Genomic DNA, 127287 nt, shown 5'->3' with positions numbered 1-127287 from the left:
TTTTTATTTTAACAAAAAATGGAAAACAGCTCAAGGTTGGGTAATTTGGAGAAATAGAATCTGGATGAATAATTTTTTGTTCTCATTTTATATTATTTGCAATGAGATGTTGAAATGAGGGGTGATGCAAAATCCGGACAAATTCCAGTTTCATCTCCTTCAAAAACAGGAGGTAACTTTTTTTGAGGATTGAAGGCTTTGGGTTATTTTTAGCAATGCAGATTTTATTGACTTCTGGGGATCTGCATAAAGAAATATGTTTTCAACGAAAAAGAATGACACTGTTTTTAGAGGAAAGGTACAGGTGCAGAATTTGTCAGATGGCAATTCCTATAGCTGGAATTGATCGGGATCTGAAATTGAAAGGTCCTGCAGAGAAGAAATTGCCCTCTCAAGTGTGCTGAGGGATCAGGATTGATGGGATGACTAGGCTACATAAATGGCATTACAGATAAATGAACTGATGGGAGCTGATACTAGTATGACAACTGTGCACCTAGTAGCTCTGTCTGCCTTACTGGAAGATAGAATTAAAAAAAAAAAAAAAAAGATATTTGAAGTCAATGCTTTTGGCAAGGTGTTATCAATTGTGATACACTGGTCTATGTTCTTGAATTTTTGTATAGTCTAAATAGCAAGTAGCTTATTTCTTATAAAAAGGACAGTGTCATCACAAATATGCATCAAGAAGTGTAAAAACACCCATCTAGGAATAGGAAGACTGAGATGGGTTTCGATCAAGGGGAGAGAGTGTAACTGCCACTTCAGCTGGCTTACAGGGAGTGATTTTCCAGCTTAGAGATCTGCTACCAAGGTTTGGTGCATGCTTGGCTCAAATCCAACCTCTGTTTTTCCATAAGAAGCTTCATTATGGAAATCTGAGTCTAAGGCACCTTCGATTAGGTATTTTTTGAGTTTCTTTGCTGGATTAATGAGAAACAAGAATATTAGAAGACTTGTGGGTGCCTAGGGATAAAGGAAAAATCTTCACTCTGTTTGTAAGCAACATCCCCTTAATGCGTCGATCACGACCTTTAAAGGTTGCTTCACAATTTTTTGGATGGCATGTTAGAGTTTCCTTACTCCATACTCATCTATTAGTAGAGGAGGCATTAGCTACAGTTTTTTTCAATTGGCAATAATGCAAGAGGCCATTAATGCTTTGGTATTGTTGTGATGGAGTTTTGTTGCAGAAGCACAAGATTTTGGTGAGATTGGCACATTTCAGCGGGGAGAGGAGAAGGGTTATCAAACAAATCGGGTTGATCTGTAAACTGTGATAACATGGTGATACTCAACTGCCTCGCATGGTGAATAACACAGCTAGGAAACTGCTCAAATATGTGCAGCTTTGCTTGCTTCATGTTAAAAAAGAAAAAAAGAAAAAGTGATGTTGGGTGCATCAGCCCTTGCAATTTTTGTTTCCAGCTGCAGCTCTAATTTCAATAGATTTGGGAGAACAAGAATGGTTTCCTGGTCTATTGTTGGCACAACTGGGAATATTGAGCTTATTGCCTACTTATAGGAGTGTCACAGTAGTGAGTGTGAGCATTCAAGCAAAAACCTTCGCAGGTAGTTCCATTTTAATCAACTTCAAAATCAAGAAAATAATGTAGGATTGGTTGAATAGTGGATGTGATTTGTTGGATAATGGTTTCAAGATGTCAAACCACGGGAACCTCATTTTGTCAATTTCTTGAGGTATACTTGGTCAGGGTATTCAGATATTCCTCTCCATGCATGATATATTTCTTGTTTCTGGCGCTTTGGTAGTCTTTGTTGAAAATTCATTTCGTTGGATTCTTCTACTTTATATAAACTGGTGACAGGATTTTAACTGTATTTGTTTGAGAGGTACCCACTTCAGATATCTCGCCTCATGTTTCAGCCTCCAGTCGCTGAGCATTGCAAGATAAAATGCAACAAAGATGATTTTAGCAACGATTTGCCAAATATTTCCTTTTCTAATTCGGAATCCATTAGCTTGAAACTTGAGTATAAATTTACTTCAGGCCCACCTGAGTCAGCTCAAGACATTTTTGAAATTTCAAATCCAGACTTGGGACCAATAGTTCCAAATGTTTTGGCGATCTGCTTGGTTCTTCAAATGGGTGGATAGTGGGCTTGGGTGCAATGAGTCCTTGGGAAGTTCTGACCAAAACCTAATAGTTAATGGGAGCCCAAGGGTCTCAGTATGCTATGCACTCCAACCCTACAGGGGATCTCGTCTTAATATTGGATATGGCAGAGGATGATTCAGTGCCAGGTTTTGGTCTAGAGCTTCCTATTGAGTTAATGAGCAAAAACCAGATAAAGGAAAACAAGGGATAAATTATAGTAGAAGAAACTCTTAATCTGCTGCAATTTTAGATCCTAATCCCTGAAATCTGGACCAACAAGGAAGAGAAAGTTATTGGAGGTTCTGGGGGTTCCCATATATTGTCTTTTTCACCAGAAGAGAAACCGCAACATGAGCTTTCAATTTCTTCAATTTCAGATGGAGATTATTAGAAAATAAGAATCTTCTCATTTGTTTAGAAACAGAGCAAGTTTGACATTTGGGGAAAATTTTTGAGCTTTTCTATCAGGGTGATAAGGATGTGATCCTTGTTCATTGAGATGGAATTGAGGGATCAGGAAGGTAGGAGTGCAGAAGGACTTTATAGCCCATATCTCTACTGCATGTCAGCTTTGTTTGATTTTGGATCAAATATTGCAGGTGAAATCCCTCGGGTTTGTTAGCCTTTTTAGCATAGCATGTGCCTCATAATATTTCGTTGGTGGTTTGCAGTGTTTGTTGGGTCTGTTGTTGGGGCAGTTGAAGTACTCTCCTCTTTAGCTTTGTTCGCCTTCCTTATTAATGGTTTAAGTTTCTGGTGGTTCTTGCTTCACCATTTCAGTTATTTTGGCTTGTCGGGTTAGTTTTTTTTGTTGCACTTTGGTTCTTCATTTTGTTTGAAATTTCAGTTTGCTTTAGATTGCAGGAAGCCAAGTGTGTGTTGTTTTGCTTCTATGTTTTTATGGGGTTTTGTTCCAATTTATTGGGTGAATCTTCTTGTGGTTGCTCTGTTTTGATTAATTGTTCTCTTTGTCAGTTTATTTTCGATTTTTTATTAATGTAGCACCTTTATTATGCCAAGCAGAAAAAACTTAACCACTTTCATAGACTCGGGGCTTCCAGGTTTGATGAAGCTCTTTATAAAGGAAAAGATTATTGAACAAATGAGTTCTTTACACAAAACTGTTATTGTTCTAATGCTTCAAACATAATTGTGGATTTAGTTTCCTAAAATCATTTTATGGATGTAGTTCACACTGCACCCAACACCAAGTAGGACCCTAGTTTGGAGCCATAAGCTTTTGCATGTCAAGCAGTTCAATTAACCCAGTCTATCTACTGTGAATTTAGACGAAGGAGCAGCCCCCCCTTTTTTTTTTTTCCCAGAAAGATAAAGGAAAAGCAGCTTCTTTTAGGTCATGCTAACATTCGTTACTTATAAAGCCTGTGGTAACTTCTATAGGTTTTATCATTGCAGTTATATATCATCAATTTGCCCTTAACGTCACAGGCCAATTAGGTTTTCCCTCCGTAAGGTACTTGAGGTACAATTTTTTTCTGCAAATATTTGGATGGATTCTGTAAGCTTGTGATAGAAAACATTTATGAAGGCCTACACAGGATTAGCAGTGATACACTTGTGTAACTGCACATAAAAGATTTGTGTTTATTACGTCTTCAAAATGAACCTTGTGCAGAAATTTGGGGCAGTGCTGCCCCACGTGATTAGACTACTGCATACCAGGAAGAAGCACAAAGAATATGTCTGCCTTGCACATGATCAAAAGCGTAATTGGATAGTGCAATTTACTTTTTGCATATATCCCTAACTAGATCCAGAAACAATTCCTCCAAGCATGAAGGTAAAATCATGCTGCTGAAGCCCTGCTTGTGCACTTACTAATTAATCTGCATCATAAACATTTCTTTAGTGTTGCTATGAAATCAGAAAACCTAGAATTCTTTATCTCAACTGGAATATGGATTTCCAGCCAACTAAACAAATTCTTGGAGAAGAGTTATTGAATGTCAATAAGGCTCACAACTTACCGGTTAAAGAAATTTGACGCTGCCAATTTTTTTTGCAATGACTGTTTATCTGCTAGAAATTTCTTGTAGCAGATGTACCGACCAGTATTTTGGTTGCTGAATAACATTTGGGATTGCAAATACCCAGTAAATTTGCATAGTTTTTCTGTATACTATATGTTTTCCAGTCAATGCCATTGACTTTCCTTGAACTATGCAAAGCCCAATCCTAGTATTATATTTAACTGTTGTGTTCGAATTTTCATTTTTCAAGGAAATTGCTATGTTCAAATTTAATTTTCCAGGAGAAATAGCTAGGGAATGTTTACCACATGGAAGCGTGAAATACCTAAATGAAGTGTAATTGCTTACCATCACAGCTCTTTCTATCTGTATTGGTGTGTAGCAGGAAGCGGAGATGCTCTTATCTTCAAATCCAACTCCCACACCCAGATACCAACTGCGGCGTACCAGTTCAGCTTCATTCTAGTATCTGTCTACACATATTCATATTCATTTTTTCCATTACATTTATCAGCATGGAAATTTTGATTCTTTCTTTGAGCTTTGGTTCTTATTCCGCGCACTAGTCCTGTTTTTCAAGAGTCTGCATTTTTTTTACAATAGAAAAACCTGCAGAACCATCTATCTTTAAAAATCTTTTAGAAAATACATTTGCATTTGCAGACATAGAAAAGCACCGATTCCTCGCCCACTCATTCATTTTGGTAGCGTTATACTGTCAATGCAATTTCATGCACTCTCTAAACTTTCTTTCAAATTTTAATTAAGACGGCGGCGGATGCCAAGAATAACTTACAAAAGTTTTTGAGTGAGGAAAGCATATAGGTATTAGAGTCTTTTATAGGATATTAGAGTTGGGAAGTGGTGTAACTATATGCTTTTATTCTCATATCTTATTAAACAGTTTATTCAAGACATGTATGGCCAAGCCACTCTTTCCTTGGGCCTCGGCATGCGTTGGCTGGAATCATATATTGAAATGATATTGGCATTGGAACATATGCCCTATGTCCCTTACAACCAGAGACCAGCTACCAAGCCTGGTGTGTATGTCTATATAACTTTGAAAGCAAAGAAAACAAAATGTATCAACATTCACGTCATTGTGATTTTATGCTGTGTTTGGTGAAAAAGAAAATGAGCGAAAAGAAAAGAATAGTATGTGCACAGTTCAGAAAAAAAAAACTTAATACGAGTAAAGCAATAATTTGGTCAATTTAAAATTAACGGGCAAGTGTTTTTTTTTTAAACCTCTAAGGGAAATAAAAAATAAAAAATGTTAGATCTCTTACTACCTTTTTCTTCCCTTTTGCTTCCTAATCCAACCAAAAATAAATAAATAAATAACACTATTAAGAATTTAGGATTTCACAATCAAGCATAGTATTATCGAATCAGTAATAATTGAGTTACTTTCTTTTAGGCATGCAGAATATGCTAAAGCACATCATCTTTACCACAAGTAACTAAAACAAACATATTGATTTGGAAACTCCAAATAAAAAGCCTAAAAAAAATTAACACTTTTTTTTTTTAACACATTTAAAAGTTTTGCAAAACAGCATAAGAAATCATTATGAGATTTTTTTTTTTTTTTTTTTTCAGCAAGTGTTGTGCATTTTGGGAATCAGTTAAAGCTTTTTACACTTAAATCAATTTCAACGATCGCAGGATTTTGCATCATTTGTACAACATTCTATCATAAATTTCTTATGACGAATAACATTTTTCTCTAGAGAGAGCATTTGTGTGTGTAAGTATAGAATTGTTAATTTGATAAACTTGGTTCAGTTTACAATTATGAACTACTTTTCTCTAGGTACAAATCTTTACTGAAAAAACTAAGGCAACCATAATGATTTTAAAACTTTAAAGCAAAAAGCCTTTAAAAGGAAACCCTTTGTACATAACAAAAAGCATGCGTACTTATGCTTGCCGTCCGTTTTAGAGTATGAGGATGTTGGATTTATATGGACTTGGACAATATCTAATATAAATTTGTATTGAATTTTCTATCCACGCAAATTCAAATTTAAGGTTTGAAACTTATACTCTCAAACACTACTTAAGACGATTTCATTAGCTCAAATCTACTATTATGAGCTACCTTCAATTAAGCATACTGAATATGCCAAAATTGTGTTTACTAAGTTGACTAAAGAAGGCAACCATGTTGATTTAGAGACTTCAAAGTAGAAAAGATTATAAAAAAGAATTATATTTTTCTCACGTAACTAAAACATGTGCATACATTGATGGGTAATTTGATTAACTTCAATCTACAATGCACTTACAATGCAGTATTATGAGTTCTTTTCCTTAATTTAGGCATAAGGAATTTTATTTTTCTGTATAAATAAACAAGGCAGCCATATTCAAGTGAAGACTTCAAAGTGAAAAATCCCATAAGATGGAACAATTTTGTGCCTTTAGCTTGAACCTAGTCTTATAATTTGCTTTCTTTTAGGCAAACAGAATATTTTCAAAGTCATCTCTGCCAAAATAACTGAAGAAAATAATCATACTGATCTGGAGACTTCAAAGTAAAAAAAGTAAAAAGCCTATAAAAATGGAAGACCTTTGTTACACAACTAAAGCATGTGCATATATATTCCTAGGGGAAAAAAGAAAAGCCCTGAAACACAAGTTTGTACATATTAATTAACAGTCACATAGACTTCCATTCAAATCACTCAGACTAATTTTGAAAGTTAACCATGATTAAAGTTGGTGTAGGTGGGTACATATCAGCAGTAGTCCATCTCTTCTTACCAAATGTCTCCAAGTAAAACAACACATATATTTTTTAGGGGTATTGTCCCTTAAGCTGTCATGCAAAAGCCAAACAATACTCATTCTATTCGGGAATTTTTACGAATTTAGATTTCAAATCTTAAATTTTAATAAAATATATATGCTCCGAACATATAATAGAGATGGACAGAGGGGAGGTTACTACAGTCTTACAGAATTCAAATGCCTTCTTCATGCTTCAAAGTTACCTTAACGAGTTTGAAAATAAAAATGTGCTAGGATCCATCGGCCACTGGCTGGACGACCCACTTGATTTTCTAAAAGTCAAAACAAAGTAAGCTAGTAAAACCAGTTTGGTTTATGTGTGCGTAATTTGTATATATTAGAATACAGAAAGAAGCTAAGAAGAGTCGTGGAAGTGCTTTAGTTAATCCTGGAATAGAATGCAATCCTATTCCGAGACGGTGTTTTATTGCTGATTGAGAATTTGAGCGGAGCAGAGCTCTAATCCTGATTTTATTTTTGTCTCTGAGAGTCAGAGCGAGAGGTCTCTTCACGCGCGTTTCTGACCTCTGCACCTAAGGTCCGAACACCTGCCCATCCTGCCGCCTCACCCTTCTCCACCCTCTCTCTCTCTCTCTCTCTCTCTCTCTGCCGTCATAATTGATATATAAATCTGATTGTGCTGGTTCATCAATGTTTTAGAGCGAAGAGCTCAGATCTAGCCAGCTCCCACCCTAATTTCTTGATTCCGGCCGGGTACGCTTTTCTTCCTTCTGCAACTACACCACTGCTTCTCCTTTCTGTTTCAGTTTTCGTTCCCATAACTGGATCTGCATTTTCTGCTTCTTCAATTTCACTCGAATTTTCTTGGATAATCAATTCATTAATTCGCCAATGATCATATGACTTTCTCCCTCCATTTTCTTTGTTTTTCCAAGGAATCTCCGGCCGGCCGGGCTCTTGCCGGTGACCTTTTCTTACGTACCTAACCTCACTTTTTCGACCAGTACTGTCCCTTAAATTTTCGCTCTCGCTCTCTCTCAGTTTGAACTAGAATTCCACATTTTCCTGAGAAAAATTCCGTCCGGCGTCCTCGCAGAAAATCGTTCTCTTCTTTCCTTCACTAACTAAATATTGTTTTATCTTGGCAATCTTTTCGTCTGTCATTTCATTCCGCTTATTATTAATTATTATTATCATTATTATTCTTTATTCGAAGAATAACGAACTTAAGGGTTTGCAGATCCAACGGTTCTAAATTAGATCTAACGGCCGTATCGTGATGTTGTGTGTTCGCAGATCTAGGCCGTACAAATGGTGATCTTACATTGTCCAGTTGAGGTGATGGTTAGCCGGGATTCGCTAATGTGCGCCAGGGCGACACTAGCTGCTCTACTGGCCTCCCTTATGCTGAAAGCCCAGCTTTGTCGTCAAGTTAGTTGTTTCTTATTTATTATTTGTTCATTTTTTTTTAATCGAACATGAAATTTTAAAAAAGTAATCAAATTTTTATTCTCTCTTCGAATTTTATCTGGTAAATAATTTTTTTGAGTTTTTTGAGCGTACTAAAAACCCTCAAAATTATTAAAAAATTCTTGATATTATATCTATCAATAAAAATAAATTAAAAATTTTGTCAATAAGAACGTACAGTCTTCCTTCCCTTAATTTTTTCATCTTAAAAATTACGATAGAAAAATTTTAAATATTTTAAAGTTCAAACAGTGCAGTGTTAAATTTAAAAATAAAAAATGTAATTTTAAAACCCAACAAAAGTGAGTTCTAAAAAATTGGTTTATTTCTTTTGTTATGATAAAACAAAATTTATGAGCTTGTTTTGTTGCAAGTGCTTTCGCCAGTACCTGATACTATTTCCATCTAGAGTGGAAAAAAAATTAGGTCAATTAAAAAGATGAATGTGGTCTTCTCATCAAGCTCTGATCTAAATAGTAGATCTTACATATTTAGAGTATTTTCATTAGATGAAAATATTACGTCAATTCTTCCAAAGGATTAGACATTTCTATTCTCAAGTTTCACCATAGAGGATAAGAGATTCATTTCTTATTACATATTAAATGAAACAATTATAATTATACATAATAACTATTTTCTTGATTTTTAAAATTTAAACTATATTTTATCTCATTCTAAAGAATAGTAATCCCATTAAATCATGCCAAATTATGTTTGGTAATATGGAGGTATGTGGGGGTTGGGGGGAGGTGGCAGCTTGTCTGGAGTGGAGGAAGATTCGAGCTGCTCGGACTTAGGATAGAAGATATATATGTATGGTATTACTAAGTCGTTAAAACTATATGTGGTCCACCTGGACCAAGGTCTTAAATTTTGATTTCAAACTCAAATTTCAAAACTCCAAAAGTATGGAAATTTTGATTTCGATGTCAATTTCGATTTTGATTTAGAAAAAAATAACGAAAATGTTCTTTATGAAACTTTAAAAATAGTTAACAAACATAATAATATAAGTTTTAGGACTAATATACTACAAATTAAGTATATTTATGTTTTGTAGGAGGTGGAAAAGTTGTAAAATAGTATGTGTATCAAACATATTTGTAAGATAATGTACATTAAAAATATTCAGTTAATACAAATAAAATTCATAAATCATTTAAATATTGGAAGCGTTATAAAATATTATGTGTATCAAACATATTTGTAAGATTATGTACATTAAACATATTCAATTAATACAAATAAAATTTATAAATCATTTAAAGATTAGAAACGTTGTAAAATATTATGTGTATTAAACATATTTGTAAGATTATGTACATTAAACATATTCAGTCAATACAAATGAAATTTATAAATCATTTTAATATTATTTATTATACAAATAATGATTATTTAGACATGAATGGCTAAATAAAATGTTATTGCAAGTTTATTTTTTCATATAATGTCAAAAGCACTTGTAATAATCTTTTGTTTTGATAAAATAAATTAAGATTGAAATTTCACTTCACTCCTAAATTTCTCATTTGAATTCTGACGAAATTTTATCGTATAATTAAAACTTGGACTAGTTTTGCTAAAATTTTGAGATTTTGATAAATTTCGGATTGTTCGTTGAGATTTCGACGAAAATTATGCAAGATGGAATGCTTGATTTCGAGAGTGATGAAAATTTTGATAATTTTATGAAAATTTAAGACCATGGGTCCACCTAAGACGTCAACTACTTTCAGGTGACCTGCCTCATACCTTCAGTTTAAGTAAATCTTTCTGTCCTCATTTTTGTAGGGTACCATGGCATCATTTTCTTCATCGTTGTGACCTGCGTGGCACACAGCCTATGTCCCAATAAAAGTGATCTATTCTAAGATTCTTGAGTTAACAAAGCGGAGTTCAATCAAAATTGAAGCTTTGGTGTCTCTTCTCCTAACAAATTAGGTAGCAAGTTGAAGAAGACGTGATTAGTCAAACAATGTTAGAAGAAAACATCTCTTCATCTTCCTTATAGTAAAACAACGGGATGTGGGAAGTATTATTTATATCATTTTTGTGCGTCTGCTTTGATCAATGAGAAACCCACAGCCTAGGAAAATATGCCGAATGGTAAAGGTAGTCTAATGATTTTTCGGAGAACAATTGGCTGAATTTGTCATGAGTAAAAATCGGCCAAACATTTTATATATGTATGTGGTAGTTATATCAGCCATATATGCATATGCAAAGGGGGGCAACCAACTTTGCTTCACTTGGAGACATGAGAAATATAGAAGTTGAATTGTAAGCATGGTTGTACGTTTACATTTAATTTCAACTTGACCATTTTTTGGTATAAGGATTGGGTGATTGACAGAATCTCTAGCCCTTGATTTGTGGGATTGGGAGTAGTTGAAAGATAAGATAGGATAATATTGCTAGCTTAGGTTTATAGGTTTACTTTTGATTTGTTTTTGCTCTTATCCTTGTAAAGCCCTTACTAGGTTAGGACTTGAAAATATTAGTATAATTAAGTGATGGAATTGTTTATTTGTTAGGCATCTTCCTCAGGATAAAGAGAATATGGCTAAGCTATCAAACATGGCTAAGCTATCAAACTGTAGTTCCTTCTAATCTCTCTCTCTCTCTCTCTCTCTCTCTCTCTCTCTCTCACATACACACACATATATATATATAGGTACACACAAATATGTCCTTCTATCTTCCTTATCCGTATGAGTCTCCTCTTCCTATATTTCCAGGACTCCTTTGCCCAAAACCTCATTAAACAATTTTTCTTTTTCTTTCTTCCTGAAATTATTTAGCCCCAATTTAAGCATGAGTTTCACCATTGTAAATGAGAGTAAGAGGAATGCTAAATATAATTGCACATGGGTTCCTATTTAAATAATAAAAAATATTTGATCGTGCATGCAATTTATGTAGAAATTTCACAAGCTTTATACTGTTGTAGGCGAGTCAAAAATCACAAGGAATGACTTTTCCACGTAGGATTTGAAACTAAAGATATTGTATAAATGTTTGTCTAAAAATTGACATGATGTCCTAAGGATGGTTCAATTGGTAAACTCAAAACGCTCCTAATTTAAATGTTAAGGTTTGAATTTTAAGGATTATAACTTTTTATTTGGGATAATATCTTAGTATTTAAGTAGAAAATGCTAGAGGGGATGGATCAATCGTCCTAGTAGGCTAGTTAAGCGTGTAAAAGGCCTAAAAAAAATTGATGCGAGACCCTATTTAGTAAAATGGAGATAAGTTAGGTTTTTGGAGGTGGCTTGCATGGAGTAGAAGGAATATTTGAGCTTTGTTCGGACATCACTGAGGATGTAGTAGTTAAGGGTCTATTTAGTTATAAAAAATAATTTCATTTTTCAGTTTTAGTTTTTCAAGACATCATAAAAATTTTAACTTATTTTTCAGTTTTCTAAGATTTGCATTAAATAGTTTCCATTTTTCATTTCTAAAATTTTTTAAATAGTTAAAAAAATGAAACCTTGAAAATTTTTAAAAATTATATATCAAAAATATAAAAAATAATAGTAAAGAATGTTTTCCAAATTTCCTATACAAATTTTAAAAGTTTAATAACAAGATGGAATTTTTGTACTTATTTGAAAATTTGGAAATTAAAAATAAAGCTATTCCCACAAGTAAATAGTGTAAAAATCTTTATTATTTTCTAATTTTTTTATATAAATGTTGCAAAGCTAGAAAATGTATTTTTTAAAAATTCTTAGAAAATTGAAAATAAAAATAAAAAAAATGCTTTCCACAACTAAATGACGTCTAAACTTTTGGGGTCTAGGAGGCCGACTGGGTCTCTTGCCTTGTATTTTTCCTTCAACTTGAAAAAATAAAGGACTTCTTGTAATTCTTTGGAAAAAAAAAATAAAAAATAAAAAATATTTTCCACAATACATATAAATTTTCCTATTGTCCTAAGAGGACAAGTGTTGGATCTCTCGTCTTATACCTTTCTTCAATTTTTTCTATGTAGACATATTTGTCCTTTTCATATGATTATTATGATGATCAACTTTGTGACTAAGATACACATGACAAGCATAGAACATATCCCAATAAAAGTGATTTTTTTTTTGTAGATACTTGAAGTGGTATACTAGTGATATTGAATGTGTATTTCATGGCCCAATGGCTCATTAAAAAAAAAGTAACTAAAATGGCTTAATGATTTTTCAAGAGAAATAATTGTTTGAATATGTCACTACTGAAAATTGGCCAAACGTTTTTCATATGTACATTTTCAAGTAATTATCTTGTCCATGTAGAATGAGAAGATGGCTGAAATTGGACCATCAACATGAGAAATTGTTAGGTTAAACAACCTAACGACATCACAATTCAAACAACAAATCATATCCTTAATTTCCAAATTATTTTGAGTGATATTAGGAAAGTTTAAATTATTTAAAATCATTCAAAATTTGAGAATATGATTTTAGGGGACACAAAGCAAATATGGCATTTGAATTGGATAAATAATTGTAGGTTTGTGCTTAAATTCAAATTTGTTGTGAGAATTTGAAATTTGGGATAAGGATTAGATGGTTGAGACAATCTCTAGCCGGTGATTTGTGGGATTAGGAGTAGTTAATATAGGATAGCTTAGGCTTACTTTTGATTTGATTGTGTTCTTATATTTGTAGAGTTAGTGGGTTAGGAATCTTGGAAGATTAGTATAAATAAGGGATGGAGGTTTCATTTGTAAGGCAACTTCCTAAGATTAGAGATATGATCACGCTATCAGGATGTAAACTCATTCTAATCTCCCATCCCCTACCTTGTCACGCACACACACATTTATATCCTTTAACATATTAATCCCACCTTATCCTACGTTCTTTGTTCCCTATCTTGAAGACTCCCTTTACTTGGTAAGGTACCTTGCAAGTTTCTTGATCCCACTCATCACCTATCGCTTTCTTTTGCTTTAAAAGGTGCATATTCTATATAAACATCTTGTGGTAGTCTGATAGGACCCTTCATGCTAACAATTACCAAAGGTGTAGGCAAGATCGTCGATAGATATACTATGTTGGTTGCATTCACCAATTGTGCTGACAATTTAGCAATAGTTAGTTGAAGAAAATCATTGCGCATTTTTTTCACACCTCTTGGGTTGTAGTAACTATAATGAAGTCGATGGTTAAGGATTTGAGGGTTGAAATAAGTTCCTAGCTAGAAAACTTATGGAAAGGTATGTTTGATGTTGGGTTTATAGTAGAAATATCTATGAAAGGCCTAAAGTTGAGATTTGAGCATGTCATTATCGCTCAATTAAGGTTAAAGAATAATCCTAAGTTTTCCTCATTTGCTCTTCACCATCAATTTTCCATAAATACTTGATCATTTGGATTTGGCCAAAACAAACTAAATCCTAAGATAATACGAGTGAATAGAAAGTTTAGGTAAGGTATGTTTTATGGGTGATACCAACATAGTAAGGTGGCTGAAGTTGGGTAATAACAACCACACTATAGTTGGGTAATAACCAATAACTCCTCTCCCTATAAGTCAGATAATAAATACCACCCACATCAAAAAGCTTAGACAATATGCTTACTAATGTATAAAAAGCCGAACATAGAGGTGATATATCATTTCCACATAATCCCTATTAGGTAGGTGTGCACGCTCCATAGTCATGCTCATTCAAATACATGCAAACACTCATGCATCCATTCAATGGTCAACTATACTCGACAGAGCAATTGTCTGCCCCAATTGGGATAGTCGTTGAAAAAACATGGGGTAACGGTGTCATGCTCATATCCTAGAAGCACCAAGGGTAGTTTTCACCTAACAATACAATCCTCGACTAAGCATACACACCACCAAATATCCATAAGCCAAAGCTAGCCATAAAGCGGCATCCTACATTAATTAAGAAATTCTAAAAACGTTTATTGTCCTTCAGTAGGCAAATCTATACAAGATAGAACCATCTAAAAGGAAACTTGAAGCATAGTAGATGCTGATTTCAACCTCATCCTCAATCATATGGTGCAACTAACTCATAGTGTCATCCATGAGGTCCCATAAGGATGCCCAAACACCCCTTTAATGCAAAAAGCCACCCTCAAGCTCTCTTAGGGGTGTTCACTTAGTGTTTGTGATGACATAGGTAGTATTAGGTAGCTCACCAAGTGTTCCCCCTACAAAAATATTTTTTTTCTCATTCTTACTCTAGTATAAGGAAATATTATTATGGTTAATTGTACACCCTTTATTTAAATGCCACCTGGGTTATATGATTAAATAGGCTATGTTAATAGTAATACCTAATACTTACCCATGGTATGTATATGACATCTCCATAATTTTCATGATTTATAAGAGCTTCTGGAATAAATTCATTGTGCATTGCTACCCCTCTAAGGCTTTCGTCATGACTTTCTTGTGTATGTCATGGACACCAAGAATTGCATCAACAAAATTTAGGTATAAAGTCGATTTCCCTCAAACCCCAAACTTGATGACCAATAGGAAGCCTAACAATTCCGAGAGACTCTTCAAGATCCTCCCAAATATTGCACATTGATGTCTTATCCAAGTTCTGCCATTATTGATAGCCTCACCATCATCCATTAACAACAGGTAACTAATGGTAGGCATTGCTATGTTTCTCTCTCTCTCTTTCTCTCTTTGACAAGAAATTATTAGATATATCGGGCTGTATTCACTGTGTCTACCTTGATGAGAAATTATTAGATACATCGGATGTGTTCACCAAATCTAATATGATTTTGCCATGTATAAAAAAAATTATCTAATTTAGTTTTTATATATATATATATATGTGTGTGTGTGTGTGTGTGTGTGATAAAATCATATTAGATCCGATGTATACACCTGATGTATCTAATAATTTCTCCTCATTTGACCTTTTATTAAAAACAAGGATTCCTCTTCCTCAAATCATGTTCTTTTCTTCTTGTTCTTCATTTTCTTTATATAAGGCCAAAGGCTTCATTGACGACTATCTCTACCCCAATCCAAAATTGTAGTTCAGGGGCTTCATTACTCTCTTTTTTATTGGTTTCCTTTATTTGTAATTTGTATTTCGTATGTTTGAACTAGAATTTACGTTCTATTTTTTTTCTTGTAGATTGATATTTGATTGTTTTGCACAGCTGCATGCCCCATCTTCACTACTAATATAGTTTTTTTTTTTTCTTTTCTTTCATGTTTTGACTAACCCAATCCAAACCATAATGACTCAACATCATGGTTTGAGTCTATTTGTAGACATCTTGGCTTGGTTTAGTTTGGTCTTTTCTCAAACTGGTTTGGTCCCACCTTGGAAAACTTATGTGCAACCAATCCAATCCAACCTGACCATGAAACACAATCTCAATTTTCATGGACAAATTTTGCATATTCTATTTCAATTTTTATGATGGTTCAGCCTACTTAAATTTTATCTACTTATTAATGAAGTTAATAATGATTAGATGAACACTAGTGCAATGTGTGTGTTTGCTAAATGCTTCAGTCATTTTTTTCCCTATTCATATTTGCATTTTGCTCCTCTTAGCTTTCCCAATTAATACGGATTTGCACTTTCATCCACTAGTCTCAGGATATCATTATTGGCTGTCAATGACAAAGAGAGAGAAAATCAAAGGCAATCAGAGCAAATCCAAACCAATTGATGCTGGACATGAGGATGGAGATACCGGTGATGACGATGGAGCTATTGGTTTTGAAGAAGGTGAAGAAGAGCTATCTACAGGAGGAGGGGACCAGAGCAACAATCCTAATGGCAATAGCAGCAATTCAAAGAAAGGACCAGAAGGAGGAGCTGGTGGAGCAGGGGAAGAGAATGGAGAAGAGGAAGGGGAAGATGATGATGGCCATAATGATGATAATGATGATGAAAATGACGACAATGATAATGATAATGGAGATGACGAAGAACATGATGACGAGGAAAGTGGTGATGATGAGGAAGAAATTCTCAATGAAGGGGAACCAGATAATGAAGAGTCCGAGGAAGAAGAAGCCCTCCAACCTCCAAAGAAGAGGAAGAAGTGAAACAAGAAGACTGGATGCATGACTTACTCTGGTCATCTAACCTTTAGCTGCCCTCCTCATTTTTATGATATTATTTAGCTAATCAGGAAGAACTCCTCTTGGCCATCTAATTGTCCTGCATATTTATGCATGTCTAGAAAAATGTTAAAGTCCAAGACACTTTTAAGAATGTACAATCTCTTTCGGCCAGATTCTCAATCCTCTAGTCTTTCTCCATCTGGTGTGCTTAATTGAAGCCTGATTGGTTTATGGCTCCAAGGAGCTGCATGAATTTGGCCCACACTGATTAATTTGGTGAAACATGCCATATTATTATATGAAAGCACAGTACTGCAGCAACCAAAGAAAACTAGGAGAGCATCTAGGTAATCCATTTGACATGAATTACCTGCATTTTGTGGTTTGAGATTTTGGGAAAGAATCGGACAAGTAATAGACCCTAAGCTTCTTCAGGGATTTGCATTTTGTATTTTTGGAGCACACTGAGCCAAATCAGGCCCCTGCCGTGCCAATCTTAAGTTGGTGGCTGCCAGTCTCATTTTCTGTCAGTCAACTCAGTTTTTTAAGATTGTCTTAACCACGTGGTGTTGCAACTTTTATCAATTTTTCTCTCCAGCGATCGCGTGATGAAGCAAATGTGAATTGATAATTGGAAAAATAAATATCGAATACGAAACAATAAGTCATATAACTGAATTTTGTATACGTTCACTTTAAATCATCTAATATAACTACAACTGCATATCTACATACACCTAATCATCTGTGCGTGAATAAACAAAGGTCAACGTCAATCTTATTTTACATGTTAATTCCTCTCCCACTGGCTTCTTGTTAAGCTGGCGCCTTCCTCCATGAACCTATCAACAAAAAATACAAAGATGATAAGCCCTCCATTAGTTAGAGAAACAAAAGGTTCTACATAACAAAACTCAAATTTGAAAGAGAAAATTTCATAAATTTATAGTGTCCCCTTCTGGGCAAAAAATGAAGGTGTGTGCAGGTCCTAATAGGAGTTCACAAACAGTTACAACTAATGAACATAAATAAGAGGCATTGCATTCTTCATGACAGGCACAATATTAAGCATGTGGATCTATGACTAGTTACAACTGATGAACAGAATAAGAGGCATTACTTTCTTCATGATGATAGGCACAGTATTCAAGTACAAGCATACAATAGCATTTGACCTTTGGTGGAAATTTTAAGATACTTGCAGGACAATCGCAAATAAACCATGTTGAATGAGTAAGTAAACTAGCAATCAGTAACAGATGAAAACAGCAGTTAGACAAATCCAGCAAGGTCATTTCATACTATCAACCAAAAAATAATTGTGATAACCACCTTATAATCAGCCTTTTGCACTGCTGCAAACACCTGGTACAAAAAGAGCCATATGATGATATAGGCAGATGGCGTCGCCACTAAGCAGTTTGGGTGTGGGACACATTTTAAAGGAAATATTTGTACTCAAGAAACCAGCTTCTAAGCTTGGTTTGAACCAGGCTAACTTGCAAGCACATTTCCTAATTACTACAACAATTTCATCAGGGAGAACGGGACCATCCAATGGGGTTAAGGACATGACAACAGGTTGAGTTACTAATTGTAAACTGCACCATAAAGGCACTGAAGAATCGAAATACAGCTGCAGGGATTGACAAATGCTAAAAAGGCAACAAGAGTAGGAACACAGCAGTTGGGATTGACAAATAATTTCTCTTTGCCTTAGCCAGAGAGGAGGGGCAGGGTGTGTGATTAACTCAGAACCTAAGGGACTCAGAATCCTTCAATATGAGATGCATTTCACAAGGAGAGAGAAAGAGAGCAACTTGGCCCAAATAACTGGGCAGGGGATAGGAATTTGTACTGGTTTTGTTTGTACACAGAATTTAAACCAAAATAAATTTCACAAAGTTGTCATGACTGAATGAAATCATAAAAGAGTGCAACAACTGAAGCAAAAAATAGGAACAAATAAGCAATGTATCATTTTGTTCTTAAATTGGTGGCAATGCAATAGACAAGCTTCCATGGCAGTGTGTCACGGGCTAAGCTTGTTCAGGGCATTATGCTTGCCTATGACCGCTTATCTCGTGTGTTTGGGATGGGTTTCCATCATGTAAATACTAGTGTAGGGTTATTTTCTAGTATTTCTTTCATTGTAAGCCAAATAAGGCAGTATGACTCCTCGGTCACTTTGATGTTTCCTAGTGCTAGAGTGAGAATGGCCTAGAAAGCTCTTCAGGGGAGGGTGAGTGTTCATCAATCATTGTAAAACTCACTAGCAATTGTCAACGTGCTTAGCCTACTTGCCTCCCTCGCTAAGTACAACATGTCAACGGAGGATTTATTAATGAATTACGTTTGCTTCAATATTTACTGCTTGGTTGCCACGGCTTTTCATGAATTGATTATTATTTCCGCTGCCATCTGATTGAATGTTAATGAAAGTGCTTCGTGGATGAATGTTGGTAAACAAAAGGCTGGCTAGTTAAGCAAGAGTGCTTTAGCTAGCGCCGCACGGCCCTTCACAACGGTGTGAAAAAGGCGGACCGTGACACAGTGCTTTGCATTTCATTCCCCAAGATCATCAATAGAGATCCTGATGAGAAACCTCCCAGTTCACTTCATGTTATCAAGCCCAGCCTCAGCATGTCCTCACATGTATTATACTGGAAAGAAATTCTCATGCACAAATCAGAAGGGCAAAATTCCAGAGATTAATAGCCAGAAATCGGGTTTTAATGCCTGTTCTTGGCATTAGAACTGTTATTTATGGGGGGCCCAAGACAAGGCTCAACTTTTGACATGGTCATGAAGAATCACACAATACAACTTCCTAATCTAAAAACAAGAAAACACCTACATACATGCTTCCCTGTGTTCTTGTATGCATGCATGCAGAAACCATAAAGAGAATAATGAGTAAACTTATTAACTTTCTAAAGAATCAAAGTCAATGAAGGTAGACTTCATCATGGGTGAAACTATTGTTCAACATAGGTATCACACTGATGAGCATCTAATACTAATTATCAATGGGGAGTGCCAATCACATCCTAGCAGTAAAGTTGATATGAATAAAATAATGTTTTACAAGCCATAATCCAAACTATAGCCTCCACTGGATAATATTAACTCACAAAGCGGAGGCAGCTGTGGTAGCACAGGATTATTTCTTCTTCGCATCTATAAACATGGCTCGAGTCCAATGCTCAATATCCTCATTTTGGGATGGAGGAGGGGGAAAAGTGGGATGCTCCACAAGATCCCATCCTTCAATCAGGCTTTCATTCTTTCCTAGATCAGACATCTCAGTTGCATATAGATAACTGGCAGCAGAACTTGGAAGGTTATTATGACAAATGTTTCTCTGCATGATCAAATAAGAGCAATTAATCATGATAAGCAAGCATAAAAATGATGAAGGAAAATGATCTCAGAAAAATATACTGAAGAAAAACAATTTCATGGTTCACAATGTATTTTGTTAAATGCAATAGAAAAAGGAAAGCAACCCACAAGCGTAACAATGCAAAGCAGTGTAGATTTGAGTTTTGAATTAATAAGGCACCAAGGACATCTTGAGTACAAATCAAGTGATCACTATTGCATGCTACAAAATTTCAATGAAACAATACCAATTTTTTCCCCTGACCAATCCTTTCTATCACATAGAACTAATAAAAGCACATTTAACATTTTTTTTTTTGAATAAAACAAGAAGGTATTCTAGATAAAGAGAATGTACAATGTGTAGGAACAAAGAGTCCACCAAAAAATAAACATGAAACATGAAAAAAGAAACAAAGCAAAAAAAAAAAAACAATACTCACCAAATAAAAATAGACAATTTTAGCCAAGGAATCCCCTTTCCCTCATAGTTTTCTGAGCTCTTCAAACTTGCTAATTCCTTTTGTCCCTTCATCTTTCGACTTCTTTTACCACCATCCATACACACTTCATTTCCTCCAATGTCACTCAATTTTAAATCCATTTTATCCAAATGATTTTGTGCTTCTAAATCCTTCTCAGGAGTCCCCACCATAGGTTTAGGCAGAATTCCATCCCAGCATGGAAACTTTTTCATCAACCCATCATTATCAAAAATAGAAACTCCCTCCAAACCTTCCGATGGGGGAGGATGAACATACAATAAATCCCCTATTTCATCACAGGAATCAGAAATGTACCCATATTGTTCTCGAATCTCATCCAATAGCAACCCCCCACCAGTCAAACTCGCTACTATTTTTCCCTCTCTGAATCTGAAAAATCCCCTGATTTCTTTACCATTTTTTCTTTACTAATCTCATTACTATATCCAGCCTTCTTCTTAGCATTTGGGTCTTCCACAATGCTACTCTCCTTTATAATTTCTCCTCAGTAACTTTAGCATTGACTCACCTGAAATTTCTTTCTTTTCTTCCAAAACTTTCATCATTTCAGCACCCATACAAACCCTCCTATGAGCATAAACCTTATTACCATCAAATCTATCAGCACTAAACAACAATCAACAGATTTCTCCCCAAACCCAGCTTCTTTTTTATTCTTTTCTGCACCAACTTCTACTACCTCTTCAAAACTGGATACAATTTTAGCAACACCATCTCGTTTCAAAACTAAACTGCTAGAATTCTGAATTTGTTGATCATTCTGACTCAGATCTTGGCCATATGATTCCTTTTCTGACATTCTACATGATCTAGGGCAACTCTAGTAACGTTAAGAGTGCTGTAAAATCCTTTCTTACTACCTCAATCTAAGTTATTAAATAAAAACCAACACAAAACATAAAAGGAAACAGTCAACAATTAAACAAGAAAAAGAACTACATAACAAACATCAACAGCACCTTGTTTACAAATAACAAAGAAATATCCTTTGTAATTGTAAGCAAGCCGCACGAATGTTTCTAGAAACATCTTTTAGTTAATACCAAAAAGTGACACCATATTCCTTGTAACAAGGCGTGCAAGTCCATTTGCCACAATATTCAACATATTTTGCAACAATGTACCAACTTATACCGTTGCAGGTAATGTTAGCGCACTGTCCACTAAAGTGCTTGATGAAATGGCTGAATTTACATTCCACACTGATTTGTTCAATTGTTGAACTTGCTTACCCGACCTGCAAAACAAAAGTAAAAGTGTCATGCAAAATAAAACACAACATAATATAAATAAAATGAGTTTAACACAAATAAAATTAAAAGAAGATTGTTTCACATAAAATATGTTAGTGAATATTCTTAGTAGCAAATCTGTACTATTTTATTCTGTTAAGCTGCTATAGACCCTTTGAAAGACACAAAGAACGAGAAGGAGCCTCATATATTCAACATGCTTCACAGGCTAGGCAGTAGAATTTTCAAGCATAAGCAACCTCTATGAAATTTACAATTTTCAAATCATTCTTCAAATGATTGCAAGCTGCGAGTGCTTTATATCTGTTAAGGCTTGATATACATTGTTGGCCCACAACCTAACAGCTTAAGCTTTTAGGTAAAGTGGTAATCTAACATGGTATCAGAGCAAAGGTGGTCAGGAGGCCCTGGAGTTCTAGTCTTCTTGCCTGCATTCAATGTAAGTTGGCTAAAAAATTATCATTTCCCAATGTGGGTGTTATTCATTGTTTGTTTATCTCTTATGTGCAATCAGTCTGGCGGTCTGCACATGCAGGGAAGTATTAAGGCTTGATATACATTGCTGGCCCATAACCTAACAGCTTAAGCTTTTAGTTTAAGTGGTAATCTAACAATATCCTAATCTATTAGTGACTTCCAACAGATTCAAGAAGATTGATACACACAGAAACAAGAGGAAAGAACTTCTTGTGTTAATAATTTCAGAGACAAGAGTGTTAATGCATAAGCGTTCATTCTTAAAAATTAACCATAAGGTGAATCCTATATATTCAAGTGAGTCAACTCTGAATCAGAGAGAGGATTTAACTTTTCATATTTCCTCTTTCAAAACTCTTGATATGAGGGCAAAATGTTTCAATCAGAAATGGTAGGCAGAAGACCAATCTTAAGAATAGAAAATGCTAAAGTGGAAGTTATTGCCTGCTCATTCAAAACTAGGAATCAATATCTGAAAAGTGAGATAAGTTGGAAGATAAAACATCATATCAGGGAAAAGTGAAAAGATATACCTTGAACCAGCCATTTTCAAGGAGAAAACAGATCGAACTTCCTTCGGGGAAGATAATGTGGTCAACAACTTCGCAAATGCTTCAAATGTAGATGCCTCTGGAGGCACATCTAAACATAACGAGTTATAACCATATCCTGTTATGCATGCCACACTTTTCTTGAGAAGTGAAATCCCTTTTTGCAAGTCCTTGTGTGTTTCAACAGAATGTGGGGAAGCAGAAAAATAATTAAAGCTACTATTTCCTGAAGAATCCAAACGGGCCTTTCTTTCAGACTCCATCGAAGCAACGCCAAAGTTACTTGAACTTCTGTCGGACCAAGAAATTTCCCCACTAGTCGAACAATAATTTTGGCGTGGTATAAAAAGGGGATATTCGTTGCTGCAAGGCACAATTTCAAATCATTCTGGTGAGATGATAAACCCAAGTTAGCCATGTCAAATAGTATATCCAGCCAAAAATACCTTCTAGAAGATGGGCGGGCATCCCAATAAGAATCTCGTTGCCATATCCTAGAGCACGAACCCTATAGAAAATTTTCACTTTGAGAACATGAATATGCATAAGAAAGAATCCTCATAATAAAACATGAAAATGCACTGTTCAATGGTTTTATTAGGATTATAAATGTCAATTTCATAGGAGGGAGCATGCTCATGTATCTCATAAATTTCACCATAGCATATTTCAGAATATGGGTCAAGATTAGCAAAGTACACATTTCAAATATTATAGACTTCATCCAAAGGTTAACTTGTATGCTATATTTTTTAGCAAATATTTTCCAAAAGATTGCAAATTTTCTGATACATCACCCCTTCATGTAAAAGCTTAGGCAGTTTAGTTGTGGGCCAACACTATGTATCAAGCCTTAAACACTACCCACACCCCCACCCCCCCAGGGGGGGCACTGTCTGATCACACATGGGCAGCCCAAAAAACAATGGATAACATCCATCAAAGGGAATAAGTTGATATATAACAATTAGACTAAGACATCCAGGCAATCATGGTTTTGATGACATATTAAGTCACCAATAACAACAACAAGCCTAAGTCCGACAAGGTGGGGTTGGCTATATGAATCCTTTCCCTCCAATTCATATGTTCCAAGGCATTTTCCTTGACCAAAAAAAATTAAGTTGTTAGGTTGTGGACTTACCATGTATATCAAGATGCCAGCAAATTAGTTGACCAGAAATAAAAAAAAAAATGATGGTTTTTTACTTATATTAACCAAAATCTTACAAACTAAATTTACTGATATTTTTCTTAAAAAAATTTGTAGACTTTTATTTAATTTAAATGTCAAGTAATCATCAAAGACATTCAATCAGCCCAAAAAACCTATTTCAAAGAGAGACAGCAAGAAATGGAGCATTTTAAGATTGTAGCTTTCAGCGAAATGCTCAAGTGATCATATAAAGGGTACATCAAACCCTACCGCAAAACCAGAGTTATGAAGGGCAGGAGCAGCCAGGTTCTGAACAACAAGATTGAGAAGTTGCACCATGTATCTGTTATTTTCAAACAGCAGAGAATACTGATTAGTATACTACACCAGAATCACTCTAGCAGAATAAAACTCAACAGCATAGAATGTTTCCAACATTGTAGATAACTGTAGTCAGGAAGCACTATTTTTCTTGCAATAACAATAGTCACGAAGCAGTATAAAAGAACATATCAAGCAAATGTGCAATACTCACCACCTATCCACCATCATTGTGGATTACATTGTGTGCAAACACCAATATTAAAAACACACGTATAGCAACATGGAAGACAATGACAACACACATCCACAGAGTTAAAAGGAAACTGTTGTGCAAATCAATGCGCAACAGAAACAAATAGTCTCACAATGCAGCACTTAACAGTGAAATATATAAAAAACACAATCACACAGATTATAACGAAAGCAATAAAACAATGGCACAAAGAATTACGTGGTTCAGCAATGTCTACATCCATGGGAGCAAACGGCAATGAATTTTTCACTATTTTGTGTCCAAAGACACTAAGTTACATCATAAAACATGTATATATGACTTTCACGGAGGTTTCCCCTCAAAAACCCAACCTATCCAACTTCCCAATTCAAAATTTGAAAAACCAACGTTGAGTAACCAAGCCAAATCGTCAACGGTTTTAGACAAATCGTTGACGGTTTGAAGCCGAGACCAAACAGTCGATGTAATAGCACCAAAAAAAGTCGACTGTTTCTCTTTACCTAGCAAAACCGTCGACGGTTTTGTCGACGATTTTAGGGAAACCATCGACGGTTTGCTCCTACAAGCCACCATTTGTTGTTTTCTACCATGTTGTCTCTTCGTACATGCATCCCACAACATATGAGTCACATATTACAACAATCTCCACCTTGGCGAATATACATCCCTTAAGAGAAAATCGAAAACATAAACCCGCAACTCCACCTGGGACAATAGGTTGGGACCGCCTCCCGTTTAACAGTTGGAGACATTCAGCAAGTCCAAGCAATGCTTGAACTTATCCATGGTAACTGACTTTGTCAAGATATCTGCTGCGTTCTCAGAAGTGTGAATTTTTCTCAAGCACAAGTTCACCTTAAGAAACCAACTACCAGACCCTGTTGAACCTCACATATATATGTTTGGTTCTTGCATGATACACTTGGTTCTTTGGCAAATAAATGGCACTCTGACTGTCACAACGCAACTGAACTCCACCTTACTGTATACCCAGCTCATTTGAATAAACCAGTAAGCCACAATGCTTCCTTGGCAGCTTCGGCGACTGTCATATACTCCGACTTAGTTGTTGATAATGTAACCAGAGATTGTACCATTAACCTCCAATAAACAGGCCCTCCCACAAGGGTGAACACACACCCTGTTGTAGATCTCCTATCATCCATATCCCCTGCATACTCTGCATCAACATATCCCACAACTGATGGATCACTCTATTACCTGCCGAACATGATGTCATAGTGAGAAGTACCCCGCAAGTATCTGAAAATCCATTTGACGGCATCCTAATGCTCTCTATCCGAATTTGAAAGAAACTTACTCACCACACTGACAGCTTGTGCCAAGTCCGGTCTTGTACGTACCATAGCATACGTTAAACACCCCACTGCACTAGCATAGGGGACTTTTGACATGTCACGGATATCATCATCCATCCTTGGGCACTGAACAGCAGACAATTTAAAGTGATTCGCTAATGGTGTACTTACCAGTTTCGCATTAGTCATGTTAAACCTCTCCAACACCTTCTCCACATAACCAACCTGAGATAACCACAATCTCCCAACAGTTCAGTCACTGCGAATCCCCCATCCCAAGAATTTTCTTGGCTGCACCCAAATCTTTCATGTCAAACTCTTTATTCAACAAAGTCTTCAACTAATTTACCTCAATCATATCCTTCGCAGCAATTAGCATGTCATCAACATAAAGCAACAGAAAAATAAAAGAACCATCATCAAGACTCTTAACATGCACGCAGCAATCATACTCACACATCCTATAGCCTATCCAGATCATATAGGAGTCAGAACGTTTGTACCATTGCCACAGAGACTGTTTTAGCCCGTAAAGTAACTTTTTCAATTTACAACCCAAATGCTCTTGTCGGGGTTGACTAAACCCCTCTGGTTGTACCATGTAAATCTGCTCCTCCAAATCATCATGGAGAAAAGTCGTTTTTATGTCCATTTGCTCCAATTGCATATCATAATGCGCCATCAATCCCAACACAACCTTGATGGAAGTGTGTTTGATCATAGGGAAGAAGATTTCATCATAATCAACTCCTTTCTTTTGTGAGTATCCTTTTGCTACTAATCATGTCTTGAACTTCTCTCCTTCCTTTTCTAATACCGCTTCCTTCTTTTTATACACCCACTTGCAACCTATCGCTCTCTTCCCTTCTGGAAGTTCCACCAAATCCCACATCTGGTTCTTATGCAATGACTCCATTTCCTCCACTGTATCATCCATCCATCTACTTTTCTCCTGGCTGTGCACCGCCTCTTGAAAAGTAGTTGGATCCTTGCAACTGGTAATGAGAGCACAAGACACTAGATCATCAAATTCATACCTGGGCAGTGGCCTAATAGTGTGTCTGGGTATGTGTATAGCGATACTGTCATCCTGTTGGTTTCCCGAGTTAGAACTCCCTACATTTTGAACACCATCATCATTGCCCCGAGTCTCTAACTTCACCTGCACAAAATGCTCATTTCTGCTCCCATTTTATGACACCTGTTTCTCTTCATCTTCCTCCTAAATACACTTCACCATGACTTTCTCATCGAAAACCACGTCTCTACTGATCACCACCTTGTTTACCATTGGATCCCACAACTCAAACCCTTTCATACCTTTCTGATATTCCAGAAAAATGCAACGTCTAGACTTTGCATCAAACTTTAATCTCTCCTCATTAGAAATGTGCACATAGGCTGAACAACCAAATACTCTCAAATTGGAGAAGTCTACCGCATTATACCTCTGCAATTTTTCCCTCTAGTGATGCCCTTGGAGATCGGTTAACCAAGAAACATGTCATACTCACTGCCTTGACCCAAAAGTTCTTTGCTAGCCCTGCATTCAACTTGAGACATCGAGCTCTCTCAGTCAAAGTTCGGTTCATCCTTTCTACCACACTATTTTGTTGTGGTGTCCAATAAATTGTGAAATGTCTCCTTATGCCATGCTGCTCGCAAAACTCCTTGAACCTCGAATTAGCATACTCAGTTCCATTATCTGACCTAAAACATTTAATTATCCTCCTGGTCTAGTTTTCCACCTCAATTTTCCACAATTTAAACCTGACAAACATCTCTGACTTGTGTCGCACGAAGTACACCAAGACCTTCCATGAGTAATCATCGATAAAACTCATGAAGTACATATGTCCACCTTGTGATGCTACTCTCACTGACCCCCAAACATCCGAATGTAGTCAAGAATACCCTCCGTCTCATGAGTGGCTGTCTTAAACTGCACCCTATTATGTCTTTTAAGAATACAATACTTGCAGAAATTCAGCCTACATGTTTTAATACCTTTCAAAAGATTCCTTTTATGAAGTTTCTTCATCCCATGCTCACCTATATGCCCTAACTGCATATGCCACAAAACAGTATTATCTAACTCAGAATCTATGGCTGCAACTCCACCTACCATTGTAATACCCAGCAATGCATAGATATTTTCCGCTAACTTCTACCCCTTCATCACCGTTAGAATGCCTTTACACATCTTCGTAACAACACTTTCAGACTTATAACTAAATCTGCTACAATCCGGTATGTGTCTTACATCACATAATGTTCTTACAACACCATCATAGATTTTAATTCTGACATTTCCTATTCCAACTACTTTGCATGAAGCATCATTTTCCATTAAAACAAAACTAGAATTAACTGACCTGTAGGTGCTGAACCATTCTTTATTCGGTGTCATGTGATAAAAGTACGCCGAATCTAGGATCCAAGAATCCGTGAGGCGATCTGACCCTGATGAAACAGAAAGCATATCACCATCACTGCATTCTGAGTTTCCTTCTTCTACTACATTCGCCGATTTTGAAGAACCCTCTTGATTTTCAGCATTCCCCTTCTTCCTTTCCGGACACTTCAATTTTATGTGCCCTTTTTCCTGCACTTAAACACCTTCTGTCATTTTTCTTGGACTACAACCGAGACTTATTACCACTCAATCCGTTCTGGACGTTCCTGGTTACACTTCACCACAAACCCTTCACCTTATGAAATTTCATCACTGGCCTTCTTTCTTTGATGAAAACCCAGCAGAGTGCTTGTTACCTCTTCCAAATTCAGGGCTCCTTTGCCCCATGTTAGAGTTGTAACCAAATTTTCATACATATGAAACGCAGGTAGGAAATTCAATAGCATCAACGCCTTGTCTTCATCCTCGAACTTCACATCTACCCGCATCAAATCATTGATTATTTGATTAAATACATTGATGTGCTCATTCAAATCCGAACCCTCCTCCATCTTAAGCCAATACAACTTCTGTTTAAGATACAACTTGTTTGTTAGAGACTTAGACATATATTGACTTTCAAGTTTCTGTCAAACGGCCGCAGGAGATTCCTTATCTATGACGTGATACAGCAAGTCATCGACCAGACAAAGTCTGACAGTTGCCACAACCTTCGCTTCCAATTCCTTCCAACTTGTTTCATCCATGCCTTCCAGTTGACCTTCGTAATGCCTTCACCATACCTTGCTGCACTAACAGATCTTTAACCCTTCTCTTCCATAGTCCGAAGTTTCCCGTTCCATCAAACTTAACAACATCAAACTTTGCACAAGAAATTCCAGAAGCCATTACAATAAAGCTCAGATACCAATTTTTTGTGCAAATCAATGCACAACGAAAACAATCTCACAATGCAACACTTAACAGTGCAATATACAGAAAACACAATCACATAGATTATAACGAAAGCAATAAAACAAGGGCACAAAGAATTATGCTTCGGCAATGCCTACATCCACAAGAGCAAACAACAATGAATTTTCACTACCTTGTGACCAAAGACACTGAGTTACATCATACAACATGTATATATAACTTTCCCGGAGGTTTTCCCTCCAAAACCCAACCTATCCAACTTCCCAATTCAAAATTTGAAAAACCAACGCTGAGTAACCAAGCCAAACCATCGACGGTTTGAAGCCGAGACCAAATAGTCGATGTAACAGCACCAAAAGCAGTCGACTGTTTCTCCGTACATGGCAAAACCGTCAACGGTTTGCTCCTACAAGCCAACATCTATTGTTTTCTACCATGTTTTCTCTTTGTACATGTATCTCACTCAATATATGAGCCACATATTACAATAAAAACACACACCATCCCCACAAAATAATAATAATAATAATAACAACAATAATAACAATATTAATAATTTTGGGGGGATAGTGATGGGCTCGGATATCAAAATTGAGGCATGTTAAAGAGTGATATCCCAAGATTAAAATTTGCCCAATAGTGTCCAAAAGAAATATAATGAACTTTTGTCCCTCTTTAAGTTCAATCTTTTCAATATCCTATTGATTTAAGTATCAATTCATTTTTAAGCTTACAACTTCCCTCACCAAGTCCAAAATTGAACACTTCATGACCCTCATCTACAACAATAACAACAACAAACCAAGCCTTAAGTCCCACTGGTGCACTATGTGGCCTACATTGCAGGTGCCCAAACCATCTGAGTCATCCCTCCCTTATCTTATCTTTTACAGGTGCTACGCCTAACTTATCGTGAATATGTTTATTTCTTAATTTCTCTTTTAGTGTTATACCACTCGTCCAAGCATTCTCATCTCAACAACTTTTACATTTTGGATATATTGTTTCCTAGTTGCCCAACATTCTGATCCATGTAGTATAGCTAGTCTTACAACTGTTCTATAAAACTTCCTTTTTAATTTTAAGGATATTCTACGATCACAAAGCACACTCGGAGCCCTTCTCCATTTTACTCGACCTACTTTAACTCTACTTGGTTTACATTAAATAGCTTACTAAAGTAACTTTGCCATCTTTCTTTTTTGTCTTCTTCCTTAAAGACAATATCATCCTCACTTTTATACATTTTACATTACCTAAGTCCTTACTCTTTCTTTCTCTAACTCTAGCAAGTTTAAATGCCTTTTTCCACCTCTTTTGTATCTAATATAGCATACAAATTATTAATGATCTATGTTCAATTTCACTAACAACCTTTTTTGTATCTTTTCTTGCCTCTTTGTACTTTTCGAAGTTTTCCGTTTTTCTACATTTTTTCCATGTTTAACACCATTTTTTTTTGTTTTTACAGTTTTTTGGACATATTGATCCCACCACCAACTTTCTTTGTTATTTGAGAATCTTCATCCTGATTCACCTAAAATCTCTTTAGCTATCTTCTTAATAGAGCTAGCTATCTTACTCCAAAGAGTTTTATTTGGGTACCTCATGACCATCACTTATGTTTCCAAAATTTGACAAGGTTGGTAACTACTAGGCAGGGGAAAAAAAGACTGAAGATCGACTCCACAAATATGAAACCAAAATACCCATCTTGACTGGTTGCCAATCAAGGAAGTACCCAATGCATGAACAAAACAAACCAAGCATTCTGTTCCAAAACAAATAATGCTATGAAAAGGAGAAAAGTAAGGCCCTGGGGGAAGAGGGCGAGGCTCATGGGCAACAATTGCCTCCAATCAAAGCAACAGATCCACAAGTCCATTGTGTGTGTGTGTTTTTTTTTTAATATATAAAAAAAGGGAGAGATTTTATTAAAGAAAACGAGAAGTACAAAAAGGAGTCATAAGGGATCCTCCCTAGATGATAAACAGACGAAAAATAAAAAATATCAAAACAGCACCGCCCCCCAATCATGCTGTAAATCTAAAAAAGAGACTCCTCTGAAACAGCCAGCTGCCAAAGCCCACAACGAGGCCAAACACTGAATCCTACCCCAAATATTGAATCTGCAAATCCATTGTTAATAAAAATTTAATCAAATTGATTCACTGCAGATCTCTAGCCATATTTGGAGATGATAACAGAAGAACAAGATATGTGAAATGACTGGTTAACATAATGAAATTAATGTCTTTTTTGTTTGGCAATCAATAATACCAGAAGCAAACGGAAACTCTAAGGCAACATATCTGCAACTATGAAATCAACATAAATGGGCTGAGAGGCTGTGATTAAGATGCTTTGAACTTCAAGCTAAACATATAATAAATATATAACAATATTTACCCCAGAGAGGCAGCAAGCTCATCCGATGGAACAGAATGAGGATCAAGTCCCCTAGGTAAGCGTGCATTGCAAATTTGATCATATGGACCGCTCAACCCATCCTTTCTCTCTCCATCTATATTCACCTGAAACATAAAATTTACACATCAATACCATAATATAAAAGTAAATCCTTCCATGCTTTGTTGCCAAGTGTCTCGTTTCATTTTCTATTTCTTTCCGAATGTTTTATCTTCTTTTTCATGTTTTGGTGACACAAGATGATTAATATTGTTTTCATGTTTCATTAAAAGTAAACATCTTTTGGTCTCTGACACCAACATCTCAAATCTACAATTTTTAATTTTTATTCCATTTGCTCTCAATCAATTTCAGCTCTCTCTCTTACTCTTCCTTCTTGATTTTTTATACTCCCTTTCATTTCTTCTTTGACTTTTCTATCTACCATACAAATCCTTGCATAGCATGAGTCATACAGAGCAGCAGCAAGGATCTGCAGGCATGGGGGGAAATGAGAAGAAATTGAAGAGAGTAAGGAAGGATAAGAGAGGAATGGAGATACAAGGGGGAAATCACATGTTTACTTTCAAATTCAAATTCAGCAACCAACTTCTACATATTCTCCTTTTACTTCTCTATCTACCAAACAAATCCTCGCATAGCATGGGTGATGCAGGGCAGCATCAATGATCTGCAGCCATGGGGAGAAATGAGAAGAAATTGAAGAAAGGGAAGAGAGAAAAGAGAGGAGATATTAGGGGAAATGACACATCCACTTTCAAATTCAAATTCAACCAACTTCTACATGGCTTTCACATGCTATTTATAAGAAAGCCTCTACTACATAAAATTACACATTTACCCTTAACTATATGAAATTATAAACATAGCCCCTAAAAATACACAAATATTACAAATCAGCTCCCAAAATATATAATTCTACTAAAAGACAACTGAACTTACAAAACAGACAACTAACTATGCAGCTCATTTGGGTTTAGGACCCAACAATCCATTGACTCTATTCTTCGATATAGGCCTCCAAATTGGGTTCAAATGATCCATTCAAATACCTGCTTCTTTCCCTACATCAATTCCCTCCTTCTAAAAAGAACTTTACTCCGTTAAGTTAGGGAAAGTACCAAGGTGTCCATCACCATGAATAGAATCATCTCACTTTATAAGAAAGAAACCAATGTTATCCTTCAACTTGGTGAGTGGAAGAGTTCGAGATGGCATCAACTTATACTTCTTCACATTGGAGAGGGAATAAGAATTCTCATTTCCATCATGCGTAGCCTTCCTATCAAATAACCATGAACAGCCCAAATGGATAAGACAACTTTTGAGAGAGGATATCACATTGCAAGGTAAGCAAGCAACGATTATGGACCTACAAGTTGGTATGGTTCACCCCAAGCAATTTTGTATGTATTGGGATGAGGCTCAACTTCCAAATTTAACTTCCTCACAGCTTCTTCAAAAACCACATTTCTAAAACTAGCAGGATCAATAACCAATAAGAAGCTGCTCCTAGAAAATCACCTAAGTTTGAAAGATGTTCGTCTGCCCCTAGTTAGACATGTTAAATGGTGGGTATGTGTCAAGTTGGGTAGGGACAAAATGGGTTGGGTCATTTGTGACCCATTTACCTATTTAATTTTAAAGCATGCCAAACCAACTATTGAATATTAGAGGAAACTTATAAGTTCAAACATCATCATCATCACCTCTTCCCGCCATCTTTGAAGGTTTGATCTGTTGCTCAATTGAAAAATATGTACATAATTATGAATTATGTAATTATGTACATGCATGCATGATTATTTATTGGTTTGCATAATGATGCAGGGGGAGCATCAAGGTTCCACAGCCATGGGAGAATTTAGAAGAAAGATAGACGAAAGGAAGAAAAAGGAGATACTAGGGGGTGAACTCACATTCAATCCATTCAAATTCGTCAACAACTGCCTACATCATGGCTTTCACACACTATTTATAGTAAATCCTCTAAACACATGAAATTATACATATAACCCTAAAACTATATTGCAGTACAAACATACCCCTAGAATACACAATTACTATAAACAAGCCCCCAACATACATAATCCTAAAACAAGCAAACTACATATGCATACTTAAACAACTAACTAACTGAGCACATTTGGGTTTTGGACCCAATAAACCATTCACCATATTCTTTGACATAGGCCTCCTAATTGGGTCGAAATGAGCCATCCAAATACCCACTTCTCATCCTACATCAATTCCTTCTTTCCGAAAAGAACTCAACTCCATCAAGTTGGAAAGTAACAAGGAGTTCATCACCATGAATAGAGTCATCTCATTTCACAAGAAAGGAACCAACAGTACGCTTCAACTTGGTAAGTGGAAGAATTCGTGATGGCATCAACTTATACTTTTTGTTGTCAATGGAGAGGGTATAAGAATTCTCATATCCATCATACTTCACCTTCCTATCAAATAACCATGGTCAGCCCAAAAGGACATGACAAATTTTGAGAGGAAGGATATCACATTGCACTGTCTCCAAAATGGAACCAATCCTGAAGGTAAGTAAACAGCAATCATAGGACTTCAAGTTGGTATGACTCACCCAAGCAATTTTATATGGTTCGGGATGAGGCTTAGCTTCCAAATTCAACTTCTTCATAGCTTCTTTAGAAACTACATTTGTGCAACTACCAGGATCAATAACCAAAGTACAAAGCTATTTTTGGCATATCACTTGAGTTTGAAAGATGTTGATCTGCCTCCAATCCTCTATCTCTTTAACCATATGGGAAGAGAGCATATGTCAAAGCACTAAATAAGTTTCAAATTGCCATCGTCATCTAAGTCACTTGGAATTTCTATTTCAGCTTCAACTACTTGAGTATCATCATCATCATCATCATCTTCTTCTTCTTCTACAACAACCACAAATTGGTTAAGGCATTGTACAACTCGATGTCCAAAACCTCGACATTTAAAGCATTTGAGCGATGGTTAGCTATTAGAAGTTGTTTCACTCAAGAATCTTCCAAGAGGTATTAGTATGAACACCTTTATCCAATCACTCAATTGTCTTCTCTCGTATAACTCCACTAGTACTCTTCTCAAATCAAAGGGCTGATGTAGCTCTAGGAGGATTGCGTTGCATGTACTCCTCAATCTAAGTGGCAATCTGTGCTGCATCCCCAACTGTGCAGAGATGACATGCAGCAAATTTGGAGGCAATAGCTGGCTTCAACCCTTTTCTATACAAAACTATCATAGCATCCTCTTTCCATTCTGTATCAGCACTTATCATTACTAGTATACTCCATCACTATCTCTTCTCCTTGCTTCAAATAAAAGAATCAAAGAGCTGGGGATGGACACGCTGCTGAAATTGGGAGGCACAAGTTACTCCTGCATGGCTCGCTTCATCTCATCCCATGTTGTAATCTCACCAAATCTCCTTCTTCTAAAGATCTCCCCTTGTTTAATCCACAAATTCGAGCAGTTCCCTTCAATTTTGATACAGCAAAGTACAACTTTCTAGCCTCACTCGTGTCATACCATTGGAAATAGTACTTCAAAGAATACACCCAATCATCAAATTCATGAGAAGAACCATCACCATTAAAATCTGAGACTTCTAGTCTAATTCCCTTACTCAAATGATTATTTAAGCCTTCAAACAACTCAAAATCATGGGGGACAGCAGCTATCCCACCATCTTGTTTGGTACGAAATTCCATGGGCCTTTTACCTAAAGCTGCAACTTCAGTTGTTAGCCTATTCAAAGCAATGGTAATAGTCTACAAAGCATTTTCCATGTTTTGTACCCTACCAGATAACATCTCCACCTTTGCAAAAAATTCAACATTGGTCACCATGATGCAATTAGATGATGCAAATTGCAAACTTCACTTTCAATTATTTAAGAACAATCTTCAAATCAACTTTAATATTGAGTATCAGGCAGAAATGAAGCAAATTCACTAGCGGAACTCACAAATGCAGCAATAAAACCTGATTTTTTATGCTGGCAGCAGCAATTTCCATGTTTTGTACCCTACCAAATAACATCTCCACCTTTGCAAAAAATTCAACATTGGTCACCATGATGCAATTACATGATGCAAATTGCAAACTTCACTTTCAATTATTTAAGAACAATCTTCAAATCAACTTTAATATTGAGTATCATGCAGAAATGAAGCAAATTCACTAGCGGAACTCACAAATGCAGCAATAAAACCTGATTTTTTATGCTGGCAGCAGCAATTTCCATGTTTTGTACCCTACCAAATAACATCTCCACCTTTGCAAAAAATTCAACATTGGTCACCATGATGCAATTACATGATGCAAATTGCAAACTTCACTTTCAATTATTTAAGAACAATCTTCAAATCAACTTTAATATTGAGTATCATGCAGAAATGAAGCAAATTCACAAACCGAACTCACAAATGCAGCAATAAAACCTGATTTTTTATTCTGGCAGCAGCAATTTCTTGCTTCTCATCGCACATACTTGCACAATTTCAAGTTGGGAACCAAAATATCATGCTGCAAATCCAAATATCAGGAGAGAACACCAATTTCTTGTATCCGGAACCAATTTCTCACGATTCTGGCAGCAAGAGAGGAGTTTAGCAGAATCTCACTTGCAGCCACCAGTGCGCCCGGGGGGGGGGGGGGGGGGGGGGGGGAGGACATGAGTTGCTGGTGCATGGGGTGTCCTCCGGTGGTCAGACAGCAATGAAAATTGGAGGGGAAGGGTTTCAGGGGGTTCTATTTTTCGGTGATGTGGGAGCTGTTGTAGAGTCTAAGCTGGAAATCAGGGTTTCAAAAAAATGGGACACAAGTGGAATTTTCTGAAAAGTTCAGAAACTGCAGAACTCCATTTTTTTTTTTTTTTTTTTTAAACTGAAATTTCAGAACAGAGATGATGAGTTGAGAGACTCACAGTGAGGGAGGGAGTAATGGAGAGATTGGAAGATGAAGAAGAAGAAGAAAGGAGAAAGACATATCAGAGAAGAGAAGAGGGGAGAACTAATACATAACAGAGAGAGAGAGGACAGAACTAAGGCAGAACAGAAAACTAGAGAACAAGAAGAGAAGAAAGAAGCAGCAGAGAGGGAGCAAGAAGTTAGAACAGAGGAGAGAAGGAAAGAAGAAGGGTATGAGAAGAGTGCGGGAGAACGGGGTGGGCTGGAATTGAATGAAGGAGATCGTGGCTGGGCTCTGATACCAAATGATGCAGGGGCAGCATCAAGGTTCTGCAGCCATCAGAGAATTTAGAAGAAAGGAAGGGGAAAGGAGGAGGAGATGCGAGGGGGGAACTCACGTTCAATTCCAATTCAAATTCATCAACAACTGCCTATATCATAGCTTTCACGCACTATTTATAGGAAAGCCTCTAAACACATGAAATTACACACATACCCCTAAAACTGTATTGCATTACAAACATACCCCTAGAATACACAATTACTACACAAAAACCCCCAACATACATAATCCTAAACAAACTACACACGCATACTTAACTAGCACATTTGGGTTTCAGACCCTATAAACCATTCACCCTACTCTTTGACATAGGCCTCCTAATTGGGTCAAAATGACCCATCCAAATACCCACTTCTCGTCCTACACCACATAATGAAATTGAACCAATTTTGTACACTCATATAGCGTAATTACGTAAATATTTGAATTGAGGTATACAAAAATACAAAAGTTTGTATAGATTTCCAAATTATAGTATTGATTACATAATTAATTATACAATTTAATTTCAAATAATAATTGTAAGTAACCAATACTGTAGTTACATATCTATATATACTTACTAACATACCTTAACCAACCAATTACGTAATTATGTAAATGCATGCACGCATATAAATTTATTCACGTAACTTAACCCAACCAATTGCGTACACTCATAATTGCATAATTATGTACATATTTGAATCGAGGTGTCCATAATTATATAATTATATATATATATATATGTAAATTTCAGAATTATAGTATTGAGTATTGATTATGTAATTTAATTTCAAAAGATAGTTTTAATGTCTATAATTACATATCTATATAATTGTGGACATATCTAAACCAAACCAATCACGTAATTATGTACATGCATGTATGTATATTAATTGCTTAGAACAACCAACCAAACCAAATTTGTACATTCATCATTGCAAAATTACATACATATTTGAACCAAGGTGTCCATAATTATAAAAGTATGAATTTGGATTTCCGACTTATATATGGATTACATAATTATGTATAGTTTAATTTCAACTGATGGTTTGAACCAATATTATAGTTACATACATATATAATTATGAACATATCTAAACCAAACCAGGAATGTAATTACATACATGCATGCAAATTAATTAGTTTGGATAACCAAATAAAACTAATCACATACATATAATATAGCATAACTACGTACATATTCAACCCAAGATGTCCATGGTTACAAAATTATCTACATTGATTTCCAAATAATAGTATATTACATAGTTACGTAGCTTAATTTTAATTGATAGGTGCAACCAATGCTATAATTACATACATAATTACAGACGTAGATAAATCGAAACAATTACATAATTACATGCAAGCATCCATATTAATTACTTTAGACAAACCAAATCAATTACTTAAGTAAATAATTACGTAATCACATAAATACTCGAACCGAACCATAATTACATTACATATATAGAAATCCAAATTAATTATAATATTAATTGCGCAATTGTAGTATGATTTAAATATAGTGCATTTAATAGATTACTATATATTATAATTAATTAGCTTGAAAATTTAAATGGGTTGATGGTTAAGCAAGTACACCCATTTTACACATTTAATATTTGAGTCAAAATGGGTCATCCATTTAATACCCATATAATTAGATGGGTGTACCCTAACCCATTTGTTTTTGTGATGGGTATAAGTGGATAAGGGTTGTAATGCCACCACTACCTCCAGTCTTCTTTTCCTTCAACCTCGTGGCTATAGAGCAATTTCTCACAAGACTAGAGATTAAAGAACGTAATGGCAAAGTTCCTCACGCACGTCACCAGCGTGTGGGGCATGAGTCTCCGGCTATGAGATTTCAAGCAAAGATAGATAAAGGGGTGGGAATTATGGTGGTGGTGGTGTAAGAAAAGCACAGGAGGTTGGGATTTTGGAAGGCCCATCGGCTAGGCAATATTTTGCTGGTGCGTGCGACACTGCGACCACACGCGTGATCATACACTAATAAAATTTTGCAGGTAGGCCTTTGGTGGACTCTGTTTCAAAAGGTATCGGTGGTGCTGCAAAATTTTGGACGGAAATTAGGGTTTCGAAATCAAGGGGCACGACTGTAATTTCTGTGAAAGTTACTGACGAACAGTGCTTCTCCTTTCTGGATTTTCATTGATTTTGATGTAGGGCAGAGACTAGAATTCAGAACTCAGAGAAATTTGAGAATTTTGGGAGAGAATTAGAAGAAGAGTTAAAGAATTACAGAATTACACAAAGAGAGAAACAGAGCAAGCGAAGCAGAATTATAGAGGGTGTTGCAGGACAGAACAGAGAAAACAGAAGGAGAAAAGGAGAATAAAGTAGGAAGGAAGAAGAAGAAGAAGAAGAAGAAGAAGAAGGAAAAAGATTTGCAGAACAGCACTGAGAATAGAACAGTGTAGAGAAGAGAGAAAGAACTGAAATCAGAGACCGAGAGAGAGAGAGAGAGAGAGAGAGAGGGGGGGGGGAGGGGAAGAAGAACAATGAAAGGGGAAGATGAGGGAATTGAAATGGAAGAGTGGAGATCAAATTTGGGCTCTGATATCAAATGATGCAGGGCATCATCAAGAATCTACAGCCATGGGGAGAAATTAGAAGTTGAAGAGAGGAAGGGGAAGAGAAGAGAGAGGGGATATACAATGGGGAAATCACACGATCACTTTCAAATTCAAACAACCAACTTGTACATGGCTTTCACAGACTGTTTATAAGAAAGCCTCCAATACATGAAATTACACATTTACCCCTAAAAATAGATGAAATTACAAACATAACCCTGAAATACACAAATATTACAAACAAGCCCCCAAAATACATAATCCTACCACAAGCCAACTAAATACACATGATAGACAACTCATTAACTAAGCATACTTGGATTTAGGACCCAATAATCCATTGACTACTTTGGCATAGATTTCCAAATTGGGTCGAAATGATCCATCCAAATACCCGCTTGTCCTACATTATTGGGTCACCATCCAGTCTCATTTAAATTTTAAAACAAGACAATTATTTTTTCACAAGGAGAATGCCAAGACATCCACCCTAGAATCATTAAGAGCAAACATATCTAATTCAACGACACCAAAGAATCACCATTGGGGCTTGTTGTGTCAGTTTGACAAAACATCTAGGCATGTAGGAACTCCTCTCCCCAACAAAAAAATTAAGACAATCAAACAACATCATTTCAAAGTTTTCTATATTCATTAAGAAGAAGATTAACCTTTCCTCCTTTTTTTTTTCCTTTAAAGGAATATTTTGGTCCCAAATATAGAACCAAATAACAGTATTTTGATCTTATTTAACATAACCGCACATCTGCATATACCTAGATAATCTTATAAGTGTAATTTTTATCATTAGTGGCTATTTTAGCAGAGCATTCCATTACAATTTCTAATAAAAACAGTGTATCATTTTTCAGATAGCTCTATTTGATGTTTCAAGTGAGAAAAGGCTGCATACTTCATGCCCACTGTAGACCCCTGATAAAGCATAGGAGCCTTGTGCACTGTATGTTGCATTTTTATTTGACATTTCCATTTCACCCACAAAGGGTTCAAGGAAAGGGTAAGGGCAAAGGAGTCCACATTTTACGAGAATGATCAGAACATAGTGTTAGTTCACAATATGGCTCTTGCTAAGAGTTTTGCGCTACTAACTTCATATAGTTGTTATTAGTCATTGTGATTTCTTTTGAATTCTAAATGATATAGACAGCAGTAGTCCTGAAAACAGAATGGAATTTTGTATTTCTTGAATTCTGAATTATATACATCCTAATCTTACAATATATAATATAATCAAATATTCTAAACAAGGAAACAATCTCCCTATAGAATAATATACAATCTTCTACATTTACCCACTTTCCTAATTTACTCCATATTCCTACGGATACTCGGGATTTCAACACTCCCCCTCAAATTGGATCCTAGATATTAATCATCTCCAACTTGCTAATGAAATCATCAAAGTTCTGTCGTGCTAACCCTTTAGTTAAGATATCTGCAGTTTGTTCCTTGGTAGGTACGTAAGTCATACAGATGGTTCCTTCTTCAACCTTCTCTTTGATAAAATGTCAGTCCACTTCCACATGTTTAGTCCTGTCATGTTGAACTAGATTAAGAGAGATACTGATGGCTGCTTTGTAGTCACGATAGAGTTTGATAGGAAATTTCACCGGAATCTGTAGCTCTTCAAAGAGTTTCCGTAACTACAGTCCTTCACATATTCCTTGTGCAACTGCCCTGAATCCAGCTTCAGCACTACTTCAAGCCACTACATTCTGTTTTTTGCTTCTCCAAGTTACCAAATTTCCCAATACGAAGGTGCAATATCCGGTGGTAGACCTTCTATCTTCCACTAATCCTAACCAATCTGCATCTATAAAAATTTCTACTTCCTTACTTTCACATTTCTGGAAGAAGAGTCCATTGCCTGGAGAGCCCTTAAGGTACCTGAGGATCTTGCACACAGCATCTAGGTGAGCCTTTTTTGGTGAATGCATGTGTTGGCTTACCACACTTACCGCAAATGCAATATCGGGTCTGGTATGTGATAGGTAGATTAGCTTACCAACCAATCTCTGATACCTCTCCTTTTCAACTTGTATTCCGCAGTCTTCGACCCTCTTTACTATTTCAATCAGGGTTTCACTAGGTTTGCATCCAAGCATGCTAGTTTCGGTTAGGAGATCAGTGATATACTTTTGCTGAGAGACAATGATACCCTTTTTTGATCGAACAACTTCCATTCCTAAGAAATGCCGCATTTGTCCCAAGTCTTTAACTTCAAACTCAATAGCTAGGACTTTCTTTAATCTTTCAATCTCTACTGTATCATCCCAAGTTAGGATTATATCATCAACATAAACTATCAGAATTGTTCTCTTACCACTTTCAGACTATTGGAAGAACATAGTGTGATCTGATTGCCCTTGTCGATATTCTTGGTTCTTTATTACTCTTGCAAATCTGTCGAACCATGCTCTGGGAGATTGCTTGAGTCCATACAAGGACTTCTTGAGTTTACATACTCTATTTTCTTCACCTTTCTTATTGAAACCTAGTGGTATTGTCATGTAGACTTCTTCTTCTAACTCGCCATTTAGAAATACATTCTTAATGTCGAGTTGCTATAGTGGCCAATCTAAGTTAGCTGCCAAGGACAAGAGGACCCGAACTGTATTCAAGTTTGCCACTGGTGCAAATGTCTCTGTGTAGTCAATGTCATAAGTCTATGTAAATCTTTTTGCAACGAGTCTAACTTTATATCGTTCAATTGTCCCATCAGCTTTATATTTCACTGTGAAGACCCATTTACAACCAACTAGCTTCTTCCCTCTCGGCAAATTCATAATGTCCCAAGTTCCATTTTTCTCCAGGGCCCACATTTCTTCCATGACAGCCTCCCTCCATTCAGGAATTTCTAGGGCTTCATAAATATTCTTTGGAATTTTCATCCTGTCAAAGCTATAGGTAAAAGCATGATATCCTATAGACAAGCTTTTATAAGACATGTATTTAGACCAGGGATATTGAGTACATGACCTGGTTTGTTTTCTGACTGCAAAGGGCAAATTAATGTCATTAGGTATAGGCTTATCATAAGGGAGCTCATGACCATCTATTACCTGATCGGGAATGGGCGTGGACTCATGGTTGCTCAGAGCTATCACCGGTTCCAACGCTCTTAGTGCCTCAGGTATTAGATTCTCCCTGTTCTTTGTGTTCGGCTTTCTTGAGTAAAAAAGTATTTCTATGTTGTTTTGCTTTTCTGCATCTCCCCTTGAGGTTAAGTGATCTTTTGTGCATGATAGGTCAGGAAATGATGCAATGGTAGACTCAGGAAATGATGCAATGGCAGTGTACGGCACAAATTCATTAACAGAGAAATCAAAAAACCGATCTTCACTCCACTTCTCCCCTTGAAAAGAGGGCTTTGGGAAGTAAGGACTGGTTTCAAAGAACGTGACATCAAGGCTAACATACAATTTTTTCGTGACAGGATCATAACATTTGTAGCCTTTCTGAGTAAGAGAGTAACCAATAAAAACGTACTTAATGGCACGAGGTTCCAATTTATCCCGATTGTGAGCATGAACATGAACAAATGACATCCAAAGATTTTCAAAGAGAGATTGGAGTGGAGCCGAGTGTTGGGAAACCATTCGTGGAGTTTTTGGAGAGGAGTCGCAAAAGAAAGGACTCGACTAGGCATTCGATTAATGAGATGTATAGCTGTTAAAATGGCATCGCCCCAAAAATATTTTTTCATGTTTGTTGTGAAAATCAATGCCTGAGCTACTTCAAGAATATGCCTATTTTTACATTCAGCAACCCCATTTTGTTGAGGGGTATCCACACAAGAACTTTGACGACCAATTTCATTTTCTTGAAGATAATGTCCCAAGATATCATTGAAATATTTCGTACCATTATCAGTACGAATGTGAGTTTGGAATTGTGTTTGAATCATAGAGTGAAAACTAGCGAGAATGGAACGAACTTCAGTTTTATCTTTCAACAAGTAAACTCAACAAATATGAGTATGATCATCAATAAAAGTAACAAACCATCTCGTGTGAGTGCGATTAAGAGAACGTGAGGGCCCCCATAAATCACTGTGAATCATAGTGAAGGGTCTGGATGGTTTGTATGTGGATTTAGGAAAAGAATTACGCTGATGTTTTGCAAGTTCACAAAACTCACATTTAAATTTTGAAGACGTTTGATTTGAAAAAATGGAAGGAAAAAAATGTCTTAAACATCGAAAATTTGGATGACCCATCTTAGAATGCCATAACAAAATTTCACTATCACTAGAAACAGATGCAGAATCACAAATAGCAATCTTACATTGTTCACTCACATTAGCCGCTTCAAAGTAGTAAAGTCTCTCAAACTCCTTAGCACTGCCAATCGTCTTCCCCGATGATAGGTTCTAAAAAACACAATGAGAGGGAAGAAATTTAGCAGAGCAATTGGAGTTTTTAGTCAACTGGCTAATGGATAGTAAGTTGCAAGATAAATTAGAAACATGAAGAATAGACTCTAGTGTGTGATGGAGTCAGAGGGTCGGATATTCCCTTTGCTTGCGGCAGACAAGAGTGACCCATCTGCAATTTTAACTTTAAAATTTCCAGCACATGGTGAATATGATGAAAAAAGATGATAGGCATCGATCATTTGGTCAGAAGCGCCAGAATCAATAATCCAAGGAGTTTTGGATTTAGAGGTTATATTCAAAGATTGCAAAAAATTACGACTTTAGGCTAAAAAATCCAAAGAAGTATTTGAAGAAGAAGCTCTGTAATAACAAGGTCTGGTCTGCCTCAACATGTTCTTATCAATCCCAATCTCTCTGTCAAAGTCTTGCTCTAGTCTTTCCTTTTCTTCTTCTTCTTCCTCCTCTCGGCCACGCAATGCATTTCTTCCCCTTCTCATCCTACTTGCACTCCATCGTCGGCGGTGACCGCAAACGAGATGCACAGGTGATGCTGATTGGTCGAAGAAATCACTTGAGGGGGATTGGTTTGTGAACTGAGACGTCGGTTTGAGCATGTCAGTTCGATTGGTTCGTGAACTGAGACGTCTTTGTGAGGTTCGAGGGGGATTTGATCTGTGCGATAGTTGATGCTCCTACCGGGTCCACCGGCCCAACAACCGAACGGAGCAGTCGACACCAGCGCAACCACCGACTCATCCTCCCTAACTCCGAGAAGATCCATCATGCTGAGCGCGGCAAGCATGTCGGTGGTCTCCTTGTCGACTTTAATCTCATCGGTCTTGATGGCGGAGACGTCGAGTACGAAGTCCATGCGCCTCTCGCTCTCTTCCTCTTGCAGCTTCAGAGAAATACCCCGAACGGGACCCTTCTGGATCCGCTTGATGAGGTGGGTGGAGAAGCAGGAGATCTTGTTGCGAAGGCGCTTGGATGGCGTAGATCTGGGAGATGTGGCCTTCGCCCTTGACTCATCGTCAGGCAATGCGGCCAAGATGCCAGATTTCTCTGCCAACGGGATCTCGCAATGACATCGGCAGTGCGCCTAATTCATGTCGACGTCACCAGTCCAGAAGATGTCGTCTACATCAAGCTCGATGCCACTGCCACCATCAACTGCGATTTTCGGGGATAGAGAGCGGACGTCGAGGAATCGATCAGACGACGGAGCTGTGTTGTTGACGGCGCTGTTTGCCATTGCTAACTAAGGTTTAGAAACCCTAGCTCTGATACCATGAAAACATAATGGAATTTCTGTATTTCTTGAATTCTGAATTATGTATATCCTAATCTTACAATATATAATACAATCAAATATTCTAAATAAGGAAACAATCTCCCTACAAAATAATATACAATCTTCTACATTTACCCACTTTCCTAATTTACTCCATATTCCCACGGATACTCGAGATTTCAACAAGTCCCAGCAACCACAACCAAGTGTATGTGTAGAGAAGGGGGGGGGGGGGGAAAGCAACATCTAAGTATGAGAAACATTCAAAATTCAAATATGTGAAATAATTGCCAAGAATGTGCCAATCAAGTTACAGTGCTCACCCTACGATGCGGGAACAACCTGCATATCTGTTTTATGACCACTGATTGTTTATGAAGACGCTCAGATGTAATTGCCATCTGCAGTTCATAACATATATCAAGCATTAAAAATGATAAAACATCAAAAAACAGGTTTAAACATAAATATTAAACATAGTGTATAGTTTTTAGTCTCATATCAGAATGTTAGGATAACCTCACTCTCTTGTATAGCTATATATACATCTCAAAGTTGTAAGTTAAGTACACCAAGTAATATTCACTTCTTCTTGTATAGATCTCTCTCTTTTACTTTCTTCTTGGTATCAAAGCAAGGTTGGGTTCCTTGTTTAAGGTCTGGGTTCTCAATTGAGCTGTATGCTCTGCACTCGCCACGTATGTGGAGCTTGTGCATCATAAAGCTTTACTGGTAGTAGGTTGAGTCGTATGCTCAATGCTTGCCACTTTTAGTGGATCATGTACATCAAAAAATTCAGTCTACTATTTTCCCAGTGCATCATTTCATACTATCACTTTCCGGTGACCTTTTTCCAACAACTTTCGGAAACTTTCCAACGACTTTCCCGGTGACTCCATTGACTTTTCCAGCGACTTCAGACACCCTTTTCCGGTGACTTCCCTGCCGACTCCGATGGCTTCCGGCGTCTTTTCTGGTGACTCCGTTGGCTTCCAGCGACTTGCTTTGCTGCATCAATACTTTTGCAGCCTATTCCTCTTCTTTACAATGGCTACCAAGGACGGTGATATGCCTACCAGTACATCCACCTCTTCCTCTCTAAACCTTCCATGCCCTGACTCATCTCTGGCTCAGACTGCTCCTATTAGAAGGTCACCAACATTCTTCTGAATGGCGGCAACTTTCATGTCTGGTCACAATCCCTTCGCTTATATCTTAAGGGTCGTGGCAAGGCTAAGTGGTTGTTAGGATTGGAGTTTTGCCCTACTAATATTGATCCGGCTCACTGAAAGTGGTCCATTGACAACTGTGTCATCCTGGGTCGGATGTTTGCTTCTATGGAAGACTGCTTCTACAGGATGTTCATGATTCATGATACTATTCATAGCCTTTAGTTTGCCTTGACCAAAATGTTCGCCCACACAAGGTTTGAGGCTCAGATTTTTGAGCTTTATCGGGAGCTCCACCAGGCGACCCAAGCTTCTTTGGGTTTATCTGTGACTAACTTCTTCGGTTATATCCAGTCTCGGTGGGAGGAGCTCGCCCAATATGAGCCTCTTTTTGAGTTTACTACCGAGGCAGCAGCTATTGAAGCAAAGCATCAGGATCGTCGGCATACCTATCCGTTCTTGATGGGTTCAAAACATGAATTCTTCGGTTATATCCAGTCTCGGTGGGAGGAGCTCGCCCAATATGAGCCTCTTTCTAAGTTTCCTACTGAGGCAGCATCTATTGAGGCAAAGCGTCAGGATCGTCGGCATACCTATTCGTTCTTGATGGGTTTAAAACATGAATTTGAATCACTCCGGACTTAGATTTTGAACACATCCCCGGTGCCCTCTTTGTACGAGGCATTTGCAATAATTGATGGTGATGATCAGCAACAACATCTTCTCCCTGGATTTGCTTCTTTCAGTGTGCCCAAAAGGGTTGCCCTTGCAGCCCTTACTGGTGATAGGTATGTTGACCGCAAGACTCGATTTTGCTAGCACTGCCAATAGAATAATCACACCATTGAGCGCTGCTTCATTCTCCACCCTGAGCTGCAGGAGCGTTACTCCAAATAGGTCTCTCATGGTCGTGGCCGTGGCAAAGGTCGAGGACCTTCTAACATTGGGTTTGTTGCAGAATCTCTTCCTGCACCTTTGGCTTCTCTTACTCCTGCACCTGTTGCTGCTCCATATTTCTCTCAGCTCCAGGCTCAACTTACTCAACTTCAGTCTCAGATTAGCCTCGTTGCCTCTGTTGCACTAACTACATCCTCCTCTACAACTACCTTTGCTGCAAGTAACCCTACTACCCTTTTAAGTAAGTCTGGCACGCCCAGTGGCACACCCGTTTGGATACTGGACTTAGGGGTGAACAACCATTTGACTAGTGAGGCATCTTTCATTACATTCCCTGTCCCTTCATTAGTTCGTATTGTCCACATTGCCGATGGTACCTCTCATTCCATTCATACCCAAGGCACTGCCTATTTATCCTCAACTCTATCTTTATTCCATATGTATTATGCTCCACAATTTTCCTATAACTTGTTATCTGTTAGCCGTATTGCCAAACAATATAACTGTGTTGTGGTTTTCTTACCCAACTCTTGTTACTTGCAGGGTTCAAGGAAGATTTTTGGTAGGGGCTTTGAAAGGGACAAGCTCTACTACTTTGGCGATCCGCCTTGCTGTCCTGCCTCCTCTTCTGGCTTTCAGGCATCTGTTTTGCCTACTAATGATGCCTCTGTTTTCTCTTTAAAAACCTTGGATTTGTGGCATGCCCGTTTAGGACATGCAAATTTTAAATATTTGTGTTGGTTGTTTCCAGAATTTAATAAAGCTTGCAAGAATTTTAATTTTCAGTGTGCTACTTGCGAATTATCTAAGCATGTTCGTTCATCTTATCCGTTTCGTATGTACCGTTCTCTTGCAGCTTTTGATATTGTTCATAGTGATGTCTGGGGTCCCTCTAGGGGTGAGCAAAATTCGGTGAAAACCGAATTAACCGAATTAACCGGCCGAAATTGGTCGGTTCGGTTCGGGTAAAAATCTCGGTTCGGTCGGTTCGGTTATAATTCTACAAAATTTCGGTTAATCGGTTTCGGTTCGGTTAAGGGTAAAAAAAATTTCGGTTAACCGAATTAACTGAATTACTAATTAATTAGATGAATATAAATTTTGCTTATGTAAGTGCATTAAGGAGTTTAATTAACCTATTTGGATTCTTTGTTCTATGGTAAAATATTATTTTCATTAATAAAATTAATAAATAAGGTATTTAATTAAGTTGGGTTTGGTTTTAAAAAAAATTTATAATTGTATTATATTTCTAACAATTAATTTTAAATGATTTCGGTTAAAATCGGTTAACCGAATTACCCGAATGGGCAATTCGGTCAGGGTCGGTTCGGTTTCTTTCGTCAATTCGGTCGGTTCGGTTAATGGTTTATATTAACCGAATTTTTCGGTTAATTACCCGAATTTAACCGAACCGACCGTTTGCTCACCCCTAGGTCCCTCCCCTGTCTCCTCACTCACTCAGCATCAATATTATGTCACCTTTATTGACAATTACTCCCGTTGAACTTGGATCAACCTCATGAAAAATAAATCCAAAGCTTTCGCTCATTTTCAAGCTTTCCTGCGAATGATTAAGACTCAATACAATATCGTGGTTCGTATCTTGAGGTCTGACAATGACTGTGAGTACATCAGTAATGAGTTTCGTGTTGAGTTGTGTCAACAAGGTATTCTCCAACAGCTGACTTGTCCCTACACTCCTGAACAGAATGGTGTGGCTAAACGCAAAAATCACCACATCATGTCTATTGTCTGTTGTCTTCTTCGGGGAATGCAAGTCCCCAAGTCTTATTGGCCTCACGTTGTTCTCACTGCAGCCTATCTTCTCAATCGTACCCGAAGTCGTGCATTGCAGAATTCTGCTCCACTTCATATTCTGCATCCTAACAGATCCTTTTTCTCCCTTCTTCCTAGAGTGTTTGGATGCACCAGCTTTATTCATGACCGGAGTCCTTCTCGGACCAAGCTTGATGATAAGGCCATCCAGTGCATTTTTCTAGGGTATTCCTCTATGTCTAAGGGATATCGTTGTTATGATCCTATTGGTTGGCACACTCATCACTCTCTCAATGTCACATTCCATAAGTCTACCCCCTTCTACACTGACTCCTCTCCTTCCATATCTCTACCAGTGCCATCTCCACTTCCTTGACCTGAGCTTATCTTTCTCATATTGGTACTAGTGCCCTCTTCTCCGGTGTCGTCCTCGTCTTCTGAGCCTCCTACCTATGCCCCTACTGGGCAGGACCATATCTTTCTCATTCCACAGGTTTACACTCACCGACCGCGCCCTTTGGAGCCTTTGCCAGCATCTTCACCGAGCTCAGGTATGTCTCTTATAGTCCCTAATCCCCTTGCTCCCTCTTCACGATATCCTTCTCGAATCCGTCAAGCTCTTGATAGACTTTCTTTAGCCTGTTCTACAGACTACCCTATCTCCCAGTATCTTTCTTATCAGGATATTTCCTTGAGTTATCGAGCCTTTTTGGGACAGGTTGATGCTATTATCATAACTCGCTTAGTTCATGGGACCCTCCAGAACCCCAAATGGGTTGTAGTCATGTGTACTAAGATGGAAGCTCTACAGCAGCAGCATACTTGGGATCTTGTTCCCCTTCCTTCAAGTGCACGCACGATGGGCTGTAAATGGGTGTTCATAGTTAAGCACCTTGCAGATGGTACTATTGACAAGTATAAAGCCTGCTTGGTGGCCAAGGATTTTATGCAGATTCTAGGTCAAGATTTTCATGCTACATTTGCTCCTGTGGCAAAGCTTACTACTGTTCGCCTCCTGGTCTCTTTGGCGGCTTCTTTCACTTGGCCTTTAAATCAACATGATGTCAAGAACGCCTTCTTGAATGGTGATCTTACTGATACCATTTACATGGATTGCCCTCCTGATTTTTCTGCTCAGGATGAGTATTCTGGAAAGGTATGTAAATTGCGCAAGTCCTTATATAGGTTTAAGCAATCACCTCGTGCATGGTTCAAGAGATTCAGTGATATGGTTCTCTCTATGGGATTTATTCAGTGTCAGTCAGACCATACTTGCTTTAGTAGGCGTCTCTCCCATGATCCTTGCACCATTATCTCTATCTATGTGAATGATATTATTGTTACAGGTAATGACTTGTCTAGAATTGCTCAAATTAGAAAGGACTTGGGGGACAACTTTGACATGAAGTATCTGGGACCCCTCAAGTATTTCTTGGGCATTGAGATAGCACACTCCCGCAAGGGCATTTCCCTCTCTCGGCAGAAATATGTCCTAAATCTCCTTATGGACACTGGTATGTTGGGATGTCGATCTACTTCTAGGTCCCTAGATTCGAATATCTCCCTTTCTGCAGAGTCTGGTGATCTATTAACAGACCCTTCGGTGTATCAAAGACTTGTTGGTCGCCTCATCTATTTGACCAACACTCGGCCTGATTTGGCCTATGCAGTGAGCCTAGTAAGACAGTTCATGCATTCGCCCAGGACTTCACATCTTGATGTCGTCTATCACATCTTATAGTATGTGAAGACCTCACCTGGACTGGGATTATTCTATTCATCTGAAATACAACCAAGTCTTTCCGTGTTTACTGATGCTGACTATGCTGGGTCCAAGACTGATAGACGATCTATCTCAGGTATTTGTACTTTCAAGGGTGATCATCTTCTTTCTTGGAAGAGTAAAAAGCAAACAGTAGTTTCACGTTCTTCTGCTAAGGCTGAGTATCGTGCTATGGCACAAGGTACCTGTGAGATCCTGTGGCTACTCTCTTTCCTATTTGAGATTGGCTTTCCTGTGACAAACTCTTCTTTGTTGTTTTGTGACAACAAGTCTGTTATATCTCTCTCTTCTGATTCAGTTCTGCAAGAGAGAACCAAGCATATTGAGGTGGACATTCACTTCATCAGGGAAAAAGTTCGTTCTGGGATTATTTCTCCCCACTTTATCTCCTCCAAAGGCTAGGTTGCTGATATCTTCACCAAGTTTGTTGGCCTAGGTTTATTACAGACTGCTCTCTCCAAGCTTCGACTGGTCAACATCTTCGTTTCAGCTTGAGAGGGAGTATTGAACATAGCGTATAGTTTTTAGTCCCACATCGGAATGTTAGGATAACTTCACTCTCTTGTATAGCTATATATACATCTCAAAATTGTAAGCTAAGTACACCAAGTGATATTCACTTCTTCTTATATAGTTCTCTCTCTTTTACTTTCTTCTATAAATATTAATATATAGCATCGCCAGCCATTAGCTATTAAGAATTATTTACAAAATCTATCAATGTTTGAGAGGAATACCCACAAAAGAAAGAAACTAAAGATGGAAAAAGAATCCTCACATGCCCCAAGCTCTGAGTGCAAATAAGATTAGGATAGAACTTTTCCAGTTGTTCCACACGATTTCTTTCCAACTGCAGTTAAAAAACCAAAACATAAAAGTCATTTAAGCACGCAGCATAATATGTAACTCAGAACCCAGAAAGTGAAGTACATTAGAATTAAAAGATTTTTAAATTTAAATAAAAAACAAAACCCAGAAAACATGCAGTACCGTGTCCAAGGCTGATTCCAGTAACCCATATTTTACTTTCAGATCATGAGACATCTTCTCAATCTTAGCCGTTCCTATACAACTATCAGTCAGTGTTAGAAATTCCTAATGTATAATAATGTCACATGAAAAGTTTTTAAGTCAACCTTGCAAGAGTTGTTCTTTACTTAGACGAAGCTTCTCTTTCAACCTAGCAAGCTTCTCATTTTGAAGCACTCTCCAACTAAGTTGATCATCTGCCTTACCCTGATAAAATTCTCAAACAAGCATTAACTTATAGAGGAGGAAAAGACCACAATGTATAATAAAACACCTCAAATCAGTCATTAATAACATTATTTGAATGTTATTGGAACACAGCAGGACCAGAGTCAGCAAAACAAATAGCAGAAGGAAACTCAAAAACGAAGGTAATGTAATAAGAATTAATAAAGAAGCAGTCAGGATACGCATGGCATATAACTGAATCATTCCAATATATTTAAGCATTGCATCTAAGATATTTCCAAATTGATGAATGATGTTAAAGAGTTTATTTGATCAATGTCAATTGACTCAATTCATTCCAGGACTTTGGCCAATCAAAAATTTCATAAGTGACTTCATTAATGTTATTTCAATGGCCAGCACCAAATTTATTGTTATTCACATCATCCATATAAAGCTTCCATTTACCCACCAAAGTCATTAACAAAATATTTTTTACTTTATTCAGGTTTTTTTGGAAGCAAGGAAATGCATAACTTTTGAAGGAAAATAAAATCAAGTGCACTTTTGATGAAAAATAAGAATGCTTAGGCTGTATTCTAAAATGAGGCTCAAACTCACAAGTAAACCATCCTAGGCCAATTATAATAAGGTCATTTATGTTCCAGCAAAACAAAGAGGGGAATGAAGAGGAAAATGAAGATCCTAATAAAGTATGCAAAGTGTAATTCTAACCTTCGCCACAAGAGCTTCACTTAATCTCAAATATAGGGAATCCCGGTGACTTTTCAGTGATTTCAGAGAGACATTGTAATCATTCAGCCTGCATACAGCAGAACATCACAAAACAGATCAGTTACCATTTATAAAGAGGGATCATATCCTCTACAAATTTGAAACAAGAGGCATTCCAAAGTAAATACAAGGAAACAAGAGTCATTCGGTGTATCACTGCCAAAATTTCTGAAAAATGAAAACCAACAACCAGTTTAGTTATGTTCCTAAAATTGAAATGAAAACGGAAAACCTGAAAATGCATGCTCATTTTTTCCAAGGATTATGTTTTTTTTTTATCAGAAAAGATAAATTATATAAAATGAGGCATCAAGGGATGCCACCCAAGTACAAAGAAACAACAAGAGAGAAACATCCCTTACTCAGAATTATCAAGAAAATCAAGGATTACGTAAATCCTTCATCTATAAGTATCAACTATCAAGAGAAACATCTCATTGTTTTCCACGGATTGAATAACAATTCATCTTCATAACAGCTTTAAATTACCTAAAAATCCTTCATCCATAAGTCCTAAGAAATTTAAGAGTACTACTATTTAAAAATGTATAAATTCAGCATTTAGAAATAGGTTTAAACATAAATTAATTAAAATACAATTATAATAATGAAAAATATTTTAAAAATTAAATTAAAAGATATTATATAAAATAATAGAAATTATCTAAAGATATGCTCTTTAATTCACTTTTTAGTGCCCCAAGGATATTATATTGTATATAAACTATAAAGGTTGGTAAATGATGAAAATAGTTTTTGGAAGATTTTATTTTTTTTCAATTTTTTTGAAATTTCAGGAGTATCTTAATCTAATTTCATTTTAAACTCACAAGAATTTTATTTTTTTTTCTAATTTTCTCAAAAAAAAAACCAGATTTTCCAACTTCTATTGTTGCCATAACTGCTGAATAATAACAACAACAACAATAATTTAGACAAACACATTGTGGCCACATATTCACTGACCTACTACAACAGAAACAGTTCTAGAATGTCTGAAAAATCGGCCCCTAATATATTAAGAATGTATACAAAAATCACAAACAATACATAGAAAGAAATATTTCAGCAAATAATTTCCTTTTTTAGATCTTGAAAAGATAAGTGTTTACGCATAGGAAACCTATGAACAGTCCCTATAGCCCACATGTTGGAATTATATATGACTACATTAACAAGGCCTGCCTGACCAGTTGACCAAGAAAATGAATAAAATACAAACAATAATAAACATTACAGAGCTGTTTGTTAACATTGCTGATTCATGTTTTGGGTTTCCATTTTCAGAAATTTGGGAATGGCAACAAAATAGTTGCCGAGTAAGTTGTCTGTTGCTAAAATCCTAAAACAACTGGCAACATTTTGAGAAAATTGACAAAAAAGTGGAAATGTCAAAATGATGTTTCCATTTCTTTCAGAGATACGCTAACATGAAATATGGTGCACATCCGCCTCTCCGTATTCAACAATAGGGTTTCAAATCCTTGTAAGTGTCTTCTAACTTTTTTTCTCCACTTTTTCACCTCTCTCTGATCAGATCGAAGCTCTACTCTCCTCCAGCTGCATTCCTGACCTCTTTCTCATCTCTTACTCTCTTCTTCAGTTCTTCTTCAGTTCTTCTTCCCCCTCTAAGTTCTCCTTCACTCTTCTCTCTGGCTTTTCTGAGTTTGGCACTACCACTAATTCGATAATTGATAGCCCTATATTTGAGGTTTTTTCTCTCTTTAATTTCTACTATGCTTCTATCCAGATTCAACTGTGAGATCGGCTGCTTTTCTTCAGAAAAGGGGGTGGGGGGGGGCGATGCTGTGTATTTTTTGGTGGATTTTTTTCTGCAATATTTTTTTAATCATATTACTATGCTAAGAATTTTCTAAAACTTAGTTTGTTGTTTTTCATTAGCACATTGGGACTGAATTTACTCAGGATGTTAATTATATTTTGATTTAATTTAAATTTTAATTAACCAATAACCACCCCACACCCAAGTCTCAACTCCAAAAGGGAAAAAAAAAAAAAAGTAAGAAAGTAAGAGCTTCAATCCTCGGAATCTCTCCCCTCACAGATTTAAATGAGATCAGTATTTAAAGGTGTTTCAGATTGCTTTAGGATTATCTTTACCAGTACTATATATGTTCATCTTTGAGGCTTGCTGATTCACAGAAGATTGAAGGCACAGATGGAAAACAGATCGAGCAACTGCAAAGAAGTAGAATCTGCAAACTGAGATTTGGGCATCTGCATATAGACTGGTTGCCAGTGCATTGATAGTATTTTTTAGGCTTGCTGATTCACAAAAGATTGAAGGCACAGATGGAAAACAGATCGAGCAACTGCAAGGAAAACAGGTCGAGCAACTGTAAACAAGTGGAATCTGCAAACTGAGATTAGGGCATCTGCATATAGACTGGTTGCCAGTGTATTGATAGTCTTTTTGAGGCTTGCTGATTCATTTCACAAAAGGTTGAGCATCTGCATGTAGACTGGTTTCCTATGCTTTGAAAACATTCCAATATGGCATACCAACCATGTTTTGTGTCTTTAGAATTCCACAAAAAATATAAGTGGAAACAAAAACACAGGGAAACAAAAAATAACAGCAGTAGCAAACCAAGCCTTAAGTACCACTAGGTGGGGTCGGCTAAATGAATCCTTTTCAGCCCATTTCTATGATCATAGGCAATTTCCCTCGACAAATTCAGGGTTATTAAATCCTTATTCACTATTTCATTCCAAGTTATTTTAAGTTTATCCCTACCCTTTGTGCTACTCCTCACTGTAACTAATGCATTCTTCCTCACTAACGCACTATTTAGCTTACGTTGTAGGTGCCCAAACCGCTTGAGTCATCCCTCCCTTATCTTATCTTCCATAGGAGCTACGCCTAACTTACTACAAATATGTTCATACCTTAATTTATCTTTTAACGTTATACCACTCGTCCATCTTCGCATTCTCATCTTAGAAACTTTTACCTTTTGGATATGTTATTTCTTAGTTGCCAGCATCTGATCCATATAGCATAGCTAGTACTTCAGCCATCCTATAGAACATCCCTTTTAATTTTAAGGGTATTCTACGATCACACAACATACTCGAAGCACTTTTCCATTTTACCCAACCTGCTTTAACTCTACACATTACATCTTCTTCAATTTCTCCTTCAAATAAAAAAATGATAAAATAATAAAAACATAAAATTGGAAACATTACCCAGACAAGGCTTAAATGAAGGGACAATAATCTTTATATTCAATGTATCATTAAGGGTATTGGCTCCCAAAGTAATCACATGAGGAGTCAACAAATCATGTATATCATGAGCAAATAAAATCCACATATCTTAGGAGGAAGAGCTTATAAATATGATTTCCTTGTGATTCTTCAACAAAAGGAGGTATTTTGGCACCCTATACAAAGGGCTCTTGATACCACCCTCCAGTAACATGCACAAGTTTGTGAGTTTACCATCACTAACTAAACCATTAGAAAGGGCGAGGGGAGAGAAGATCAAAATGCTTGATGATAATAGAAGTTCATCCAATCATAGTTGTTAGAATTGTACGTCTCAATTCGAATTATCAAATTCGTATTGAGAAAGGCATAAATCAGTTCAAATCGCATGGGAGATTCGTAGAAGGCAGTGAATTGAGGTGGATCGTACAATTCACATAGTGAATCGGTGAATCAAATTACATCAAACGAAACGTAAAATTTGGATGCAACTCCTCTAAAACCCAACTTAAGATCTTTAAAATTTTTTCATTTTTCATGGTGGCCTTCCATTTGCTATTTACATGAGTTTTGTCCTTCAAGAGGGAAGAAAGAAGTTTGTTGGCCTTCTCATTCTACACCTCTTATTTCTGCCATTAGATAAGATTAGAAGAAAACTAGAGTTAGAAAAGGAAACTAATCTTGAGAAGAATGCCAAAGTCAGCTAGGTGGGTGAGCTTTTGGTTGGCACAATGCCCTCTCCACTCCTCTAGATTTAAAGATTTGATTTTCATTAGTTTCTATATTTTAGTAAGTTTTGTTTACGTTTCTTATTTACTTTCTCTTCATTTTTTAGTTATTAGAGCAAGCCCATGCATTAAAAATGACTTTTCTTATTAAACACCATAAAGTTCAAACTTTTATTGTTTTTCATTGATTCATTCTCGTAAACACCATAAAGCTCATTTTTTATTAATTTTTTCTTGTTTCCTCTCCTTATATACATGAATTTTTAATTGTTAAACATGTAAACTTACACCATAAACATGAATTTACAATTATTTAAAATTTCCCATGTGTCCTTATCTTACTTTTTAGTGTATCTTGAACTCTTAAGATTTAGTGCTTTAGTTTTAAGTCACATAACAAATGTTATAGTTTCATAGAAACTAGTTTAACTTGATACTTGATAGAGGTGGAATGGTTAGATCATGGTAAATCTTGCTTGAAGGGCTAGTTTTCCTTTTACACCAATATATGTATGAGTTAGATAGATCATGGTAGGATTTAGACCTACAAAACTTGCTTTGAAGGCAAGCGCCATTCCAATTATCAACATGGATGATCCATATTTGTCGAAATTTCAATGTATTTTACTATTTTACTTGTTTTACATATATGCAAGTCATTAGGAATCAATTTTTAAAATTTTGCACCGAATCTTATGGCAATTCTCGATTCCCAATTCATGAAATTGGGATTTCAATCACAATCAAATATCAATTTGACAACTATGCATCCAATCAATAAAGGTGCAGTTAAATAAATAAATAAAGGTGCAGTTAAAATCAAGGTGTTCTCCCTCCACCATCTTAAGTGCTTGGTTCAATGTTCTTTACTTTTATGGCTCAAGGTAAATTTATACTTCTTGCGATATGATTAATAAACCAAATACAATTTATTAACACAAGTTACACAACAACAACACCGACAAATAACAGTGGCAGTAGCAGAAGCAACAACAACAAAATAAGCAATAAGCGTATTTAAAATCAAGTTCCCAACATCGCACCTGTAATTCACACAATTGGCACAAATAGAAGCTAGGTTTGAGCTCTGACAAATAGCACAATTACTGGTTTTTCGGGTCACCATCTGATTGCTCATCGACAAGCCACGCCGCCAATTTCCTATACTTTAAACCACAACATATCCAAAATTAATTCCCTCCTAAATCAGAACTGCAGTAGAATAGATCAAAAGATCAAGTGCACTGATATGAAATTTTAAAACCAATAATAAAAGAAAGACTCGACTCTATGAAACCCTACGTCTGTACGTCAAACAATTTCGCTATCGACGGCCGTTTCTTATCGTCTGATTACCAAATTGTGATGTTCTCTCCATCTGCTTTTCAATTCGACTTTCAGAAGCAGAAAAGATTTTAGGTCTCAACGTTTAGTTAGGGATATTTGAGAGAAAACTTAAGAAATTGCTGGCAGCGCCCGCCGACGAAACGAAACGGAGGCCGTGGAAACGGCGAGAGATAGGCAGCCCGTGAAGGATTTATGCAGTGTATGTAAAATAGTTTTGACATCCGGCTGTAATTTACTAATTTCAATTTGACGCCTGAAAAAACAAATTGGCAGTGCGTGGGTCCCACGAGATGATCCGGCTCTGGAGTAAGTTTCCGGTGTTGGTGCCGGGCCCCTTTAAATTGAACCCAATTTATTTTCAGTCGTTGGATTGAATGAATAGGTGTCACACTGTGATGCCTAAAATTGAATATTCAAAGGTCCCGCCTCCATTTTGTTTGAGGAAAAAATAAAAATTTCATTCTTTACTTTATTTTCTCCTATTATCAAATAATATAAAAAAAAAAATTTATTAATTGAAGCTTTTAAAAAATTAATGACCTCTTTGGATTTGAAAGCTTGGATTTGGATTCCAAATGAAATCATTGGACCAAATTCACAAAATTATATCCAAGTCCCTGGAGATGGATTTTTCAAATTCAAATTCATACGAATTTTTACTTTAATTTGTCCAACCCTAATATGCCTTGTTCCTAACTCGATACTTCTCGTCCCCAACCCCTTTCCCTCCTTGTTGGCGATATCCTTCCCTAGTGCCATATGAGAAGCCATCTCTCTATCAATCTCCCTTTGTCTAGCTTCTTCTTCTGAGATCTTATGATTTGTTTATCTGCAATTTAATATTCAATATATACACAATATATATTCAAAATAAATATATAAAGTATAATATTATATATAATATAAATAAATAAAATATGTTATATAAATATAATATACATATATATTTATAGAAAATACTAGAAATATAATAAATAAAATAGAGATAAAATAGAATAGAATAAATATAAAATTAATCTTTATAGTTCATTTTAGCAATAAGGAATGCAATAAGAAATAAATAATGATGATATAAATTTAGTCTTTTATAATTTTTATTTGAATATTTAAATATTACAAAATTATAACTAATAAAATACCAGATATGGAATGAATTTAAATCTTGTTTTTGTTTTTGTTTTTTGTTTTGTATTTTAAATCTCTTTTTTTTTTTGTCTTTTCCTTCATAATGCCTTATGTTTTTCTTCTAGTTGCATTTCTCTTCTTGCCTTGGATTGCTGCAATGCTTGAGAGTATTTTAATCCACTGACTGAATTATTGGACTATTTCCTAGTCATTCTTCATGGCCTTATCAGTCTTGTAGGGAAGAGTTAGATTGCATTAGTATGCGGCTATTAACTACTCACCATGGTCTAATATTGCAATAGTGTTATTTGTCATTATTACTATTATTATTATTATTTAATATTTGAAATCTAATATAACCATTTTTAAAGCAGAGTTGAAGAATGGTCTCCATGTTTGAGAACCAAGTCCCCTTCTATCCTTTATGTTAGTTGGGTATGCTTGCCATCTAGTTTGAAAATTGAACAAATTCAATAGTTTCTTTGTTTAGCTGTCGCGACGTCCTGGGAGCGCGTGTGCTCCGGACGGCGAAATTAAAATCAATTTAAAATTTTCAGGAAAAATATGGTGTAGGAGCCTCACTAACCTTTAGTGTGGTTAGAACACATGATTACTCCCCCGTTAGGGGTAGAATCGGTCTACATTACCAGAGTTGGGGTCGGGAGTTCGGTTACGCGGGGGGAAGGAACGAGCACCCCCTACGCGCCCATTCTTACGAACAGTACCTAATTAATTTGAAATTATCCCTAAGTTAATCTAATAATTCTTTAAATTACTCATTTTTATGAATTTATAAATACATGTAAAAAAAAATAAATAAATAAAATAATAAATAAATAAATATAATATATACATATATATTCCCTCAGAGCTTAGGGTACGTGATGCCCGAAGGCTCATACCCCCGCAATAAAATCATAAGGATAAAAAATCAAGAAAATACTTTACAAAAATAGCTCCCAAATTTATTTTCAAAATTTATAGATTTTTCATAAATAATTTAAAATATTTTCCAAAATTCTCTGGGAGATTTCAATACATGACAATAGGATAATAAATTGACAAATTAAGCTAACATATAATAAAATACCATACGCTATACATATTAAGATACTAAAAATACTAAATCAAATAGTACCAAATAATAATAATAATGTATAATGTAGAATAAAATACTAAAAATAACATAATACTGAAATATATCAATATTCTTAATATAAATGTATAATCTAAGAATACTAAATATAACAACATACTTAATATAGCAGTATACTCATATGAATCACATAACAATATAACGATATAAATACATATGTACAATAAAGGTAATAATAATTTACTTCTAATAATGATAATGATAATAAGGATATGATGTATAACATAATAATTACCTTAATATTAACAAGCCATTAAAGATATGCACACTACACATATAGGTAAATTACTAACTAAGGAAGCAAATCAAACATAAGGTTAACAATATGGAAACCAATGAGAAGCTAAGGAAGTAATGAAATTATGGAGAAGATTTATTTCTAAAAATAATGTACACCTATTCAATATGGTTATCAAAATTAATACACAACCCTAAATATACAAATATTACATATAAAATAAGTGCAAGAATAACCAAAACCCTAAATAGTGTGAAGAAACCTAGACATGCATAAAAACCTAAATAATATCTACACATGATATGATGACAATAAAAACCTTACTTTGATAATACATAATAGGCACAATTTAAATTTGAATATCTAATTATAAAACAAATAATATAACAATAAGAGAAAAACCCTAAATATGAATATATTATTTACTAAATAAATATATGACAACAAGAAAAGGAAAACTTATTCAATTAACCAGAATACTACTTATTTAACGTATACACAATTCAAAATTTAAAAATTGAAACCAAACCCCAACAAATAAAAAGGAAACCTACAAAATAAAGAGCAAACCAATTAATATTTATAGTAATTACTACAAAAAATCTAAACAAATATTGCCGCAATAAAATGAAACCTAAAACACAATATTTAAAATTTTAACATATATACAATAAAAGGTCTAGCTGTGAATATTAACTACATACTATGGCAAATAGGATATTAATATAAGCACCTATGGAGTCTTAAATTTTAAATATTAAAACAGATCAAAATAAGAAAAGAAACATAAAAATAAATAAGAAAACAAATAGCTGAATAAATAAATAAAAGGAAAATAAAATAACATAAAAATACACGTGCGTGTGTGTGCTGTGTATGTATGTGTGTGTGTTCTGCTGTGTGTAAAAGTGTGTGTTTTGGTGTGTGTTCTGCTGTGTGTGCAGTGTGTGGGTGTTTGTGTGTGCTGTGTGTGTGTGCAGTGGGTATTTGTGTGTGTGCAGTGTGTGTTGTGTGGATGGCCGTTGGGTGACTCACAGCTGTGAGTTGCAGCTGAAGATGGTGGAGATCTCCCGGCTGGTTGCTGGATTGAGGAGGGAACCTGGCGAGGCTGTGCAGCAGTGGTCGCTCCTAGCTGCTATGGAAAGGTGCTCGGGTTGGTGGAGAGTTGCTGGAGGAGGAGTGGCAAGGTCGCAAGTGGTGAATCTAGAGGAGCATAGAACCGTGGCCGGAGCTTTCTTTGCTGCTATCTACTGTGTTGATTTCGGCTGCTACTCCTTCCTAGAGATGATGGTGGTGGTGAAAACCATGAAGGAGAGTAGTAAACAAACTGCCGGAGATCAGAGGAGCGGACCCTATGGCAAGGTGATGTTGACGAAGCCAAGGTTGGCGGAGATGCCGTGAGGATTTGTAGGGTTTTGAACGGAGCTGTGTGGAGATGAAACCGGGAGAAGGGAGAGTTGAATCTGCCGTGGAGTTGTGGCAAGTCTGGAAAAGCTCAGGGCAGTTGGTGGTGTGATTTTGTTCAGCTGTGGGAGTTGCTGGGTGAGAATGGATGGTGGCTGGGGCTGTGTTGCAGGGAAAGGGTGACGGAGAGGACCAGAAGAAGAAGAAGGAAAAGAAATTTTTTTTTTTTTGCTCCGTTTGCTCGGCTGCGCCCCCCCGACCCTTGAGAGAAGCCAAAAGAGACCCTATATAAAAAAAAATTTAGAAACCCTACTTCTCTTTTCCTTTTTTGGTTTTTTATATTTTATGGTATTTTTTTCTTTTTGGAAACAATATATATGAGTATAACTACTTATTATGGTAATAATAATAATAATAATAATAATAATAATAATAATAATAATAATAATAATAATAATAATAATAATAATAATAAGGTAAAAAAATAATAATAATAATAAAGTGAATATAGAAATAATGTTAATAATAAAGATAATAATAATAATAATAATAATAACAGAAATAAACAATAATAATAATAATAATAATAGTAATAAAGATAAAAATACTAATAAATAATAAAAATTAAAAATAATATTAATAATAATGAAAATAATAAATAATAATAATAATAATAAATAAAATAGAAGTAAAAATCAAAATAAAAGTAATAATAATAATACTAATGAAAAATAATAATAATAATAATAATACAACTAATGAAAATTAATAATAATAATAATAATAATAATAATAATAAGAATAAATAAAATAATAAAAATACTAATAATATTAAAAATACTAATAATAATAATAATGATAATAAATATATTGGGCCGGGGTAAAAATGGGGTGTCTACAGTTTAGTACTACAAATGATAAATTGCATTAGACCATTGAAGATTAAAAATTAAAATTTTTGTTTCTATCTAATGGTGCCTTTGTCATCTTTGTTTAAAGTTAAACTTGTAGAGACCCGAAAAATATAAATAATAATAAAAAATAGAGACAAGCGGAATTTGGTTTGATAATGACCCAACCGTCGACGGTTTTGGTCGGAGGCCAAAAAAATCGTTGACGGTTTTGTAAAACCACGACATACTAACGGTAAAATGGTGAAAAATAGAAGGGTTCAAAACCCAAACCGTCGACGGTTTCATCTGACAGTGTTGGATAAAGAAGGATACTACAAGTTAATTTCATGAAATAAAAATTAAATCTCTCTCTTCCTCTCTCTAAGCTGCAAAACCCTACTCTCTCTCTCTCTCTCTCTCTCTCTCTCTCTCTCTCTCTCTCTCTCTCTCTCTCTCTCTCTTCATTTTCTCCCCTGAATCTCGCCCAAATCGACGATCGGACACTACTATGGGATCCTAGGGACGATCCCCGTCAGTTTAACTGGGGTAGAATTGGGTATTAAGGATCCTGGGCACCACTCCAAAGTTGAGGTAAGGGAGTTGATTAAGTTATTGTTATGAGATTTAACTGGTTAATGGAGTGTGTGGGCTTAGGAATGCTAAATAACTATGATTTTGGGGTAGAACTAATTGAACTTAGGCATGTGAATGTAGAAATTTGTGGGAACGCTGCAGGCGTCAGTTTAGAGTAATTGCAGGCACGCTCTCAGTAAACAGGTAAGGGGAATAGGTTATGTCAGGGATTTAAAAAAAAAATATTATATAAATGCTTTTTTGATTATCTAAGCATGTTGGAAATGATATTTTAGCATAATCTATAATTTTATGGGTGGATATATTATTATAATTTATCAGACAAAAATTGTGTGGCATGAGGATAATGCTTTTAGGGATTGAATAAATATGATGATTTTACTAGTTACGATATGATGGCGATAATGTCATTTATGATATATGATTTATATTGAAACTAAGAATGATAATTTTATACCCAAATGTGTTTTAACGGATTTTTGATTTATACTGAAATTGAGAATGGTGGTTTTATACTGAGATATGTTGTATTGGTTGCTGATTTATACTAGAACTGAGAATGATGAATTTTATACAAGATGTGAGTTATCTAGTTGTTTATTGATTTATGTAAAATGGGGATTTTGATACTATTGTTGTGAAAACCACAATATAACGTTGGCAGGATATGAGGAGTTCATGCCTAGGACCTCGAGAAGATCGTTTCTCACCTCGTATAGATGATTTATTTGATCAGCTTCAGGGTACTCGAGTCTATTCCAAGATCGACCTCAAATCAAGCTATCATCAGGTGAAGGTTAAATTAGAAGATATCTCTAAGACAGCATTTCGAACCAGGTAAGGGCACTATGAATTTTTTGTGATGCCATTTGGATTGACTAATGCACCAGTAGTATTTATGGATTTAATGAATCTGATGTTTCATTAATATTTAGACCAGTTTGTTGTGGTTTTCATTGATAATATACTAGTCTACGTAAGGAGTTTTGAGGAGCATAAGGTACACTTACGGCTGGTACTTCAGACGCTTAGAGAAAAGGAATTGTATGCCAAGTTTAGTAAATGTGAATTCTGGTTAGAGAACGTTGCGTTTCTGGGACATGTTATATTAGGGGATGAAATTTCGGTGGATCCCAGTAAAATAGAGGCAGTGGCAAATTGGGAAAGGTTGAGGAACGTTCAGGAGATCAGGAGTTTCTTGGGATTGGCGAGGTATTATCGTCAGTTTGTAGAGAGATTCTTAGGACTATCAGGGCCTTTAACGCGACTGACTAGGAAGAATACTAGATTTTTATTGAATGATGAATACGAGCAGAGCTTTCAAAAGTTAAAACAGTGGCTCGTCACTACACTAGTACTGACGATTCCATTTGGAGGTGATAGTTATGTAATTTACAGTGATGAGTCTTTGAAAGGGTTTGGTTGTGTGTTGATGCAGCATGGTAGGGTTTTAGCTTATGCATCCCGATAGTTGAAAGAGTATGAAAAGAACTATCGATCTGAAATTGGCTGTAGTGGTATATGCACTAAAGATTTGGGGGCATTACTTGTACGGTGAGAGATGCAAGATATTCTCTGATCATAAAAGTTTAAAGTACTTTTTCATGCAAAAAAGTTGAATATGCGGCAATGGAGATGGTTAGAGCTCATCAAGGATTATGATTGCACCATCAGTTACCACCTATGTAAAGCAAATGTGGTGGCTGATGCACTGAGCCGTAAATCAAAGGGTACATCGCAGTTAGCAGTAGTAATTCAGCACCCAATTCAGATGGACTTGGAAAGGCTCAGCGTTGAGGTAGCGGAGGATGGTCACCAAACATTTATTATTAGCCTGGTTGTGCGGTCTACGTTATATGAAAAGATTGAAGCTACTCAGAAAGAGGACCCAGAATTAGCAAAGGTAATAGCCAAAGTACAGAATGGTCGGGGAGAGGAGTTCAGCATTTTTGATGATGGGGCTTTGAGGTTCCGTTCCAAGTTGTGTGTACCCGCAGATGATGATATTAGGAGAACAATTCTAAAGGAGGCTCATAGATCTCTATATACGGTTCATCTTGGCAGTACTAAAATGTATAGGGATCTGTGAGGGTATTTATGGTGGAGTGGCATGAAGAGAGAGATCGCTGAATTTGTGCTGCAGTGTTTGACGTGCTAGCAAGTTAAGGCTGATTATCAGAGGCCGGCAAGGTAGTTGCAGCAACTTTACATCCCTGAGTGGAAGTTAGACCACATCTCTATGGATTTTGTGACAGGTCTACCGCCGACACTGCACGATCAGAATGTCATCTGGGCAGTTGTTGATCGGCTAACAAAAACAACACACTTTCTACATATTAAAGTTAGCTACCCTATGAACCGTTTGGCAGAGATCTATATTCAGGAGATCATTCGACCCTTTGGAGTGTCGGTATCTATAGTCTCGGACCATGACTCACGTTTTACATCACGATTTTGGGAGAACTTGCATGAAGCTTTAGGGTCTCAGTTAGCATTCAGCACCGCTTTCCATCCTCAGACAGATGGTCAGACAGAGAGAACAATCTAGGTACTTGAGGATATGTTGCGAGCGTGTGTATTGGATTTCGAGGGTAGCTAGACCCAGTATTTGCCGCTGGTTGAATTTTCTTATAATAACAACTATCATACTAGCATCGACATGGCACCTTATAAGGCGTTTTTTGGTAGGAGGTTCCATTCTCCTTTATACTGGGATGAGCTAGGTGAAAGGCGAGTTTTGGGGCCAGAAATAGTGCAGCAGACATACAATAAAGTTTGACCTATTCGAGATAGAATCAGTGCTGCACAAAGTAGGCATAAAAGCTATGTAGATACTCGCCACCGAGAATTGGAATTTAAAGTGGGTGACCATGTGTTTTTGAAAATAGCACCACTGAAGGGAATTATGAGGTTTGGGAAGAAGGGTAAGTTGAGCCTTAGGTTTATTGGCCCTTTTGAGATATTAGAGAAGATTGGGTCAATTGCCTATCAGCTAACTTTACCACCAGCTCTGTTTAGAATACATGACATGTTTCATGTTTTTATGTCAAGGAAATATGTCTCAGATCCTTCTCATGTCATCATTTATATAAAATTAGAATTCAGTGATGCTTTAGCATATGAAGAAGCTCCATTACAGATCTTAGACAAGAAAGAATAGGAATTGCACAGTAAGAAAATACCACTAGTAAAAGTTCTGTGGAGGAATCACGCAGTGGAAGAAGTTTATTGGGAACTTGAGAAGGAAATCAGACAAAAATACCCGCACTTGTTTTGTAGTGACCTGCTATCTAAATGGATTTTTTTTTATATGCTCTGATACCATACTAGATTGAACCCAATCATTAACCTAGGCAGCAAGAAGTAGAAATCAAATAAACATATCCATATACATTTATGTACAATACTAGAGTTCTAGTATGTAATCTCAAAATATACGTATACCACTGTTCCCAAAATATCCTCAACTGGTGAGGGCTATACAAAAATGTTCCCAGAAATGATACTCACTCTTTGAAAGGGCACTACTGAAGCCCCTCTATCTGCGAGCCTGGTCTGCTCGCCTACCTGGATCACCTGAAAAATGATTCAACACTAGGGTGAGCCAAAGCTCAATAAGACGAAATATGTTATCATTAGTGTGTGGCAAATGAGCTACAATACTATGCAAATCTATTTTCATATAATCATGTAACAATGAATCTGTAAAGCTCAATGATAGAAATATAGTCTTCATCTTTTCCTGTTGCTTAACATTTCTGTACTTTGGGTTTCTATGTAAAATACTGTTGGTATATATATATATATATATATATATATATATATATATATATTTTCTGTTTCTGTAAAACTGTATAAATATAATAGTAACTATAAAATTTCCCATATGGATAACTGTGTATCATGATTTAACCCCTCGTGACTGGGTTGTGCGGCCCGTAAGTAGGATTTACCCTGATTGGCCAACTAGGAATAAATCACTGTACTCCATAGTCTAATCAGCCCTCCTCTACCCATATCTGATGGGGAGCCTTTCCACTCGTGGGCTCTATGCGATCGACTTTTATACCATGTATTATCTGAATAGGTGGTTGCACTCTATAAATTGTATGTAGCTATGGAACCGTGCTTTGTAACTGTATGGTACAACATGGTCTGATACTATATAATATATATATCTATATACCACTATCTGTTTTACCATGATTCTGTATAACTATAAAAACCATGACGCTATGGAAAATTGTAACTATATCACTGTGTTTCAGTAATGAACTGTAAATCTATATGTCATGGTACTGTAAAACTGTATAATCATGGTATTTCTACCATTGCTGTAAAATACATTCACTGTCTATATATTCTGTAAAACACATCTTTGAAAATACTATAAAGCACGTTTCTATATTATATCTATATTTTCAAGCCACACAGTAATTTTAAAACATATTAATCACATTTAGCAAACTGTATAAATCTCTGCTGTAAACAATACTTTGGTGGAATATTTATAATTTCATGCTGAAACATATTCATATATCCTAGCATAGCATATTTCCCTTACATGTTTCCTACTAAAAACCCCCTACTACAACGGGTCCAACACTAGCAGGGTTCTCCACTCAACACCCTAAGAACCTTATATTCCAGAACAAAACATCAATATTTCTTAACCTACATCATTTCCTATAACTGTCAGGAAGCCAAAAACTGAATAAAAGACCTTACCCTGGATTTGGGATGAAATCCAACTTCGTTTTCCTGACGATTCGCTCTGGCAGACTTATAGTGAACTCCGCCAGGAGCGTCGTGGTAGTTTCGGATCGTCTATCCGGTGACTAGTGGGGCCGGAATCCAAGAGAGAAGGGAGAGGGAGACATAGAGAGAGAGAGAGAGAGAGAGAGAGGAGAGAGAGAGAAGTGCTGAAAATGTGATAAAAAATCCGATTTTTCTCTACTTATAGGGTCAGATTCGTCGACGAGACACGTCACTTCGTCGACGGATCCTTCAGTAAATTCGTCGACGAAACCCTGTTTTCGTCGACGAAATTCAGAGTATCCCATGTCGTCTCTCGGTATATTCTCATTGACGAAACCTTGTGTTCATCGACGAAATCCTGAAGACCTTCATCGACGAAACCCTGTATTCGTCGACGAAGTCCAGCAATTTCCTTGAAAATTTTTCTCTAAAGTGCAATGTCGTCAACGAACGCGGACAACCTCCTTCTGTTCATGTTTCCATTTTCTCTCCCCCTTTATTAAAATACTATTATTCTTTTCGGGTCACTACATGTTTAGTAGGGTTCAGTAGTTATTTGTAAAGTTCAAGTAATGACAGATTTATTTTGTTTAGTATAGAGTGACAAATGTGTAAATATAATTTAGAATATAGGATAGGTAGTGTTTTGGTTTTGGGAGAATTTTCTTTTATGAGTATATTTGTAATCTCCTAGGACCCTGAATGTAACCATGGTATTCCTCTACCATAAATGAGGGTTAGTAATAAAATAAGTAGCCCGTTTTGTGCTAAGAATGGTATTCAATATAGATAGTGAATTTCAAGGATGAAATTTTTATTCGGAGGGGGAATGTAGAGACTAGAATTATTGTAGTATTAACTAATAAAATAAAAGAGGAAAAGGAAATTTTAAAAAGGGGAAAAAGTAGGGTTCGTCGACAAATCCTCCATCTTCGTCTACGAACTCCATATTGGATTCATAGCACGCCACTTTACCCGTTTACGAAATATTACTGAGAGGGCTATTTCAGGACCTAAAATTCGTCGACAAAGGTTATTAGTTCATCGACGAACTCCCTTCTTGGATTCTTCAACGAGGTGACGTGTCTCGTCAACAAAGGCTGGTGTATAAGTATGCCAAAATCAGATTTTTAGCGCAAAAAATTTCCATGCAGCCCCCTCTCTCTCTCTCTCTCTCTCTAACTTCATCCTCTCTACCTTCTCTTCATCTTTTTGGCCTGGTTCTTCATCAGTTCAATGATCCGAAGCCACCACATTACTCCTAGGAAGATTCTCTTCAAATCCACTGGAGTAATTTGTTGGTTATGCCAACTTGGGAACCATCCCAAAACTAGGGTAAGTGAATTATTTGAGTATTTCCAGTATTACCAAGTTCATTTAAGCCCAGATTTTGTATTATATGAGAATATACAAGGGTTTTGTGAAATAAAATTACAGTATTATATTTTCAGAAATAGGGTATTTTGGGGACCCTGCAGGCAAGGCTAAAGGACCCTAGTGGGAGGTATTGGAGGAACTCAAGTAAATGATATATGGATTATAGTTTATGATTTGTGCATATTTGATTTAAGGAAATATGTGTGTGATGATTGTTTAGGTGAATTCAGTTGTTTGATTGAGAAATTATTTGTGTGCATCTCAGGAGTTTGAAATGATAAAATGTCGCACAAGTGAGACTGTAAATAACAGCTAGTGTTCAGATAGTTAGGTAAGGGAAATATGCTATGCTAGGGATTTTAGTATTATTATTAACAGAAATTACATGTTTTAATAGATTATTATTATTATTCAGATTATAAAATATTTGTATAGCAGAAAATACATATTTTAGAACATATGAATTCATTTATTTAAATCGTGTGGCATGAGCTTATAGTAAATTAGCATATTATTTATGTAGCTACAAATACCATGTTTTACAGTATATTAGCAGAAAATATCATGGGATTTATATATATTTTATAAAATGATGAATTCACAGTACATATATAAGATAGAAATTATACAGTATATTTAGAAACATGATTTACAGCATATGTACAGAAACATGTATTTTCAGCAGTTTCAGAACACCAACCATAACACTCAGATTATCAAATACACAGAAATACAGACATTAAATATTTAGATAGTTACTTAGATTTTCAGATCAGTTTTGTAATGTTATGGTTATTTCAAAATCATGGTAAACCAGTAATATAAAATATCAGTTACATATATAGTACCAGACCCTGATGGACCAGATTCAAACAGTAAAGCACGGTATCGTAACTATATTCAGTTCAGAGTGCAACCACATAACTCAAATAGTATGTAGATTTAGCAGTCGATTCTGCCTATGTTGTGGACAGACTCCCCATTAGTTAGGATTGAGGAGGCTGATCTAATTTTCGGAGTTCAGTTGACTTATCTTGGTCAGTTAGCCAGGATAAGTCCCGCCTATGGGCCGCACAACCCTATCATGAGGGGTTAAATCATGACTTTCAGTTATACATCCAGGGAAGTTTTTTCAGTTATTATATATATATATATATATATATATATATATATATATGCAGATTTACAGAAATCGTAGACATGCCTATGAATATTAGAACTATTAATGAATAGAAAATTCAGAAAAACAGTTTATGTTAAATAACATAGGTACATGCTATACTATACATTGTTTATACGTGTTTTCTCAGTCTCAGCTATTTATGCTATTTCTAAATCAGTTTTTACAAATATGTAAACTCACTTGTCGCACACTAGTAATAGAATATCTTGTCTTACTGAACGTTTTCTCATCCCAGTGATTTAACATTTTTCAGGTGATCCAGTTAGGCGAGCAAATCAGGCTCGCAGATAGAGGGGACTACAGTACTACTCTGTTTGTGGAGTAAGTGTTTTGGGAAGTCATTTTGGAGTAGTCCCTAGAATCAGTTGAGGGTATTTCTAAGAATGGTTGTATATGTATATTATGGTGAAATATTCTGACACTCTAGTATATATTCTAACACTCTAGTATTGTATATATTTTTGTACTACTTTGTTCTTCGCCGATTCGACGATTAGAAGCCGCCACGCTACTCCTAGGAAGATTTTCTTCAAGTCTACTGGAGTAGATTTCAAGTCTACTGGAGTAGATTGTTGGTTAAGCCAACTTGGGTACCATCCCAAAATCAAGTTAAGTTTATTAATTGGGTATTTTCAGTATTACCAAGCTTATCTGAGTTTAGGTTCTGTGTTGTATGGGAATATACTGGTGTTTTGTGGAGTAAAATTAGGGTATTGTGTTTTCAAGATTAGGGTGTTTTTGGGACCCTACGGATATGGGTTGAGGACCCCAGCGGGTATATTTCCAAGAACTCAGGTAAAATATAGTTTAAAAATGTTGAATATGTGGAGTTGGGCAAAACGAGAATATAATAGTTATTACGGTAAATTCAATTGTTTGATTGGGAATCATATTGGTGTTATTTCAGGGAGTTGAAAATTATGAACACTGCATGCGTGAAATTATGAGTAGTATGTAGAGCTAGATAACCGAGTTAGGGGAATACATGTTATGCCAGCCTTATTAGATGTTTTATCAGTACGATATAGTATTTGATCAAAGCATGAAAATTATACAATTTTACAAAACATATTTATAGAGTTTTATTAAATTGTGTGGCTTGAGAAATACTAGAATATTATAGAATATGTTACACAGTTTTACAGAAGCATGATTATATAGCCTACAGAATTATGAAGCACAACTTATACAATTTTATATACAGAGCTATGGCTATATAGAATTATACAGAAATACAACTTATATGATATACAATATTTTACAGAATCATGCTTATACAGTATTTTACAGAATCATGCTTATACAATATTTTACGGGATCATGCTTATACAGTATTTTATAGAATTATGATTTCGTAGTAAATTTCAGAGCATGATTTACAGTATTTTATAGAGTGATTAAACAGTGTTTTTATTTACCATGATCATACAAAATATAGAACCATGATATACGGAATATAGAACCATGATATACAGATTATACAGAATATAGAGCCATGACATATAGAATACAGAATTACAATTACAGAATTATAGAATATACAGAAATACAATTATCATAGCGTCATGGCTATACAGTTTATACAAGATCATGGTTAATACAGAAAATACAGAATCATGGTAAAATAGTTAGATTTATATAGAAATATTATTATACAATATCAAACCCCGATGGAACACGACAGTTGACAGAGCATGGTACTGTTGCGTTATAGTATAGACAATGCAACCATATGACTCAAATAGAGTATGGTACAACCGGTTGTGCCCTCAGGTAGAATTGTGAGCTCCCTAGTGTTCGAACTAGGTGGAGCTAGCCTTTCATGTTATAAGCATCCAAATATGCATACAGTTAGGCTAACACTAGAGGGCCAACCAGTGTTTAGCCCCGCTTTTGGGCCACGCAACCCAATCATGAGGGGGTAAGTCATGACATATAGCCATCCAGGGAGAAGTTTACAAATATATAGTTATGTATAGTACACACAGAAAGCCGAGATTACATATTATATATAGAAGTACTTTTGAATAGATAACTCAGAATTTTTCATATTCTATATGATATAAGCATGTGTTCTTATTTAGATGTTTTTCTTGATGTGTATCGTATATAGTATTAATTAAATGATATGTTGCCAACTAACTCATATACCACACACTGGTGATAACACGTTTTCCCTTACTGAGAGGTGTCTCACCCCAAAATTATTAAACATTTCAGGTAATCTAGAGAGGTGAGCAGGGCCGACTTAGAGGTAGAGGTGTTGTCGAGTCGGCATAGCTTTTGGGGTGAGTTTTGGGCTGGTTTGTGGAGCCCACAGTGTTTTTGGGACTTTTTGGGAAGTGTTATGTATATATGTGTGTATTTGTATAGTTAGGTATATAGTTCTCAGGTATTGAACTTTGGTATATGTTGGTTGTGTATGTACTTCTACTGCTTAGGTGTTATATGAAATGCACAAGATACCATGGTCCCACTTTGGGCCGTGATGACGTCAACTATGTTCGTGTAAGGTTACATAGCTCATTTATTAATATAGAAAAAAAAAATGGATAAAAATTTCCAGGTCGTTACATGTGACCTTTATTTTTGGTCTTGAGCACTAAAACCTTGGCCTTAATGTTGCTTAGGAGTTGTAATGAACCCATTTGTTGTAACGTCCCTCAATTTCTTGACATAAAATATCATATAATAAATAAAATGGTCAACCCGAACCCGTGGGTAGCGGGGACACCTGTCAAACACAGCGGAAAACCTAGCAGCAGCAAACATAAAATCTCAAACATCCAATCATAAAATATAATACCAGAGCATTCTATACATCCTCACATACATCCAAATATCTCTAGTGTCAAACACAAAATAACTCCGACGCTATTACAAAATCTTACCCTTCTCACAGGGTAATCTCACTAGCTCAACGGCGGCCCTAACCCGCCAATCTCTCAGGAGCTCCTGAAAAATTTATTAAGTTTGGGGGTGAGACACTTCTCAGTAAGGGAAAATAAACTAAATACAGCTGTGTGGCAACATGAATATTTAATGCATTTGTACGTATACAGTACATTTCATAATTCTATAAACATAATCATATCGTACTGGGTAAACATATATTTTCACATCTGTTAATAAATCATATCATACATAAAATCATCCGTTATAACTGTAGTACTGAAAACAAACCCAGGATGAATAGCTAGCTGGTGTCATGTATTACCCCCCATGACGGGTTGTGCAGCCCGAAGGCGGGACCCGACAATGGCTGGCCGACCACTGTCGAATCAAATATGTCTGTAAGTACGATGAGCCCGCCACACCCTGGTCCAGACTGCCAGGGGACGTCCACACTCTACTGAAAGCCACATCGACTATCCATCTCCCATTCCCTCGTGGGACGGTAGCACTAATAAGGCCTCGTGCCAAAATTAACCCATAGCTACGGTACCGAGCTCCTGGTCTGAACTAAACTAACATCCTGGTTGTGAAAACATATAATACATGGTCACACGTAACATCATTACGGCCTCGTGCCGAAAACATAGATACGGCCTCGCGCCGAAATCATACATATGGCCTCGCGCCAAAATCCTAGTAAATATGGCCTCGCGCCAATAATATAAATACGGCCTCGTGCCGATAGCATAAATACGGCCTCGTGCCGATAACATAAATACATGGCCTCGCGCCAATAACATAAATACGGCCTCGTGCCGATAACATAAATATATGGCCTCGCGCCAAAATTATTTCAGGTATATATATACTGAAAATACATCATTTATCACAACATAACTCATATTTTCATAAATGCTTGGTTCGTAAAATTTTTCACATCATAATACATTTCACATAAAATAATATTCATGCCACACATATGCTGTTAAAAGTCATACTTCATATTCTAAAATCGTGAATTCCTTACATCTCATACATACATATACATTTTAATCATCATAGCAGTATTTTCCCAATCGTACATTTCATTCGTAATACACAATATAACATATGTTTTTTTTTTGAAAATAAATTTACTCATAATCAATAATAATTTGTATGGAAAATTACTACTTTAGTTTATTCCCTTACCTGATTATTGAGAAATTCCTTAGGACCCAAAATTTCACGCCCTTGGCGCCCGAAATCTAATTCCTGAAATTTACATTTTCCCCAAATTAATTAATCTATTTCTCCAAAATAATACTCATCTCCTTAGGCTCCATATACCTCAAATTAATATTTAAACTATTATTTAACATTCCCACTTAATTTTTCAAATTTTGCCTGCGGGTCCCAAAATTACACCTGCAGCGCTCACCCGGGGCCTAAATTCCAGAAATCCTACTTCAGTCCCAAGTGTTTAATATTTTAGCATTTCTAAATTAATGCTAATTAATTAAAAATAAGCCCCTTAATAATCGCCGCACCCCAAATTTGGGGTTTTGGCCCGATACCCCCATGAGAATTCCGTCCCACTAAACTTGTAGAGAATCATCCCTAGATTCTCGTGGTGGTGTCCGTTCGTCAATTAGGCTTATATTTTGCAAGAAATTAAAGAAAAAGGAAAAAATGGCTTACCCCAGGGAATATGCTTACGCCGCTCCTACCACCGATCCGCTCCGGTAGAAATGACGGCAGCGGCGAATGGAGTCAAGTGGTATCTTCGGATTTTCGATCGGGCAAAAATCCGTCACGAAATTGAGGAGAGAGGGAGAGAGAACGTGAGAAGAGAGAGAGAGAGAGAGTTCAGAGAGTTACAGAGAAAGAAAAGAAAAGAAAAGAAGAAGAAGATAATCTGGGGGGGGGGGGCTTTCAATTTAAAACATCCTTCCTGAAGGATTCAGATCCTTCAGGAAGTTATAATAATAATAATAATAATAATAATAATAATAATAATAATAATAAAAATAATAAATATATTTAATTAATAATAATAATAATAATATATTTTATTAAAAAAAATAAAAATTAATTTTAATTAATTTTTTTTCTTTTTCTTTTTCTTTTAAATTCGATTAATTAATTATTTTTTTTCTTTTTTTTTAAATTCGTTTAATTAATTAATAATAATTATTATTTTTAATTATTTATTTTTATTTTTATTTTTATTTTTGAAATCAATCCACTAATATTTTATATCTCTTTTTGGGGTTTTTACATTTGTGCCTCCTCTTCTTGATGATTATCCACCACTTTTTGAAGCAAAGTAGAGATTCTATTTCTCTCTAGGCACTCCATGACTCAATGAGTTGATATAGATTAGTATCAACTTGTGTGCCTTTCATAAGAATCATAGAACCCTTTGACACCTTTAGGATCCCACTTTCCGCAATTTCTGAAAGTCCATGCAAAGTATTTTCTAAGTAACCAAGAAAAAGTAGGTTCTTCTTTAATTTTGGAAGATGTCTAACATTTTGTAATGTTCTAATAATTTTGTCAAGGATTCTAACTTTCACAGTACCAATGCAAATTATAGGACTAAGAAGATCATCCCCAAGAAATACTAACCCCCCATTACATTCCCTCTAAAATCAAACCACTCCCTATATAAAATTTTAAAAAAAAATGAAAGGAACAACTAGAATCCATAGTCCAAGTATCCTGAAAATAATTGTTACCTTAAGCAACTAGCAAGAGTTCTTCATCACTTGAACTATCTACCACCATACTTGAAAAACTTGATGGTTGGTCTTTCTTGTCTTACTATTTCTTCCAAAGAGGACAATACTACTTATAGTGCCCCTTTTGTTTGAACTTGAAGTACTCAATGCTCTTGGCCCTTGATTTATACTTCAATTTGATCCTCTGCTTATGCTTCTCCTTGGATTTCCCTCTTATATGCTCAGCCTTGGCAACCAAGCCCTTTGGTTTATGGTCTTTTTTGTTAAGCCTCCTTCTAGCCTAATTTGACATGAGAACCCTATAAACCTCTTCATATCTTAGAATGGATTTCCCATAGAGTAGTGTCATAACCAAGTGTTCAAATGAAAAAGGAAGAGAAGATAACAACATTGGTGCTTTAGCTTCATCTTCAATCCTCACATACACTTCGAGTAACTCACTAAGAATCTAATTGAACTAATTCATATGCTGATTTAGATCCTCACTCTCGGGTATATGAAGAAACAACAATGAATTCCTCAATATCAATTTGTTGGTATTGCTCTTCAACATACACAAGCTTTCTAATTTTGTCCATCACATCAAATATGGTTGAGTCTGCCAAACAAGATTGTTAGTATTGAAACGTGATCTAATCTGGTTCCATCCAACTATCATCACACATCCTCTTTGATTTTTTCTTCTATCAGAGCCCTACAAACCTTATATTGAACCAATAGAGCAGCTTCTTGCCTCCACAAGAATGGATATATGTGTGTGTCTTTATATATAAATTTTGCAGCAAAACTATCCAATTTATACCTATTAGAGTTAGTCTACTATATAAACCTTTTGACCTAGGTTACTGGATGGTCAGTCAGGAATTAGTCATTAGAGAGAAACTTACCATTGGAGTGAATAAAAAGTAGCACAGATCAACCGATCATTAGGGTCCACCTAGGTCACTAGCTAGTCAACCAAGAATAGGCGTTAAAGAGAAAAACTTACCGTTGGAGTGAGTAAAAAGCAACACCGCTTAATTGATTGCTAGGATCGATCAACTACTCAAGCTTTCTGCCTACACCGGTCAACCACCCCTCATGACCAATCAACCACCCCTCTAGATGGTCAACCGCCCCTCCTAACTAGTTGACTACCCCTAGTAAGGCAACACATAATAGTTTCTTCGTTTTGTGTTTTTTCCATGTTTAAGCGCTTTAGTGTTGTAATCTTCATATTTTTAGAGATATAGAAGATAAAACACATTACACTTTAAGAGAAATGAGTATTAAAAAAAAATAAAGTCTTCATATCTTCTCTCAAATCTTCAACTTCAATAGCTTATTCTTGTTAAAATAATATAAGTACAAAAATTCATTTGTACTAAATAGTTTTTTATCTTCAAAATCAGGTCAATGGAACCTTGGGGCTAACACCACTTACAAACATGGAGATCAACTTAATCGTATGATTTACAATGAGTATCTAGAATGCTCTATGGGAATATTTACTACCTCTTTAACTTTCTACATGTTCCTTTAAGAGTACTCTAGCAATTACAAGAATTACATGTTATAATTGCATATTCTAAATCGTTCTTCAAGAAGACTTTAGAGACAAAATCCACTTAAGTTCCATATAATGTCCACATAAGCATTCACAAGGCGCCATGTCATCCATGAATTGGAGAGTATGACACTAAAGGGTGGTTTATCTAATTCAATCACTTTTCACTACCTCAATAATTGTATTAGGCAATCAATGATGTTGTTTGTCTACTTTTACGTATTATTCTTGAAAATTATAGAAATTGAGCCCACTAGCAAGGCTAAAAAATGGAGCTGCAACTTCCTTCAAATTGTGTAAATTTTAAAATACAATTATGCGAGTTAAAGTTATTAGCACCTTGTACATACTTATGTCACTAAATGATACCCTAATTAGTCCATAATTATCTCCAATTAATCAATATATACCAATTAATTTATCTAACTACATCTACATTGAGTAATAGATTATCGGTGAATCCATGAATCAATAGACCCATTATACAACCTTTACTCTCTTGGTTTCTATCCTATTTGAACCAATCCCCTCAATTTGCGTGTTATAATGATAATAATATATTACTTAAAGAATAAAACTCGTGCAAGAAAAGAAAGGAATAATTAAACTATTTTTAAAAGCATAAAAGAGAAAATATGGTAGTCCTAAGATGTCAAAAATTAAAATCCCAAACATACCCTTTATTTGTTATTCATAAAAAAATAAAGTGTCTTTCATGCCCCAAAATCTACAACCGAATACCTAACTACTCCCTTCGGCCATTGAGGCGCACACATTTCTTCATCCACTCGACTATTATGCTCAAGAAGTTTATCTACCAAGCTCCCCAATAAATCCCAATCGTCTCATTGTAGTGGACGTTACCTAAAGATGGATGACCCTCTCGTATTTCATACTCCTATAAATTTCTTCCATTCAACTAATAGCCCATACAGAACTTAAGGAAATTTGTCAATAATAACAATCAATAATCTGCCATCAGTGCAAAGAAGGAAGAGTATCAAACATTTGTTTCAACAACAAAATGAATACCGAGTTAGTCGATTTCAATACCTTTATCCTTCCAAACACATTTATAAAAAAAAATTTATTATTTGTACGTTGAAATAGGTTGCGTATCAGTGTGTTTTGTTTGAGCGATTGATCATTATTATATTTCTATTGTGAAACCCTTGATTATGCATCAGGAAGGAATGCATGTGGAGTTTTTTTTTTTCGCACTTTTAATTCATTTAAAATTCAAAATGTTTTTAATCTGCAATATTCTTGGCAATACCATATTTTAATTGGGTTTAATTTGAAAAAGGAAACTTGTCCACTGTCAAGAATTTGTAAATACTATGAGATTGGTACGATGAACTGTGGATCCTTCAATTTGGCAATGATTTATAGGTGTGGATGGCATTAACTGAGGCTACTGACATAATGTATCTTATCCGACCATACAACCCATGTATTATGGCCATGCATTGACTTTCTTATGGTTAAATTACTCTTATGTGAGGTTATACATATAAGCAACCTTCAGCCAGGATGTCATGGCTAGACAAAAATTTTTCCCCAAGCTTTTGATGTCTTTTTTCTATATAATAAATTTATATTAAAATATTATTTGAAAGAGCTCTGTCTTGTGGGTGGTCTTGGGCCTTATCAACTCCAAAAGCTAACTTATGGGGTGAAACTTTTCCTCACACTTAATAACTAACCATCAGTCCCTTCCACAATCGATGTGGGCTGGCATCCAAAGGAGAATGTTGAACCATGACTTTTTATACCAGTGTTGGGTGGTTTTGGGCATCCTCAATCCCAAAAGCTAGCTTATGGGATGAGATTTTCCCTCACACTTAATAACTGATCACCAATCCCTTCCACACCCGATGTGAGATAATCCTAACATGTCCTAAATTGGATTTTCTAGGAAAGTTGAATACATTTTTAATTATGAAAGCAATCATGTTAGTTTTGGGAATTTGGAACTGAATGAAACTTCAAAATCTTAAGCGGAAGTTCATGAATTCTATTGAATTAATTCTTCATATGTACATCACAATCTTTATATAATACAATTCCCTATTCTAAACAAGGAAATAATCTTCTTCCCGAATAATATCAAATCTCCTACATTTACCCACTTTCCTAATTAATTATTTACAATAATACTTGGGATTTTAACACTCCTCCTCAAGTTAGATCATAAATATTAATCATCTCCAACTTGCTAATGAGATCATCAAAGCTCTGTCGTTCCAACCCTTTAGTGAAAACATTTGCAGTTTGTTCCTTGGTAAGTACATAAATCATACAGATAATTCCTTCTTCGATTTTCTCCTTAATAAAGTGTTTGTCCACTTCCACATGTTTAGCCCTGTCATGTTGAATTGGATTGAAAGAGATGCTGATAGTTGCCTTATTGTCACAATAGAGTTTGATAGGAAATTTCATCGAGACCCGTAATTCTTCCAAGAGTTTCCGTAACCACAGTCCTTCACATATCCCTTGAGCAACTGCCCTGAATTCCGCTTCAGCACTACTACGAGCTACCACGTTCTGTTTTTTGCTTTTCCAAGTTACCAGATTTCCCCAGACGAATGTGCAATAACCTGTGGTGGATCTTCTATCTTCCACTGATCCTGCCCAATCTGTATCTGTAAAGATCTCTACTTCTTTACTTTCACATTTCTTAAAGAAGAGTCCTCTTCCCGGGGATCCCTTGAGATATCGAAGGATCTTGTATACGGCATCTAAGTGGGCCTCTTTTGGTGAATGCATGTGTTGGCTTACAACACTGACTGCAAATGCAATATCTGGTCTAGTATGTGATAGGTAGATTAGCTTGCCAACTAACCTCTGATACCTTTCCTTTTCAATTGGTATTCCATAGTCTTCAACCCCCTTTACCACTTCAATCGGTGTTTTGCTAGGTTTGCATCCAAGCATGCCAGTGTCAATTAGGAGATCAGTAACATACTTTCGCTGAGAGACACTAATTCCTTTTCTCGTTCTTGCCACTTCCATGCCCAAAAAATACCGCATTTGTCCCAAGTCTTTAACTTCAAATTCAGTAGCCAGAACTTTCTTCAATCTCTCCATCTCTACTGTATCATCACCAGTAAGGATTATGTCATCAACATACACTATTAGAATTGTTTTCTTACCTCTTTCAATCTTCTAGAAGAATAGGGTATGATCTGATTGCCCCTGTTGATAACCTTGATTCTTTATTACTTTTGAAAATCTATCAAACCATGCTCTGGGAGATTGTTTAAGCCCATTCAAGGACTTCTTGAGTTTACACACTCTGTTTTCTTCACCTTTCCCACTGAATTCAGGTGGTATGGTCATGTATACTTCTTCTTCTAACTCACCATTCAAAAAAGCATTTTTTATATCAAGTTGTTGTAATGGCCAATCTAAATTGGCTGCCAAGGATAAAAGAGCACATACTGTATTTAAGTTTGCCACTGGTGCAAATGTCTCTGTATAGTCAATGTCGTAAGTCTGTGTGAATCCTTTTGCAACAAGTCTGGCTTTATATCTTTCAAATGTCCCATCAGATTTATATTTCACTGTGAAGACCCATTTATAGCCCATTGGTTTCTTCCCTCTCGGCAAATTTATCAACTCCCAAGTTCCATTTTTTTTCTAGAGCTCGCATTTCCTCCATGACTGCCTCTCTCCATTTAGGTATTTCTAGAGCTTCCTGAATGTTCTTTGGTACTTTCACCCTATCAAGGTTAGAGACAAAAGCACGATATCCTATAGACAAGCTTTTATAAGACAGTATTTAGACCAAGGGTATTGAGTACACGACTTGATTTGTTTTCTCATTGCAATAGGTAGGTTGATATCATCAGGTACCGGATTATCAGAAGAAAGCTCAATTACCAGATCACGATTGGACATTGACTCATGGTTATTTGGAGCCATCACCGGTTTCGACGTTCTTGGTGCCTCAAGTATGAGATTCTCCCTGTTCTTTGTGTTCGACTTTCTTGAGTAAACAAGTAAGTCTATGTTGTTTTGCTTTCCTGTATCTCCCCCCGAGGTTAAGTGTTCTGTTGTGTTTGGCAGGTCAGGAATTGATGCAATGGAAGACTTGATAGATGGGTCAGGGAATGAAGCAACAGAAGGCTCAATAGATGGTACGAGTTTAGATGACACAGAATCAATAGTATAGAAGTCAAAGAACCGATCTTCACTCCATGTCTCCCCTTGAAGAGAGGGCTTTGGGAAATAAGGAGTGGTTTCAAAGAAAGTAATGTCAAGACTAACAAACGGCCTTTTGGAGACTGGATCATAGCATTTGTAGCCTTTCTGAGTAGAGGAATAACCAAGGAAGACACATTTAATGGCACATGGATCCAATTTTTCCCGGTTGTGTGCATGAACATGAACAAACGTAGTACAACCAAAGATTTTTAGCAGAAGACTGGATGGAAGACGAGAGGTAGGCAAGTGTTCCTGGAATTTCTGAAGAGGAGTGACAAAGGAAAGTACTCGACTTGGGATTCGATTAATGAGATGTGTGGCTATTAAGATGGCATCGCCCCAAAAATAGTTTTCCATGTTGGTAGTGAACATTAACACTTGGACTACTTCAAGTATATGTCTATTTTTCTGTTCAGCCACCCCATTTTGTTGAGGGGTATCCACACAAGAACGCTGATGAACAATACCATTTTCTTGAAGATAGGTTCCCAAAATAGTATTAAAGTATTCCATACCATTATCAGTACGTAAAATTTGGATAGTAGTCTGGAACTGTGTATGAATTATGGAATGAAAATTGATGAAAATGGAGCGGACTTCAGTTTTGTCTTTCAGCAAGTAAACCCAACAAAGGTGAGTATGGTCATCAATAAACATAACAAACCATTTTGTATTGGTGCGATTGAGTGAACGTGAGGGACCCAACAAATCACTATGAATCATAGTAAATGGGCAAGATGGTTTGTATATGGATGATGGGAAGGAAGTTCGACGGTGTTTGGCAAGCTCACACACTTCACATTGAAACTCAGGAGACCTTTTATTTGAACAAATAGATGGAAACAAACGTTTTAAATATTGAAAATTGGGATGACCCATTCTTGCATGCTATAACCAAAGTTTACTATCTCTAGAAATAGATACAGAATCACAAATTGCAGTATTACACAATTCGCTCAAGCTTGCCTCCTCAAAGTAGTAAAGTCCCTCATGCGCTTTAGCGGTGCCAATCGTCTTCCTCGATGATAGGTCCTGAAAAACACAATGAGATGAAACAAATTTAGTAGAACAGTTCGAGTCTTTTGTTAATTGACTGATGGATAACAGATTGCAAGACAATTTGGGAACATGTAGGACTAATTGTAAAGTAATCGAGTCAGATATGCGAATACTTCCTTTACTCGCAACTGGTGAGAGAGAGCCACCTGCAATTTTTACTCTCAAATTCCCAACATATGGTGAGTAGGATGAAAAACATTGATAAGAACCAGTCATATGATCAGATGTGCCCGAGTCAATTATCAATGCTAGATTTGTAACAGGATGTAGTATTGAAAGCTGTCAGATAATTACCTCGGTGAGCCAGGGAACCAGAAGACTGACCCGATGTTTGAATTGACGAAATCATTTTGTACAAATGGTCTAACTGTTCAGGACTGAATGCACTGCTTGAAGGGGTATTGATTTTTTCTCCTTGTAATTTTTCAATTGACATGTCAGTGCTAGTCTAATAGCCACGATTTTTTTGGTATTGTCTTGGCTTCCAATCTGCTGGTTTTCCATGAATTTCCCAGCAAGTAACTTTTGAATGACCTATTTTTCGGTAATGTTCACACCATAATTTACCTTTTCCTGGGCCTTTTGATACAAGGGCCGAGACATCAGGCCCATTAGTGTGCCCATTTAGATTTGGGGAGGATACGGGTAGATCCAACCCGACAGGGTCATTTTGGGGTCTCAGCATTACGCATCTTCTGCTTTCCTCCCTCCTCACTTCTGCGAATACCTCTTGGGTTGAGGGAAGAGGTCGTCGGCCAAGGATGCGTCCCCTCACGTCGTCCAGATCCCAGTTTAGGCGGACAAGAAACTCGAAGACCCTTTCATTCTTAAGCCTCCTTCGGTATCGTGTGCTATCGCCGGAGCACTCCCACTCCTTGTCGGTGCTTAAGTCGAGTTCCTGCCAGAGATGGGTCATCTCCATGAAGTACTCAGTAACACCTCTCTCCCCTTGCCTCATCTGCCACAGTCGGGTCTTGATTTCGAAGATTTGCGAGTAACTCTCGACATTGGAATACATCTCACGAACAGCGTTCCAAACATCCTTCGCCGTCGGCAAGAATAGAAAGATTTTCCCGAGTGATGGTTGCATCGAGTTGACTAGCCAGGCGGTGACCATGGAGTTTTCAGACCTCCATTTTTGCAAGGCAACCACGTCGGTAGAGTCGGGTTTTCTTCGTTCGCTAGTAAGATAGCCAAGTCTCCCTTTTCCTTCAATCACCAACTATATGGATTGAGCCCACTCACGATAATTTTTCCCGTTTAATTTCTCCATTGAGAGTGGAAAGGAGATATTGTCAAGTCCATTCGAACCTCCAACAGAAGTGGCCTCTGAGTCCCCGTCAATATTTGCAGACGAGGTCGACCCTCTGCTGTTGACGGTGCCGTCGGCCATAGTTAGCTAAGGTTGAGAAACCCTAACTCTGATACCATGTAAGCGGAAGTTCATGAATTCTATTGAATTAATTCTTCATATATACATCACAATCTTTATATAATACAATTCCCTATTCTAAACAAGGAAATAATCTTCTTCCCGAATAATATCAAATCTCCCACATTTACCCACTTTCCTAATTAATTATTTACAATAATACTTGGGATTTTAACATGAACCATGATTTTTTATACCAGTGTTGGGTGGTTTTGGGCATCCTCAATCCCAAAAGCTAGCTTATGGGGTGAGACTTTCCTTCACACTTAATAACTGACTACCAGTCCCTTCCACAACCGATGTGGGATAACCCTAAGATGTTCAAACATGGACTTTCAGAGAAAGTTGAATACATTTTTAATTATGAAAGCAATCATGTTAGTTTTGGGAATTTGGAACTGAATGAAACTTCAAAATCGTAGTTTTAATAATTGTATTCTTTTACTCTTTATGCATTGATAGAACAACTGAAGTAAAAAAGATTTTGTAAGTTGTCATATTTAATGTATACTAATGGAGGAAAGTAGGAGTTAAGGTGTACTATTAGAAATTAACAAGTTTAAAGGCTAGACTAGCTAGAGGTACGCGCACTCAATATAGATGTAGTCCATGCTGCTTAGACACAATGATGACTATACTTCTAAACAGCTCATGTAACATTCTGTTGTGAAGTTCTCCTATCACCTTGATAATTGCCCATTGTTCCTGCTCTTTTCTATAATTCCCTAATAAGCTTATAGTTTTTTGAGGCATGATATGATTAAGGAGCTGCAACATAGGTTTTAATATTTTTATTTTTATATTTAATAATATCTGCAATCCACAGTCCACCTCTACTGTCCTCACACTTTAATGTTATTAATATAGGAAAATTAGAGTGGGGCAAACCAATTTTATAAAATAAAAAACTAATCTCTAGAAATATCAATCTCCCATAATCCCATTCATGTTTATTTTTTATTATGTTTCGCAAACTGCTTACATCATGCCTTGCTCCTCTTCTCAACACCCATACCATGGTGAATTATATCCATTAATATATCCTAATTATTTCACCCAGTCTATACATTCTCTTTTTAGTTTATATAGAAAGTGTGCAGTTCTGAGCACCTTTAAGGTACAAAAAGAAGAAGGCATGCCCATATTTCTGAGATTCTAAACAAACTGCTTTCTTTTTTTGTTTGTGTGTTTGTATATACAAAGAGAGAGAGAGAGAGAGCAGGCAAGTCAAGATCTAACCCCTCATTACATTCATATTTGAGTTCGTTATTTTGCACGATACATTTTTTAGCATATGAATATTATCTTTGGATTAACTTGTGAATATTATATCATAATAAAATATAATTAAGTATTTTTCCTCTCCATCTATAGTTTCTGTGGGGAATGTATACATGCATGTAGGGTGTTTGATGAAATACCTGTGAGAGGTTGTTTGATTTACTGTCTTGTAGTTTTATGTTAGAACGATCACTTTATAAAATACTCTCTCTTTTGTGTCTGTTTTATGGCAGCCCTTGTTTGGAGTATCAACTATTCTTTAGAATTTTGGAAATGTTTCATTTGTTTCTAAGTCTTGATTAATGTGTTTTATATCTTGCTCTTATTGGTTTTGTACTTATACCTAACACCTTCTCCTTTTTTTTTCCCCCTCTTTTTGTTTTGTGGTTGCTATTTAATTGACAAAGAGGTTAATATATTGCTAACTCTATTTGAAGTTAGGTCTTGTTTTCTTGATTTCCTAGAAGAAATAAATGTCAAGTGTTGGGTGTTTTTGGCATTTCATTGTGTCACTGTATATGATTTGATAATGTTTGTGTGCTTTGCAGAAAAATAATAAGTGAACCAAACCATTGGTAATGAATATGATCAAATGTTCTAATTATTTTGTGGATATGGGCAAATGAGTATGTGATTTCTCTGGGTGGTGGACAAATGGTTCCTCTGTTTAATAAGATGAATGAAAAAAATAATTTTCTTTTCTTTCTTCACCTTTTTTTTTTCTAATTTTTGAAACTTTTATTTAAAATGGGTTGACTGTAAAAAATTTTGAGAAGTGATAGTTTTTTAAATTATATATTTTTTATCAACATATACAGGTGGATATTCCAATGCTTCTTGTTGCCAATAATGTGATAGTCATACTTTTTCGTGTTGATTTACTCTATTAAATGGTCGTTACAATGTATTTTATGAGAGAAAATTGTGATGCCAAAAAAATCACATGCAACTTGTGGAATAGAGGCAAAAACTGCAAAATGGATTCTCTTACCAAATTTGACATTTAGGGAGCGTTTGATAAAATTAAGCATTAAGTGATTGGTACTGAGTACAATTTTTAATATGTATATTGGTCCTGAATATAACTAACCTCTGAGTGTTTGCGCTCTCACATTTAAACCCTTTGAAACGTCAAGGGTAAAATTGTCTGTCAAAACAAATAGCATATCTAAATATAAAAATAATTTTTTTATTATAAAAATAAAGTCTCAAATTTAAGACATAAATATTATTTAAAATATTTTTTAATACAATTATAAAATAACAAGAACCACTAGTTAATGTCATAAAAATATGCATTTTTTCTCTTTCCATATTAAACCCATTCTCTCTTCTTCTTCTTGCAACATTAGCTGGAATCCATATGACCAAGTTCCCCAAGACAATCAACACCAAGTCTTTGTAGTTAATTTCTTCCAAACCTGCTCTTACAATTCCTCATCACCCTTCAATGCCTTTATCCCCATTTTTTTCAAAACATCTTAGAGGTCATAGCATCTTTTATTGACCATCTCCTTCACTGTTAACGTGTTGTTTGTAGATGGACCAAGCCCCAACATCGCCACCCAACTGAAGGAAATGGCTCACCTGAAGTTGGCACCACCTCTTCAAAATTAATCTCATGTATTTCTCTCTGCAACTTCGGTCTTCGGGTATATCAACAATAGAATCACGGCTTCCTTTATAATTGATCCCATATCTTTCTCTACAACATTGGTATATCAACAGTGTATCATCGTGTGTTGTCTACTTGCACTGCAGAGTGAAGAGAACCTTATGGTATGAAGTGGAGAATACAAGAAAGAAAATAATTGAAGGACAAATGTGTAGAAGATATATATATTTTAAATGCATGCTGCCGACTCAATCAGCATGGGAGTAGATGTTGATTTAGTCAAAGCACATCCAACACCCAGCTAGTTGTTAATTTTCTAATGTTAGATTTTTGTGTTAAGGAAAGGGAAACAATACAAGCAATAGGAAAACACAAGGGTGATCTCTAGGTCCTACCAACTTCACCAAAATTATATTTCTCTCATCGGTTCAAATCTAGCACTGCAGAAGTTTGGCATCATCACCTCAACCATCCCCAGTTTTCAGCTTTACAAAGGCTAAAAAATAAAAGATTAATTGATGTTGTAGGGACAACAAAACTCCAACATCTCTGTGATAGTTGTCAACTCGAAAAACTTAATCATTTACCTTTCTCTTGTTTAGAACATTCGAGTACTAGTATTTTTGAAAAAATTCATTGTGATTTATGGAGACCCGCTCCTACTCTTTCTATTGCAAAATTCAGATATTATGCATGTTTGGTTGATGATTTCTCGAAGTATACATGGATTATTCTTTTACGTCAAAAATATGATTTTTTCAATGCATATCTAGCCTTTGAAAAATATTTAGCTAGACAATTTAACAAGCAAATAAAAATCTTTCATTCAAATGGAGGTGGTGAATTCATAAATTCCAAATTGTACACTCACTTTCTTTCCACAGACATTGTGCATCAAGTATCACTACCATATACTCCCGAGTAAATAGGTATGGTCGAAAGACACCATAGGACTATAAGAGAACTAGGTATGACAATGTTATTTCACTGTAGTAACGACCTCAAAATTTACACTATATTTCTTATATACTTTTTTTTTCTTAAATAAAACATATAAACTACTTTGATGCCTAAACTATAGCATCTCAGGTCTCAGATGGGCACTGAGGTATTCCTGTATAAAATAAACACACCTATGTAGGGGAAAACATAAGTCATACAACCACATATACACATACAATACCAGAATTCAGTATTTCCAGACCATAGTTATATCACATCTCTCTCCAGTACCATTTACCCCAAAATACAACACTCTGTGCAAACTTACCCTATAGGCAGGGCAATCTAGTAATCACTCTATGTACGAGCCTGATCCGCTCGCCTAACTGGCTCACCTGAAAAATGTTAAAGTATAGGGTGAGACGACGCTCAGAAAGTGGAAATATGCTATTACTAGTGTGTGGCGACTAAGTTGCATACTATTTTAATAACATCTGAAACTGTATAAATGGTAAATCTGTACGAAGTACATCATGTATTTAAGCATAGTTTAAAATATAATTGTGTCATCTGATTTTCTACTTTTTATACTGCTAATATGATACTATATTTATCAAATACTGTAAAACTGTATATATATATACACATAATTGTGCCTTTTTCTTGGAACTATATAGGTCATGATTTGACCCCTCATGATAAGGTTGTGCGGCCCGTAGGCGGGACTTAATGTTGTTGGCCTACTAGGTAAGTCACTATACTCTACACTACCTCAGTCCGGCCAAACTGCATTCTCTCCTAGGCACGGAACTGGATTGCTACCTCATCAAACCGGCCCCCTCAACCCAGTGAACTGGGGAGTTGCATCCACTCTGAGCGTGATTTGATGGTACCCACATACTATCTAAGATATGTGGTTGCACTCTATCTGTATTAGCAACGGTACCGTGCTCTGTTATCTGTATCTGTATCTGTAATATTTCACAGGGATCTGATACCATATATATAATACTATAATATTTCTACTATTTTCATCATGTTTCCAAAAATAACCATAACACTATAATTATGTACTGTAAATACTGTAATATCTGAATAATATAACTGTAGCATTTGGATGCTATAACTGTATATCTGTCTGTATAATCTATCTGTATAATCTGTCTGTATAAACTGAGTGTTATGGTATTAGGAAACATGACATTCTGTAAATACTGTAATATACTAAATTGAATAAATCTGTTTATATCTGTCTGATAATATCTGTGAATATCTGTCTATACCTGTATATATTGTATAACATGATATGCTGGAAAAACTGTATAAATTCTATATCAAGTAAATATCTACTCAAGCCACACATATATTAAAAACTCTTATTCTATGAAAACTGAATAATAAACTGGTACACATGTATATACATAAAATCTTTGATAACATAGTTAAAACTCCTAGCACAGCATATCTCCCTTACATGATTTCTACAAAAGCCCCCTACTATGTTTGGTCCTACACTCGCAGGGTTCTCCACTCAACACCCTAAAAACCACATCTCCCAGAACAAAATGTCAATATTTCTACGTATACTACATTTCCTATAACCGTGGGAAAGACAAATACTGAATAAAATGTTTTACACCGAAATTGGAATAGAATTCAAATCACTTCCACAAACGATCCACTCCGGTAGGTTTGTAGAGAACTTTCCCAAGAGCGTCGTGGTGGCCTCAAATAGTCGATCTAGCGAGAAACGGGGCCGAAATCGAAGAAAGGAGGGGAGAGGGATGTTAGAGAGAGAGAGAGAGAGAGTTTCCTGTGCCAAATTCTACGGAAAAATCTGGGTTTTAGCTATTTATAACCCAAGATTCGTCGACAAGACACGTCATCTTGTCGATGAGCCATTGTAGAAAGTTCGTCGACGAACCCATATCCCTCGTCGGCAAATTTCAGACTGCTAAAATCCCCCTCTCGGTATCTTCTCATCGACGAAGCCCTCATATGTTCTCGTTGACGAATTTCCTGTGTTCGTCGACGAGACCCTGTTTAATTCTCTGGGTTATTACATTCTTCCCTCCTTATAAAATTTCGTCCTCGAAATTTGTTATTTGTATTGAATACCATCCACTAAGGAAAAAATAGTCTACTTATTTTATTACTTACCCTCACTTATGGCGGAGGAATACCGTGGTTACATTCGCAGTCCTAGGAGATTACAAATATAAAAGAAAATTCTCCCAAAGCCAAAATACTATCTATCCTATAATCTAAAGAAAATTCAACTATTCATTTATTATTCTATACTAAACAATATAAAATTATTATTCTTGAACTTTACAAACCACTACTAAATCCCACTAAACAAATGCGGGTATTTCTGTCTAATTTCATTTTCAAGTTTCCATGAAGCTTCCTCTATAGCATGGTTTTTCCATAAGACTTTTACTAGCTAAGTTTCTTTGGTGCACAATACTTGTGTCTTCCTGTCCAAAATTTGTATTGGTGTTTCTTCATAAGCTAATGAATCTTTAAGTTCTATTTATGCATAAATAATAATGTGGGATGGATCTAAGACGTATTTCCTCAGCATTGAAACATGGACTACGTTGTGTATCCTAGCCAGAGTTGGTGGCAGAGCTAGCCTATAGGCTACTGACCCCACTTTCTCTAGTATCTCAAAAGGGCCAATAAACCTAGGACTCAGCTTGCCCTTCTTCCCAAATCTCATAACTCCTCTTGGAGGAGCCACCTTCAAGAATACCCGATCCCCCACATCTCTAATTCTCGGTGGCGTGTGTCTGCATAGCTTTTCTGCCGACTCTGCGCGATACTATTTCTTTCTTTAATCAGTCGGACCTTATCATGCATCTGTTGTACCATTTCTGGACCTGAAACTTGCCTCTCACCTACCTCATCCCAAAAAAGAGGAGAACGACACCCCCTACCATACATTGCTTAATAAGGTGCCATGCCGATGCTAGCTTAATAGCTGTTATTGTAAGCAAACTCAACTAGTGGTATAAAATGGGTCCAACTACCCCCAAAATCCTGCACGCACACTCGAAGCATATCCTCCAATGTCTGAATTGTTCTCTTAGTATGACCATCTGTCTAGGAGTGGAAAGCAGTGCTAAATGCCAACTGTGTACCCATAGCTTCCTGAAAACTTTTACAAAATCGTGAAGTAAACCGAGGATCTCGGTCTGAAACTATGGATACTGGTACACCATGGATGCAAACTATTTCCTAAACATATATTTCTACCAACATGTCCATGGAGTAACCAACTTTAATCGGGATGAAATAAGTGGTCTTCGTCAAACGATCAACAACCACCCAGATTGCATTCAACCCCTGTCGCACTGATGGTAACCCAATAATGAAATCCATAGAGACGTGATCATATTTCCACTCTGGGATGAACAGTGGCTGCAACTGTCGTGCTGGTCTCTGGTGCTCAGTCTTAACCTGCTGACACGTCAAACATTGCTGTACAAATTTGGCTATTTCCCTTTTCATTCCACTCCACCAGAAATGCTCTAGTAGATCCCTATACATTTTAGTACTGCTAGGATGAACTATGTATAGTGATTGGTGAGCTTCATCTAAAATCATTCTTTTAATATCATCATCCGCAAGCACACATAGTCTAGTGCGAAATCTCATAGCTTCGTCATCAAAGATACTGAATTCCTCTCCCTGACCATCCCATACTTTAGCCATTACCTCTGCTAATTCTACATCATCACCCTGAGCGGCCTTAATCTTTTCATATAACATCAGCTGCACAATCAAGTTGGCAATAAATGCATGTGGATCATCCTATACCAACTCCACACCAAGTCTCTCCAAATCCATCAGGATCAGGTGCTGAATCTCCATAGTTGCCAGTACTGGTCCCACTGATTTCCTACTCAGAGCATCTGCTACCATATTCGCTTTCCCTAGGTGGTAACTAATAGTGCAGTCATAATCTTTAATAAGCTCTAGCCACCTTCTTTGCCTCATATTCAGCTCTTTTTGGGTAAAGAAATATTTTAAACTTTTATGATCCGTGAAGATTTTGCACCTCCCTCCATATAGATAATGCCTCCATATCTTAAGGGCGTACACCACTGCAGCTAATTCCAAATCATGCACAGGATAGTTTTTCTCGTATTCTTTAAGCAGTCTAGAAGAATACGCAATAACCCTGCTGCATCAGCACACATCCAAGACCCTTCAACGACGCAACACTATATATTACAAACTTGTCCTCCCCTGATGGGATAGTCAACACTAAGGTAGTAACCATCATCTGTCTCAACTCCTGAAAGCTCTGCTCACAGTCATCGGTCCAATCAAACTTCATGTTTTTCCTCGTAAGTCATGTTAATGGACCCAATAACCTGGAGAAGCCATCCATGAAGCATCAGTAATAGCTTGCCAATCCTAGAAAACTCCTAACTTCCTAGACATTTCCTGGCCTTTCCCAACTCACCACTACCTCTATCTTACTTGGATCAACTCATACCCTTACCTTAGAGATCACATGGCCAAGAAAAGAAACCTGCCTTAACTCGAACTCACATTTCTTGAATTTTGCATATAATTTCTTTTCTCTCAATATCTGCAACACTGGCCTCAAATGATGCTCGTGCTCCTCAAAACTCGTCGAGTAGACCAGTATATCATCAATGAATACAACCACAAATTGGTCCAAATACTGGTAGAACACCCGATTCATTAAGTCCATAAATACTGCTAGTGCATTAGTCAACCCAAATGGCATCATTAGGAACTCGTAATGCCCATATCTCATTCAAAATGCTATTTTTGAAATGTCTTCCGCTCGAACTTTCACCTGATGGTAATCCGACTGCAGGTCAATTTTAGTGTGAACCTGGGTCCCCTAAAGCTGATCAAACAAATCATCAATCCTAAAGAGAGGATATTTATTCTTGACCGTCAATTGGTTTATCTCCCTATAATCGATACACAATCTCATGGTCCCATATTTCTTCTTCACAAACATAACTGGTGCTCCCAGGGTGACACATTAGGCCTGATGAATCCTTTATCCAGCAACTCATGTAACTGATCTTTCAATTCTTTCAGTTTAACTGGGGTCATACGACATGGTGCTTTAGATATCGGTGTGGACCCTGGCAAAAGATCTACTGTAAATGTAATCTCTCGATCTCATGGTAAGTCAGGCAATTAATCTGGAAAAACATTTGGAAATTCATGCACTACTGACATATCAGATTGTTTTAGTTTTTTTTCGACGATTCCTTTAGATATTCAACATATCCCTAGCATCCACCCTATAATAGTCTCCTCGCCTAGATAGTTGACACAAGTAGTGGTGAGGCGCGGACATATGAACCCATGAATCTGTATTCTTGCTCTCCTGGGGGTCTGAAAATCACTTCTTTTGAATGACAATCAATACTAGTGTGATTAACAGCTAGCCAATCCATACCCAATATTATATCAAACCCCTGCATATCTAGGACCACGAGATCAGCAAGTAGTATTCTCTCCTGAATACTTACTGAAAAATTCCAAAGCACCTTCCCACATCTTACGACAAATCTCTTCGGCGTACCCACAGACAGCTCTACATCTAATAGTTGTGTCTTTACCCTAGTTATTTTGACATACCCTGCCAATATAAAGGAATGGGTGGCACCTGTATCAAACAAAACAATAACTTTATATGGTAAAGCAATAAGGGTACCTGTGACTACGTCTCCAATCGTCTCAGCGTCACCTGGCGTTACTGCATAGACTCTCATCGGCGTAGTGTTCCTCTGCTGACTTCCGCGGGGTGCTTGGTATCCTCCTCGAAATGGTCTAGGAGCCGGTGCATAACCCGGTGACATCTGACATGATCGAGCCATATGGTCGGGCCTCCCCCCGCGATAGCAAACATTCTCCCCCAGCTGGCACTCACCTGGATGTCTCCATCCACATCTGGAACAAGTGGTGGGAGGTTGTCCACCCTAAAATCCATCGTGCTCTACCATCTGTCTCTGACCCCCGCTAGATCTACCTCCTCTCCAAGGGCCTCAGCTGGATCCCACCTGAAAACTCGAGGGTGCGGTCCTCTTCTTCTGGTTCAGTGTCTCAATCTCTCTCGACAGACTCTCCTCTGCTATAATAGCCCTGTCAACTAACTCTGAGAATTCATGTATCTTCAATACTGCCACCTGTCTATAAATATCTCACCTCAGATTTCTCTCAAACATCCTAACCTTTTTGATTTCATTTAGAACAATATAGGGGCAGAAACGCGATAGCTCGATAAATTTTTCCGCATACTACTGGACTGTCAATGATCCCTGGGACAGACTTAGAAGCTCCTATACTCGAGCTTCTTTGACTGAGGTGGGATAGTACCTATCAAAGAATACGTCCCTGAATCGGGCCTTGGTCATCGGCATTAGAATAGCCCTATACTCCTCAAATAATTTGGTGGTTGTCCACCATCTCTCAGCCTCCCCTGCCAGTCTATACGTAGCATATAAGACTCTCTGCTCATCAGTGCAGTGAACAACTGTCAGAATCTTCTCTACCTCTTGCATCCAGTTTTCCGCAACAGTAGGGCCAGCCACTCCTAAAAATGTCGGCGGGTTCATCTTCATAAATTTCTCTATTGTACACCCCTGAACTGGTGATGGACCTCCCTACTCCCTAGAGTTCCGAGCAATCTCAGCCATAACTTGTTGAGCCACATTACGTAGCACAGCATCTGAATCCCTACCTCTTGCACCAGAAGGACCAGTTCTGTCATCTCCACTAGCGTGAGCGCTACTACCTCCTGGGTCCATCCTGCAATATTACCAAATTGTTTGAGTATCTGCGTCCTACGGTACTATATTAACTAAAATACTCCTAACCTCTCATTACTAATTTAAGGTCGAGCCCAACTGCATAAAAATAGAAATCGTCAATAGTTTACTGTGGTTTTCCTAGAATCGTCACCCTAGGAAAATCACAGAAACCATCCCGAAATTCTATCTTCAAACTACAGAATGAAACCCTAAATTCTCATCCTAATTTCCCAATATCAACTTCACCAATACCCTATTCAACTCTTCTTAAGATTCCATTTCCTAAATTCTATTATTGTTTTTCGCTGCACTCTAGAGTCTGCAAAACCTAGCAACCTAGGCTCTGATACCAAAAATATAACGACCTCAAAATTTACACTATATTTCTTATATACTTTTTTTTCTTAAATAAAACATATAAACTACTCTGATACCTCGATTATAGCATCTCAGGCCTCAGATGGGCATTGAGGTATTCTTGTATAAAATAAACACACCTATGCAGCGGAAAACATAAGTTATACAACCACATATACACATATAATACCATAATTCAGTATTTCCAGACCATGGTTATACTTTACATCTCTCTCCAGTACCATTTACCCCAAAATACAACACTCTGTACAAACTTACCCTATAGATAGGGCAATCAAGTAATCACTCTATTTACGAGCCTGATCCGCTCGCCTAACTAGCTTACCTGAAATATGTTAAAGTAATAGGGTGAGACGACGCTCAGTAAGTGGAAATATGCTATTACTAGTGTGTGGCGACTAAGTTGCATACTATCTTAATAACATCTAAAACTGTATAAATGGTAAATCTGTACAAAGTACATCATGTATTAAAGCGTAGTTTAAAATATAACTGTGTCATATGATTTTCTACTTTTCATACTACTAATATTATACTATATTTATCAAATACTGTAAAACTGTATACATATACATAACTATGTTTTGTCCCTAGAACTCTATATGTCATGATTTGACCCCTCATGATAGGGTTGTGCGGCCCGTACGCGGGACATGACAGGGTTGTGCTGCTCGTAAGCGGGACTTAACGCTAGTTAGCCTACCAGGTAAGTCCTTATACTCTACACTACCTCAGCCTGGCCAAACTGCATCCTCTCCTAGGCACGGAACTGGACTGCTACCTCTTCAAACTGGCCCCTCAACCTAGTGAACTGGGGAGCTGCATCCACTCTGAGCACGGTTTGACAGTACCCACACACTATCTGAGATATGTGATTGCACTCTATCTGTATTAGAAACGGTATAACTACCCAAAGAATAATGTTATTTAAATAAAAAAGAGGGGGGAAAATGAAAATAGAAACTGAAGGAGGATTTTTCAAGCACTCGTCGACGAACACAGGGGTTTCGTCAATGAGGGTTCTTTAGGATCTCGTCGACGTGAAGATACCGAGAGAGGATTTTTGGAAAGTCTGAAATTCATCGGTGAGGGTGCAGATTCGTCGACGAACATTCTACAAGACTTGTCGACGAGGTGACGTGGCTCGTCGACAAATCCCGCAGTATAAATAACCCTAAACTTGGTTTAATCGCAGAAATCCAACGCAATTCTTCTTCTTCTCTCTCTCTCTCTCTCTCTCTCTCTCTCCTACAGCCTCTCCTCCATCTCTCTTCATTTCGGCCATGTCAGTCATCGGATCGATAATCTGAGGCAACCACGATACTCTTGGCGAAGTTCTCTCCAAGTTTACCGGGGCAGATCATCGATGGGATCGAGTTGAATTTCTTCCCAGAATCAGGGTAAGACCTTTTATTCAATTTTTGGCCTTCTAGCAGTTGTAGGAAATGATGGAGGTAAAGAAATGATGATATTCTGTTCTGACGAATATTGTTTTCAGGGTGTTGAGTAGGAAGTCTTGCGGGTGTTAGACCAATGTAAAATAGGGGCTTTTCAATATTCAAGTAAGGGAAATATGCTATACTAGGAACTCTTTTATGATTTCAGCATGAATTATATTTTTAGCAAATTATTATTCATATTATATATATATATATATATATATTTACAGTTCCAGAACTTGATAATATTAATATGTATTTGTGTGGCTTGAGTTAATAACCAAAATGTTTATAGAATATGTGAATACCATATCTGTAGTTATTAACAGAAATACCATGTTATTTGCATGTTATAGAATGACAAATTTTTTAGTATATAGTATACTCAGAAATATGCATTTTCAGTAATCTCAGAATAATATGTTTATCAGTATCATAACACCCCGATATACAGATATTCAAGCAGTAGTTCAGTTATACTAAAATCAGATTTTCTGTCAGTTTATTTAAAATTTCAGATAAATTTTATGGGGTTATGGTTATTTTAGAAATCATAGTGAAAGCAGTATATTATAGATATCAGTTACCTATATAGTATCAGACCCTGATGGATCAAACAGCAGAGCGCGGTACCGTAGCTACATATATTCAGTTCAAAGTACAACCACTTTACTTAGATAGTAAGTGGTATGAGGTCGATCATGCCCACGTCGGGACAGGCTCTCCATCATATATGGACTGAGGGGGCCGATCAGACTGTAGGAGTTTAGTTGACTTACCCTGGTCGGCCAGCCAGGATAGGTCCTGCCTTTGAGCCACACAACTCTTTCATGAGGGGTTAAATCATGATATACAGCCATCCGGGGAAATTTCTCAGATATTATGAGTACTATCAGACTTTCAGAAATAGTAGTATTAATATGAAAAGTAATTTCATACAGATGGGCATGTTCAGTTATGTAGTTAATGGTTCTATTATACATTATGTAATATCAACATTTTTAGATTCAATTATTCATATTATTCTTAAATCAAATTATTTTTACCAAACTATAGCTCCGTAGCCACACCCTAGTAATAGAATGTTTCGTTTTACTGAGCTTTGGCTTATCCCAGTGTTGAATTGTTTTTCAGGTGAACCAGTTAGGTGAGCGGAGCAGGCTCGTAGGTAAAGGGGCTGTAGTATTGCCCTTTTTAAGAGTGAGTATTTTTGGGTAGCATGTTTTTTTGTAAACCCTTGGTATCAGTAAGGGTAGTTTTGGGAAAATAGTGATGATTGTATATTGTGGGTTGGTTTGACACTCTGGTATTATATTATGTGTGGTTTTATTTTATATGATTGGTTTTCCACTGTTTAGGTCAATGATTGAATTTAAAACTAGGAAAAAAATATTTTATTATATTAGCAGGTCGTTTCAAACGGTACCGTGCTCGTTATCTGTATCTGTATCTGTAATATTTCACAGGGATCTGATACCATATATATAATACTATAATCTTTCTAGTGTTTTCATCATGTTTCCAAAAATAATCATAACACTATAATTTTGTATTGTAAATACTGTAACATCTGAAAAATATAACTGTCGCATCTAGATGCTATAACTGTATATTTGTCTGTATAATCTGTCTATATAAACTGAGTATTATGGTATTAGGAAACATGGCATTCTGTAAATACTATAATATACTGAACTGAATAAAATCTATTTATATCTGTTTGATAATATCTATGAATATCTGTCTATACCTGTATATACTGTATAACATGATATGCTGGAAAAACTATATAAATTCTATATCAGGTAAATATTTACTTAGGCCAAACATACATTAAAAACTCTTATTTTGTGAAAATGAATAATAAACTGGTATACATGTATATACATAAAATCTCTGATAACATAGTTAAAACTCCTAGCATAACATATCTCCCTTACTTGATTTCTACAAAAGCCCCCTCCTGTATTTGGTCCTACACCTGCAGGGTTCTCCACTTAACACCCTAAAAACCACATCTCCCAGAACAAAACATCAATATTTCTACGTATACTACATTTCCTATAACAGTGGGAAAGGCAAATACTGAATAAAATGTCTTACCTTGAAATTGGAATGGAATTCAAATCACTTCCACCAATGATCCACTCAGGTAGGTTTGCAGAGAACTTTCCTAGGAGCGTCGTGGTGACCTCAGATCGTTGATTCAGCGAGAAACAGGGCCAACATCGAAGAGAGAAGGGGATAGGGACGTTAGAGAGAGAGAGAGAGAGAGAGAGAGAGAGAGAGTTTCCTGTGCCAAATTCTGCAGAAAAATTTGGGTTTTAGCTATTTATAACCCCAGATTCATCGATGAGACACGTCATCTCATCGACAAGCCACTGAAGAAAGTTCGTCGACGAACCTGTATCCCTTGTCGACAAATTTCAGACTGCCAAAATCCCTCTCTTGGTATCTTCTCGTCGACAAGACATGTCCTCGTCGACGAAGCCCTCATATGTTCTCATTGAAAAATTCCTTGTGTTCGTCGACGAGACCCTATTTAATTCTCTAGGTTATTACAACTGTGGTACTCCTTTATATTTATGGGTAAATGCATTCACTAGCGTTGTTTGTCTTACGAATTGGCTACCCTCATCAGCTCTCAATTTTGAAACTCCATATTTTGCATTACATGGAACCCATCTAGTTTATCCTCACTTTGAACCTTTGGGTCGAAGTGTTTTCCCTACACTTGGGACACACAACACCACAAGTTCGATCCTAAAACAATCCTTTGCATTGTTTTTTTTTTTTTGGTTACAGTGACCAACACAAGGCTTACAAATGTTTTCATCCATCAAGAAAAAATATTTTTATCTCCCGGTATGTTGTCCTTGATGAGTTAGTTTTTCCTTATAAGTCTACCTACACTCCCTGCATGACAACAACAACATCACATATAATTAGTATTTTCGAAACCTAGCTACCAAACACTACCACTCACTCTTCTATAGACACGTCCTCGAATTATTCCACACCTCCATGGTTAAGTCCCTTACTAGCACCCTAAGATACAACAACATCATTCTCACAACACTCTGCGACACCCGACCCTTCACCTCTACTTCTACCTAGCATAGTGTCTTATACCACCGTTGATAATATAACAAATGATTCTCACGAATCTCACAACATGGCTTCACCAAACACATCACCACCACACGAATCACTTACATCTAATGACTCAAAAATATACCAAATCATAGTCCCACAGCTCGTGCTTGCATCACCAGAATCATCTTGCCAACACCTTACATCTTCAGTACAAACGTACATATTTCTATGGTCACTCAGTTTAAACTAGGTGTGGTTGAACCCAATCCAAAGTATCCCTTTACCACACTCACCTTAAACATCATACCTCGTGAGCCTCACAACATAAAAGCTGCTCTAGCATACACTGGTTGGATAGCAGCCATGAATGAAGAACTTGCTGCCCTACATCAAAACAAGACTTGGACACTCGTTCCTCGCACATCTAACATGCATATCATTGGTTCCAAATGCGTGTTTAAATCAAAACTCAAACGCGATGGCACCCTAGATCGACTCAAAGCATGTTTGGTTGCCAAAGGGTTACACTGAAACTTTTTCCCTAGTTATCAAACCTGAAACAATCTGCATGATCATAACTATAGCACTCGTTCTACAGTGGTCTATTTGTCAACTAGATGTCAAAAATGTCTTTTTGCATGGTTTTATTTTTGAAGACCTATATATGCAGTAGCCACAAGGAATTCCAGATCCACAACATCCAACTACCTTTGTAAACTACAACAAGCACTCTTTGGCTTAAAATAGGCACCCCATGCTTGGTTTGATCAATTTAGTGCATTTCTTCTTAAATTTGGTTTCTTTGTAATCTAGCCGACTCTTCATTATTTATTTTCCACTCTGATTTTGGCTCATTAATTTTACTTATTTATATGGATGATATATTACTCATAGGATCTACTCCAACACTTGTTAAAAATTTCATTTAACTTCTAAGCAGTGAGTTCGCGATGAAAGACTTGAGGCCAATTCATCACTTCCCTGGAATAGAAATCATGCCAACAACTAATGGACTTCATCCATCTCAATCAAACTATGCACTTACTATTCTTGAACACTCCAATATGGTTGATTGTAAGCCCATGAGTACACCACTTGAAGATAAAACAAAAATTACTTCCATTGACACTCTCATGAGAGACCCTACTTACAATTGAGGACTTGTTGTTGCTTTACAATACCTCACACTCACTCGTCCTGATCTTTCATTTAGTGTTAATTATGTCTCACAATTCATGCATGCTTCCACACCGACGCACTTAAAAATGGTTCACCATATCCTACGATATGTCAAAGGATCACTTGAAATGGGGTTACATTTTTCTTCACACACTCCACTTGATCTGGTTGCTTTTTCAGATGTAGATTGGGCAGGGTGTCCTACAATGAGATGCTCAACCACGGGCTATTGTACAATTCTTGGAGGGAATCTCATCTCGTGGTGTGCAAAGAAACAACATACTATTTCATGATCAAACACCGAGGCCAAGTACCGTGCCATGGCCAACACAGTTGCTAAACTCACCTAGATCACCTTTATCCTCCAAGACCTTCGAATTACACTGACGTCTCCTCCCATACTCTATTATGACAATCTCAATACGCTTCACATGATTGTTAATCCTGTTTTCCATGCTCGCAACAAACATATTGAGCTGGATTATCATTTCGTGCGTGAACGAGTTACACGTGGACTTCTCATCACTCAACACATCTCCACTACTCACCAGGTTGCCGATCTCTTCACAAAGCCAATTTCTAAGTTAGAAATTCATTATTTCCATAACAAACTTTGCCTCCAACCCCGACAAGGTTTGTAGGAGGGTATTAGCAACTCATCATCGCTCAGCACTCTCAACGCACATGAGTCATTCACTGAAACCACCAATCTAGCTCCAATCAGTGGAGAGTTATTGAGGGATACTGGAGCTCTCACATCAATAAATTCAATCCACGAAGATAATTCAGCCACTCCTACAAATGAGGATACTTCACACCAAAAAGCAATAGATTTAAACTCTCACCAAAGAAGGAAGAATCCAATTAATATGAATATCACTCCAATGAAAATAAAATCAAAGGAAAGAAGGAAGATTCCAATCAACACGCAGTCCTGACACTTGACATAAACTATCGATGGTTTCATCAAACTGTCAACGATTTTGACTCAACCAAGGATCATTCCATCGATGATTACATCAATGGTTTCAGACAGAAAGCGATTCCGAAGCAAACCGTCGATGGTTACATCAACAATTTTAGACAAAATAAAACTCGGTAGCAAATTTTCGATGGTTTCACCAAAGGTCATGACCATTGCTATACATTTATTGAAGATCTGATACCAATTGCAGACAAACTCGACTTTATGGAATTCAAAATTCACAACTGTATTATATATCTCCTTTAAATACCACTCTTTGTATAGCCTGAGTGTTCACGTTGCCATTCATTGAAATAAAATTATTATTTCTCCCAAATCCTTTGTTCATTTTTTTATTTAGTGTTGTGATTCGATGCCCACGACCAAGCACTCGGTCCAGATACCAATTGCTGTGACAAACAACTAGAACCTAAAACCACTTATTGATCTTCGTGAATGCGCAGTGGAAGCACACTCTCACTCACCAATGAATCAAACAAAAAAAAATTGCAAGCACTCGATGATGAACGATATGAACCTAGAAATCACCCAACAATGATAATCAATGAAAGAAATAATCAAAACACAAGAAATTTACAGTTGACTTTTTGAGTCTGATCCCTGTTTTGATGCTGATAAAGAACATGTATCTCAAGTGTGCATTTAGTGTTTGAACAGGTTTATATCTTAACATGCACATGTGATAAAGGGAATGGAAGCCAGAAGGAACTTAAAGAGCACATACTCCTGGCGTATTCCATGGGGAATATGAAAAGCAAAGAAGAGGACATGTTCATTTTTATTTGTATTGCATTTAATCTTTGGGTCTGTAATAATCTAAATGGTCTATAATAATGCTCTGCATAATAGGTATGGATGCTTAATGACCATAGATTGACCCATAGGAAGAAATACCCTTAAGATAAAATGCCACAGCTTATTCACACAGGGTTGAAAAAGTTCAAGGGACAAAATGGATTTAACGACTGATACCAGATTTTTTGGGCTTAATTTAAAAGCCTAGGCCTTAGACTGACCTTAAGTCCCCAAGCACTTCATGAAAAATCCCCTATAAACTCAAAAAGTAATACCTATGTGAACATGGGTGTCTTTCTGATCAAAATCAGGACCTAACTTAACTTTGAAAGATCTTCGGGCGACTGACCAGAGGGTGTTATAAATGTCTCGGTTGACCAAACTAGTAAAAAGTCAATTCTTTGACTTGGCTCAGGCAACCGACCCATATTTGAACTAAATGTCCATGATCGACCAAACCTTAGAGCTGTGTCTTTTTACCAGCCTCGGTTGACTGAACCTTTTAGTCAAAATCACCCCCGACGACCGAATAGTAAGAACTAGTAGACCGAATCCTAAACCGGAAGACCGAACCTACGAAGGTTTGGTTTTTCACCTTGGCTTGGCCGAGCGGTCCTATTCTCAGCCAACCAAACCTAATATGAGCTTTGTGTCTGTTCGGGCGACCGGCCCTATAAATTGGGCGATCGAACCTCTCAGGTTCATGAAAATTAACTATGGTAATTAGGGTTAAAAATTTAATTAAACTTTTTCAAAATACCTAATGTGTCCCCAACGACTATTTTTTGAAGGTATTCTATGTATACCCCTCATTTGTTTTGATTAGTAAGGGATTAGCAAATTGATTAACAAAAAATCCTCTCAAATTTTTATACTCTCATTTGGCCATACTCCATTTTTTTTAAGCCTATTTGTCCATACTCTCTCAAACATTTATTTGCTAAAATCATTTTGAAAGAAAGATGATCACTTTACTACACTCTTCACTTGCAAATTAATTGCAAGATTGAAAAAAGATTGATCTTTATTGTGGTGTGCATTTGCATACACTTGTTTTAAGCATATACTCTCATTTTTATCACACTTATTTGAAAAACATTTCTTGAGAGTTAGCTTGGTGATTTGTCCCATATTATTTTCTGATTGATTTGCATTAATTGGTAAAATCATTTTCTTGCTTCTAAGTCTTTGCATACTGATTGCAAGACTTGAAAGCTTGCATTTAATCTGTGATAAATTTGTTGCAAGATTAAATCCTAAAACATCTATTGTGCTTCATTCTTGAGAAATATTATTGAGATATTCAGTTTAGGGTTGTTAAGATTCTTTGATTAATCATATTGTGAATATATATTTTATAGAATCAAAGATCTTACTTACTCACATATATACTTATAGATACACATATTGGTGTGAGCTGATATACTTGTTTAACCAAATCTCACTTAAGCATTAATTCTCTATCATTATTGAGTGCATTGATCATACTGTGCTTATTGTTGGTACATATTTGCTCAGTTGAGAAGCATTTGAATTGTACGCAAATTTTATATTCATTGTTGTATTCTAGGTGTGACCTGAGGGGGTGTTGATCTATTCTGTAAGGATCAAGTTGTAAAGGTTGGGGTCAGCCCTGTGAATGTGACCTGGGGTTTTCCTTGTCCAGTAAGGAGAGGAGGTTGTAACCGGTGTCGCTCCACCTGCAAGAGAGCATTAGTGGAATCCTTGGGCTTGCGAGCTAGAGGCGGGGATGTAGGCAAAGTTGTTGAACCCTGATAACATATCGTGTGTCGTTCTCTCTTTTGCTCACAATTTAATTTTTGCACTTATATGCTTATATTTGTATTATTGTAAATGATTATAAAATATTGAGATTGTTTTAATTATTTTACACATCTACTCAGTTCAATTCTTGTTAGGTAATTGGTATTTGCATAAATAGACTCTAAGTTGGGAAATACTGTTTGTGGATTTGAATTGAACTTAGGCAGAAAATTTTAAATACCCAATTCACCCCCCCTCTTGGGAATACACCAATTCCAACATTTATGTGGTACGAAAATTTGTCTACGTCCATGAGAGTGGCAACTATTTTCCACTATGAATAAATGAAGCTTGCAAGCTCTTGAAGCTTAATCTTTACTAGGGTTACATAATGATGTTTATATAACAATCTAATGCGTAAAGAAGACCTATAGTGTTGACCCTATGGGTCATTCCCAGTTTTGATAATGAAAAATACTCTGGTATTTAATGATTGTCAAGTTTGTGTGTAGGTTCTTATTGGCAAGTTCATATAATGGCATGCGGCAACCTGAAAATAAGTGAAGACCTGACATATTCATTATTTGTTTTAATATATTTTGGGTCTGTAATAATTTCATTTCAAAGGTCTGTAATAATCACTGCATATCATACATGTAGGATCTGTAAGCTCAGAAATGCCGTAGACAAACCATAGGTTAATCAAATGACTTTAGGGTTGACTTTGATCGACCTTCAGTTGACCGATGCCAAGTTTTTAGGCTTAATTGAAAATCTTATACCGTAGATTGACCCTAGGTCCCTATACACTCGCACAAAATAGTCCTCATAATTACTTATAATATCAGGGGAAATAATTGAAATAAATTGGACAAAATAAGCAAGTTTGGTCAACTGACCCAACCAAGCTTATTCAGCTTGGTCAACCGAACTGGCTAGTGGTCAATTGTTTGATCACAGTACGATCGACCAAACCTAGCCAAGTTTATTCAGCTTGGTCGACTGAACCTCCCCGGGTCAACACATTGACCACTCGGTCGATCGACCAAGTTTATATGGGCAATGCCTTGGTCGACCGAACCCCCACGTGGGAGATTCCAACTGCCCGGTCAATCGAACTACCTAATTCAAAATCACCTGGTCGACCGAACCATGTGAATTTAGGAAAATTGCCTTTAAGACCCTTAGTCCGGTCGACCGAACTCTCAGTTCATTTTTTGCTTGATCAACCGAACTTTGTCACTTGGTCAACTGAACCTCAAGTTCGGTCGACCAGTGCTCTCGGGTCGGACAATTTTTTTACCGTGGTTAAATTTTTTAAATGGGATTAACTTTGCTAAACGTTTTAAAACAATCTTAATAATACCATTAATGGCCCTAACGGTCATAATTCTTCTCATGTCTATATATATGAGATCATTTGCTAAAATTAAGACAAGATTAGGGAATTAGATTAAGAAAATTATCTATGAATTTTTGAGCGCCCTTTCTTTATACACAATCCACATACTCATCCATATGATCATTCTTTTCCCAAATCCTTTTGAGTAACAATATCTTGAGAGATCCTACACTAGCTTATACTCTCACACTTGTGATTGCTTTGTTGATTTTCTTAAGAGTTAAACCCAAAGGATTTCCCCAGTGATTTAGTTCATAAATTCATTTTAGGGAAAACCTTCTTAAGCTTGTGAGTCTTTGCATTCTCATTGCAAGACTCAAAAGCTTGTCTTGTGTTGTGAAGAAAAATATTTTTGACAAGCTTATTTTTCAAAAATATCTCTTGTTCTTGAGCTTTTGAAAATATTGTTTGAGATATTTGATTGAGCTATTGAAATCTTTGAAACTATATTTGTGGTTGAAATTATAATATGCATATTGTTTCAAAGATAGATGCTAACACATATACTCTCACTTGTGTTGATTGTTGATTATATTTGATATTGAGAGTTAAGCAAAAGTTTGCCCACGGATTTAATCTAATAAATCTAGTGTGGGTAAAACTCAGTGGCTTGTAGGTTTTTGCATTGACATTGCAATTTACCTTTTAGCCCATTCTTTTGTGTGCAAAATCATCTTTACAAGTTAGGATTCAAACATCTCTTGTGCCTAGTAAATTAAGAAAATATTTTTGAGGTTGTTTGAATAATCTTGCTAACATCTTTGAAACCCTAGGTTGATATTGAAATATTCTATATTGTGTTTCAAAGAAAAACTAGGTTACACACTCTAGTGCTTGCTTGAGAATAATTGTTAGACTGAGTGTTGATTGCACACATTTACATCACTGAGCTTATATGTTCCTATATTATTGATGTGCATTGATTAGTGCTGGTACGTAGTGGTACTTATCTGCTTGTGTTGGAAGCATTTGTTTGTACGCAAATTTTAATATATGTTATATTCCAGGTATAAGCCTGAAGTGGGAGACTAGCCCTGTTGAATAGTCCCGGATTGGCTTAGACCCGGTTAGGAAAGTTAGGTGCACCATCCTGATAAGGTGTAGGTTGAGGTCAGCCCCGCTAATTAACCTAGTTGTAACCGGTGCCATTCCACCTGTTAAGTGAGTATTAGTGGAATCCTCGAGCTTGCGAGCTAGAGGCGGGGACATAGACACTGTTGGCCAAACCCGATAACATATCGTGTGTCTGTTTATATTTCTGCAATTTATATTCATACATGTATATGTTATAGTGTGAATGATGTGCATGATTTAAATTTCCACATATTATATTTATTTGCATATTTGGGATTGCCTAGAAAGACCCTAGGTTGTGAAATACTGCTAATATCTGGTCAAACCTAAGGAGAAGATTTAAATACCCAATTCACCCCCCTCTTGGGAATACACCAAAGTTAACATATAGTTTATCTAAAACACTTCTATAGCAATCCCCAAGAGGAAATCCCTCCGATTAGCCCAATCTACTTATCTTGGATTTGAAAATTCGTAACCTGCGCTGACTAAAACCGTCTACGATTTGGAGCAGAAACAAATACCCCCGCAACTACTGCCTGAAACCGTTCCATGGCTGCACCTTGCTTCTCTCCCTTGGTCCCTTGCATCACGCTGCCTTCTCCTGGTGCATGTGTTCCACTCAAAATGTAATAATCCCAAAAAGGGATATAGAAGATTAATGGAGTGATTCCCAAAGAAAAAAAAATTAATTAATTAATTAATCGAACTTATAAAAAAGAAGAAAAAATAATAATAATAATAATTAAAATTTATTTTTATTTTTATTAATAAAATATATTATTATTAGTATTAATTAAATATACTATTATTATTATTATTATTATTATTATTATTATTATTATCATTATCATTCCTGAAGCTTCTAGCTTCAGGAATGAATTTGAAGAGAACCCCCCATCCTTTTCTATTGCATTCTGCACAGAAGACCTGCATAGTTTCTCTCTCTCCTCTCATTCTCTCTTCCTCTCTCCTCAATTATGTAGCAGATTCTCGTCTGATCGAGAATCATAAGATACCGTTGAGCTCCATTCTCCGCTACCGTCATTTCTGCCGGAGCAGATCGATAGTAGGAGCAGCGTAGACGTATCTCCTAGTATAAGCCAATTTCTCATTTTTCTTTAATTTCTTGCAAATTATAAGCTTGATTGACGAACAGATACCACCACAAGAATCTAGGGATGATTCTCTATAAGTCTAGTGGGATGGAATTCTCGTGGGGTCGTCATGGGTAAAACCCCCAATTTAGGATATGAGAGTTATTAAGGGGCTTATTTTTAATTAATTAGTATATGAGTGGATTTCGAGGGAAATAAGAGATGGGTAGATTGACATGTGAGTTGGTGATTGTTAGAGGATGAGGTGAGAATTTAGGATTCTATCTTACGACCTAGAAACAGGAGTATCGGGGTTGTTTCTGTGTTTTTCCTAGGGTGACGATTTCAAGAAAACCATGGATACTACCGCTGGGTCTTGTTTCTGAGTGGTAGGGGTGAATCCTAATTAAGGATTAAGGATGTGGATAGAAGAGTAATTCATGAGTTATAGAAGTGTATTGGTTGTATGATAGTAACTGTATGCTGAGATTAGTTGTATCCTTTGCGAGATGGATCTGGGGAATAGTAACATGAGTGAGGGAGTTGATGGAGTAGGACCTTCCAGTATAGGTGGTGGAGACCTAGACGCAGTGTTGCATAGCATCACTCAGTAGGTGATGGCTGAGATGGCCAGGAGCTTGGGGGAGCAGAGCTGCACGATCGAGCAGTTCACGCGTATGCGACCCCTATCTTTTGCTAGAGGAGCGAACCCATTGGTAGTAGAGAACTGGGTTCAGGACATAGAGGACATACTGGCAGTCCTCTCATGTACAGATGAGCAGAAGGTGTTATTTGCTACATTTAAATTGATTGGGGAAGCAAAGCGTTGGTGGAGGTTAGTGAGATTACTTAAGGAGTAGAGGCATGACCTTATAGCGATGATGTGGAATCGCTTCAAGGAGATTTTCTTCGAGCGGTACTTTCCCACTATGGTCAGGAGTGCAAAGGCATTGGAGTTTTTGTATCTGACACAGGGGTCTATGACGGTGCAGTAGTACGCAGCGAGGTTTGTTGAGCTGTCCCGGTTTGCCCCATATATGGTGCCAGATGAGGAGAGGAAGGTGAGGAAGTTTTAGGAGGGACTGAGACAAAAGTTGTATAAGTAGGTGGTAGGTTTCTGAGCTCAGACCTTCTCAGAGATAGTGGATAAAGCTGCAATGATTGAGAGTGGCCTATAGAGAGGCGCAGTAGCATAGAGCCAAAGAAAGAGGTTATGCCTTTTGATTTTCAGGCAGGGTCTAGTCGAGGGTTATGGAGGAGATATGATAGTAGAGGAGGACGAGAACAGGGAGGAGGAGATCAAGTAGTACAGGGCAAACAAATGCTCCCTCATTGTCCCAGATGTTTAAGGAGGCACTCAAGAAAGTGCCGAGCGAGGGAGGTTATCTGCTATCAGTGCTACCAGCCTGGGCATATCGCGAGGAACTGTTAGGCACCGCCAGCGGTAGCGGCTGCTCCTCGACCATATAGAGGAGGCTATCAGGCACCTCGAGGTGGACAGTAGAGGAATACTGCTCCGGCACGAGTGTATGCACTGACACCGGGAGATGCTGAGGCGGCAAGAGATGTGGTGACAGGTACTGTTTCAATACTGTCATTTAAAGCTACTGTCTTATTTGATTCTGGGGCGACTCATTCTTTTATCGCGCAAGAATATGTTAAGTTGTGTGGGTTTGAGCCTTAGTAGTTAGATATTAGTTTGTCTGTTGCTACGTCAACTGGGGCTGTTGAGATATGTAGAAAGGTACTCAGGGACTGTCTAGTGGATATTCAGGGAAGGTCTTTGTTAGCTAATCTGGTGGTTCTAGACATGCATAGGTTTGAGGTAATCTTGGGTATGGATTGGTTAGCTGCCCACTATGCTAGAATTGATTGCCATTAAAGAGAGGTAGTATTCAGACCTCTAGAGGGACGGGAGTACAAATTCATGGGATCACGTGTACGCACCCCACCTCAGTTACTATCTGCTATGCAGGCATGTAGATTGCTATCAGAAAGCTATTAGGGATATTTAGCCTGTGTGAAGGCAATATCAGAAGGGGAGCTGAGGGTAGAGGATGTCCCTGTGGTGAGGGATTATCTTGATGTATTTCTCGAGGATTTAATGGGACTACCTCCTGATCGTGAGGTAGAGTTCGTTATTGATCTGATTCCGGGGATAGAGCCGATTTCAAAGGCGCCATATAGAATGGCACAGGCAGAGCTGAAAGAATTGAAAGAGCAGTTGCAGGAACTATTAGATAAGCGATTTATTCGGCCCAGTGTGTCTCCTTGGGGAGCACCGATTTTTTTTGTGAGGAAGAAGGATGGCTCGATGAGGTTGTGCATCGACTATCGAAAAATAAACAAAGTGGCTATCAAGAATAAATACTGGCTCTCGTGTATCGATGATTTGTTTGACCAGTTACAGGGGACACTGATCTTTTCGAAGATAGATTTACGCTCCGGGTATCATCAGGTGAAATTCAGGACAGAAGATGTTTCGAATACGACATTTAGAACACGGTATGGCCATTATGAATTTCTGGTTATGCCGTTTGGGTTGACAAATGCTCCTGCAGTGTTTATGGATTTGATGAACAGGGTTTTTCACCAAGACTTGGATTAGTTTTTGGTAGTATTTATTGATGATATACTGGTGTATTCAAAGAGCCAAGTGGAGCATGAGGAACATCTGAATATAGTGCTTCAGGTGTTGTGAGAGAAGAAGCTTTATGCGAAGCTTAAGAAATGCGATTTCTAACTGGAACAGGTTACCTTCCTTGGACACGTTATATCCAAGGGTGGTATTTCTGTTGATCTGAGTAAGATTGAGGTGGTTGTAGACTAGGTACGACCAAAGAATGTGCATAAGATCAAGAGTTTCTTCGGATTGACTGGGTACTACCGCAGGTTTGTTGAGGGCTTCTCTAGACTGTCAAACCCATTAACCAGATTGACCAGGAAGGGGGTGAAGTTTGACTGGTCTGATGAATGTGAACAGAGCTTCCAAGAATTGAAGCAACGACTCATCACTGTACTTATGTTGACGATTCCTTCAGGTGAAGAGGGGTTCGTAATTTACAGTGATGCGTCCCATAAAGGGCTCGGTTGCGTGTTGATGTGCGAGAGAGAGTGATAGCCTATGCCTCATGACAGTTGAAAGAATATGAGAAGAACTACCCTACCCATGATCTGAAGTTGGCAGTGGTTGTTTATGCACTGAAGATTTGGAGGCACTATCTATATGGGGGTAGGTGTGAGATATTTATTGACCAGGAGATGGCTGGAGCTAATAAAGGATTACGACTGCACTATCAGCTACTACCCAGGAAAGGCTAATGTGGTCGCTGATGCTTTGAGTCGAAAATCAGTGGGTTCATCTATGTCTGCAGTGGAGATTTAGCATTTGATCCAGATGGATCTAGAGAGGCTCAGTGTGGAGCTGGTAGAGGGCGATCACCGGGCATTCATTGCTGACTTGATTTTGCAGCCGACTTTGTATGAGAGGATTAAAGCAGCCCAAAGAAATGATGCAGAACTAGTTGAGCTTATGGGGAAGGTACAGGATGGTTAGGAAACGGAGTTTAGCATCTCAGATGATGGAGCGTTGAGGTTCTGTACCAGGTTATGCTTTCCTGCCGACCCTGAGATTAAGAAGGTCATTCTAGAGGAAGCACATCGGTCCCTGTATACTGTACATCCAAGTAGCACTAAAATGTATAGGGATCTTCGAGAGTCCTTCTGGTGGAGCAACATAAAGAGGGAGATAGCCTAGTATGTGGATCAGTGTTTGGCGTGCCAGCAAGTGAAGGCTAAGCATTAGAGACTAGCGGGATCATTGCAGCCACTCCACATTCTTGAGTGGAAGTGGGAGCATATAGCGATGGATTTCGTCACAGGATTACCGCCGACATTGCGTGGACAAGACGCTATTTGGGTAGTGGTGGATCGATTGACAAAGACTGCCCACTTTGTGCCGATTAGAGTTAGATACTCCATGGATAGATTGGATGAGTTATATATCCAATAGATAGTTAGGCTCCACGACATCCTAGTGTCCATAGTTTCAAACAGAGACCTATGGTTCACATCTCGTTTTTGGAAGAGTCTGCAAGGGGCTATGGGTTTTTAGTTTTCGTTCAGCACAACTTTTCATCCTCAGACAGATGGGTAGACGGAGAGGACGAAACAAATTCTAGAGGATATGCTGCGAGCATGTGTGCAGGACTTTGGAGGTCGTTGAATGCAGCATTTACCACTGGTCGAGTTTGCGTATAACAATAGCTACCAGGATAGTATTGGGATGGCATTATATGAGGCGTTGTATGGCTGGAGGTGCCGATCCCCATTGTACTGGGATAAGATCGGGGAGAGATAGATATTGGGGCTAAAGCTGATATAGCAGACTTAGAATAAAGTCAGACTCATCAGAGACAGGATCAGAATAGCACAGAGCCAAGAGAAGAGTTATATAGATACTCGCTGGCGAGAATCAGAGTTTGACGCAGGAGATAATGTGTTTCTGAAGGTGGCACCGATGAAGGTGTTATGAGGTTTGGGAAGAAGGGTAAGCTGAGCCCTAGGTATATTAGACCATTTGAGATTCTTGAAAGAGTGGGTCCAGTTGCCTATCGATTGGCATTACCACCAGTCCTATCTAGGATCCATGATGTATTCCAAGTTTCTATACTGAGGAAATACGTCCCAAACCCCTCTCATGTGATCAGTTATGAAGCACTGGAGTTAGGTGATACTTTAGCCTATGAGGAAGTGCTAGTGCAGATTTTTGATTGGAAGGAATAGGAGCTACGCACGAAGAAGATTCCACTAGTAAAAGTTTTGTAGCGCAATCATGCTATTAAGGAGACTTCTTGGGAACTAGAGGATCAAATGCGCCAGAAATATCCACACTTATTCAGTGGAGCTTAGGGTTGAGCCAATTAAGTGAATGGAATAATATTGTATATTTTTATTTGTATAGTGTAACGTAAGATAGATAGAGTTTTTAGTTTTGAAATATGAATGGCTTTGGGAGAATTTTGGAATAGTTGTAATCTCCTGGAACTCTCTTTGTAAATTAACTAATCGAAATTATAAAAAAAGAAAAAATAATAATAATTAAATTTTTTTTTTTATTGATAAAATATATTTTTATTAATATTAATTAAATATACTATTATTATTATTATTATTATTATTATTATTATTATTATTATTATTATTATTATTATTATTCCTGAAGCTTCTAGCTTCAGAACCGCCACCCCTTCCTTTTCTATTGCATTCTGCGCAAGAGACCTGCGTAGTTTCTCTCTCTCCTCTCATTCTCTCTCCCTCTCTCCTCAGTTACGTGGCGGATTCTCACCCGATCGAGAATCAAAAGATATCACTGAGCTCCATTCTCCGCTGCCGTCATTTCTACCGAAGCGGATCAATGGTAGGAGCGGCGTAGACGTATCTCCTGGGGTAAGCCAATTTCCCCTTTTTCTTTAATTTCTTGCAAATTATAAGTCTGATTGACGAACGAACACCAGCACGAGAATCTAGGGATGATTCTCTACAAGTCTAGAGGGACGGAATTCTCTTGAGGTCGTCGTGGGCAAAACTCCAAATTTGGGATATGAGGGTTATTAAGGGGCTTATTTTTAATTAATTAGTATTGATTTAGAAATGATGAAATATTGAGCATCTGGGGTTGAAGTAGGATTTCTAAAATTTAGGGTCGGGGTGAGCTCCGCGGGTGTAATTTCGAGACCCATGAGCATAATTTAGGAAATTAAGTGGGACTGTTAAATATTAGTTTAAATGTTAATTTGAGGTATATGAATTAATTAATCTAGGGAAAATGCAAATTGCAGGAGTTGAATTTCGAGCGCCAAGGGCGTAGGATTTGGGTCCTAACGAGACTCTCAGTAAGTCAGGTAAGTGGAATAAATTATAGCAGTATTTTTAGAATTACCGTTTAAATTAATATGTGAAAATGAGCATATTGTATTTTGCCTGAAAATTATTATGATATAAATATCAGATAAATTGTGTGGCATTTGAGTAATATTAATTTGTGATGCTTTGGAGTCTGAAATTAATATATTATGAATATTAGGTGAAAACTGTGTGGCACATGACATGTGTTGAAAAATGTGTAATATAACGATGGGTAATTTCTGAGAATATATTGAAATGAGAATGATTGATGTGATTAGTGGAAAATAATTAAATGTGGTATTTATTTGTGAGTGGAAATTATTTGTATGAGAAATGAGTTTTTACAAATTACCGATATGAGTATTTTGGGAAAATGTGAAAATACGTGAAATATGATATATATTATTACGAGATGATGAAATGTGCACAGAAAGTGATGAGAATATTTATATTGAACTGAATTGTGATATACTGAAATATGATTAATGAAATGCTAATACCGCATAATGATTGCGGGTATGTGATAGTGAACCCTGATGGAAGGTTATGATATTGAGCACGGTACCGTTGCTAGTGGTGTTAGTGCAACCACACAGACTCTTGAAGCGTGTGGCGTGACAGTCGACTGAGCCATTTTGTAGGGTTGTTGGGCCCCCTGAGTCCAGATCAGGGTTGTAGGCCGGCCAGTCATACTACAGACGCGATATGATATTTTGATTTAACTGGGTTGACCAACCACGGTTAAATCCAGCCTTCGGGCCGCACAACCTTGACCATTGGGGGGAAGCATGGCGTGGATAGAAAGATCCTCAGGGTGGCCATGAGTTACAGACACGATGTTGGTATTTGATACAAAGGATACTTATGGGCCGGAAAGTAAAATGAAAATGGAAAGTGAAAAAAATGATAAAATTGGCTAAAATGAGAAACGAAAGAAAGAATGGACATTGAGAAATAAAGAATGTTAAATATGAGAAATGAACTGTGTGAATTAATGACATAAATAATTAAGGCGAAGTGAAACTCTCCGCTTGAGGGCTTACTGAGTAAGGTGAGTGCCCTGATAGGTATCAGATGTGGCCATACTCGGTTGCATAACGTGTTAGGGCAGAGGGAAGCTACCTGTATGGGCAAGTAATCTTCCCTATTCTTAGGAATTTTGCAGGTAAAAATGTGTTGGAATGATTGATTTTGAGAAATGATTTTTAAAGCTTATAAAAGCTTGTATAGTATATCTATATGACTATGAGAATATATTCGCCAGTGTATTTTCTCAGGTGAAATGTAATTTTGAAAAGTAAAGCATGTTATAACTGAACTCAAATGGCCACAAACTGTAAATAATTTATTCCTTCTTACTGAGATGTGTCTCACCCAAATTATCTAATTTTTTTTAGGGAATGGGATAGATTGGGTGATAGAGCTCCGTGATCATAGGGAGATGGGACCCTGAGACACAGGGTGAGTGTTGTGGATGAAGAGTGAATATAAATTTATTTATTTATTAGTGAAAAAAAATTGTACGAAAATCGGGGCGTCACACAAAATATGAGCCACATCCCCAACATTTAGTTTGTTGATGAAATATTATTATGGAAGTTTCTTCTAAGTGAGAGATGATTGTTGAAACTTAATTTGCTATTGTTTGGTTGCAGGTGTGTCTTATTTATATAATGAGAGTGGGGGACGATATTTTAGTGCCCATGACAGTCTAACACAAGATTGTTTTTAAGGCATCCTTTTCCTTTGAGATGGTAATGGTTTTATTTTCATTTTGGAACCTTTTCTAATTTTCTTCTTGATTTGGTGCTTGACACCTCTCTATAAGCTGGGACATGATTATTGCACATTCATATTGCCTCTAGAAAGATGATGTATTGGCAAAATTAAAAAGGCTATTGAGTGATCTTGACTCATTTTTCTATTACTTTTTTTATTCTTTTATTTTATTTTATTTTTTCCCGTTAGGAGTGCGGATTGTTTGTAATATGTTTCTTTTCCTTTTTGATCTCTTCCTCAGAGATGGATGTGATTAACCAAATTTTTGTCCATGAAAAAAATACTCTAGCCTTCTTTGTAAGTTGGATCATACTTGGCTCACCCTCTTTTCTCTTTTTTAAACTTGTGAACCATTATATTACCAAGTGACAACTATATTGCAAGCAATTGTTTACGCTAGGCATGTATTGTGCTATTTGATATTTTGATACCTAAGCCTAACAATCTATATTATGGATTTTCAGAACTTTATAGCACTATTTTCGTACATATTCACAAATAAGCAAGAAGTGTGTGTTGCATATTCACTATACTTGATTGATTTCTATAGATACTATTCTTGAGCAATTGGGATTTCTTAGATGGAAATTTCACCCTTTTCTTGAGTGAAGGGGTTGGACAGCTTCAACTATCATTTTTTTATTAAAAAAATTAGAATTTTACCTTTCTAATGAAATTTTTGTTGCCACTCAAACTTTATTACAACATTTTAAAACAAAATAGTAATTTTTAATTCTCCTTTAATTTTTACCTTGAACATGGCTTCGTCTCCTTCTAACTTTTATTATCACTTTCTAGCAAATTATTGCTTTTTATATGAATTTATCTAATTTTCTTGGATACAAGTGTTTTAAATTTGTGTTGTCTTATGTTTAGGTGACCAAGGTCATGCTTGGGTTTGTTTATTTTTCTTTATTAAGAATTACAAGATCTTTCTAAAATCATTTAAAGAATTAGTGCATGAACCTATTTTTCTAGGAAAGCCCCGGCCCCACCAACTATGTGGTCATTGAACCTAAGACAAGATGGCATTAAGCAAGAAAAAAGTTCCAAATGCCTTAGAAATGAAGTATATGACATTTAGAATAACTATATCTTAGCATGGAAACAACACAATCTTAAAAATCAAGCCCATCTTGTGGTTTTAATTAAAGGATCAAAGGAGTTTACTTTTGTTTGTCATAGCAAATTGCACAACTAATGGGCATTTTGCTATTTTTAACATTCCAATTGGCATATTGGTGAATGGATATTCAAATACTGGAGGTGGATGAAGTGGATATTCGAATAATGGTTACCAAATAATGGAGCTAGATAAGGTGGATATTCAAATAACAAAAATAGTGGAGGTGATTTTAGGGTTTGATCAATCCTTGCCCATGGCAATGAGCCTAGGTTCCATTAGGTTTTTAACTAAACCTAGTTTGTGAATGGCCAGTAAATCAGTTTGCTTTGTTGTCTATTGTAGAATCTTAACATAACAACTATTCTTTTTCATTGCAAGCAATAAACTTTTCATGGAAAATATAAGGCAAGTTAAGCTAACTAAATTTGGACTAACTCAAGATAGTTTTGTGGTCAAAATGAGCGCTAAAGTTGGTATCTCTCTATGGATGGCTTCTAAGGTACTCTATTTGGTTTTAAAGTTATTCGAACAATTTTTTGTTTTGTCCTTTATTCATCCTGATTTTACAATGAAGTGAAAAGCATGCAAAATTTATTATTTATCATTTTTATTTTTATTTTTGGTAATCTATTTGTTTTACTTATATATATATATATATGTTTATCCATAGTGTTTAAAGGCCATGTCTTCTAAGATATAGCAAAGTTTTAGTGTTTTAGTTTTCTTGATTACTTTGTATGTTGAATGTTCCTCTCCCCATCACTTTCTCCGTGTAGCCCTTTGTTTCCCTTACACCCTACCATGAATCTCTACTCTTAATGTCTCTCTTGTTGCCTATTTGAAATGGATTTTGAATTTCAACCTTTTTTGTTCTTTAGCACATTGAAACCAATTGACTTTGGAAACAAAAAGACTTCCTAGAAGCAATTTTCTCCATTTGTCATTGCTAAAAATTTACAATTTTCTTTTGCATTCTAATACTTTTCAATGTGAAGTAAGATCAAGATTTAGAATAATGTAATAACATATGAGTTTAAGTTAGATTATTGGAACAAGTGTACAAAGCTCCTAGAGATTATTATGACCTACTTGGTGTGAGTAGGAATTTATTTCAAAGGGGATCTTCTGTTAGGTGTGGGGGTCAAATATTAATCAAATTTTGATTCTATCGCCTACACTCGTTATCTTCACCATATCCATATTTGTTTTTTTCAGCTAATTTCAAGAGCTATGTAAAAGCGCCTTTGTTGGGAAAAATAGCGGAATAATTGAACCTACAAAAAATACTTACACAACATTTCCCACCTTGTATAAATAAAATAGAACAATAGAGCTAAAAATATAGTCACTAAATTTGAAATTCAGAATTTAATCCGACAATGTAGCAATTAAATAACCAAATAAATCAACAAATAATCGGCAAGAATAGTAAAGCAATAAAACAACAAAAAAAAAACACTGAGAATTTATGTGGAAAATCCCAAAAAGGGAAAAAAACCACACGACCTCCGGTCCAAGCTAAATCTACTAGATAAAAGAAAAATAAAAAGATCTACAAGCTCTACAGGAACTCTCAATAACAATGACAATTACAACAAATCATAAACAATCTTACTCAAAAATTGATCTCACCAACAAGAACTATAGATCAATAAAAGATTTCTCTTTAGAAGAAAAAAATTAAAGAAGAATACCATGATCAAAGTTGATCAAGTTAATGCCCTTGTCATTGCAATCACACACCTAAAACTTCAAGTTAATCGGAGTCTGTCCGGTCGTCAGATCAAGTACCTAATTGGGTTTCTTCTTCCCCATGTCTTCTTTTTCGCCAAGCTACTGTCAACCCTCTTTTCTTCATTTCTTTTAATTTGCAACACACCCACTCACGCACAACCTTGATATCCTTTTATTTATATATTTATTTTTAAAAGTTTTAAAAAATGCCCTTCCTCTTAATGTCGTGAGGAGGGACACTAAGCAATCTCCCCTTCCTAACTCATGGGGAGAGGTCCTAAAGACTTGCACCCACCTTGCAAAACTCAAGCTTCCTCTAAGGCAACACCTTTTTCATTATGAAAACCACATTCTTATCCATGTGAATGTTTTCATGTTGTGACAATCTGATCTCTAGTGCATCTCGAATCTAGTGATACCTCACCTCAATATGCTTTGATCTCGAATTAAATGTTTTCTTGCTAAGCAAAATTGTGCTCTGTCTATCACAATGCAACACATAATTTTCTTGCTTGATGCCTAGCTTCCTTTGAAACATTTTCATCCATAGGAGCTCCTTTGAAGCTTCAGTGATAGCGATATATTCAGCCTCTATACTTGACAAGGCAACACATTTCTGTAATTTTTATTGTCATGATGCTGCATCACCTACAAAAATCATCAAATGCCCAAATTTTGATTTTTTGGATTCAACAGTCCCTGCACGTCTAAGTCAGTGAAACCATTTAACTCAAACTTGCCATTACCAAAACATAGACAAACTTTAGATGTTGCCCTAATATATTGAAGTATCCATTTCACTGCCTCCTAATTTCATCTACCTGGATTAGAAAGAAACCAACTTACCACTCCAACCTCATGAGCTATATCCGATCTTTTATATACCATGGTGTATATCAAACCACTAATAATAGAAGCATAAGGAACCTTTTCCATGTACTCCTACTCTCCATCACTTATAGGACACTATTTAGAGCTAAAGTTGATGTGGCTTGCAAGTAAAGAACCAATCTAGTTTTCTATGACTTCTTTATTCAATAATGGTTCAACTTGATTTTAGATGACTTCATCATTCAGCAATGGTTCATCAACATCAATTTTGCCACCTTCCTGCCTATCTCCTCCATAATCATCATTCACCATGGTAGGAGTCTCTGGAATAGGAATAATAAGCTTTATCAAAGTGTCTTTTGGATTCTCTACTTTCTTGTCAAAGTTTTCAAGGGTGTGATCTTCAAAGAATATAGCATCCCTACTTCTAATTTGCGTTTAGTTAATAGGATCCCACAACCTGTAACCAAACTCTTAATGACCATCACGTAGGAAGATACACTATGTTGGTTGGTTATCTAACTTGGATCTCTTATCTTTGGGAATATGAACAAAAGCCCTAAAGCCAAAAACTCTTAGATGATTATAAGAGACATCCTTCCTTGTCCATAACCTTTCTAGTACATCTCCCTGTAAAGGAATCAGTGGAGAAATATTAATCAAATCCACTATAGTACCCATAGCTTCTGTAACGCCCCCAAAAATATTCCATAATAAACGTAAAAATGACATCATCATACAATATCTTTGATACCACAGTTGTGACAACCCAAACCCAAAAGGGGGTCTCGGGTGCATTCTTTCCATAACATAATTCTAACACATACAGCAGAAGCAAAAAAGACCATCCATTCCATACGTACCAGAGTACTAACCCACAACCATTACATCTACCATATCCAAAATTCATATTACAACCCAGAAAACTCAAAACATATAATATAATAGACCAGTGTCCCACTAACACTCACCCTCAGCGAGATTGTCTAAGTCCCGCTCTAGAGCTCCTAGGCTCGATTTCTTGAAGGCCCTGAAAAGTTGATATATATCAGGGTGAGACACCTCTAAGTAAGACGGAATAGATTATTACCAGTGTGTGGCTAGCATGAGTTTCAGTGAGATCAAACTCATTTATGAATTTAGTTTAACTTACCAACATGGCATTTGTAAAATATGACTTACACCTATATCGTTGAAAATACATATTTTCCTTCACAATATAAATCAGTATGCGTAGAAGAAACACCCTTTTGAACTAACAACGTCATCATGTAATAACCCCACATGATCAGATTGTACGGTCCGAAGATTGGACTCAACCATGGCTGACCTACCACCAGGCTAAGTCAAAATAACTCGTCTGTAAGTCCGATTTGCCTACCCAGCCTGGTCCAAACTCCAGGGGGTACAACAACTCTTCGCGACCAAATCTATTTTCCATTACCAACACTTCGCAATACAGCGTGGCTGCACTAATTCATTTACTAGCAATGGTACCGTGCTCTCATTATATCTAGTCCTCAGGGTTCTTAAACCATATAATGCAATTTAAGTAATAAAAACAATTTCATGATCTCATTTTCTCAACATACATTTCACATCAATATTTCCAATCATTCACAATCCGATATCAAATATTTTCATTTATTATATTCAAGGAAGACATTAAAATTAATCACAAGCCACAATGAATTTAAAAGCCAAATCTAAGCAGGAAATGTTGTGAGCACAACAAGAAAGAAAAAATAATTTCTAGGTGCTCCCCCTATCAATTTGAACGTGTGCTTAGATTCTTTTAACTACTTATACTGATATAATCTATGAAAGTTCAAGCAGTATAAGTATTAATTTCATATTTTACTGGATATGTGTTAGACGAATAAACTTCACCAGTAAAATGTCCCTAAACACACATGCGCTAAATATCAAGTACTAAGTCATGCATGGTGTTCATGTGTACACGGAACAATTCATATCAAAGATATTCAGTAGAGACAAGATATGATGTTCAAGGTGCCTAGAAAAATTTTGGACTCAAAAAGAAGAAACAATGAGAAATAATGTGAGTCCATGGGTTAATTGATTTTTATCCTTTTTCAAGGATGAGGCTTAACCTCCCCAGTATAGTCTCAAGCATACAAAAGTGCATTAACATTCAAGGAAGGATTTCATTTAAGCACACTCAACACATGTACATCCTTCTAAATATTACTTAACATGCAGGAGATTATAGGCATTGAGTTCATTTTCCTTAAAGGTGGGGCTTAAACTCCCCCTGTATATTTGCATGCATACATACTTGTATTAAATTCAGGATGATAGTCATTTAAGAACATTCCTCAAAAATTCATCCTTTCAAGAGATTTTCAGCATGCAACCAGTATAGACATTTAACACATACTAGCATGACATATTGCATTTCAATTTAAATACACAATATCCAATCAAGGCTATACTCAAAGGTAATGCAATAGGGGTTACATAAGGATGACATAACTCAAAATTCACAATGAGTGTGTGTGAAATGAAAAACTCCCCCTAAGTCATGCAAATTCCTTAGTCAATGGACCATCATCAAAATATGGGGCGTTCAATTTAAACAGGATGATGCTCTACCATTTGGTTCCGGAGTGAAAGGACATAATCCAAAGAATTTGACCAAATGGTGTCCATGAACTAGGTTCATCCTAAGACACAACCTAAATGTGTACATGTCTTCAAGATACATAGCGGTTTGGATTTCACATGTACTATCGTATGTAATTACTGTGCATCCTAGGAAGGGAAATGTGATGCTTATACTAATCAAAATTTGATTTCACTAGGTATACCAAATAGTATAAGCGGTCCTTTTAATGCAGCTATACTGGTTATCTGTTAAGAGATTTTGTCATATGTTCAATATAGTCTTCCCTATAAGCCGTAGATGCATCAGAAAATATATATAGAGGCATGCAATAATGTTCATGACACAAAAACATTTCATATCAAATCATCAGACTTTAAGCACTGTATATAATGTTTAGGGTGTTCTCAAGAGCCTCGATATTCTATAAATGAAGATGATACATATGGATCATTTTTGTGCTTCCTATAGGGACGGAGTTGGGTTCTCCTAGTTATTCGATGATTATGTAAGGATGAATTTTAATTTTCTATTTGGTTTCAGCTATCCTTTAAAAAATGTTTTAACATTAATTTTATCATAATCATCTTTAGCACAAGGTTTTGGTTTGGGAAAAATCCTACCGAAATTTCGGCAGCATGCTGTCTGTAAATTGGACATTTCCCAATTTTACCATGTACCTAAAACCAGATAGATTTACGCAATCAACAAATAATAGTCCAGTTTAAGCATGCGAGAACCTATTTCAACTACCAGCATGCAATTCTCATCAACTGCGTCCGCCATGCAGGAGGCATTCTAGACTAAGCATGCAATCAGGTAATTCAATCAATATATCAAAAAAGAGTGTAAACTATCCATGAGGAGATATAATCATTAGGCAGGTGATGGATAGTGGCATTCAGCTAAAAGCATATCAAATTTAAGAAAATATCCATCCATCATAAAATATATTCATTTAGCACACATGGATATTTGCGTTCAGCTCATACAAAGCATCCAATATATATGCAATAATAAGCACAATACAACAAGATGCATATTGGATGAGTTTTGAAAATATGCTGCTCCCCCTCAATTATGTAGCCAAAGAATTATATGTTCAATTAATTGTATTTGGCATAACAAATATTTTCAAATATGAGGATGAGCTTATGAATTCCTTGAGTTTAATTCATCATTTGAAAATGATTTATCATTTAAGTTCAATAATAAGTTTAGGGTAGCATGATATATAAAATCATGATAGATTCCCTAAACTTTAATCTGTGTGATGGACAAAACATGCTATATTTAAGATTTTTCAAATTGCAGCACACACATGTATAGCATTATGAATATAATGACATTTTAAAATTAATTTGTCCATTTGAATGAGATTTTATTTAAACATGCTTATGACATTTGAATTAAGAATTGATAGTTCTATATAAGCATGCACTAGCCAATATTGGCATATATTAACCAATCATATTTATATGTACATATATTAAGCTTAGATTGGATATAATCATTAAAACTCACATATTGGCTAGATTTTCTTAGGGTTCTCAATATGATAATGGTGCATATTGAGATTTAGAAATTTAAGCATTATACACAATTTAGGCATTTAAAGCATTCTAACCCTATTTACAACAGTTTCTAAAATCTCATGAGTATTAATGAAATTTATTTTTGAGCAACTCATAAGACAACGTGCTAGCATTGAAGAATACATCACAATTCACAAAAAATATAACACAACATACACAGTATGAATCAATGCATTAAGAATTTAATAAAGTAGAAGGAGGATAGATATACCTTTATGTTTTACTCCTTCGTAGTCATTTAAGCTCGGAGTGGTGTTCATCTCTCTGCCTCAGTTTCTTATACCTCTTATGTTTCCCAATAGACCTTAGTACTCAAAAAGGTAAACTTTATAAGAGCATTAGTAACTAAAGCACAGAAAAAGTATGCATAGCACTCAAATGATATGCATTGAAACACAAGTCATGCAAATTTAATTCATTTTCAAATTTTGGAAAATTATGCATTTTTAAAATCATTTTTCAATGGGATATGACAATACTCACAAATGCTTTCCAAATCCTCCAATTAATTGATTTTACAAAATCATTTTCAATAATCAAACGGTAAAATCTATATAATATAAGCAGTGGAGGATTTGCAAAATATTGACCCTCAAAACAGGGATACACCGAAAAATGAGTCGTTGCAATCTTTATGCAAATAGTTGTTAAGCTTATTGCAACCGAGCTCTGATACCAATTGTTGGAATTGGTGTGATCCCAAGAGGGGGGGTGAATTGGGGTTTAAAAACTTTTTGGCTAATTTAAACAATTCATTGATTCACCACAGTATCATATCCCATTCAACATGTACACATGTATGTAAAGCGAGTTTAACAATAAAAGCAAACATACACATGTGCAGTATCTTATTTCAATCAAATGTGTGCATGAAAATAATTTCGACATTAAATAAACATTCATACACAAGCTAAAATTAAAGTGCAAGAATTTAAATAAGATAAGGAGAGAACGACACCAGATTTGTTATCGAGGTTCGGCCAAACCAGCCTACATCCCCGCCTTGAGCTTACCCCCAAGGATTCCACTATACCTGCTCACTTAATCGGGCGGAGCAAAAGCCTTTTACATCCTCTCCTTACGGGGCGAGGAAAACCCCAGCTCAATTACTAGGCTGAGCCAAACTAGTCTCACTTGTGGGGCTGAGACTCCCTAGTTCAATTCCGAGCTGAACCGAACTGGTCTCACTTGCAGGGCTGAGACTCCCCAATTCAATTAACGGGCTGAACTGAACCGTTACAATAAAATCATTTTGTAAATAAAATATGCTTCTGAAATACAAGCAAAGATGTACAACGTTAAAATCTAATATGCATTCTCATATGATTTTGAAATGAAGCTCATGTAGAGTATGGGTTTTCTCTAAAAATATTTTTCAAGTAAAACTTAAGAGTTTGGAAAATGATTGACCTTTATAAAATAGAAGGAGAAGCCTCTCAAGCAAGTATATATTAAATTGATATATGCTCAAGGCTCCCTCTTGTATAACCCAAAGAAATTCTCCAACAAATGTATGTCAAAATAAGAGTAGGAGAATATTAGGGTTTTCTTTAAAGTGATTGACCTTAATAAAATTAATCCCAAGAAGGCATTCAAGCAAAATATATGAGCAAGAATATTAGCCCAAGCCTTCAAGACATTATTCACAATAAATTTCTCCAAAAAATATTTTTCCAAATAAAAGAATATGGGAGAAATTTAATCTTTGAAAACATATCACAAATGAAAGAAGAAGGCCATCAAGTAATATATATGTATATGATATATACTCAAGCCTCTTCACATAAAACCCCCAAGAATATTTTCTCCCAAAATGATTTTCAAATAAAAGAAAAGTAGGAGAAAAATGAGAATTTAAAGAACAAATGGGGTATAGAAGTGTGGGAGAATCAAAGAATGATAAACTAAATTAACAAAGGGATTCTCCAACATTTTCAAGTGTTTTGAGGTTGTATTTATAGGCAAAAACCCCTTGTGACCGTTATATAGCCGTTGGGACCTTAAAATATATTTTTATTTTGAAAATTAACCATTTTTCGGCCTTTGGGACACTTTTCCGAGAAGGTCGGTCGACCAGGCTCAAGGTATGGTCGACCGAGGCTTGAAATCAATGAGTTTCGGTCGACCGTAGTGAAGGCTCGGTCGACCGGCCTCTACTTTTCTACGCAGACACTATTTAGTATTTAGGCCCTAACTTTTCCTATACAACTCCAAATTGGATGTTCTTGGTACCAATAGAAAGGTAAGAGAAAATCCCAACACTTTTATGTTGAACACATTTTAAGATAATGAATTTTGGCTTGAGAAAAATATCCATAAATGAGACGGAAGAAACATGAAGGGAGTTTTTCTCTTACGGACATGTTTCAGTGTTTTGGCCATAACTTTTTTTGTGTAACTCTAATTTGGACGTTCTTGGTATCAAACTCAAGATATGGGAAAATTCCACAATTTTCATGTTGAGCATGGTTTGATATGAGATCGAATTGAATGAGAAAATTGTTCATTTCTAACATTCGGTCGACTGGCCGGTGGACCGACCCCTTTGAAAAATTTAGTTTTTGCCTTCTTTTAACTTTAAAACCATTTAAAAACCTTTGTATAAGTTAGGAATTTTATGAAGAAAGTTTTTCATGTTATTTGGAGGTCCTATGGTCAATCTAAGGTCAGGTAGAGCTTCAAATTTGAATCATGTAAGATGCATGCACATTCAACCCTAATTACTATTACAACCCAGAAAATAAATAAAGTCTTCGTGTCTTCTGCTCCTCAATGCTCCATGGAATATGCCGATTGGTGTTCTTCTCAGTGCTCTTTATGACTTCCATTTTGCATTCATCACTTGTGCTTACAGAAATATAAACCTGTTTACACTCAGTTACACAAGTGGGATACTGTGGTTTGTCATTATCAAAACAGGGATCAGACTCAAAAAGTCAACAAAAACCATCGACGATTTTCCTTGAGCTCCTGAAACCGTCAACGGTTTGGTCCTCTACCAAACTGATATCCTTCTTTTCTTTTTCTTTTTCTTTTTCTTTTTCTTTCTCTTTTCTTTTCTTTTTCTTGGTTCAGGTTTCTACAACTTCACCCTAAAATGGCTTAGCCATTTTTTTATGAGAGAGCATGCATCTAATTCTATCAATAATGGTCCTACTCATCCTCTCTATAACTCTATTATATTGAGGTGTCTTAGAAACACTTTTCTAAAGTTTGACGCCATATTCTCTATGATATGCCTTAAAAAGTCCTCTATATTCTCCCCATTGTCAACTCTAACACATCCTAATTTCCTCCTTGTTCCTCTTTTAACACTAATATGAAAGTTCTTGATGTTTGAAGCACTTGATCTTTTGTGCTTAAAGTAT

At 36.5% G+C, this 127287-nt stretch overlaps 3 protein-coding genes across 5 annotated transcripts in view; 2 read left to right on the top strand and 1 right to left on the bottom strand.

Annotated features, from left to right (window-relative positions):
* Nucleotides 1-4735, top strand: part of LOC131161896 (ABSCISIC ACID-INSENSITIVE 5-like protein 3) — a 41554-nt gene extending 36819 nt beyond the window's left edge. The window contains exon 3 of the mRNA XM_058117915.1: nt 4497-4735. Coding sequence (XP_057973898.1) covers nt 4497-4577 — 81 coding nt within the window. The 3' untranslated portion in view covers nt 4578-4735. The remainder of the gene's footprint in view (nt 1-4496) is intronic.
* A 2381-nt stretch (nt 4736-7116) lies between these two features.
* On the top strand, nt 7117-16672 carry LOC131161557 (uncharacterized). 2 transcript variants are annotated; one of them, XM_058117393.1, is made up of 3 exons: nt 7117-7624; nt 8168-8302; nt 15945-16672. In XM_058117393.1, the coding sequence occupies exon 3, from the start codon at nt 15971-15973 to the stop codon at nt 16403-16405; it is 435 nt and encodes a 144-aa protein (XP_057973376.1). In that variant the 5' UTR covers nt 7117-7624; nt 8168-8302; nt 15945-15970; the 3' UTR covers nt 16406-16672. The 2 variants fall into 2 exon arrangements, with proteins under 2 accessions (XP_057973376.1, XP_057973377.1); XM_058117394.1 differs by having other exon boundaries at nt 7160-7448.
* A 360-nt stretch (nt 16673-17032) lies between these two features.
* LOC131161556 (uncharacterized) lies at nt 17033-58211 on the bottom strand. 2 transcript variants are annotated; one of them, XM_058117391.1, is made up of 14 exons: nt 57823-58211; nt 57564-57681; nt 52499-52586; nt 51703-51802; nt 51557-51630; nt 51345-51416; nt 45262-45339; nt 31369-31493; nt 24021-24093; nt 23041-23102; nt 22577-22957; nt 21448-21550; nt 19558-19787; nt 17033-17265 (listed from the first exon to the last, which is right to left on the bottom strand). In XM_058117391.1, exons 2-13 carry the CDS (start codon nt 57656-57658, stop codon nt 19587-19589), a joined length of 1452 nt encoding a protein of 483 aa, XP_057973374.1. In that variant the 5' UTR covers nt 57659-57681; nt 57823-58211; the 3' UTR covers nt 17033-17265; nt 19558-19586. The 2 variants fall into 2 exon arrangements, with proteins under 2 accessions (XP_057973374.1, XP_057973373.1); XM_058117390.1 differs by having other exon boundaries at nt 57564-57686; nt 57823-58210.
* Between the last annotated feature and the right edge of the window lie 69076 nt (nt 58212-127287).

This window comes from Malania oleifera, chromosome 8 (genome assembly GCF_029873635.1).
Source record: "Malania oleifera isolate guangnan ecotype guangnan chromosome 8, ASM2987363v1, whole genome shotgun sequence".
NCBI classification, from domain to species: domain Eukaryota; kingdom Viridiplantae; phylum Streptophyta; class Magnoliopsida; order Santalales; family Ximeniaceae; genus Malania; species Malania oleifera.
The sequence above is the reverse complement of the archived record's forward strand: the minus strand, read 5'-3'. Positions and strand labels throughout refer to the sequence as shown.

What these genes read in the sequence shown, in the direction of transcription:
- LOC131161557 (XM_058117393.1), top strand. Translation starts at nt 15,971, where the DNA reads ATGACAAAGAGAGAGAAAATCAAAGGCAATCAGAGCAAATCCAAACCA.
- LOC131161556 (XM_058117391.1), bottom strand. Translation starts at nt 57,658, where the DNA reads ATGAGCAATCAGATGGTGACCCGAAAAACCAGTAATTGTGCTATTTGT. An exon ending in TAAAGAACAACTCTTGCAAG is followed by an intron (nt 51,631 to 51,702) that starts GTTGACTTAAAA and finishes ATAGTTGTATAG; the next exon opens with GAACGGCTAAGATTGAGAAG. An exon ending in TTCATAACTCTGGTTTTGCG is followed by an intron (nt 23,103 to 24,020) that starts GTAGGGTTTGAT and finishes AATTTTCTATAG; the next exon opens with GGTTCGTGCTCTAGGATATG.